This window comes from Hemitrygon akajei, chromosome 16, assembly GCF_048418815.1.
Source record: "Hemitrygon akajei chromosome 16, sHemAka1.3, whole genome shotgun sequence".
Lineage (NCBI taxonomy): Eukaryota > Metazoa > Chordata > Chondrichthyes > Myliobatiformes > Dasyatidae > Hemitrygon > Hemitrygon akajei.
The window spans coordinates 43414282-43558460 of NC_133139.1; the positions used below are offsets into that span (position 1 = coordinate 43414282).

General features: G+C 42.6%; 1 protein-coding gene and 2 pseudogenes across 1 annotated transcript; 2 read left to right on the plus strand and 1 right to left on the minus strand.

Annotated features, from left to right (window-relative positions):
• Positions 1-29733: 29733 nt before the first annotated feature.
• Positions 29734-30531, plus strand: LOC140739650 (ubiquitin carboxyl-terminal hydrolase 35-like; annotated as a pseudogene).
• Positions 30532-30729: 198 nt separating this feature from the next.
• LOC140739651 (ubiquitin carboxyl-terminal hydrolase 38-like) lies at positions 30730-31762 on the plus strand (annotated as a pseudogene).
• Positions 31763-52868: 21106 nt separating this feature from the next.
• Positions 52869-55923, minus strand: LOC140740004 (immunoglobulin lambda-1 light chain-like). Its single transcript, XM_073068777.1, has 3 exons — positions 55816-55923; positions 55357-55713; positions 52869-53375 (listed from the first exon to the last, which is right to left on the minus strand). Exons 1-3 carry the CDS (start codon positions 55859-55861, stop codon positions 53053-53055), a joined length of 726 nt encoding a protein of 241 aa, XP_072924878.1. The 5' UTR covers positions 55862-55923; the 3' UTR covers positions 52869-53052.
• Positions 55924-144179: the final 88256 nt, after the last annotated feature.

Below are 144179 nucleotides of genomic sequence, written 5' to 3' on the forward strand. Positions count from 1 at the left end.
ACGGGAGAAGGGGTCATTGGTGGGGGTAGGAGAGTCCTTGTCAAAGAAGTAAGCTCGGAGACGGAGCCAGGGGAAGAAGAGTTCCGCATCATGGCGTACGCAGAACTCACTGAGGTGTGGGCGAAGGGGGACAAAGCTGAGGCCCTTACTGAGGACAGAGCACTCTGCCTCAGAGAGTTAAAGGTCAGAGGGAATGGTAAAGACCCAGCACGGATGAGAGATGTGATCAGAGGGTGGAGGGAGGCTGGTGGTGTCGGTGGAGAGGGGAGGGTTGGGGTGAGAGGAAGATGGAGCCTCTGAGGGCCCAGGAGCTGACGATAGGATCTGAGGGAAAGGGGATGGCAGAGTGGTGGTGGGGGAAGGGGAGACGGGAGTCACAATCGCAGCATGTGAAGACCCAGCCTGGAGTTCAATGCTGGAGTCGCAGTCGGTCGTTGCGAAATCGCTTTGAAGCTGTCCATGGTCATTGGAACCCGCGTTGATGGTGCTGGAGTCCGGGTCTTGAATATACCCTGGGTTGCTGGGGCAGCCGAGATCGACGGCTGGGCCCTGGGCCGTGATATAAAGTCCATGCTCTGGGGTCTGCAGATGGAAGATCTTGCGATCTTTGCAGGACGTGATAAAGTTAAAGAAACGGCGATTGCACGCATGGATCCGACGGAGGATGAAATAACGACAGGTCCATTGCAAACGGATAAAAAGGTGTCCCGGAGGCGTGGAAGAGATTGTGATAGGGACGCCAGGTACCTTCTCATGGTGGAGAGTGTCGCCCTCAGAGCTGACGGGAGAAACAACGGGAGGCAGAGTCAATTAAATGTGAGTACCTGGGATCCTCAGAAGGTCCAAATTGAGAAGCTCAAAAACGGATCCTGAAGCCAACTGGAGTCAGTTGGTGGCGGAGACACTTTCCAAGGAAGGATATATGGCTGTAATAGCGGGTCTGGGTCAAAATATGATCGAAAAGTTGAAGAGCCGAAGGAATTATAGATGGGGAGCAGAGGGAGAGGGTTTCACTGAACTCCCGTCGAAGAGAAGATTTAAACTTCTTCACTGTAGGCATCACTGGCAGAGGCTTCGCAGTAATAGGATTGAATTAACACTGAAATTTGAGGAGGATAAACTAAAGTTAGATGTATCAGTATTACAATAGGGTAAAAGGAACTATAGAGACACGAGAGAGAGGAATTGGCCAGGTTTAATTGGAAAAGAACAATGACAATGATGGATGGAATTTCTGGAAGCAATCTGGAGGGCACAGGATATATACATCCCAAAGATGAAAAATTATTCTAAATGCAAGTTGACAGAACTGTACCAACAAGAGAAGTCAAAGTCAACATAAAAGCCAATGATAGGGAACATAACAGAACAAAAGTTAGTGGGACATTAGATGATTTGGAAACTTTTAACGAACAACAGAAGATAACTAAATAGTCATTAGGTATGTAAAGATGGAATACAAAAGTAAGCTAGTCAATAATATTAGAGAAGATGCTAAAAGTTTCTTCAGATATACTGTATAAAGTGTAAAAGAGAGCTGAAAATGGATATTGGATTGATGAAAATCAATGCTGAAGAAATAGTAATGGGGTATAAGGAAATGGCAGATAAACTGAATAAATATTTTGCATCAGCCTTCACTGTGGAAGATTCTAGCAGTTTGGTGGAAATTCCAGGTGTCAGGGGGCTTGATGTGTGTGAAGATACTTTTACTAGAGAGAAGAGATTCTTGGGAAACTGAAAGGTCTGAAGGTAGATAAGTCACCTGGACCAGATGGTATACAACCCAGGGATCAGATAGAGGAGGCATTTGTGATGATCTTTCAAGAATTACTAGGTTCTGGAATGATTCTGGAAGACTGGAAAATTGCAAATGTCACTCCACTCTTCCAAAGGGGAGAGAGGCAGCAGAAAGGAAGCAATAGGCCAGTTAGTCTGATGTCAGTGGTTGGGAAGATATTGGAGTCAATCATTAAGGATGAGGTCTCAGAGTACTTGGAGGTACATGATAAAATGGGGCAAAGTCAGCATGGTTTCCTCAAGGGAAAATCTTGCTTGATAAATCTGTTGGGATTCATTGAAAAAATAACATGTAGTACAGACAAAAGAGAATTGGTTGCTGTTGTATATGAAGATTTTCAGATTGCCTTTGACAATGAGAGAGAGAGAGAGAGAGAGAGAGAGAGAGAGAGAGAGAGAGAGAGAGAGAGAGAGAGAGTGTTCCAATGAGAGATATTGCTTTCACACAGTAACAGTCCATAACTAACTTCACTAAAGATACAGTCTTTTGGGTGTCACTGTTTTTTTTCAGGATAGTGCCTCTGGACCTATGGGTGGCATCTGCTTCAGCAGGTGTCTTGTCAATGATAACATTCTTGTTGTGCCTCTGGACTGGTGGAGAGACATCATGTTTTGTAGGTGTTGTTTCAAAGTCAACATTCTCGGTTGCTGGTGTCACATTGCTCTTGGTGACATGATCATCACTGAGAGGTAAGTCCAGTGGTTGTAATGCATCCATCTTGTTGGATGCAATTGAATCCAATGTGCTCTTTGGTTGAACATACAGTATCTGGCCCACATGATACATCTGGCCCACATGTCTGATCTCCAACATCCACTTTGTACATCAGTAGTCCAGTTCTTGTAGCTATCCCATCACTGCTCCATTTGTCTTCTCAGTAATCACGTGCTAGGACTTCCTGTCTAAACTCAAGGATCTTTGCCAATTCAATTGGCAACTGTTTGAACTGGTTATTCTGCACTTACGTCTGTAAATCTAGTTTCAGAAAGTCTGTGCGAGATCTCAGACTCCTGCTCATGAACAGTATTGCAAGTGTTTGATTTGTTGTCACATGACCAGAGTACTGAAACACAATAAAGAAATTGTCTGCCTCATGCTGTAGAGAAGTGTCCTCCTTGACCATCGCTTTAATGGACTTCTTGAAGGTTTGGATAATGCTTTCAGCTAACTCATTCATTGATGGGTGGTGAGGAGCCGACTTCAAATGTTTGATGCTATTTTCTCTTCCTGAATTGTCTAAACTTTTCTGAAATGTATTGTGGTCTGTTGTCACTTGCAATTTGTTCTGGTAAGCCATTTATGGTGGAGATAGTCCTCAGAGTGGAAACAGTCTTTTCTGAGGTGCTTGACTTCATTGATATGACTTCAGGCCATTTTGTATGAGCTTCCACAGCAATCAGAAGCATGAAATCCATGAATGGCCCAGAAATGTCAATATGTGCTCTTTCCCGTGGTGATGACGGCCAATCCCATGGATGTACAGTGCCTGTGGTGGCACATTTTGAACTTTTTGGGATCCTGAATGGCTTTTGGCCAAGTCCTCAATCTGTTTATCTATTCCCAGCCACCATTTGTATTTCCAGGCAAGACTCTTCATCTTGACTGTATCCAGGTGTCCTTCATGCATTCTTTAATACTCTGCTGCGCAGTTTAGAGGCAACTACTATATGTTCTTTGACATATCAATAGTTGGTCTGGTCTCACAGAGAACTTTGGGAATGTCAAATTATCATGAGCTGGCCATCCTCGCACGGCGATGTCTTGAATTTTTGACAATGTCGGGTTTCTTATTTCTCTTTGTATTTTGAAATTTGTTACCGGTAATTGGTCCATTAATGCTGTTTGGAAGACTACTAGTGCAGATAATTTAACATCACAAGCTGAGCAACAAAAGGTGGCTGTCAAGCCCTAAATAAATGGACACAAACACAATATAAGGAGAATTCAGTGCAAGTGGCAACACTTGAAATAATAGGTTCCGATAGAAAAGCAAAAGAGGAGACTGCAGTACCTAGAATTTGTTCCTTACCACAGAATGATATTGCAGGGGCTTCCAGGGGAAAGAATGTGTAACTCAGAAAATTTTATATCGGTGTCTGACCTCCATAATTAATTTCTTTCACCAGAAATGTTGTTCGTGATAACAGATATTATCATCATTTAAGGGCAGTGTGGAAGTACGTGTCAAAGATGATGACATTGATAAGTTCCACATGAAATCAGAATACAGTACTGATGCATTTGTCAATGGTATCAAGAAAGTTGAAGAGGGATGCCTGAGTCCTTTTGTAACTATGTTGTGTATATGACTACTTCAGTATCTGGTAAATGGTAACACCCACAGGAGAAAGATGTCATTGGGTCCAGCCAATTGAAAAGTATCAAATGGAGGGGATGAGCTATCCTGAATAAATAAGTTTCATAGAGTTTTACTACACAGTACCAGCCTCTTTGCCCCAATTGGTCCATATTGATTGGTATCTCCATCCAAGTTTGTCCCGTTTGCCCATGATGTTCTAAACATTTCCAAACCATGTACCTGTCCAACTGTCTATTAAAAGTTGTTCTTGTACATGTCTGAACCCCTTTGTCTGTTAGCTCATTTCACATGGATGCCACAGTTTGTGAGTAAAAAAGGTTATTTGCCTGGCAGCAGGCATCAAACTCTTCCACCTCCATTCCGTAGGCTGTCTCAGCATCGTTGGTGATGAGCCTCAGCAAAGTTGTGTTAAGGTGTTCTCTGTCATCTTAAACTTGTATATTCTTGTCCTTAATTCCCCAACCTTGGAAAAAAAGCTGAGTATATTCACCCTTCATGATCATGGACATCTCTATATCATCACCTCTCAATTCTACCCTGACTAATCTCTGCTGATAACCGAGATCCTCAAGACCTCACAACCTGTAAGTCTTTCCTGCAGTTTTTACTGTTTAATAATATCTTTCCTATAGCAGTGCAGCCAAAATTTTGCTCAATACTCCAAGTATGACCACAGCAGCATCCTCTACAACCACACCATGGCCTCCCAACTTTTATACTCAGTGCCCTCACTTATGAAGTTCACAATGCCAAAAACCTTCTTTCCCACCTTGTCTACCTGTGACTCCACTTTCAAACCTTATACTTTCACTCCAAGGTTCCTCTGTTCACCAACGCTCCCCATTCATGTGGAAGTCCTACCTAGACTTGATCTTGAAAATGCAATGTCTTGCACTTATCCAAATTAAACTCCATTTGATACCCTTCATACCAGCTGATCAAGCTGGCCCTGTAATTTTGATTGATCTTCTTAATTGTCTGCTACATCACCTATTTTACTGTCAACTGCAAACTTATTAATCATGTCTTGTATGTACTTATTCAAGTTGTTGATATAGATGACAGACAACGATGCACCATCACCCAAGTCACACCACTAATCATGGGTACCAGACTGAGAACCTACCCTCCACTTTGTTTGCACTTCCCCTTTTTCCCATCAAGCCAATTGTGTCTCCAGTTAGCCAGCTCTTACTGGATTCCATGTGAAATAGCCTTCCAGTGCAGCCTAATAAGTGGAATGTTAAAGACTTACTGAAGTTCATTTAAATGACAGCATGGCCCTGGCCTCACTGACATTCTTTATTGCATCATCAAAAATCTCAATAAAATTCATAAGACATGATCTCCCATGCACAAAGCCAGCTGATGTCTCTAACCAACCCCTGCATTTCAAGGTGTAGGGATATCTTATCCCTTAGAATCTTCTCCAGTCATTTACCGGCCCCAGATGTCAGACTTATTAGTCTATAGATCCCAGAATTCCTTGCCACTCTTCTTAAATATATGCACAATATTTGCTACCATCCAGTCTATTTACCAGCACTTCTCCATGGTTAACAATGAAGAAAATACCTGAACAACGGTTCCTAATTTGTTCTGTAGCTGCCCACAGTGTTCTTGGATGTAGCTAGTCAGGTTCTGTGGATCTGTGTAACTCTGTACATTTTTCAAAATCTAGCAAAGATGGATCCAGAAAACAAGAGAAGCTGAATCATTGAATGGATTCAGGGCTGAGTCTGGACAGATCTTTAGTGCAAAATGAGTCTGGGATTATATCAAGAACTCATGTAACATGATTCATAATAATGCTGAAGGAACAGCTGCACACCGAATAAAAAATCTGATAGCACTGGAAGTGCAGGCAACTCACATTCAGTTCCTGATCTTACTTCCCTCATTCTTACTTTCTCAACACAATGAGAAAAAATTCCATGGCAAAGTTGATTTTATTGAGCCGTGTTAGTTGATGCACCATCAATAACTCTCTGAGACGTGAGACGAGATATAGGCTTTTATTGGCTGGAAGAAAGAACAAGCAGCAATTGACCACCATACTACATCCTGGAGACTGAGGGCAGGGCTCAGGCTCGAACCACCTTTATGCTGGGGTCTGTGGGAGGAGCCACAGGAGCAGTCAGCGGGGGGGGGGGGCATGTCCAGACAGGTATATGTAGTTCACCACATTAGTGTGGGAGATACAAATCATTTTAATGATTAAATTTCTAAATGAAAATTGCCTCGCCGTTTGAAAAACAAATTTTGGTGCAGTTCAGATTAGCTGCAGCCTGAGTATGAAAATAACGAACATCTGTGGCCCCAACAGGAAATGAGCTGTTATTTTAAGGAGCGGGACAGCCCAGAGCATTTACATTTGCCTTTTCTACCATATTATCCAAATATAATTTTCTGTTCTATCTGATATTATTGTGAGTATCTGTCAAACACTTGACATTTAAAGGGGCATTATCTCTGGTGCAATCCTTGAGGTATGGCCGTGAGGACAAGAATTGCTGCAGAATTTGTGCTATGTTGGTTGTCAGAGTTGCTTCACCCCACAGGTTTATGCACTGAATTCCTGGGGAAGGAAATGTTAAAGAGGCCTGATGGTTTAACTGTGTGACAGTGAGTTCACCCCATTACATTGGCAAAGCTTGGTTTCCTTTCCATTGAAATCAGAGGAATATAGAAATGAAGAGATTTGGAGAATATGGCTTCTGTTCACTGCTATCTAATATACATTCGCTTGATAATCACTTCTACCAGTATGATCATTGACTGTCTGCTATCTGCTATCTGTGGATTGGTGAGGTTGAGGTCAAACATGTTTCCTGACGCTGTTGTTCATTCATTGCCTGCTGGAGTTTCAGTCTGGAAGCTCGGTTTTTCAGGACGTGGCCAACGCAGTCTGTGATGGTGCAACCAAACCACTCTTGGTGACAGCCACTGAAGTCCCCGGGAACACTCTGTGCCCGTGCTTCTCTCGGTACTTTCTCTGTGTTGCTCAACATGGGGAATATTCATTCATCAATGGAAAGAGGCCAGGAGATTGTAATCAGGAGGAGCTCTCCCTCTGCATGTTTCACATGATGTTATGAGCCTGCTCTCTGCCTGGATTCAATGCTCAAGACACCAAGGGACCCTTTTCCCTGCTGGTACACCACTGTGCCCCACCTCTGGAGAGTCTTTTGGGATAGGACATACTCAGAATGGTGAGTGTGGAGTTGACATGTTGTCCATACTGCTCTTGTATATAGATGTAGTCATGCTTTATGGAAAGGAATGTCAAGCATCCCAGAACCAGCACATTACTGCAGGATGATTTATTTCCAGCATCTGCAGATTATTTCGTGTTCATCATAATGGCAGAATTTCCTCAGGGCAATATTCTCATCCCAATTGTTTCATCGCTAACTTCTTCCCATCGTAAATTCAGAAGTGGGATGTTCACTGACATGTGCAGGAAGTTCAGTTCCACTTGCAACCCATTAGCTGATACTTCAGTCCCAGCCTGTATACCATCCAGACGTGGACAACATTCAGTCATGGGCTGATAAGTGACAAGTGATATTTGCACCCATAGTGTCAGGCACTGACTGTCTCCAAGAACAGAGAATCTAACTACCTAGCCTTGACATTCGATGATACTAACATTGCTAACTCCTCCACCACAAATATCCCGTGAGTTCACATTGACTGAAAAATCATGTGGGTTGTTTAACTAAATACCATGGCCCCAGGACTGGGTCAAAGACTGGATATGCTGTGGTGGGTGATTCACATCCTGGCATCACAAGATATTTTCATTTCTTACATTCCATAAGCCAGCGGTTTCATGGAATATTCTCCACGAACTTGGATGAGTACAAATTCAGTGACTGTCAAGAAGCTCTGCATCATCCCATCTGCAGCAATCTTCCTGATTAGTACCTGCAAAATCAACCGAAATATCCATTCCATTCACCGATGCCAATGGTAACAGCTGTGTCAAAATCAAGAAGACGCACTCAGTTATTCACCCACATCCTCTGAAGCACCTCTCAAACCAGCAGCTAGCTGGTCCCTGGAGGGACAAGTACAGCAGCTGCAGATGAAAAGCGCCACCTGCAGGCTCTCCTCCAACTTACAAACCATCCAGACCAGAAATGTGTCACTGGTCCATCGCCTATATTCAGGAACATTCTCTCTGACCATCATTGTGGGAGCTGGAAATGTATCACTGGTCTACCACTGAAATTCTGGAACATTCACGTGATCAAAAGTTGAACTGCTTTCTGAATTGGAATTGGTTTACAATGTCACATGTACTGAAGTACCGTTATACAGTGTATTGAGGTGGTACAAGGAAATACAACACAATGCACAGTAAAGTGTAGCAGCTGCAGAGGAAGTGCTGTGCAGGTAGACAATAAGGTGCAAGATCAGAATGAGGTGGATTGAAAGGACAAGAATTGATCTCACTATACTAGGGAATAATTCAATAGTCTTATAACAGCAGGTAGAAGGTATCCTTAAACCTGGTGGTTGAACCTCTTAGGCTTTTTCAGTTTATTTTTATGAGAGGAGGGGAAGGAGACAATATCGTGGGTGGTAAATGTCTTTGATTATGTTGGTTGCTTTACTGAGGTAGCAAAAAGTATAGACAGAATCCATGGAGGAGAGGATAGTTTTCAGGATCTGCTGAGATGCATCCACAACTCTGTCACAGGACAGGATCCTGTGCACCAACCCCATCCTGAAGAAATTGACCAGATGATTTGCTTTGCTGACATTGAGGGAAAGGTTATTGTCATCGCTCGATGTTACTAAGCTCTCTATCTTCTTCCTATATTCCGATTCATTGTTCTGTACCACCTGCAAACTTGAAGATGGTGTTAGAGCAGAGTTTGGTTTCACAGTCATGACTGTAGATAAATCTCAAGGTTGTTAATGGTATACATAGTTAGGTAATAAATTTACTTTCAACTTCGTCTGTACAGGGAGTAGAGTAGGTGGCCATGTACTGAATCCTGTGGAACACCAGAATAGAAAGTACTCATGGCAGAGATACTGCTGCCTCTCCTTACTGATTGTGGTCTATTCATCAGGAAGTTAAACTTCCTGTTGTGGAAAGAGGTGTTGACCCCCAGGTCTTGGAGTTTTGTGATGAATTTGCCTGCGATTACAGTATTGAAGCTGGGCTGTAGTCAATAAACAATAGACTCTATAGGTGCCTGTACTGTCCAGGTGCTCCAGAGCTAACTATAGAGCCAGGGTGATGGCATCCACCACAAGTGAATTGCAGTGGGTTGAAGTTGTCTGGGAGGATCGGGATAATGTGTGCCATTGTGAGGAAAGTGGAGTTTAAGAGGACGATGGCGCCTAATGGCGACTCCTTTGCTTGCATCTTCGAAACAGCTCTCTTTCCATCTTTAATATCTTTTTTTTTCCTTTTCAGGGTTCTTTTGAAGACTCTGACCTGGAGTTGCACACTGACTTCGGTTCTTTGCGGGAATGGGACCTGCTCTCAGGGTCTCACGAGTGGCTGTTTTTTGATATGCCAAGGACACAGCCTAGATGACTAGCGTGCTTTCAAGGTGATGAATTTTCATGGTTCTGGAGGCGAGCGGACTCGAGGTCAGTGCCGGCACCAGGTGCATTGTGTGAGACAGAGGATCGAAAGCAGTGAGCTGTCTGCTTGCGGTGCGCTCAGAGACCCGAGTTCTTTGGGCACAGAGCTTGGAAAAAGTGATGCAACAGACTTTTAACACCATAAATCAGCAAGTTGCTTTGTTATGTCTCCCCTCTCGCTGTGAAATGGGGGACACCTTTTTTTTCACTTATTAGGGAGAGTGAGAACCTGTGTTTTATCGAATATCAAGCGGGTGAATGAGTAGTCTTCGGGGTTCTGCGAGTCTGTGTCTTTATTGATGCTTTGCTGCATGCTTGAGTGCTTGGTGGGTAGTGCTGATGCTTTTTTGATGGTGGGGAGGGGGGATTGTTGCTTTGCTGCTGATTGTGCATGGGAGGGGGAGCTGGGGGGTGCTTTGGGGGTCTAACATTTAACTGTCATTCATTCTTTGGGGTAATCCTCTGTTTTCGTGGATGTTTGGGAAGAAGAAGAAGAATTTCAGTATGTACATTGTATACATTTCCCTGACATTAATTGTACCTATTAAAAGCTATTACGAGCCTTCAAGAAAGTTGAAGTCTAGAGGACATCCATGTTGGAGATAGGAACAATGTGTGAAGTTGCATAAATTCCTCTTGGACTTCCAGCTGGGTCCCGGTGTTGGTCTTAACTGACATTTTGATGACAAGCACTATCTTCGTTATCAGGGATGATGCCTAGACATGTTCAGTCCATTGGTATATATACTCAACTCCTGCTGTCTGTCTCTCCTAATTGATAAGTCTTCAACCAACCAGGTATCTGCTGTTCTACCTTGTTTAAAATTGTTTTCCAGTTCTTACTTGGTGGGAGACCTTTGTCATTTTAGAAACTCTTATCTGTAGTCTTATTTCAATGGCTTCCTTCACCAGGTGTTCACAGAGGCCATTGGCACAGCAGAGTAGTTTTGTGTCATAGAAGTCAATTCAATGGTCATTGAATATGATCAGTGTGTGATGTGTCAGTCAAGGACTTGTAGAACTGAACACAAAGCTTAAAGAGAGGCAAAGCCACTTGGTAATATTAAGAAGTGGTGGGGTACTTTCATTGTGTATCTCGTGTTGTTACTGATGCCTCCAGCATTGAATTAGATTGAATAAAATGGTACCTATTTAGGAAGTATTCTACAGTGTGAATTAAGTAAGTCCAGTTTTCAGTCAATAGGAATCATGGACTACAGCCAATGTTTGACAAAACTATAGTGAATGTATTTGATATCAGGTCTGGGAGGAAGGACTATATTAAATGCAGAGCAAAAGCTAATGCTGCATCACAAATGCAGACAAAGTCAAGCAAAGTCCCTCATTCAGTGTAGCAGGGGATGAAATTTGTACTAAATAAAGTAACAAAGAATGAAGTTTCTCCTATTGTCCTGTCAGATGTTCTTGGGACATGATAAAGAACTGCAGGAGGACAATGATACTACAAGGGGTTATATAACAAGTGTGGATGGGATAAGGTTATTGGACCATATTTCATAGGATAGATTTGAATTACCGTAGATACAGTTTCCACAATGCTTGTAAAAAAATGGAACGCTCTACGCCTGTGTGTGGTTAATTGGCACCTGGATCCCTGGGATGGAAGAAGGGTCTTGGCTGAAAATGTTGAGGGTTTATTCATTTCCAAACAGGTTGCATAGCCTGTTGATTTCCTCCAGCATTTTGTGAGTGTTGCACTGCAAGTCAGCAGGTTCTGTTATGAGATACATGCTCATTATATCAGGTGGTTGATTGAGACCTGTGTCCATAGACTAGAAAAGTGAGTGAAGCGTTTGGCTGGATCACGACAATAATATTTCTGAAGATCTGGAAGGGAAAGTCTGTGCAACCCAAGGAAGGAAGGACTGTGCACGAGGCACTGGATCGACAATCATTGAGTATGTTGGAGGTTATTTTCTGGGATGAGTGGGTTGGTTTGCCCTGAGCAGGAAAAGAAATTTAAAAGATGTTGGGGAATTCAGCAGGTAAGGCTGCATCTGTGGAGGGAAATGGACAGTAGATGTTTTGGGTTGGGCCCATTCATCTGGACTGAAAGATAAGAGGGCAGATATCCAGGTGAAGGGAAGGGTGGAGCAACTGGTGGCAAGTGATAAATGGATCAATGTTAAGGGTGGGGGTGACAGGTAGATGGAGAAAGGGAAGGTGGAAATGATGACAAAGCTTGAAGGTGATAGGTGGAGGGAACAACGGCTGAAGATGATGAAATCTGATAGGAGGGATAATTAGGTAATGGAATCAAGTGAGGAAAACGGAAATGATGAGGGACGGGAGATCCTGTGTGAGGAATGTGTGGGTGATTGCAAGATATAGTGGGTAGAGGAAGGGAGAGAAATGCGGTGATTGGAGTTGGAGCACATGGAGGAAAAAATGGGTAGACCAGGAGGAAAGAAAAAAGGAGGGGGAATAGTTTACTGGAAATTAGAGAGTTCAGTTCTCATGTCATTAGGCTGTAGTCTACCCAGGTGGCATAGAAGGCAGTAAGGTGATGATCCTCTGGTTTGTGTTTAGCCTCACTCTGGAAGATGACAGGGCTGAGCACTGACATGTACATGTAAGATCAGGCCCAACAATTAAATGGCTGGTAACTGAGTGCTCTAGATGGTCATGGCAGATTGAACACAGGTGCTCAGCAAAGTAGCTGCCCAGGTTTCACCAATGTAGGAGAGGCCACAATGGGAGAATCAGATGCAATAAGCATGGCTGGATGTGTTGTATGTGAGCTTTTGCATTTGTATGCCTCACTGGGAAACAGACATCTGACCTGGAAATCGACCTCTGTAGGCAAGTCTATCAATTCCCTCTTAGCTCCCCCATTTCCTAATATTTATATTCCAAGAGAAAATCACTTTGATCCATAAATCAATTTGAGAGGATCGATGTTTTAGGACATAAATTCTGTGAACAAATTAAAATATAATTCATAAATTTTCAAATTGGGTCTTTCTTGAATATTTAAAATTTATTCCAGGGATTTGGACATCAGTGGCAAGGTCAAAATCAATTGCCTATCACTTGAGGGAGTGGTGGTAGACCATGGGGTGGACTTGCTGTGATCCTTCTGAGGAAGGTGCTCTCACAATGACGTAGGGGAGGGTGTTCCAGAAGGTCAATTGAAAGACTGGTGATACATACAGACCAGGGTGCCACTTTGAGAAGGGGCCTGAGGAGATGGTGATCTTCTGCATCACCTGAACTTGTCCTTCCTGGTGACCTGGGCCTTTTGTCAATGTTGAATGTCGTACCTCATTTCAGACATTTATAACTCATCAATCCCTCATCCCTTTTCTTGAGTGATTCAAGTATTAAAAATTCAATAATACATTAAAATTGCAAAATGCATGATCATTGTAAGACCGAGCCTGCTGGGAAAGGATTATTCTGAAAAAAGAAGAAAATATTTCAAATAACTCAAATTGTTTTCCGAATACCAGTTCAGAATCAATGATAGTCAATAAGTGTGAATCTTGCACCTAGATTCAGAGACCCTCACATTGCATAATGCATTGGCCAGAACTGCAAAAAGTTTGTAATAATCATATAATCATGTCATTAATTCTTTCAAACATACTTCAGAAAATAAAGGAACAGATAAGAAAGGATAAAACTTGAGCTTAAGGGAGAACAAAGACAAACCCCTTATCAATAATTTTATGAAGATCCTTGAGGAATAAAAGTAAATCATAAATACCTTTTGGTTCTACAGTGTAATTAATCTTTAACACTCATGCCGAACACAACAGGCAGAGATGATGAGTAGGGAGAACTTAAAGAGCTCTCTTCTTCTCAGAGCTTATTTACATAGTTACATGGCCTCATAAAATATATGACACTCTCCAATGTAACTTCCCATTTAATTACTCAGAAACTTTCCTCAAGTCCTGTTGAATTTCTTGTGGTAAAATTAGGATTAACTCAAATTCCTTGAAATTCAGAATATCAGTCAATGGACCTTTTATTTTTTCTTTCTCTGTCTCTCTTGAGATTCCTGCATGGCATGTTGCCTCCCGGGTGCCAGGGTCTGGGATATATCAGATTGAGTCTTCAGAATTCTTAAGCAGGAGGGTGAACAGCCAGAATTCATGGTCCATCTCATGGGTGGGTTGAATAACGAGATTCTTCGTAGGGAGATCAGGGAGGTACATGCTAAATTAAAGGACAGGACCTCCCTGGTTGTGATCTCAGGATTGCTATCTGTGCCGTGGGCTGGTGAAGCCAGAACTAGGAAAATTATAGAGTTTCATTGTGTTCTCTTCCAGGGAAGTTGGCACCTGTACAGAAAGGATGGTGTGTGCCAGAACTAGAGAGGGACTAATATCCTAGTAGGAAGAATTGTTAATGCTGCACAGAGCAGTTTAAACTAGAACTAGAACTTTAAACAAAGTGCCAGAACAGTTAGTAGAGAGGTTGTGGAAACAGATGTTGATAAGACCTCAGACAAAATTAGGAATCGAAAGGTTGAGCATGGTGCGATTAGCGTCCTAAGCTGTGTATATTTCAATGCAAGTAGTGTCATAGGAAGGGTAGATGATAGTACTGAAGATGAGGCAGCTGGCTTACAGAAGCAATGTGTAGTGAGGAGAGGCTGTTGATAGGGCAAAATTACAGTCAACAGGATGAGTTGCAATGTAAAAAGTGGACAAAAAGGTGGAATACTGTACTGAAGGTGTTATATTTTAATGCATACGGTATACAGAATAAGACAGATGAACTTGGAACACAGTTGCAGATTGGCAGGTGTGATGAATAATGATGGAAAGAAGATTATAGCTGGGAGCTTCATGTCCAAGGATACACATTGTATCAAAAGGACCAGCAGGAAGGCAGAGAAGACGATGTTGTTCTGTTGGTTAAAAACTAAAACCAACACTCCAAAGTCTGCCAAATCTTCCTTAACGCTTTTTGCAGTTAAACGGGGGTTTTGATTTGCCTTTCTAGCAATCCTATGAGCAGTCCTCTAAGACAGTTTTCTTGGTCTTCCAGATCTCAATTTGACCTCCACCCTTCCTGCTAACTGCCATTTCTTAATTACATTATGAACTGAGGAAACAGCTACTTGAAAACGTTCTGCTATCTTCTTGATCTTCCTGTATCCTTCTCCTGCTTTGTGGGCATCATTTATTTTAATTTTCAGAGTGCTAGGCAGCTGCTTAGATGAGCCCATGGCTGCTGATTGTTGGGACAAGGTTTGAGGAGTCAGGGTATTTATAAAGCTTTGAAATTTGCATCACCTGGCCTTTCCCAACGATGATTGTGAACAAGCCATAGTCCTAACAAGCTATTTAAGGTATGAGACCTTGGTAAAAGTTATCTGAGAGCTCAAATCTCTTGGAGTGCCCAAACTTTTGCATGATGTTCGTTTCCTTTTTTTCAGTCTAAAATTGTACAAAACAAATAATACACTGATCTTGCTTAAAATGTTGAAAAGAATGTTTCATCTTTAACTTTGAGTTTTGGAAAATCAGTTCATCTTCACTTAACTATTCACAGAAACAGAAATTTTGACCGGGGTGCCCAAACTTTTGTATGCCACTGTATACATTCCAAAGATGAAGAAATATTCTAAATGCAAGTTGACACAACTGTACCAATAAGCGATGTCAAGGTCAACATAAAAGCCAAAGAGAGGGAATATAATAGATCAAAAGTTAGTGGGAAATTAGAAGATTGGAAAACTTTTAAAGAACACCAGAAGCCAACTAAAAAGTCATTAGGAAGGTACAGATGGAATTCAAAAGTAAGCTAGCCAATAATATTAAAGAGGATACTAACAGTTTTTTCAGATACATGAAGTGTAAAATAGAGGTGAGAATGGATTTTGGACTGATGGAAATGAATAAAAGAAATGCTGAAGAAATAGTAATGGGGTACAAGGAAATGGACTACAAACTGAATAAATGTTTTGCATCGGCCTTCACTGTGGAAGATACTAGCAGTTTGGTGGATATTCCAGGTGTCAGGGGCATGACGTGAGTGAAAATACTTTTACTTGAGAGAAGATTCTTGGGAAACTGAAAGGACTGAAGGTAGATAAGTCACCTGGACCAGATGGTATACAACCCAGGGTTCTGAAAGAGGTGGCTGAAGAGATGGTGGATGCATTTGTAATGATCTTTCAAGAATTACTAGGTTCTGGAATGATTCTGGAAGACTAGAAGATTGCAAATGTCACTTTACTCTTCAAAAGGGGAGAGAGGCCACAGAAAGGAAGCAATAGGCCAGTTAGTCTGATGTCAGTGGTTGGGAAGATACTGGAGTCGATTGTTAAGGATGGGGTCTCAGAGTACTTGGACACATGATAAAATGGGTCGTAGTCAGCATGGTTTCCTCAAGGGAAAATATTGCCTGATCAATCTGTTGGAATTCTTTGAAGAAATAACATGCAATGTAGACAAGGGAGAATTGGTTGCTGTTGTGTACTAAGATTTTCAGAAGGCCTTTGACAAGTTGCAATGCATGAGGCTGCTTAACAAAAGAGACAGTTATTGCTTTCACAAAGCGGAAACAGTCTTTTCTGAGGTGGGTGACTTCATTGGTATGACTTCAGGCCACTTCGAAAGAGCATCCACAGCAATCAGAAACATGAAGTCTACGAATGACCCAGCAATGTCAACATCCACTCTTTGCCGTGGTGATTATGGCTAATCCCATTGGTGTACAGTGCCTTTGGTGGCACATTTTGAACTTTTCGGGATCCTGAATGGCAAGTCTTCAATCTGTTTATCTACTCCCAGCCACCATTTGTATTTCCAGGCAAGACTCTTCATCTTGACTGTATCCAGGTGTCCTTTATGCAAATTCTCTAACACTCTGCTGTGCAATTTAGAGGCAACCACTGCAAAAGATCCACACATCAGTGTGCTTTGACATATCAACAGTTGGTCTGGTCTCACTGAGAACTTTGGGAATGTCAGATTATCATGAGCTGGCCACCCTTGCATGGGGATTTCATGGATTTTTGACAATGTCAGGTTTCTTGTTTCTCTTTGTATCTTCAAATTTGTTACCAGTAATTTGTTCAATAATGCTGTTTGGAGCACCTCTGCTGGATCAGGTGACAACAATGGAAGAATTTACAAGCTGTCAGTATTGCTGTGTTCTTTGGTACCCTTGAACTCAATGTCATAAGAGTGGGCTCCTAGGAACAGTGCCCAACATTTTAACTGGGTAGCAGACATCACTGGAATTCCCTTCCTGGGATTGAAAATGGATACAAGGGGCTGGTGATCTGTCACTAGCAGAAACTTTTGTCCATAGAGGTAGCGGTGGATTTCCTTTATTCCCCATTCCTCTCAATCTATTTGTTTGTTGTTGCATTCTGCACTCGTCAGTGATCTCTTTAGCAAATGCAATTGGATGATCAGAAGAATCTGTGGGGGACATCTATGAGTCTGCTGACCCAGGGTGATTTGAGTATCTCACAAACTGCTGATCTCCTGGGATTTTTACATACAACAGACTCTGGAGTTTACAAAGAATAGTGCCAAAAACAAAAAAACATACAGCAAGTGGCTGTTTTGTGAGTGAAAACATCTTGTTAAATCCACTCACTGGATTTTTTTTTGTTTTTGGTGTGATTTTTGTAAACTCCAGAGTCTGTTGTGTGTAAAAATCCCAGGAGATCAGCAGTTTCTGAGATACTCAAATCACCCTGGGCAGCACCTAGTTAATTAGCTTGTTTATTTCGACTTTTTTCTTAAAGATGTGCCGGGTGCGCTCTGGCTGGCACTGCACCCCTGCTTAGAACAGAGATGAGGAGGAATTTCTTCAGCCAGAGAGTGGTGAATCTGTGGAATTCTTGGCCACAGGCAGCTGTGGAGGCCAAGTCTTTATGTATATTTGAGGCAGAGACTGATAGATTGCTGGGAGTGTGAGGAGGGAAGAATGGTGCCAGGTGGTTTCACTAGCATTCGTCTGCCCACACTCACTCTCCAGCTTCCCAAAGGGTGAGTCATCACTGTCAGAGGGGCTGATGCTGCTAATACACAGACCAGACTGATTCACTGGTTTTGGAAACCCAGGGAAGACTGGACCAAATAAATGAATAACAGCAGGAATACACACCTGAGGTCAATTTAACTTTGGGTGGAATCAATATGGATGATATTGAACTGAAGCCCCATTCTACATCCCACTTCATTTCTCTGCTCTTTTGACTGCAAGGGAAAGGGAAACAGGTTTAGAAAATATCATGGGAATGAATTCACCACCACCCAATTAAATCCATCAGCCCTGATTAACATTTCCTTTCAAATTCAGTGAATAAACCCGTGAGTTAAAGTTACTCAGACAACCAACATGGCAGAATTACTGAAGCAATTCTTGTTACTGTCACAATTCAAGGACAGCATCAAAGATAATGTCCCTTTAGACAGTCAAGTGCCTGATAGATTCTTAAAGTAAAAGTAGGTGGAACAAAAACTATGATATTGGGTAATGTCATATAAAAAACAGATGGTAACGTCTTGTCTAAGTTCTTGCCAGTCCCTCAGCTCAAAGTAACAGCTCAACTCCTGCTGGGGCTGCAGATGTTTGTTTTTTAATGGTTAAATCAGGGGTTGCTGGGCTGCTCTGATCAACTTCGCATGGCACTGGCCTGTCAAAGACAAGCAGTTGGAAGGCATGAGCAGCTTCTTCCAGAAATACTTACATTATTGCAGAAGCACTCTGGTTTCAAGCAGTTGCCAGTGTGTTGTGCACATTTTCCCAGAACTAGGGTGGTGAACCAATTAATCTGCTGGCCCTGGAGCTGCACAATGGAGGGCTGTCAGAGGTTACGGTGGGACATTGATAGGATGCAAAACTGGGCTGAGAAGTGGCAGATGGAGTTCAACCCAGGTAAGTGTGATGTGGTTCACTTTGGTAGGTCAAATACGATAGCAGATTATAGCTTTAATGGTAAGACTCTTGGCAGTGTGGAGGATCAGAGGGAGCTTGGGGTCTGAGTCTATAGGACACCCAAAGCAACTGCGCAGGTTGACCCTGTGGTTAAGATGACGTACGGTGTTTTGGGCTTCTTCAATCATGGAATTTAATTTAGGAGCCAAGAGGTAATGTTGCAGCTATATAGGAACCTGGTCAGACCCCACTTGGAGTACTGTGCTCAGTTCTGGTCACCTCACTACAGGAAGGATGTGGAAGCCATAGAGGGTGCAGAGGAGATTTACAGAGGAAAGTTGCCTGGATTGGGGAGCATGCCTTATGAGAATAGGTTGAGTGAACTTGGCTTTTTCTCTTTGGAGTGACGGAGGATGAAAAGTGACCTGATAGAGGCATATAAGATCATGAGAGGCATTGATTGTCTGGATAGTCAGGGGCTTTTTCCCAGGGCTGAACTGGTTGCCACAAGAGGACACAGGTTTAAGGGGCTGACAAGTACATACAGAGGAAATGTCAGGGGTGAGTTTTTTTTTACTCAGAGAGTGGTGAGTGCGAGGAATGGGTTGGCGGTAACGGTGGTGAAGGCGGATACGATAGGGTATTTTAAGAGACTTTTGGATAGGTACGTGGAGCTTAGAAAAATAGAGGGCCTAGTAAATCCCTTTAATTTAATTTTTTTTGCTCAGCAGAACAAAACTTACAATTTCCAGATACATTTACATATTTACATTTCCTCCCCTCACAGATATCAGCTATCAAAACATTTCCATCAAAATATAGACATCACCACAACAGCTTATGCAAAAGCCCTTATTAGTATATCAGACAGGTTTACATCTATATACTTAAAAGTTTGCTATGTTTCATGAAAACTATTTGTTTTTAAGTGTGCCATGCATGTCAAAAAGTCCAAAGGAATGTATTCCATGATTAATTTACACCAAAAAGTCCAGGGGCCTTATCGGATATCCAACAAAGTAAAATGTTCTTCCTTGCACAAAAAGTCAGCATGCTAAAAAGTTTTTTCTGATGTGCATTAATAATACGACTGCTGGGTAAGCCCAAGAGAAAAGACACTCGGTCCATTTCAAGCTCCATCTTCAGAATCTTTTCCACTTCACCCAAAATATTACTCCAGTATGCCTGAAGTTTGGGACAAGTCCAAAAACAGTGGGTGAAAGTTCCAGTATTTACTTAACATTGAGAACACATTGGTGAAACCTCCATTTTAAATTTCGAGCGATGATCTGGAGTCAAATGGGCTCTATGCAGAATTTTGAGTTGCAATGCTTTAGTTTATTACAAACTTAAATCTTATTTGCATTATCACAGATGTCTTCCCATGATTCAGCTGTAATTTCTACTCACAGCCCTTCCTCCCAGACCCTTCCCAGCTGCTCAGCCTCTCCACAAGAATATTCCCTCAGGATGCTGTAAAAAGTGCTAATGGAGATTTTGCCCTTAGAACAAAACACATTCCTTTCTATGTCAGAACTATAGAAATCAGTTAACAATGATGTTTTTTTTCCCTGTATATAATCTCTTATCTAAAAGAAATGAAAAAGATTCTTGTTAGGCATGTTAAATTTCTGTACCATTTGACTAAAAGACATCATCGTTCCTTCATCAAACAAATCTTCTGGATGGAAAATACCCTTAGAAATCCAAAGTTTAAATCCAGAATCCATTATGCCAGGCTGAAAATCTGGACTGCCTGTTATTGGAGGGAAGGGTGATATTGGAGTGAAGGCTGCAATGCCCTCAATTTGTTGCACCACCCTCTAAGCCATGACTGTATTAATTGTTATTGGATTGTGACAATATTCCTTAACTAGTTTCATCTTGGTGAAGAAAAGCAAATTAATAAAAGGGCATTTTGCTTGTGAAGCTTCAATGTCTAGCCAAATTGAGGAGGGGTCCCTGCAAACCCAGTCAACCACACAAGATAAAAAGGAACTTAAATGATACTTTTTGATGTCTGGAAAATCCAGACCCCCTAGACTACTGGGAAGCTGTAACATAGACATTTTAATACAGGATCTTTTTTGTTCCAGATGAAAGAAACAAACCAGCCATTTATTGTTTTAAGTATTTTTTGGGTAAAAATGACTTGAATCATTTGTATTGGGTAGAGCAGACGAGGAAGAATGTTCATTTTGAGCAAGGATATTCGGCTAAGCCAAGAAATGGGAAGAGTGCTCCATCAGTCAAGATCCTGTCCGATTTTGTCAAATAACAGTGTGAAGTTAGCTTTGAACAATTGATCAAACATAGGTGTGATAAATATGCCGGAGTAAACAAAACCTGCCTGCGACCATTTAAAGGGGAAAACACCAAGTGTCAGGTACCCGCTGCAGATTCCCCAAAAGCATAGCCTCTGATTTAGTAAAGTTGTTTTATAACCTGAAAAGGCACTAAATGAATTGATGCATTGTATAAGATGGTGCACTAATATAGCAGGGTTTGATAAGAAAATTAGAACGTCATCCGCATACAATGTAATTTTATGTAACTTTAGTCCTATGTCTGGAGCCGATATTTTGGGGTCTCGCCGAATAGCCTCAGCCAATGGCTCTATCACTAGTGTGAAAAGTAGTGGTGATAAAGGGCAGCCCTGCCAGCTACCCCTCAGAATACTAAAATTACCCGACCTAATACCGTTAGTGAGAATCGCAGCCAAAGGGTCATTATAAAGAACCTTAACCCACTTAATAAAATTATTGCCCAAACCAAATCATTTTAAAGTGGAAAATAGAGCACCTTGGTGTTGCTCTACTGTTGGTTGAGTCTCTACAAAATTGGAATGAGAGGAAGGAAGTAAAATATCACCACAACGAAACACAAATTAGCTGGAACCTGCATATTTACGAGCATTATTGCCAAACCGTTCCCCAGCCAGCTTGCGTGGACATGCAGATAGCTCGGTGGAGTCCGCAGTTGTGACAATATAGGACAAAAACGCTGCAAGCAGTAGCGCCTCCCAGAACTTCCTGTCTGTCGTTCATCACGGAGGTTGCTGACAACAAGTGGGAGAGTCTGGACAAAACAATGACCCTGGAGGAGTAGAATGGCTCCATCCATTTCTTCGAGTCAAATGAAACTCCCAGAATTGATGCCTTACAGTACTCGGGTCTGAGGGATTCTGTGGGCCCGGACCTGCTGGAAGTGCACAATGCTGTGCTCCTAGCTGTCGCATGTCAGACTCTATGAGGAAGGACATCCAGAACTCCGCAGCCTAACTGCTAGAAGCTTTTACTTTCAAATTTTCCACTTTTAAAGTTTTTCCAAAAGCAAAATACTGCAGCTGCTGTAAAACTGAAATTAAAGCAGAGGCACTCACCAATTTTGATGGCGTCCATTGGAGACAGAAACAGGGTTAACATGTCTGAGTTTTATTGGAGCCAATGATATCGTGCTTAATATTTAATTAAACACAAAATAATGCTGGAGGAATGCAGCAGGCCAGCCACAATCGATAGAAAAGTGTAAACAGTCGATGTTTCAGGCTGAGATCCTTTATCAGGATGTCCGGGATTTTGTGTGTGTTGCTTTGATTTCCAGCATCAGCAGATTTTCTCTTTTTTATAGTTAACTGGTCCGTTGGAATTGTAGATACCATACACACTTGCAGATTTCTACAGATTGTCTGCCAAGAGCATTCTGATTGGTTACATTACTATCTGATGTGGAGGGGTCATTGCACAAGATCAGAAGAAGATGCAGAAAGTTGTAAACTCAGCTAGCCTCATCAGTAGCATGCATTAGAACAGCTTCAAAATGTGATGCTTCAAAAAGTCAGCATCCAAGAATAACAATCCCGATCACCCAGGCTATGTCCTCTTATCATTACTGCCATCAGGAGGAGGACAGGAGCCTGAAGACACACAGTCAATTTTGAAAGCTTCTTCCACTTCATCATATTTCTGACTGCACTATGAGCCCATGAATATTTTTCATTCTTTTCTTTCTGCAGTAATTTATTTTTCCTCTACACCTCATTGTAATTTATAGCTTTTATGACCATGTATTGAAATGTACTGCTGCTGCAAACACAACAAATTTCATGACATATGCGAATGATAGTAAACTCCGATTCTGGTAACAGGTTAATTGGTGATTGCAAACTATTAGGTTACGGTAAAATCAAGGGTTGTTGGGCTGCATGGATCGACAGCTGGAAGGGCTTATTCTGCACCTATCTCGAATGAAATACAAATAAATAAACTAGGTAGATGGGGGGGGGGGGGGGGGTGTGTGTGTGTGTGTGTGTGTGTGTGTGTGTGTGTGTGTGTGTGTGTGTGTGTGTGTGTGTGTGTGTGTGTGTGTGTGTGTGTGTGTGTGTGTGTGTGTGTGTGTGTGTGTGTGTGTGTATAGGGAGGGGGCTGACCTTGAGGGCCAGCAATCGTGCGCCGAGTGGTAAATATTGATTAACTTTGCACGACACTGGCTTGCCAAGGACACGCAGTTGGAAGGCACAAGCAGCTTCTTCAGGAAATACTTGCATTATTACAGCAAGACTCTGGTTTTGAGCATTCACCTGTGTGTTCTGCTATGTGTTCCCAGAACTACTGGAAGAGTCAATTAATCTCGGAACAGTACTATCGGGACACTGAATCTTGTCGTGGATTCTTATGTCAATGCTCCCAAATTGTTGAATTGCAACTCAAAGTTCTCCTTGGAGAGGAGTAAAGTGGCCCAAATACTTAACCTCCTCTCAGGCTGGGCCCTTTTATGGACAGTGGCTTTATGTGAGAAGTACGTTCCTGGGTATTCTGATATAAAGCTATTTTTGAGATGTCATGACCTCAGCCCCCTCCTTTGTGAGAATCGCGAGAGAGAGAGAGAGAGAGAGCCTTACGGTTTGGAATGTGGGCTGGTCGCTCAGCAAGACAAAAGCCTTGGACATAGCCATTGTCTTGGGAGACACCTTTGTAGAATAAGGAACTGGCCTACGTGCAAACCCTCAGGGCAATGTGAGATGGGTGATGGGGGAAAGATTGCCTCACCCCCACCCTGATTGACATCTACAACCTTGCCAGTCCAGATAAAAGGTGGGCTGCCGAGGCGGGGCCTCAGACGCACCAAGGAGACACACAAAGAAGACACGATATTGCTTCCCGTCGGAGCGGGAAGCCATTCTGAAGGAAGTCACATGCGTTAGATTCCGGATCGGGAGTCTGTGGCTGGAACCAAAGGACAAACCGTTTTAACTAACACCAGGGATTTGTTTCGCAAAGACAACGGGCAAGTGTTCCTTCTCTCTCTATCCAACACGTGAAATGCCAGCGGTTCCCGAAACGGGGAAGCCTGCAGACTTTGAGTGACTCTTATATTCCATTGGACTCAGTATCCCCTAGACAACGATAGAGCTTATTTCTGATTATTACTATACCTGTGCTTTGGATTGAGTTTTGACGATGTATATGATCTGAATGTTTTGTATTAACCATACGTTTGTGCCCCTTTATAAATAAAACGTTTGAAAATAGTATCAGCAGGCTTCAGCAGACCTCTCTATCTTTGCTGGTAAGTCACCCGGTTACTGGGGAACGTAACAAGTGGGGTACTCATCCCGGATTTGAAACCAAAGGGGAGGGTCAGTGAATTGGACTGTAAGTCCAAACTTAAATCTGGTTACGCAGGTAGCCAGACAGGAAACCAGCAAAGATGGATGTGGATGAATTTATGAGAAACCCGACTGTAGAGGTGCTAGGGGCGGCTACCAAATTAGACTTGGTAAATCTGGCAAAGGGGTTAGACCTCACAGAGGTGAGGTCATCAATGAAAAAGCAGGAAGTGCGAAGGGTCATAAATCAGTATTACATTGGGAAGAAGGTGTTTGCAGCTGAGGATTTGGAAAATATCCCCGAAAAGAGATTAGCGAGTGGGACAGATCAGTTAGAGTTGGAGAAAGTAAGGTTGGAACATGATCTTAAAGTAAAGCAGCTAGAAGCAGCTGTGAAGGAAAAGGAAAGAGAGCAGGCATTCAAACTAAAGCAGCTGGAAGCAGAAGAGAAAGAGAAACAAAGGAGCCATGAATTGGAGCTGGACAGGCGAAGGCAAGAGCGAAGAGCTCAAGGGGTAGAGAGAGAGGAGGGGTTTGATGTTAGTCGGGCGTTGAGGTTGGTCCCCCCCGTTCGAGGAGACGGATGTTGATAGTTATTTCTTGCTTTTTGAAAAGGTGGCAGTGAATCAGAAGTGGCCCAGAGAGCAGTGGGTGGCGTTGTTACAAAGTGTGTTACGAGGGAAAGCACAGCCGGTATATGCCGCGTTGCCCCCGGAAGGGGAAGGGAATTATGACCAAGTAAAGGAGGCCATTCTCCGAGGTTACGAGTTAGTACCTGAGGCGTATAGACAAAGGTTCTGAAATTTAAGGAAAGGGTGGAATCGAACGTATACCGAGCTAGCCCATGAGAAAGGTGTGCTCTTGGACCGTTGGTGCACCGCAGAAAAGGTGGCCGAGAATTATGGGGGTCTCAGGGAGTTATTTTTGATTGAGGAATTTAAAGGTTGTGTTCCGGAAGAGATCCGGATGTATTTAAATGAGAGGACGAATCAGTCCATCTCAAAAATTGCTAGGTTCGCAGATGAATATGCCCTAACACCCAAGACAAAGTTTTCCTCGCCAAAAAGTTACCCGAGAGACCGTCGGAAGGGTAGGGAAAGCCCACCGGCTGAGGCGGAGATCCCGCTGGGAGCTAGTGGTAAAATTGAGGAGAGGCAAGACAGCAGGAGAGGTCCTGGCTTGACCTGTTTTAATTGTGGAAAGGTGGGTCATATTGCATCTAAATGCTTTGCTCCGAGAAAGGAGCCAGAGAGAGAGAGAGCAGCGATCCCTATCGGGCGTGCAGTGGTAATCAGAAAATCGGCAAGAGGGTCCCAGGGGAGCAGAGAGCGCGAGGGGTCGGGGATTTATCTGTCACCCGGAACTGTGTCTGTGAGGAAGGGGGACCCGCCAATCCCCATACAGATTTGGAGAGACACGGGGGCGGAGCTATCATTAATTAGCCGTAACGTATTACCATTCGGATCTCCGACGGGCGAGGTAGCCCTGAGAGGCATAGGAAACTGGACCGAGGTAGTGCCTTTGCACAGGGTCCTTCTAGATTGTGAGTTGGTGTCAGGACCAGTGGAACTGGGGGTCCTGCCGGAGTTGCCGGGGGAAGGCGTGGACGTCCTTCTGGGTAACGACCTAGCGGGTGGGAAGATGGGAGCCGCCGTGATGCTGACAACCCAGCCCGTGAGAGTTGAGGCCCCGCCCATAGAGTCCCTGAGCTATCCCGTATGCGCGGACACTCGCAGCCTGTCGAGAGCGGCAGCTGAGAAAGCGAGCCGTTTAAAATTGGCCCAGACGTCTTTACCGACCCTGTGCCACGAGGGTTTCGAGGGTAGTAAAATGAGGAATAGTAACGTAAAAGGGGGTAAAGGAGAGAAGGGAGAGAAGGTAGATCTTACCTTAGCAAAGAAAAAGGTCCTAGAGGTAGGAAATAAAGATGAGAAACAGATAAAGCTGTTAAAAGGTCCAGGGTTGGACATGGATGAGTCTAAAGGTGTTCCCGATAATGAAATGAGGGCAGTCCTCGATGAAAAGGATGCCATTACCTTGAAGAAGTCTGCTGGGTTGGCAGATGAGGTTGTTTCAGCCCAAGGGGTTGAGTTTACTTCGGAAGTGAGTTGCCCAGAGAGTAACTGGGAGGATCAGGGGAAGTTAGAATTTGAAAAGGGTACGGGTATTGAAAGCCTGGAAGAGGCCAATGCCCCGTTTGAGTGTGTCCAAGATGGGGAGGCCCGTGGTCCTAAACCTAGTCACGGAGCTCAGAAAAAGTCTGAGGTATTTGACTCGGCTGGACGAGACGGCCGTCCTTTTGGATCAGATAGACTTGGTTCGGGAAAGAAGGTGTCTGTGCTGAAGGGGGTTTTCAGAGTTAAGGTGGAGTTTACGAATGGGGAGATAACTGTTGTTGTGGAGGAGAATGGTAAATCTGTAGTTCCCAAATCGAATGGAAAAAAGTTAAAGTCTAGATTGATGCCTGCGCATCGATTACAGATTGATTTGGAATGTAAAGGGGCCTCACACGCTATTGTTATTCAAGAAAGTGCTGTGAGGAAGTCGAAATTTAAATGCGGCCGGAGAAAAAGGTTCGAACTAAAACACATCAGCCTGTATGGTCTTGACAAAAGGGTTAACTACCTGTGTAGCATCAAAGAATTGGGTGGAAATTCCCATGATGGACTAGGTTGGGGACACGGAGTTAAGAGAATAACCCTCGTGGAAAGGAAAGGCGGGAGAGTACCTCGCCAAATTACTCAAGTTCCCCATGGGGGGACTCCCCGGGAAAGAGGCGATGGTTAATAGAAATTGTCATTTTTAAACAGCGACGCCGGTTGTACGGGTTTGCGCCAAAGCCTGTGAATAATAAAGACAACCCCTTTGGAGACCTGCCGGTGAAATAACACAACCGAAACGATTAGTATTTGTATAAACTTTTGTAGATGCACCTAAGCTAAGATCACACCTCCTTAGTTGTGTTGCTGAAGAAAATAAATAAAAATAGGTGGTTATTGAGCTGAAGTTTGATGCTACCAGACTTTAGTACGGTACGTGAGGTTAAGATATTAAAGAAAGGGGCACTGTAATTGTTACCTGTTTAGATACTGACTGGAATGTATAACGGTAGTACTCTGAAGAGAAAAGCTTGTGTAGTATGTTAGAGTCCAAAAAAATCCTGTACCAACTTGTTTTTAACCGCTGGTAAAAAACTTTTAAGAGGGGAGGTGTCATGACCTCAGCCCCCTCCTTTGTGAGAATCGCGAGAGAGAGAGAGAGAGAGAGAGAGAGAGAGAGAGCGCCTTACGGTTTGGAATGTGGGCTGGTCACTCAGCAAGACAAAAGCCTTGGACATAGCCATTGTCTTGGGAGACACCTTTGTGGAATAAGGAACTAGACTATGTGCAAACCCTCAGGGCAATGTGAGATGGGTGATGGGGGAAAGATTGCCTCACCCCCACCCTGATTGACATCTACAACCCTGCCAGTCCAGATAAAAGGTGGGCTGCCGAGGCGGGGCCTCAGACGCACCAAGGAGACACACGAAGGAGACATGATAGCGCTTCCCGTCGGAGCGGGAAGCCATTCTGAAGGAAGCCACGTGCGTTAGATTCCAGATCGGGAGTCTGTGGCTGGAACCAAAGGACAAACCATTTTAACTAACAGGGATTTGCTTCGCAAAGACGACGGGCAAGTGTTCCTTCTCTCTCTATCCAACACGTGAAATGCCAGCGGTTCCCGAAACGGGGAAGCCTGCAGACTTTGAGTGACTCTTATATTCCATTGGACTCAGTATCCCCTAGACAACGATAGAGCTTATTTTTGATTGATTATTACTATACCTGTGCTTTGGATTGAGTTTTGACGATATATATGATCTGAATGTTTTGTATTAACCATACGTTTGTGCCCCTTTATAAATAAAACGTTTGAAAATAGTATCAGCAGGCTTCAGCGGACCTCTCTATCTTTGCTGGTAAGTCACCCGATTACTGGGGAACGTAACAGAGAACAACGAGGAGAGTGTTCTTTCATCCTTCCTGATGCCCAGAGTCAGCCAGCAGACTCCTCCAGATGCATTAGGAAGTTCAATCCATGGCCAACTATTCCATTGCTTTCCATACCCTGGTGGCAGTAAGCAGGTGAGACAACGAGAATTTCGTTGACCTGTTTCGACAGTGACTAAGTGCCAAGTTAAAGACTGTCTTGCAACCAGAGCCCAGATAGATGATTTAGAGGAATTTATCGACATTGCCATAAGAACTAACAACCATAATTCTGATTTCATCTGGAAGAGGGGTTCTCAGACTTATCCAATGTCTACCCTGGTTCATTAATCCAATAACCAATACAGATCCCCACAGTTGTCTCCGGCAGAACACGTGTAGCTTGGAAGAACACGGGTTTCCTCAACAGAGCGAGAGGGATGTATGACGTAGAGATGTTGCTTTTACTGTGGTAAGGCCATCCACGTCTGAGTTACCTGCCCAGAGTTGTCTGGTAAATGTCCAGGACCGTCCAGTACGAGGGAAAATGAGGCAATCTCAAGTCTCTCTCATGTTTCATCAAGTCCTAGTGGTTTTACCATCCCTATAATCTTGGGTGAGACAACAACATTCTGAGAGAGCCAAGACAGCCTCTGGTATGGTGGGAACTTTTTGGACATTAGACTGGCAGAGATAAATCCAAATTCCTAAGGTACCATTCTACCAGCCGATCTGTGCTACGGATGTGGATGGTGGATCAGTAGAAGCTGGAGAGATCCTTTATCTTTCCATTTCACTCAAGTTGACTTTTGAAAGGTATGAGATGATTTATTTCCATCTTATTTATTCTCCAGATGTTCCCCAAACCCTTGTTTATCTGTGGTTACATCTTCATAAACCTTAAAATTACTGGTTTATTGGCACCTTTCAGGGTTAGTCCACCCTATGCCAGGATAAGTCCCTTCCTGAAGATATTGAGACACCATCCCAAACTTCTAAGTTGCTTGCACGAGTTTCTAAGATGCCTGCCTGAGTTAATGAGCAACCTTCTGTGAACAGTGTCATGTCGCCAGTTGAGTTGCTCCCCGACTCCCCCAGACTGAATGTGAACTCAACTGAGTTGTCTGGGGTGCCTTCAGCATATTCAGATTTGTTGCAGATGTTCAGCAAGAGAAGAGCCACTATGCTTCCCCACAGGAGGACTCTGTTGCTGTGTCAATTTATTATTTGGGATGCACCCTTGCCTGGGAAGCTACTATGCCATATCTGCTCCTAAGAGGCAAGATATGAAAGAATATTCCAATAGTTGTAGAGTTACTAATCTGTGGTTAGTAGCACTGTCTTCCCTTTGTGTCTGTGACAACTGTTTGAAGGATGATCTTAACATGTAACTGTTCATGGAAATCATATAGAAGGTTGACTATTTGTTGATTAAGAACCTTGATGTCATTGAAGTATAAAAGACATTGGTTGAAGAAAACAGGATTGAAAAGAGATAAAAAAGATTTTTGAAGTGATGATGTTATTTTCCATCCATATTCTGTAAAACATGTTCAAAGCTGCAAAAGAACCTCTCTTCAGTAAACAATGTATAGCATCTCTGTTCATTCTGTTGAGTGAAACACAGTTCCAAGAGGATGAATATTTATTTGATGGGACATCAAATGTGTATGACACTGTGGTCCAGTACATGTAATTGAAAATCATGGATAGGGTCAAACTTGTTGAATGATGATTGCATCATGGATATAGCGATGACACCGGTTTTGACCAATATAACTGAATGGCTTTCATTGACATTAGCCAATGACAGAGGTAAGTGGATTATTGGTTTACTGAAAGGTTTAGCCACTGAAAAACTTCAGCATGTTGGTTGAAGTTACTTTTCAATAATTGAACAGGTGTTCTCAATACTCTTTTCCCTAGTTGTGAGAGCAGGAGCACATGCTGTGACAAAAGCATGCTTTTAAGTTTCAACATTCATCAGAGCATTCCACGTGTTTGTTCCTCTCATTCCCAAATTAATAATGTCACTTTTCTAAAGAAGAGTACAACGTTGCTATAAGCTGTTGACAACAGATACCTGAATTTGTACACTGCATGATCTTCTGGTTTTCAGGCTTCACTGACTGATGTGAATTTGTCATAAAAGCAATAAAGAATTTTCCAATTCCATATCAGGAAAAAATAAAAACAGGTACTCAATCAGAATGTCTGGATTTCAGAAAAAAATGCATTGGAACTTTTGTACCCAGGACTTGCTGCAAGATTGGATACAGGAAAGACAGAAATGGCAGATCTTGGCAATACTTACGTAACTCTTGCTTCGGCTAGTGGCTTAGTATAGCAGGTGATAGCCCCCGGCCCGGCCAAACTTAAGAAATCTCGTTTGGGTGGATGCTGCACGATGTGTTCCTGTTACAAATCAGTACCCCGAAATAACAAACAGTACACAATATGCGATTAAACGACTAAGCTTTATAATTCTTACTTTGACTATATGGTTAGTAAAGAAAAAGGAAAAAAGGAAAAAGGCCCCAATCTTATGAAACAGTTTTTTGCACAATGTTAGAGCTCACTGATAAGACGGTCATCCACCATTGACCTCCTCCGATTGTCGTTGCTCTTCAAATGCTCGCTCCAAGTCCACCCCGTCTGGCTGTCTACCAGCTCTCTCCTTTCGTGTCTTCTCTACACATCTCTCCCCAGCAAAAGACTGCGAAAATCTCTCTTCCAGACTCACAAGAAAGAACAACAGCATTCAAAACCCCGTTATCTCTAGTTATAACCCAAACATTGCTGCTACAGAGAAACCATTACATTATCAATGACACCTTACAGCATATTACACTTATTTCATGAGCAGTATCACTCAGATCCTTTACAAGCCTTCTGACTTCAGGCATGCTGTATTACTACTCACGGACACTGTTGAAAGATTCATCTCCCCCATGGTTTAATCAAGTGGTGCACCATGGCCGTTTGGAGTATGTATGATAACTATTGGAAAGCTACATGAAGAGGAGATGACAAGTAAAGGAATTCTCATGGACAGAGACATTCAGGCATTGAACCTCATAGAGAAGACTGAGATCCAGAGAAAATATTAATAGAAAAAATGTTTGGTGGAAGATGGTGACTCGGATCCTTTGCTGTTGTTATTATAAAGTTTCCTTCTGAAAGTGAGGTTTTACAAATCTACTGCGGCCTAACAAGGTCCTCAAAGGTGTGATCATTCAAGTAATCCTAGTATTTCAATGAAGATTACTTGCACAATTATCACAAACTAAACAACACATCATTGCCAAGTCTCTAAATAAACAGACACAAACAAAATATAAAGAGAATTCAGTGCACGTGGTACCATTTGAAATAATCGCTCCCCATGGAAAAGCAAAATAGGAGACTGCAGTACCTACAATTAGCTCCTTGCTACAGAATGATTTTGCAGTAGTTTTTAAGAGTAATGTGTGAGACTCAGCAAAATGTTGGTCAGTGCCTGAGTTCTTAACTATTTTCTTTCACCAGAAATGTTATTGGATGATAACAGTTATGATCATGGTTTAAGGGCAGTGTAAAAGTACATGGCAACAATGGTGATATTGACAAGTTCTGCTTGAAATCAGTATTGATGCATTTGTCTATGTAATGGAAAACATTGGAGAGTGATGCCTGAGTAGGTTTGGAATGAGGAATGTTCCACATGGCCAACAAAAAGTCAGGCATAGATGTGCCCATGTGAATAATTATCGTTTATAAACTTCCTGAGTGTTGTTAAAGCTGTCCCCATCCATGAAACTGGGCAGCATTTCTTTGTACTACTGATTCGAGCTTTGTAGGTGGGGGACAGGATTTGGTGAGCTCAGAGGCGAGTTACTCGCTACAGGATTTCAACCTCTGATCTGCTTTTGCAGCCATGTTGTGTACATGGCAAGACCTATGGTAGAAAAATTGTATATATGTCTGGGCAATTGGAAGATAAAGATATAGAAGACAATGTATCCTGATTACATAAAGTTCCAAGAGCTGTCATACACAGTGAGAGACTTCTTGCTCCAGGTGAGCCAGACCAGTCAAGATCTCTATCCAAGTCTCCACTGGGTCCCGTTTGCCAATGTTTGCTCCATAACACTCTGAAAACATTTCCAATCCAGGTACCTGTAAAATGCCTCTTAAAAATCATTATTGTACATATCTCAACTTCCTTCTCTGGCACCTCATTTCAATAGATGCCTCGTTTTGTGTGTAACAAAACTACTTGCCTGACGCCAGGCCTCAAGCACTTCCATCGCAATCACTTCTCATCCATGGTGATGCCAGTCAGGCTCAAAGCAGTAACCATGCTGGATTTCAGAGCCTGCACAGTTTTCAATATTAAAATCAGCTGTGAAATCTATCTATCAGCACTTTGCTAGAGAATGTTGTAGAGTGAAATGGCTGATGTTCCTTTCCCCACTGACTCTTATTGTTATCCCCACAGTTCATCAGCCCCTGGGATGGAGTGCAGCTGCTTTTGGCAAAATGGTGCAGAGTAAAACAGGAACAGGAAGGTAGATTACTATCTGAATGGTGTCAAGTTAGGAAAAGGGGAACTACAACAAGATCTAGGTATCCTTGTTCAGTCACTGAAAGTAAGCATGCAGGTACAGCAGGCAGTGAAGAAAGCTAATGGCATGTTGGCCTTCATAACAAGGGGAGTTGAGTACAGGAGCAAAGAGGTCCTTCTGCAGTTGTACAGGGCCCTGGTAAGACCACACTTGGAGTATTGTGTTCAGTTTTGGTCTCCAAATTTGAGGATGGTGTCAGGTTGGGTCAGGTTACAGTAGGACTCTAGTGCAGACCAATGAATGCTCTTTTACCAGGATTTATTAGGGAGCACAAGGGAAACAGTCTTTCAAAAACAGGAGGCAGGCACGAATCCAGAATGGCAGGCGGAGGTCTTACCCAGGAAAGGCAGTCCGGCGAGGGCAGACGATCCAGAGCACACAGGCAAATATCAGGTTCCAAAACAGGCAAAATCCAGAAACACAGAGTCCAGCAAAATCAGTTGGCAGCAGTCACAATGGCAGGCTAGAATGACTCAGGTCAGAACTGGGACAAACTGGCAGAGAATGTGAGTCAAGGCAGGGTTTAAGTGGACCGGGTAATGAGTGAAAACAGAAACAGGTGGGTGCTAGTGAGGAGGTAAGTGGGTAATTGGTGAAAGTCCAATAAGGAAAGGGGCTGGGTGAAAACCCACATGGCCAGGTGAAAAAAGGCAGAAATTAAGGGCTGTTGTGCTCCAGAGCTATCAGCAGAGGCCCTTCGACCCAGTGTTCAGGCCGGATCCTTAACAGAAGGACATTCTTGCTATTGAGGGAGTGCAGCGTAGGATCACGACGTTAATTCCCGGGATGGCGAGACTGTCATATGTTGAAAGATTAGAGCAACTGGACTTGTATACACTGGAATTTAGAAGGATGAGAGGGGACCTGATTGAAACATATAAGATTATTAAGGGATTGGACATGCTAGAGGCAGGAAACATGTTCCCGATATTGGGGGAGTCCAGAACCAGAGGCCACAGTTTAAGAATAAGGGGTAGGCCATTTAGAACGGAGTTGAGGAAAAACTTTTTCACCCAGAGAGTTGTGGATTTATGGAATGCTCTGCCTCAGAAGGTAGTGGAGGCCAATTCGCTGGATGCTTTCAAGAAAGAGTTAGATAGAGCTCTTAAAGATAGTGGAGTCAAGGGATATGGGGAGAAGGCAGGAAAGGGTACTGATTGTGGCTGATCAACCTTGATCTCATTGAATGGCAGTGCTGGCTTGATGGGCCAAAATGGCCTAATCCTGCACCTATTGTCTATTACCTATAAACCAGAAATCACCAGTCCCAGGATTGCCTGGGTCCCTCCTTATTCCCATCTACTTTCTACAGAAGCAGTGGGCCATGCATTGGGAGGATAAGCAAAAGGATGTTTAGGTAACATGTGAGGCATTTCTAGCAATGCTGATATCTCACAGCTTCAGTGACCCGGATTTGATCCTGAACTTGTCCATGTGAAATTTGAAAGCTTTCTCTGTGAACACTTGAATTTCCCAGAGATGTTCTATTTTCATTGCAGAGTGCAGATATTGTCCTGTACATTTCCCCTTAGTGCAATGAAGAAACAATAGAATCAAAGGGTGCTTGATGGCATGTGCGAAGAGAATGGAACTGGCAGCAATGGGGTTGTTCTATCAGGAGCTTACATGGACCCAATGGGCTGAATGGCCTCATTATCTGTTTTGTTCAATAACAATTCCACAGTTTCTTCTGTAATATTTAATTATTCACATTTTTTTCAGTGTAAAACTCCTACAACTGTTAATTATTTTGTCCTGAAGAGGGCGCTGAGATATCACTGACTGAGAAGGGGATGCTGTGAGATTTCTCTGATTGCATCATGGTTATTTGGTGAATGTTTTTTTCTTTCCCAGGAACCTCGGGTTGCAACGTTTGTGCTGTGGGAAATCGAACATGGGTATGATTCAATATGGGGAATGGGGGAGCACTCAAAAAGGAAAACCTTTCCTGCAGGTGAGGATGCTGCTTAACCTGGAGTGGGTATTGTGTTTATTCAAACATCCACACAGCTCCTGACAACTCCACTAAAGATGTAGCAATCAAAATCTTTTCCTCGAGATGGGAAAGTAGATTCCATGAGCTCCTGGCAATCAGATATGAGCTGGGACTTGGCTGCCAACTGACCAAATTGGAACAAAATGGTCCAAAGGTCCAAAGACAAAATGGACCTACTTTGAAGTGAGTTCCAGTATTGCCTAGTCAGGTGAGATCTTTAGCCATTTATGTGTCATGAATGGAAGTAGGTGGGTTTCCTCATGAACATTGACTTAGGAGTTAAGTAGAATACTCAACCCTTTGAACCTGCTCCGCCAAGCAATAAATTTATGGCTTGATTCTGCTTCCACACCCCTTGAGAAAAAGAATCGCAAAGGATCATGGCTCCCTGAGAGAGAAACAAACTTAGTTTCATATTTGTCCTAACTAGGCAGCTCCTGATTTTTAAACACCAACACCTTGCCCATAGCCATCTTGCAGAGAACTATTAAGAACTGAAGATGCAATGAATTTTCCTTTCAGTCTTCAAAACTGCAGTGGATACAGACATCACATTCCCTTACAATTCAGTAAAAGGGGAGAAAGGAAAGAAGAAGTAGGGCTCCTCCTTCAAGCTGGTAGAACTATTGGAAAGGAAACTTAGGCATTTGATTTAGTCAGATTTGGAAAAGCATGGGCTTATTAGTAATAGCCTGGATGGCAATCCATGGGATTCAGTGCTGGGCACTCTTTTTTTATGGTGTACAGAAAATGACTTGGATGAAAATACAGAGTGGCTGATTAGCAGGTTTGCAGATGGTAAAAGGAATACGAAGAGTGTTTGGAGTATACCAGATGTGATCTTACTGGTGCTCCTATCAACAGAAACACAGAATTCTGAATGTAGATAAGCTACCTGGATGTGACAGACAAACCAGCTGGACCAGATGGTCTACACCATCTGAAAAAGGAGGCTGATAAAATTGTGGAGGCGTTAGTAGTCATCTTTCAAGAATAATTAGATTCTGCAATGGTTTTGGAAGACTGAAAATTACAAACGTCAGTCCTCACTTTAAGATGAGAGGGATACAAAAGACAGGAATTTATACCCAGTAGTGGGACTTCAGTGGTTGGCAAGATGCTAGAGTCCATTCTTGAGGATGAGCCTTTATGGTATGTTTAATGCTTAATGAATGCTTCAGCAACAGCATATTTACAACATGACTCAAATATCAGTGAAATATTAAATACACAACAGATAGGGTAAAAAGTCAGTCTCTTTCCCAGGGTAGAAATATCAGATGCTAGAAGGACATACATTGAGGTACGAGAGATAAAGTTTCATAGATATAAATGGGACAAACTGCTTTTTTTATGCCAAGTGGGTAGGTGACTAGAATGAGCAGGCAGGTGCAGAGGAGGATGCAGATTTGAAAGTTACATTTAAGAGGCTTTTAAATGGACACCATTATGCAAGAAGTGGAAGGATATAGATCAGGTAAACAGAAAATATTTAGTTTCAAGCAACACACGCAAAATGCTGGTGGAATGCAGCAGGCCAGGCAGCATCTATAGGAAGGAGTACAGTCAACGTTTCTGGCTGAGACCCTTTGTCAGGACTAACTGAAAGAAGAGATAGTAAGAGATTTGAAAGTGGTTGGGGAAAGGGGAGATCTGAAATGATAGGAAGAAGACAGGAGGGGGAGGGATGAAGCTAAGAGCTGGAAAGTTGATAGGCAAAAGGGATACAGAGCTGGAGAAGGGAGAGGATCATGGGACAGTAGGCTTAGGGACAAAGAAGGGGGGAGGAGAGCACCAGAGGAAGATGGAGAGCATAGAAGGAGTGATTGTGAGAGGGACAGAAAGAGAAGAGAGAGAGAGAGGAAAAAAGGGAATAAATAATAAATAAATAAATAAATATGGAATGGGGTAAGAAGGGGAGGAGGGGGCATTAATGGAAGTTAGAGAAATCAACGTTCATGCCATCAGTTTGGAGGCTACCCAGATGGAATATAAGGTGCTGTTCCTCCAACCTGAGTGTGGCTTCATCTTGAGAGCAGAGGAGGCCATGGATTGACATATCAGAATGGGAATGGGGCATGGAATTAAAATGTTTGGCCACTGGGAGATCCTGCTTTCTCTGGCGGACAGAGCGTAGGTATTCAGCGAAATGGTTTCCCAGTCTGCATCGGGTCTCACCAATATATAGAAGGTTGCACCGGGAGCACCGGACGCAGTATACCACACCAGCCGACTCACAGGACAAGAATCGCCTCACCTGGAAGGACGGTCTGGGTCCCTGAATGGTGGTGAGGAAGGAAGTGTAAGGGCAGGTGTAGCACTTGTTCCGCTTACAAGGATATGTGCCAGGAGGGAGATCGGTGGGAAGGGATGGGGGGGGGGGGGACGAATGGACAAGGGAGTTGCATAGTAAGCAATCCCTGTGGAAAGCAGAAGGGGAGGAGGGAAAGATGTGCTTGGTGGTGGGATCCCGTTGGAGGTGGCGGAAGTTACGGAGAATTATATGTTGGACCCAGAGGCTAGTGGGGTGGTAGGTGAGGACAAGGGGACCCCTATCACTAGTGGGGTGGCAGGAGGATGGAGTGAGAGCAGATGTGCGTGAAATGGGAGAGATGTGTTTGAGAGCAGAGCTGATGGTGGAGGAAGGGAAGCCCCTTTCTTTAAAAAAGGAAGACACCTCCTTCGTCCTGGAATGAAAAGCGTCATCCTGAGAGCAGATGTGGTGGAGAATGAGGAATTGTGAGAAGGAGATGGAATTTTTGCAAGAGACAGGGTGGGAAGTGGAATAGTCCAGGTAGTTGTGAGAGTCTGTAGGCTTATAGTAGACATCAGTAGATAAGCTGTCTCCAGAGATAGAGACAGAAAGATTAAGAAAGGGTAGTGAGGTGTTGGAAATGGACCAGGTAAATTTGAGGGCAGGGTGAAAGTTGGAGGCAAAGTTAATGAAGTCAACGAGCTCAGCATGTGTGCAGGAAGCAGCACCAATGCAGTCGTCGATGTAGTGAAGGAAAAGTGGGGACGGATACCAGTATAGGCTTGGAACATGGACTGTTACACAAATCCAAAAGCCAGGCATAGCTGGGATCAATACGGGTGTCCATGGCTACGTCTTTAGGTTGGAGGAAGTAGGAGGAACCAAAGGAGAAATTATTAAGGGTAAGGACTAATTCCGCTTGACGGAGGAGAGTTGGGGTAGAGAGGAACTGGTTAGGTCTGGAATCCAAAAAGAAGCCCCGAGCTTTGAGACCTTCCTGGTGGGGTATGGAGGTATATAGGGATTGGACATCCATGGTGAAAATAAGGCAGTGGGGGCCAGGGAACTTAAAATCATTGAAAAAATTCAGAGTGAGAGAAGTGTCACAAACATAGGTGGGAAGGGATTGAACAAGGGGGGGATAAAACTGAATGGAGGTGTGCAGAAATGAGTTCGGTGGGGCAGGAGCAAGCTGAGACAATGGGTCTACTTGAACAGGCAGGGTTGTGAATCTTGGGAAGGAAGTAGAAACGGAAAGTGTGGGGTGTGGGAACTATGAGGTTGGTGGCAGTGGATGGGAGATCTGCAGAGCTGATAAGGTTGGTGATGGTGTGGGAGACAATGGCCTGGCACTCCTTAGTGGGGTCATGATCGAGGGGTAAATAAGAGGAGGTATCAGTGAGTTGTCACTGTGCCTCAGCAAGGTAGAGGTCAGTATGCCAGACTACAACAACACCACCCTTATCAGTGGGTTTTATAGTAAAATTAGGATTGGTGTGGAGGGAGCGGAGAGCAGAGTGTTCGGAAGGAACGAGGTTGGAATTGGAACAAGGTGTGGTGAAGTCAAGATGGTTGATGTCCTGTCGGCAGATTTAGTTTCATTTGTCATTGATGTTTAGCACAGATTTTTGTGACGAAGGACCTGCTTTGGTGCATTGTTCTAATATTTCCAAGATTTTTAGATTAATAAGCTAAGCATCTGACATTATCATAATTAATTACATCCAAGATTCTTTCATTACCACTTGAAAGAATTATCTTTACCATCAGCACTGCAGCCATGATTGAGATACAGGTTCAATAGTCGGGTCAGTTTAGAGCAGAGTATGGGGTGGTGTGTTTAATAGGAATTGTCAAATGTTTAAGCGCTTGGATTCAAAAAAATTCATGGGATGCTGGATGTAGACAAGGAAACCTTTGATTATCAATATAGGGTACAGTTTCAAAGGTAAATACATTTTCCATCATAGTGAATGCAAGGTGAAAGCAGCACTGAGCCGAGAAAGAGCAACGAATGTTCTCTAGGTGGGGTCTTAAAAGTCCAGCAGCAGAAGTGAACCAGCAGTAACACATCTCAGTTGACTGAGTCCTTAAGAGCATCGTTACAAGGTGAGATCTGAAAAACCCATATGGGATAAGATCTTAAATCTCCTCTGTTCAGCCAATCCACAAATGCATTTCTTCCAGAGAATAAATGGGAGGAGTATCCACCCTACAATCATGTGGACAAAATCTTCCAAGAAAATCCAGGATTCTCTCTATTGTGTTCTGTGGAAGAAACAGCGTACTAAATTGGATATTTTCTAAATAAATCTCAAGAATAGCACATTAAGTATTGGATATCAGCAGCAGCAAAACCTTTTAATTCCACCCCAGTTTGTAACTGGTTACACATCGCATCAGCATTCCACCATTACAATCAAACAAAGCTGCTGACCCTGATTCAATGTGAAATATAGAAGAGTATATGAGCAGAATTTGTCATATATAAAAATTTTTCCCGGAATCCTGAAGATACCACATTGTGTGCATCCAGCAGTTGAGCAACATAAGGTTAACCAACATTCCTAAATCTATGGATCTAAAATAAAGGGCTTAAGCCCCTTAAAGGTAAGAACGAGAAATTTAAGAAGGGATATGCAAACAATAGATTTGTGAAAACAATAATGTGTTTGTCAGTTGTCACTGTGAACACAAAAGATATCACTGTTCAAGGGTACTAAAAAAAGCAACACTGGAAGAACACAGCAGCTCAAACAGCACCTGTGGAGGCAAAAGGTGCATGTTGATGTTTTGTACAGAGAACAAATGTCACTACTGAGATGGAGCAGAAAATATTACCCGTGTACAGCAGTAGGGGGAAGGACATGTGGACAAAAGGAGAGAAAAGCTAGTGTAGTGGTTATCTGAATGCTATTACAGCTCATGGCATTGAAGTTCAGATTTCAATTGCCATGTCATCTGGAAGAAGTCTATATGTCCTCCCCATGGAATTCGAGTTTCAAGGTTCATAGTACATTTATTATCAAAACTGTATGCAATATAGTACTTTGTGATTCATCTTCTGCAGAGAGCCATGAAACAAATAAAACCATACAGGCCATTCAGAGAAGAACGTCTCCCCTCCCCATGCTCAAAAAGTAAACAAATCATGCAAAGATCAAGTAGCGAATTGTGCAACTGGCATCAAGAACATCGAAGCTCCCCAAGTGCAAAGAAAACCAAATCACGCAAAATGTGCAAATGCAAGTTATGCTTCCAGCACCAAGAACAACAACTCCCTACACCGATCCTATCACGTGTAATGTAAACCAAAAAAAATCATGTAAACAGCAACAATAGCGAATGGATGAAAACACAGAATGTAAAGCATAAAACTGAAAGAGTCAAGTTGAACTACAGTCTAATCCATAAATCCCTGACCCAGAACATTGCTACTATCCTCCAACAATACAGAGGAGAGAGTGCATTCAAATGTGGGGTCCTTCCCTTGGGAGAAGCAAGTGAGAGGCCATCACATGCAGACACCTTCTCCAGCAACAGTGAGCGAGAAGCTGCTAGATGTCACTGAACATTCGCTTGCCTTCAGGTTCCTCCAATTTCCATCCAGTCTAAAGGTGTACAGGTTCTAATCAATCAGCCCCAAAACCTGGGCCTCCTTAACTCACTCTGCAACTGGGTTCTTGACTTCCTCAATGGAAGACCACTGTCTGTGAAGATTAGAAATAAGATCTCCTCCTTGCTGACAATCAACACTGGTGTACCTTAAGGATGAGTTCTTAGCCACTCCCCTACTCTCTCTACACCCATGACTGTATGGCTAGGCACAGCTCAAATGCCATATATAAATTTGCCGATTACACAACTACTGTTGGCAGAATTTCAGACCGTGATAAGGCAAACAAGAGCGAGACAGATTGGCTTGTTGAGTGGTGCTGCAGCAACAACCTTGCACTCAGTGTCAGTAGGACCACGGAATTGATTGCTGACTTCAGTGAGGAGAAGTCGAGGAATCAGTCACCAGCCATCTTCAAGTGATTAGAAGTGGAAAGTTTGAGCAATTTGAAGTTCCTGTGTGTCAACATCTCTGAGAATCTATCCTGGACCTATCATGTTGATGCATTTTTAAAGAAGGCATAACAGTGGCTATATTTCATTAGAAGTTTGAGAAGAAATCACATGTCAACTAACACACTTGCACATTTCTACGGAAGTACTGTGGAGAACATTCCATCTGATTTCATTACTATATTCTCCTAATCATTGGTATGTGTGGTTACACCTTCATAACCTTGGCATTAATTAGTCCTCAGGCAACATTCAGGGTTGATTGATCCTGTGCCGCAATAAGTGCCTGTGAAATTCTGAGCTGCTTTCTTAAGGTTCCAAGACACCTGCCCGAGATTCCAAGATGACTGCATGAGTGAATCATCTCTAGTCATCTATTGAGTTTCTCCCTGACTACTCAAGACTGGATATGAACTCAGCTGAGCCCTCTGGAGTCCCTTCAGGTTATACAGATTTGAGGAGAACCACTACCAATCCCCACATAGGAACTATGATTGCGACCTCAATTTACTCCCGGGCTGATGTCCTTCCCTGGGAAGTCTTGGTACATTGTCCACTCCTGAGAGGCGAACAATGGAGGAATATTCCAGTAGTTGTGGAGTTACTAACTTGTGGTGGTGGCACTGTCTTCCCTCTCAGTGTCTGTGAGATAACTGTTTGAAGGATGATTTCAACATGTAATTTTTCATGTAAATCATGTAAAAAATGATTATTTGTTGTATAGAAACCTTGATGTAAGTGAAGTTTGAAAGACATTGGTTGAACAAAACAGGATGGAAAAGAGATGGACAAGATTTTTGAAGTTATGATGTTGTCTTGCCATCCAACTTCTGTAAAGCATGTTCTCGTAAGACCTATCGTAGAAACTGCAAAATAACACTTTACAGTAAACAATGCATAGCCATGTCTGAGTTGTGTACAAAGTTAATTTTTTTTGAGTGATACACTATTCCAAAAGTTTATGGATGTATTTGATGTAACATTAAATGCATTGACCACTGTGGTCCCGTATGTGCCATTGGAAATAACTGATGTGGACAAAACATGATGGAATGATGATTGCATCACAGAGTCAGAGAAGACAACTGCTTTGACCAGTATGATTGATTGGCTTGCATGGTTATTAGCCAATGACATAGATAAATGGATTATTGGTTACTGAAACGTTTGGCTGCTGTGAAACAGTTCAACATTTTGAATGAAGTTACACTTTCCAAAATTGAATCTGTGTTCTCAGGGCTCTTTTTCCCAGCATTGCTGGTGATGAGCTGCAGCACTGTTGTTAAGAGTGTTCCCTCTCACCTTAAACCTATGCTTTCTTGTCCTTAATTCACAAACTTGTAAAAAGGACTGAATGCATTCACTCTATCTATGCCCTTCATGATTGTATATCTATATCTTTATATGATCATTTCTCAGTTCTAACCTGACTAGTTTCTCCCCGTAACTCAGTCTCTCAAGTCCTGGCAACTTGTAAATTCTTTCTGCACTTTTTTCAGTTTAATGATATTTTTCTTTTAGCAGGGCAACCAAAATTGGACTTCAAGTATAAAGACTGCAATATCCTGTTAAATTGCAGCATGGTTTCCCAATTTTTAAACTCAATGCTGTGACTAATGAAGTCCACAGTGCCAAAAACCATCTTCACCACCCTGTCTACCTGTGACTACACTTTCAGTTAACCTTGTACTTGCATTCCAAGAGACCTCTGTTTAACAACACTCCCCATTCATGTGAAAGTCCCATCTTGATTTTCAAGATTTTCACTTGTAAAATGTAATGCCTTGCACTTAGCCAAATTCAATTTGATATCAAATTCCATTTGATATCCTTCATATCACTTCCCCAGCTGATTAAGCTGCTGATGTAATCTTGATTGATCTTCTTCATTGTCTACTGTACCACCTATTTTACTGTCAACTGCAAACTTATTAATATTGCCTTGTATGTTCTTATTCAAACTGTTGATAGAGATGCCAAACATCAATGGACCCAGTACCATCCCCTGAGGCACACCACTAGTCATAGGCAACCAGACCGAGAAACGATCCTTCACTTTGGTGGCACCCTCTGTGTGTCCCCGTCAAACCACTGTGTCTCCAATTAAGTACTTCCTTGTGGCTTCCATGTGAACCACCCTTCCAGAGCAGCCTATTAAATGGAACCTTCAGATTCACTGAGGTTCAAATAAATCACATCTACGGCCCTGCCCTCATTAACTTTCTGTATCACATCATCAAAAATCTCAATAATATTCATTAGACATAATCTCCATGCACAAAGTTATACCGATATCTCTGAATAACCCATATCTTTCAAGATGTAAGCATATCCTATCCTTCAGAATCTTCTGCAGTAACTTACCTATCCCAGATGTTAGATTTACTGGTCTATAGTTCCCAGTGTACTTTGCCACTGTTATTAAGTATATGCACAATATTTGCTACCATACAGTCAACTTACTAGCACTTCACTGTGGCCAAAGATGAAGCAAATATGAACATAAGAGCATAAGAAATAGGAACAGGAATAGGCCATCTGGCCCGAAGCGCCTGCTCTGCCATTCAATAAGATCATGACTGATTTGACCATGGACTCATCTCCACCTGTCTTTTCCTCATAGCTCTTAATTCCCTATTAAGCAAAAATGTATCTAAGCTTGTCTATATATTTAGTGAGGGAGGCCCCAGTGCTCATTGGGCAGAGAACTCTGCAAATGCACCACTCTTTGGTAAAAGCATTTCCTCTTCATTTTCATTCTAAATTTACTCCCACAAATATTTAGGCTATGTCCCCTAGTTATTGTCTCACCTACCAGTGGAAATAATATCTCAAACAGGGCTCCTAATTTCTTTTCTAGCTAGCCATGGAATTCTTGGATATACTTGATCAGACTCTGGGGATATGTCAACCTCCACACATTTTTAAAAATTGAGGAAAGTTTTTTTCTTCCCCAGAAGCCAATAGAAGCTGAGTCCTTGAATAGGTTCACAGCTGATCTATAGTGCAAACCCAAGTCTGGAATAAAATGCATTTGAGGCCGACATAATGACCTGACTAAATGACAAAGAGGGATGGAGCGGCCATGTGGACTGGTCCTGTCCCCATCTCCAGTGTTCCTTTGCTCAGAGAGATTGATGATCAGACTGAGATCATGAGGACCCAGTCTGTATGAGAACAAGTTTAGTGCCCACATTCGTTTGCTAACATCAGTGGACGTAGCCATAAATCTCATTGATGAACATGTGCTGGTCTCTCTCAGCCTTCCAGATGGTGCTGATGAATAAGCCTTGCAGTGAAACTCTTTCCCCTATAATCCATAATGGTACCAGCTATGCTCAGACAATGTAACCATGCTGGATTTCACTACCTGCACACTCCTTGGTGTTACAATCTGCTGTGAAATTTTGTCCTTCAGCAGTTTGCTGGAGAGTGGTGTAGAACAAATCTGTTGTCATTCCTCTCCCCCCTCCACTGACTCTCCAATTGTTATCCCACAATTTATCAGACCACGGGTTTGGAACATAGCTGTTTTATGCAAAATGGTGCAGAGTAAGCCAGAGCTTACCAGTCCCAGGGTTGCCCAGGTTCTTACTTATTCACATGTACTTCCTACAGAAGCAGTGGGCCATGCTTTGGGAGGATAGGCACAAGGATACTTAGGTAGCACATGAGGTGTGTCATGCAGTGCTGATAGCTCACGGCTTCAGTGACCTGGATTTGATCCTGAGCTACTGCATGCAAAATTTGTCTTTTTTCTCTGTGACCACTTGAATTTTCTAGTGATGCTCGATCTTCCTCGCACAATGCAGATAAGGTACCGTAACTTTCTGCTTTGTGTAAGGAAGCAGTAAAAGAAACAAAGGATGCTTGATGGCATGTGTGAGTGGAATGGAACAGGCATCAATGTGGATACTCTGTTGGGAGCTAATATAGACCCAGTGGGCTGAATAGCCTCATTATGTGTTTTGCTAAATAATGATTGCTCAGTTTCTCCTGTATTATTGGATTTACTGATATTTCTTCAAAAATATTACTCAAAGTATATTAAATTTCCTCCTGCACAGAGCTCTGAGATATCACTAATTGAGAAGAGATTGGTATGAGATTTCTCTGATGGGATTGGTGGGTCTTTGCCATTGCATCATGGTTATTTCGTGAATCTGTTTTCTTTCCCAGTTCCTGTGTTGTAGGAAATCGAATCCAAGCTCCAACTTAACTCAGTGAATGGAGGAGCTCTCAGTAAAGAAAACTCTTACTGCATGCAAGGATGCTGTTTAACTTGTAGTTGCTGATGTAGATATTTAAACACTCACCTAGTTCCTGACAACTCCGCTAAAGATGTAATAGTCTGAGCTTCTATCTTCTGTTGGGATCTGTTGCATTATAAATGAAGTCACCAGAGAGACTTTGAAGCTGGTGTATACTGAGGTGTTTTATTGAACAAAATGAGTCTTGGAGGAAGAGGCCTGTATAACCCAATATTACATGACTTTTTACATTCTAACTATCAATGCTGGCAGCAAGACCATTCTAAGGTTACAATGTATCTACGATGCTTCCTTTGTAATTCAAAGGAATTTTCACCCCTCCTTCTTTGCACTCACAATCCATGAACACAAAATGAATATTAATCAGAATTGAATGGTTTTCAATTAACTGATATCCATAGCTCCAGGGAACTATTGTCCAAGGCTACAATTTAAATTTAATCTCCAATCCATGTTCAAGTCAAAAGATTGGTTGCTGAAGTTAATATTTGATGTTTATCCTAACTCCAGAATATGCCTTAACAGTCCCACCTTTTGGGTCTCCTGGACAAAAATAAATTTGTTCCAGGAAAGGCCAAACCTTAAGGAGGACCTAATCAGATATGACATCAAAAATACTCTGTACTTTCAAACCCATTTCCCAGTTACCCATATACAGCTATATCTACACTCTCATCCCTAATGACTCCCTACAAGAATCTAAGCAGAGATTGCTCCAGAAATTTGACTGACAGTCTTTAAAATGCATCTCCATCATTTGTACGCCTGTTGCCACCTTCCCTGCTGACCAATTGCAGTTTAAACATATTCTTTACCTTCACCCCTTTGTTTTGTAATAGCTAAATCTCTGTGTGGCTATCAGTGGTTACTCACTGGTCAGGGCACCAGCAAGGTATCAGAGTAATAAATGTATCAGGATCACAGGAAAAAGTTCATATTCCACATCATGACAAAAGATTGTCAGAACTTTGATGACTGGTCTCCGGGACCCTCTCATTGATGTACAGGAATAGTTGGTATGGTCTCTATTTAAATGCAAGGACCTTGCCTTGCCTTGTCCATGTTATTTCACCTTTTTCCTGAGTTTCTGATTATACTTGTTTTACTCAGTGTGTATAACCACAGGATAGAACCTTCATTGTTTGGGCACACTCAAAAATCTACAGGAAGATGCTTCACTCCTTCAATCGCAAATACCTAAGGTTGAGTTCTCTTCACCCTCATTGTTTCACCTCTGGCACTGGTAATGAAAATTGCCTCTCCATTCTTGGACAAGAGTTGATTAGTTATTGATTGCGATGACCCCTGGTCCACTAACATTTCACATTGTTGGTCCCATGATAAACCTCTTGTGTACATCCGTATATGACTACCATTTATCAATAGAGGCTGTTGTCAGCTGTTTTTCTGACCTTACCAGCTCTATAATCTGATCAGCAGTCAATCCAAAAGTGTGGGCATTGCTGTTCATTCTGCCTGCTTTGGTGTGTGATTTTCACACTTTGCCCTCTTTACAGGACACTGCCTCCATCCATGGCCTGAGAAGCCACAGTTGTAGCAAATTATCTCCTTTACCCTCCACAACTATTCCAGCAGTTCCTTGAAATGTACCCCAGCTGCCAGCACACAAAGATAATTGTCTGCGACATCACAGCAGTTACATTCACTGCATCCAATTTACAGCTACTTCTCTTCCTCCTCCTCTGGTCTTTCTCACCACTTCACAATACTACTACTATCCAGTGCTATCCTGAAGTCTAAAGCTTCCTGATGGGCTGATCTCAGGCCATCCTTCAGCATCTTCTGAAAGACTGTGTAGTCCCTCCGTGGATTATGCAACCCTGAATATTCCTCGTACACTGGATATTTACATTCTGCATAATCCAGTGCTGTTTCATCATCTCTCTGAACAATTGACATTATTGTTCTCCAGTTACTCGATCCTCCTCCCAGTAGCTGCCTTACTACTCCTTAAAAGGAGCGATATCTCTCTTCATTACTGGCTTTCCCGGTAGTTGCCTATGTACCATCCTGAACCCCATGGGCCATACTGTCTCAAATATTCCTCCAGCACTTTGCTTTTACCAGCACATGTATAACTTTTATGCACATCTGTTGAATTGCAAACATTTCTTCGAGCTTGCACTAGAATTCTGCATTCCCATAGGTGATCTTAATTAAGTAAGCACAATTCTGAGAAAATGTCCTGCTTCTCTCCAGGGGTGAATGACTTATGAATGGTTGTAATCAAGGTCAAGGGCTGGCTTGAGTTATCAGGGATCTCAGCCTGACATTCCCTGACCTCAATTAATGCCATCCTGACAGATATAACTGGGTATAACAGTTCCGTCAAATATCTCCACACCAATTCCCACACTATATATAATATAAATGATGGATACAAATTAAACTGTACATATTTAAAATCACAGAGTATATACTCTGCAATCTGCCACTTCCGTGCTTTATAATGCCTGTTATATTTCTTTGCATCTAACTGTTACACCAAGGTTATGAATGCATTGTTAAAACACACACACACTCGAAAATGCCTCTGCCAAAACACAGTTTTCAGAGCCAATTCACACACATCCGATTGGTGCCTTGAACTGCTATTAACCACCCATCACAACCACTGGCCCTGTCTCACCAAATTACCACAGAAGTGTTTACTTTCTTTCAAAAACACACATGGATGCATACACACCACATTATTTTTATATTTACTAATTCAGCTCTCTGCCATGTTTGTGATACCTCGTGATCCCGAGGCAAACATTGACTTTGGAGAAGAAGTAAGTGACTCAGCTCTTCCATCCTGCTGTGCCTTTCAATCACATTATGGCTGATCTTACTGTAACCTTAATGTACCATTATTCCATGTTCCAGGTAACCTTTCAACTTGTACATTGTTTGCAAATATGAATTAATTCTGCTTCTACAGTGCCTTAAAAAAATTGTTCCAAGTTTTATTGGTCTCTCAGAGAAACAAACATAGTTCCACATCTGTCCTAAATAAACTGCTCTTGACTTTTAAGCACTAACACCATGTTCTAGATGCCCCCACAAGAAGAAACATCCTCTCTATAGATTCACTGCCGAGACCATCAGGAGCTGATGATCCAATCAATTTCTATCTCAGTTTTCAAAATTCCAGTGGATACAGGCCTCCCATTCCCTCACAACATGACATACATATCAGAGAACTGAATCCAATAAAAGAGGAAGAAGAAAAGCGGGAAGCAGGGTTTTTACTTCCAATTAGCAAAGATTTTGAAGAGGACTCTTAGGCATTGTATTTAGAAATATTTAGAGAAGCATGTGCTTATTTGTAGAAGTTAGCCATGGATTTGTGCAGGGCTGAACATGTCTTACAAAATTAACTGGGGTCTTTGGGTGGTGACAAAGATAATTGATGAGGCTAGAGCAGGAGATGTTTTCTATGTAAATTTTAGAACAGCATTTGACAAGCTCCTCAGGCCTGATCCAGAAAGCTAGTTCATTTGTATCCATGATGACTTTTTTGATTGGATTGAAAATTGGTTGCCAATAGAAGACAGAGGGTAGTGGTGGAAGGACTATTTTGGAAGACTATGGCAAGTGGTGTTCCACAGGGATCAGTTCCAGACCTCTGTTACTTACAATGTACAGAAATTGCTTTGGATGAAATACTGGTTAGTAGTTTGGCTGGTTATTAGGCTTGTTGATGGAAAAGTAAATACGGAGAATATTTGCAGTACCAGAATGTGATCTCACCATGCTCCTTTCAACAGAAACATGGAAAGCTATATTCAGATAATCTACCTGGACCTGATAGCTACCCTAACCAGACGGACTATAACCCAAGGGCCTGAAAGATGTGGTTAAGAAGATTGTTGAGTTGATGTGATCTATCCAGAATCATTAGATTATCGAATAGTTTTAGAGGAATGGAAAATTGCAAATGTAACTCCTGTCTTTAAGAAGGTAAGGATGCTAAAGGCAGGAAAGTATATGCCAGTTAGTTTGACTTCAGTGATTGGCAAGATGTTAGAGTTCATTCTTAAAAACTGAGTTTTTGCAGTGCCTGGAGACTCATGATAACATAGACCTAAGTCAGCATGGTTTCCTAAAAGAGAAATCATGCTTGAAGGATTTGTTTGAATTCTTTGAGGAAATAACAGCAGGATAAAGAAGGGAGAGTAAGTGTAAGTTTTTTTTAAAATTATACGTTCAGAAGCCCCTGACAGGAGATCACAGTTGGGGCCACTTCTTTCCATATTTTATGTCAATGATGTAGATTATGAAATTTATAGCTACATGGCCAAGTTTGTGAATGACATAAAGATACGTGGAGGGGTAGGTAGTGCTGAGGAAGTAGGGAGTATGCAGAAGGACATGAAAAGATTAGAGAAATAGGCAAATAAGTAGCAGATAGAAGGAAGTGTAAGGTCATGCATGCTTGTAGACTATTTTCCTAACAAGGAAATGATTCAGAAATCAGTGGTGCAAATCAACTTGGGAGGCCTAGTGCAGGATTCCATAAAGGTTGACTTCCAGGTTGAGTCAGTACTAAATAAGGTAAATTGAGAGGACTACGATATGAAAGCAATATGTAATGCTGAGGCTTCATAAGACATTGGGTCAGACTGCACAAGGGGTAATGTGAGCAGTCTTCTCTGAAAATGGAAATGCTGGCTCTGGAGAGGAGGTTCATGAGAATGATCTCTGGAATGAAAGGATTGACATATGAGGAATGTTTGATGGCTTTGGGCCTGTACTCATTAGAGTTTAGAAAAAGAGGTGGGATTTCATTGAAAGCTATCAAATAGAGTGGACACAGAGAGGATGTTTCCAATCATGGGAGAATCTAGGACCAGGGATCAGAGCCTCAGAACAGAGATGAGGCAAAATTAGTTTAGCCAGATACTGGTGAATATGCAGAATTCATTGCCACCGACAGCTATAGAGGGTACATTAATGGGTATATTTAAAGCATAGATTGATAGGTTCTTGATTAGTAAGAGCACCAAAGCATTCAGAGAAAAGGCAGGAGAAAGGGGATGAGAAGGGCAATAAATATGGGTAAATAAGGGCAGAAAAAAGGGCATGAATAACTCAGATTGAGAAGGAACATTTGTCAATCATGGAAGAGAAGATTTGCTGGGCCTAAAGCCCTCATTCTGCTTCTATGCCATATCACCTACTGGATATCTTATAGTGGAAGGAAAGTTATTGATGAAGCAGAAGGATGAATGTGTTGCAAGAGGAACTGCTGAGAGATATCCTGGGACTGGGATGTTTGATGTCCAACAACCATAATATTTTACTTTTTGTGAAATATGATTCCCATTATATTTTCCTCATGATAATAGGTCATGATGGAATGTTTGAGAACAAAAAGAGCACCAATCAGTCTGCTCTGTTCAGAATTGAATTTGACTGAATGGCCTTATTTTGTATTTTGATAAATTCCACCATAAGAGCACAGGACACTGGAGCAGAACCAGGTTATTCAGCTCATTGAGTCGGTTCCATCATGGCTGATCTATTATTCCTCTCAACACCATTCTTCTGTCTTCTCCCCATAATATTTGGTATCTTTACTAAGTAAGAAACTATCAACCACTGTTTCAAGAAAAGTGTATTTTCCTAGTTCATTGTCCTAATGACTTGGACCCCAGAGACATCTGTGGCAACAAATTCCACAGATCCACTACTGTCTGGCTAAAGAAATTCCTTTTAATCTCTGTTCTCAGCCTTGTATTCTGAGATTTTGTCTAGCCCTGGATTCCCCTATAATAACTACACAGTAAAGTTTCTGGTGTAATATTTGATTAGAGACTTTCTCAATATAAAATTACTACTTGATAATTCCTTTACTTCTTCAGGGAGCACAAAGATATCACTGACAGGGAAGGGCAACTTGGAAACAGTTGAAATTTCTCTGTTTGTTTGGAATGGTGCGTCTTGCCCATTGCAGTGTGGATTTCAGGTGAATGTGCTTTCTTTCTCAGGAACCCAGCGCTGCAATGCCTGTGCTGTGGGACGTCACCCATCCCAGAAAATCCCATGTATGTCCAAACTGCATAGTTTTTTCCCCCCCGAAAGGACATTTGAGTGAGTGAGTGAGAGAAGACAGAAAGAGAACGAGTGAAACAGAGAGAGAGAGAAAGAGGGAGGGGGAGAGAGAGAGAGAGAGAGAGATAGAGATAGAGATAGAGATAGAGATAGAGATAGAGATAGAGATAGAGATAGAGATAGAGATAGAGAGAGAGAGAGAGAGAGAGAGAGAGAGATAGAGAGAGAGATGAGACCGAGAAAACAGGGAGAGATGTAACAGGAGCTAAGATTAAGATTAAATGGGAGAAAAGGACAGCGAAGGGAAGGAGTTGGATGTTGTGTGAAATGAGGGGGAGGACATGAAAAAATAATTCCAACTGCTCCAGGTTCACATTTTACCTCTGCATTAATAGCAATCCTGTCCCTCTCTCAACTGCTTCCCTTTCTGCCTTTCTGTCGCTTGGGCTTTTCCCCTTATCTCACCTTTGGTGTCAGCTGTTTCCCCTCTCTCTATCCATATTTCTTTCCTTCTTTCTATATTTCTCTTTCTCTTGTACACACACACTTCCTCCCTCTGCCACCAAATCTCCTGCTCCCAAATAAGGAACAGCAGGACTGCAGTCATTATCTGAAATCTCCGACTTTAATCACCAAGTGCTGACTGCCCCTTCATCGAGGTAAGGGGAAGTAGGTGAGTGGAGGTCAGCTCGCAGCATGGAAGCGAGCTAATGGGGAGGGAGGGGAGGGATCAAAGTAGGAACAGGGTTCAGGAAATAAATGTAATGGCGCTGCAAATGGAGAAAGTTGAGGGTTCCCCCTAGAAAGCGGTGATTGGGGTGGTGTTGAGTTGTAAAGAGAAGGGAGAGAGGGTGAGAGTGCGACTGACAGTAGGGGAAGGGGGATCAGGAACTGATGTGAAACAAATGCTTAACTATTCTGTCTCTGGACTCCTGCACCGCATACCATCGCTCAATCGATAGTTGAGGAACAGCTTTCAAACTTCTGACTGGGCAATTTTCATCCCTTGTAACCAGCTATTTCAGATAACTAGACTTTCCAATTTGTGTCAGTATTGGTCTTTTCTGTCAAAAACCTTATTAGCCCAGAACATAGCTACAATTTATCTCTCTCTCCGGCAAAGCTACACAAGAACCTGAATATTTGTAGCCACGTTTATGTTCATTTCCTTCATTAACTTTCCCAAAACCAACCGTTTTGTCCTAATTTGGCATCGCACCCTTACAGTCAACCCACCACACTGTCCTCCAAGGAACCTCCCGTCCTGCTCTGCTGATATTCGGTGTTCAAGGTTGTTGAAAAGATTTCCTAAAGTTCACGAAACCAGAACACGAACGACAGCAGAGAGATGAATCTCCTCTCTTCCCTCCTCCCACTCGGTGTCCAAATAGGAAAAACACGAAAGATGACGAAACGCACACATGGAAATCATTCCTGCACTGATCATATTTATTGGTAGTCACCGTTACCATTTGTCAGTCTGATGCTGAGGACGAATCACAAAAACATTTATTAATTATTCTAATTCATCCAACACCGGTGACAGTGAATACCATTCACCGCCTGAAATATCCAAAATCAGGGAACAAACAAGGCCGAAGCCGCGCTCTGTTTAACAGCTGGATTGTGTGACTGTTGCGGATATTGTCGAGGCTGCTCCTTGTTGAACTGAGCAGGAGTACCTCTTCCCACTGCTCCAGTCTGCGCCGGGCACCGTCAGGTAGCTGCTGAGACTGAAGGTTTTGTCCGCGTTCTGAGTCACCCTGCTGGTTTGCACTTCATTGCTCGTTGGACTCCCGTTCACTGTCCAGCTGACGACAGGGAAGGCGACCGACAACTTACTGACCAGGCAAACTAAGGTTCCCGCTCTTTTAGTGGAGATCTCCTCAGCCGACGGCCCAAACAATTTTACTGAAGGGTGCGGGATGTGCTGAGCTGCAACATGAACAAGAGAAGACGTTTCAAATTAACAGAAGACCTCGCTTTATTGCACACTTTAACAGTAGCGCAAGTGAAACATTCCGGCTTCCGGGAGTCCGGCCCAGTATCTCACCGAGGGACAGGACAATGCCCCTGGAGGACGCTGCATGTTGGTCAACTGGAAATCTACTCCAACCGGTGAGACTTTTAGTCCCTGAGTCATTCACGGAATTGAGAGACACACTGACATCAATGAGCCCCAGTGTAGTTTAATGTGGCCAATCTCTGTGCCATCAGTGACACTTTCCTCCTCTCCCCTCCGACCCACACACCATCAGAAATGGCCCCGTTGCTGTCGGAAGAATAAACACACCCCACAATTTGCTTTCCCCCCACTGGGCGAAGGCACCAATTCCGCGGTGCTGAGCTCCATAGAGTCGGGCAGGGTAGGTCGCTCCGTGATCTGGGATGATGTCGAGGGATTTTGCTCCCACTCACTGTGGTGATGGGGAGGTTGGATTCTCCGCAGAATGGGAGCTCTGGTCATAGTCGGTGTAGTGGCCTGGAACACTGAGCAGCGGTTCCTGGAAAGGAGCAGCGCAGAGGGGAACACGTGGCAGGAGGGGAGGCAAGGACTGGACAGTGGGGCAGCGTCTTTCAATGGATGGATGCTGGAGGAGAGTTCCACCCTCACAGGGAGGTCAGCAAGTCCAGTTAAAGTAAGAGGATGGTTTCACTGGGGAGTCCTGAACAGTAACTTGAAACTTGTCATTCTACTGTGTTGACACCCGTGGGCTGTCTTCAGTCGGCAATGTCCTTTCCACGCTTACACCTTAGGCCCCACCTGAGGAAAGTAGATCACTTCATGTTCGTTGAAACCTACACAAAGTCAGACAAACTATCACTAGAGGAGGAGCTTAGGAGAGACAACAACACCTAACGACGACTCGTTTGCTTGCATCTTCGGAAACTATTTCTGTCTTTAATATCTCTATTTTTCCCTTTCAGGGTTCTTTTGAAGACCCTGACCTGGAGATGTTCTTTGCGGGAATGGGACACGCTCTCGGGGGTCTCAAGACTGACCGTTATTCGATATGCCATGGACGCGGCCGAGAAGATTAGCTCGCCTTCAGAGCTTCGGGATTCCTTGGCTCTGTAGGTGGGCGGACTCGTGGTTGGTGTCTCTGCAGGAAATCTATGTTTGGTGGGAGACGGAAGATCGAAAGCAGCAAGCTGGCTGGTGGCTGTTCGCATAGAGACCGGAGTTCTTTGGACACAAAGCGCGGAAAAAGCGACGCAACGGAATTTTAACATCGTAAATCAACGAGTTGTTTGTTATATCTCCCCTCTCGCTGTGAAACGGAGACATCTCCTTTCCCCTTATTAGGAAGAGAGAGAACCTGCGGTATGTCGAATACTGGGTGAACGAGTAGTCTTGGGGGTATCGCAAGTCTGTGTCTTTGTTGATGCTTTGCTGCAGGCCTGAGTGCTCGGTGGGGGCGCCGATGTTTTTTTTTCGTTGGTGGGGGAGGGGGCATTGTTGCTTTGCTGCTGCTTACGCGTGGCAGGGGGAGCTGGGGGGGCCTTTGGGGTTCTGACACTGAACTGCCATTCATTCTTTGGGGCAGTCCTCTGTTCTCGTGGATGTTTGCAAAGAAAAAGTATTTCAGGATGTATATTGTATACGTTTCTCTGACATTAAATGTACTTTTGATACCTTTGAAACCAGAGCAGAAATAACACCAATGAACAGAAGGGCTAAAATCATGGTTTGTCCGAAAACATAACCGAACAGTGATATCCTTCATTAAAAGACGGAAGCAATTCACCGAACAACACTCTATTGAGTAAAACTGACGCTGGACACGGAACATGATTAGATTGTAAATCAACATTTTCACTGTAAAATTCGTAAGTAATAATAATGTTTCAATTATAAAATACCGGTGACCGTATTTATGCTGTGGTTATTCAGGATACATTTCTAGTCACTTGCCTGCAACAAGGAGCTTGGTCCCTGGGCCGAACACCGAAGTATAAGTGGATGAATCCCACTTTCCGCAGTAATAGACGGCAGCGTCACTTATCTCCACGTGATATATGATCAACGGGTACTCGGTGCCGGCGCTGTTGACAACTGATGTGAAGCGGTCGCTGCTAAACCCAGGGGCATATTTTGGGTTACTCCAGGAAGGATAATGATAAAGGATCCACTGTGGAGCTGCTCCCGGTGTCTGCTTGTACCAGTTAACGTACTGATAATCATTTGTACCGATGTTACAGTCCAACGTGGCCGTGGTTCCTGGTATCACCAACACGGTCGGAGGCTGAGTCAAATTCTGGGTTTCTCCAGCTGTGAAAGAGCAGGAATTCAACTTGGACGATTAATTCTTTGATGTGACCCCAAACCCACCCCAGCAAACATAGGTGGTGCAGACATTCTGCCTGTACTTACTGCCCAGCCACATTGACAAAGACCAGAAAAAACACAGTGTCCGCATTGTGGTTGCCCGTCAGCTTCTTGCTCCCCTTCTGCCGGTGGATCTGAATTGGACTGTGGCCGCCGCTGCCAATGGAACCCAGTTATAGAGCCGTTTGTTCTAGGAGGAAATCCATGCAAATCAGGGCGACTCCCACTGATCAACCAGATGAAGGATTTGAAACCCTTCCATTCGCCATCATATGATGTCGGGTTGAGGCGATGGCACTATCAGTAACTGACATATCTGTTCAAAACAACGTGCAGATGCAGGTCGTTCATTGTCTGACATTTCCCATACTCTCCCTTCATTTCCCTGATTCCATCCCTCCGACCAGAGATGCCTCTCCCACCAGGGCAGGAGCTGCAGACCTCTTGTTCCCATATCAGTCATTCAATATTGAGTACCAGCCCACCCTGTCACCCTCTCAGGTTTGCTACTGTTGGCGTAGGTGTGGTCCCATCCCTTGCTCCTTTAACTCGGAAAATACCTGCGCCATCTACCGGGAAGATTCCGGGAATCCTAGATGGAGCTAGGTCACAATGCACAGTCCTTGCTTAAAGTCCATGCTCCTGGCTTGAAGTAAAGCACGAAGCTAGACTCATATTTCGGACTCCCGTGTCTCCCCTTTGAACTAGTTTAACAGTATGAAATTCCCTCTTCAGGCTGGACAGCATTTTTATGTGTGGTTGTATCAGAATATGCGTGGAACCTAAGTACCCATTATCAAGGTTCTTTCTGTTCCCGATGTTGCGAAGAATGTGTCTGGCCCCATTACTGCGTAATGTCTCAATCAGCTGAACGGTGCAGTACTACCTGTCCTTTGGAGAAAAAGTTCTTACAGATCAACACTTTTGACCCTTGGCCCATCATGTAGTGGTCATCACAAAACGGCCCACAGACACGACAGGAAAATGATTCGATGTGTACAGTGGGGGTGGGGTGGAGGGTTCGCTGAGCAGGCTTGTCAGAACATCTAACAGAACTCCTCATCGCCAGACTACACCACTAGGCACCAAGACCTTGTTTGGCAAGCGGAGTGAGGAGTTCTCACAGTCAGATCCTTCCTGTATGCCCGGGACATCACTACCTCTGATTGTTCCCTGTGAGTGGACTCTTGTTGGGATGAGACCGTCACTCGCCTCTTTGCAGACTGGGGGTTACGAAGAATGTATGAAAAAAAGTTCTAGGGTCTGCGTCACGGTTCATTCCGAGCAACGGCGTGCCAGAAAATTGTCTGATCTACGTACTTTTTCCAGGGGCACATAGCGAGATAGAAATCGAGTGCCGCTGAAAGATTATGAGCTCCGCGAAAGAGGCCCTTTGGTCTGCACGGAAGCTGTTGGGCTGGTCAGTGAGATGTTGGTGGAGGAATGGTGCCGACAGGCACATTTCAGGCTGCAGGAGTATGTGCTGAGGATGCATTGAAGCTTAGTGCAGCCACCGCAAGGGCTCGGTGGGGAAAGACCACAGTATGGGGATAGGGAAGGGGCTGGTTTGACGAGGAAACTCCACAATTATTGCAGTAAGTATAGGATCCAAGGGGGCGACATAATTTGAGAAGTCCTTAATGCCTTTTCTTAGAATGAAAAAGGTATTACACGGTTTACTCTTATAAACGTTTATTTAATTGTGAATAAAGTTTATTTTGGTAAAATAACCTTTGAGGTATCATCTGAACTGACTGTCCCTCTCCAGTGCCCTCTGCAGTGGCCTGGCAACCCAACTTATTGTTTACAGCCACTTATACAGGGCCTTCACCAAACACCTTTGCTGAGTCCATTGGATTGGCAATAAATATTGGAGCTGCTAATGGCAGCCACATTCCAAGAATGTGGAATATCTGAGGTTGACTAGAGTCCCAGGATCTGGAGCAATGCACTCGTAGGAAATGGAGAACAGGAGTTTTGCACATGCATTTATGTTCTTTGAATGTCCAGGAAATTAAATATGTCTCTTGAGTAAGTCAGACAATATGTCATCAAACAGTGATGGTGTTTGAAACGTAGATTTTCCTTGTTAGTTGGAACAGTCTGATAAGAACATGTCTGGCTGGGAATCTCAGCATAGGAATAGACACCCTGAACAATTTGGGACCTCAAGATGCTTCCTGTTTCCTGGAGAACCACAGATACAGGATGTGTTTTCAGTGGAGGAACATGTCTTTTAGGGCTTGAAGCTTGAGCAACAACAGTCCATCCAAAAGGCTGAATGTTTCACATACAGTAGTTTTCAGTTGGTGGTCATCCTGTAGCTAAAGTGATTGCATGCAGTGGGGAGACTGGGATATCACCAGACAGACAGAAGAGCAGGTAAGTGGGTCAGGAGTCCCCTGAGGATACCTTGCTCTCTAACTGTATGATATTCAGAGTACTGATTGGGGATATTATTCCTCCAGGGACAGAGGCATGGCCAGACAAATGAATTCATTGTGCAGGCTGAGGATCGGGAAAAGGAATAAGTCTTCATTTGTAGAGCAGAACATTAAACTGTACATGAAAGGAATAGGCCTATTCCCCATGTGCCAATAATGATATCAAATTAAAGTAAACCAATCTGCTTTCACAAGGTCTATATCCCGGCTATATTCCTTTGGCTGCTGCAGATCCCTTCCACATGTCAAAGGGGTGCAGGGCTAGCTGCTGTAAATTGCCCCATGTATGTGTCGGTAACTGGTAGAATCTGAGAGAATTTGAACAGAATGTTATGGTCAGGGAATAGAATTGGATTAGTGAATGGTTAGACAAAATACAGGCTCGATGGCCAGCACTGACAGGTTGGGCTGATGGGCCTGGTTCCATTCCATAGGAATGTCACATATTACATAGTGAATGTGAAGCAGAATATTGCAAACAACCAGAATTTAAGGAGGTAGTGGGAGCATTAGGTAGCAGAACAAGAATGGTGAATAATTCTCTTGCTTCACTTTGTGGGTGTAGTAAAGTGTAGATACATGTTTATCTGAATAAGTAGTGCAGAAGGGTGTCTGAAGACCCATGGGTGATTAGGATCTGTTCATGGGTGTGTGTGTGAGTGTGCATGAGAGGGGGAGGTGTGTTGGTGTAGGCAGCTCAGGCCAGACAGTGAGGCCAGAGTTGTGAGCAGCATTGTCCAGTGGGGATGTAAGATAAATGGTCTATAAAGGAATAAATTGAGATAAATATCTTCAGAGCAGAAATAAACATTTTTACAGAAAGGACAAAATAATTATAAAATACAAGAAGCTTCACATAAGATTTATGGAATGCACAAATTCAAGAAGTTAATGAAACAAAACTAATGATTGTGGGTTGATGATATTGTAATAGTGAGGGATAAAATTGGTCCCTTAGAGAATCACAGTGGACAGCTATGTGCGGAGCCAAAAGAGATGGGGGAGATTTTGAACAATTTATTTTCTTCGGTATTCACTAAGGAGAAGAATATTGAATTGTGTAAGGTAAGGGAAACAAGTACAGTAGTTATGGAAACTATGATGATTAAAAGAGAGGAAGTACTGGCACTTTTAAAGAATATAAAAGTGGATAAATCTCTGGGTCCTGAAAGGATATTCCCTAGGACCTTGAGGGAAGTTAGTGTAGAAATAGCAGGGGCTCTGACAGAAATATTTCAAATGTCATTAGAGACTGGGATAGTGCTGGAGGATTGGTGTATTGCTCATGTAGTTCCATTGTTTAAAAAGGGTTCTAAGAGTAAACCTAGCAATTATTGGCCTGTAAGTTTGATGTCAGTGGTAGGTAAATTAATGGAAAGTATTCTTAGAGATGGTATATATAATTATCTGGATAGACAGTGTCTGATTAGGAACAGTCAACATGGATTTGTGCATGGAAGGTCATGTTTGACAAATCTTATTGAATTTTTTGAAGAGGTTACTAGGAAAGTTGATGAGGGTAAAACAGTGGATGTTGTCTATATGGACTTCAGTAAGGCCGTTGACAAGTTTCCACATGGAAGGTTAGTTATGAAGGTTCAATTGTTAGGTCTTAATAATGAAGTAGTAAAATGGATTCAACAGTGGCTGGATGGGAGATGCCAGAGAGTAGTGGTGGATAACTGTTTGTCAGGTTGGAGGCCGGTGACCAGTGGTGTGCCTCAGGGATCTGTACTGGGTCCAATGTTGTTTGTCATATACATTTATGATCTGGATGATGGGATGGTAAATTGGATTAGTAAGTATACAGATGATACTAAGATAGGTGGTGTTGTGGATAATGAAGTAGGATTTCAAAGCTTGCAGAGAGATTTAGGCCAGTTAGGAGAGTGGGCTGAAAGATGGAAGATGAAATTTAATGCTGATAAGTGTGGGGTGCTACATTTTGGTAGGACTAATCAAAATAGGATATACATGGTAAACGGTAGGGCGTTGAAGAATGCAGTAGAACAGAGTGATCTAGGAATAATGGTGCATAGTTCCCTGAAGGTGGAATCTCATGTGGATAGGGTGGTGAAGACTGCTTTTGGTATGCTGGCCTTTATAAATCAGAGCATTGAGTATAGAAGTTCAGATGTAATGTTAAAATTGTACAAGTCATTGGTGAGGCCAAATTTGGAGTATTGTGTACAGTTCTGGTCACCGAATTATAGGAAAGATGTCAACAAAATAGAGAGAGTACAGAGGAGATTTACCAGAATGTTACCTGGGTTTCAGCACCTAAGTTACAGAGAAAGGTTGAACAAGTTAGGTCTTTATTCTTTGGAGTGTAGAAGGTTGAGGGGGGACTTGATAGAGGTATTTAAAATTATGAGGGGGATAGATAAAATTGATGTGGATAGGCTTTTTCCATTGAGAGTAGGGGAGATTCAAACAAGAGGACATGAGTTGAGAGTTAGGGGGCAAAAGTTTAGTGGTAACACGAGGGAGAACTCCTTTACTTAGAGAGTGGAAGCTGTGTGGAATGAGCTTCGAGTAGAAGTGGTAGAGGCAGGTTTGATTTTGTCATTTAAAAAAAATTGGATAGGTATATGGACAGGAAAGGAATGGAGGGTTATGGGCTGAGTGCAAGTAGGTGGAATTAGGTGAGAGTAAGCATTCAGCACAGACTAGAATGGCCGAGATGGCCTGTTTCCATGCTGTAATTGTTATATGGTTATATGGTTATAACTTACATCCAGTCAGCTTTTGTGGGATCTGAAGCAGCTTATGAGACTAATGTAAGACACACAGACTCTTTTGTGGAGGAGGAGGTCCACAGGTGATGTATGTGCAGTCTGTCAGAATTTCTGCTCTCTCCATTACTGGTACAGGACCAAAAAGTCCTCATGATCCCTGGGCTTGAGGTTCTACCTTCTCATAACCGAGTGCCCCTTTTCAACCTGATTGGTCATAGGCTGGAGAGTCCAGAAGTCAGTGACACTGTTGCATTTCTTCAAGAAGGCTTTGACCACATATTTAAATTGTATTTTCTGTCCACCAGATAAACACTTATAATAGCAGAGCTTGAAATACGATATATATTTCAACAATACAGCGGGACATCGATAAGATGCAGAACTGGGCTGAGAAATGGCAGATGGACTTCAACCCAGATAAGTTGAAGTGGTTAATTTTGGTAGGTCCAATTTGAAGACAATATATAAAATAAATGGTAAGACTCTAGGCAGTGTGGAGGATCTGAGAGATCTTGGGGTACATGTTGAATTGACACTCAAATCTGCTGCACAAGTTGACAGCGTTGTTAAGAAGGTGTATGGTCTATTGCCATTCAACAATTGTGGGATTCAGTTGAAGAGCCGTGAGGTAATGTTACAGCTATATAAGACCTTGGCCAGACCCTACTTAGAGTACTGTGTTCAGTTCTGGTCACCTCACTACAGGAAGGATATGGAGACTATAGAGTGCAGAGAAGATTTACAAGGATGTTGCCTGGATTGGTGGGTGTACCTTATGAGAATATGTTGAGTGTACTTGGCCTTTTCTCCTTGGAGTGATGGAGGATAAGAGGTGACCTGATACAGACGTATAACCATATAACAATCACAGCATGGAAACAGGCCATTCTGGCCCTCCTAGTCCGTGCCGAACTCTTAATCTCACCTAGTCCCACCTACCCGCACTCAGCCCATAACCCTCCACTCCTTTCCTGTCCATATACCTATCCAATTTTACCTTAAATGACACAACTGAACTGGCCTCTACTACTTCTACAGGAAGCTCATTCCACACAGCTATCACTCTCTGAGTAAAGAAATACCCCCTCGTGTTTCCCTTAAACTTTTGCCCCCTAACTCTCAAATCATGTCCTCTTGTTTGAATCTCCCCTACTCTCAATGGAAACAGCCTATTCACGTCAACTCTATCTATCCCTCTCAACATTTTAAATACCTCGATCAAATCCCCCCTCAACCTTCTATGCTCCAATGAATAGAGACCTAACTTGTTCAACCTTTCTCTGTAACTTAAGTGCCGAAACCCAGGTAACATCCTAGTAAATCGTCTCTGCACTCTCTCTAATTTATTGATATCTTTCCTATAATTCGGTGACCAGAACTGTACACAATATTCCAAATTTGGCCTTATCAATGCCTTGTACAATTTTAACATTACATCCCAACTTCTGTACTCAATGCTCTGATTTATAAAGGCCAGCGTTCCAAAAGCCTTCTTCACCACCCTATCTACATGAGACTCCACCTTCAGGGAACTATGCACTGTTATTCCTAGATCTCTCTGTTCCACTGCATTCCTCAATGCCCTACCATTTACCCTGTATGTTCTATTTGGATTATTCCTGCCAAAATGTAGAACCTCACACTTCTCAGCATTAAACTCCATCTGCCAATTATCAGCCCATTCTTCTAACCGGCATAAATCTCCCTGCAAGCTTTGAAAACCCACCTCATTATCCACAACACCTCCTACCTTAGTATCATCAGCATATTTACTAATCCAATTTACCACCCCATCATCCAGATCATTTATGTATGTTACAAACAACATTGGGCCCAAAACAGATCCCTGAGGCACCCCGCTAGTCACCGGCCTCCATCCCGATAAACAATTATCCACCACTACTCTCTGGCATCTCCCATCTAGCCACTGTTGAATCCATTTTATTACTCCAGCATTAATACCTAACATGAAGATAGCCAGAGACTTTTTCCCAGAGCTGAAATGGCTAACACAAGGGGGATAGTTTTAAGGTGCTTGAAAGCAGGTATTGAAGGGATCTCAGGGGTAAGATTTTAACACAGGAGGTGCTGGCTGTGTGGAATACACTGCAGGTGATGGCAGTGATAGCGGATACAATAGGCCCTTTTAAGAGCCTCTTAGATAGGTACATGGATTTTAGAAAAATAGAGGGCTATGCACTAGGGAAATTCTAGGCAGTCTCTAGAGTAGGTTACATGATCCGCACAACATGGTGAGCCTGTAATGTGCTCTAAATTTCTATGTTCTATGTTCTAGTAAGGACTCAGGTATGTGAACAATGTTTCCTGTCCAATATACAAAACTCCATGTAACTATGCTCTTAGGACTGCAAGTATTGGCCTGGGAAACTTGACATTGGTTCAGTTGTCCCTGCAGAGAATTTTGTGGAGTTTCTGTGGGTGGTAGTTTATATTGCCATGAGATGCCTTCTGTAATTAAGGTAGAGTTCAGATGTATCACAAAATATAGTGATCAGTGTTCCCTGGTGAATTGTGAGCTATGTGATAGTTGAGTAGAAGGTTAATTCTGTAGTATTCCTCAACAAATGGGTGAGCAATTCTATGTGTATGCAAAAATACTACAATCACCTGTACAAAGCAGGCCAGCTGAGTTTTGGAAACTTTGGTCCAAAAGAGCAGGCATGTTGGTTGAAGAGTTTCCTATTAGTTCTGGGGAATATCTGCTCTCCTTCTTGGAGAGAAGGTTGTTGGAGGTGAGGTAAAACATAGGAACAAAACAATATAAGAAAAGTATTCAGGCAAGTCTGCAAGTTTGACACTGGTCTTCATAAAGAATGATTCTGTTGTTAAACATTTGAGGATCAAATGTAAGATAGAATTGAATTTGATTGTGAACCAAATTTGGGAAGGATGTTCTATAGCCTCTCCTGATTGATGGAGTCAGAGGTGTATTTGTATTTGTACAGTGACGATCCCCTGTGCTTGTGGGTTAATGAATTTCACACTGTGATTCAGGGAGCAGCTCTGCGGTCACTGATAAAGGTGACTAAGGAGGATTCTGGCATTTACTCCCGCTGTGGTGGCGAGTCAGGTGACTGTTCTGTAGTTACCACAGTTGGATTTGTTTCTATAACAATCTATGCCTGTGAACAACTTGAAATATTGATTAATGAGATCAATATAATTGTAATGGTGGTGACTGAATCTATTTGCTTGTCAAAACTCACAGGGGACATTGATCAGTTTGGTAACTGTTGAAAAGAATGGCAAACAGTGTTCAATACAGATAGCTGTAAGGTGTTAATTCTTTGTTTCTTGCCATGCATGATGTGGGCAGTCGTGGTCTTTCCATGACCATGATTGTTCTTGGCAAATATTTCCCCAGAAGTGGTTTACCATTGCCTTCTTCTGGACAGCGTTCTTATAAGAAGGGTGACCCCAGCCACGATCAAAACTTTTCAGAGATTGTCTGTCTGGTGTCAGTGGTAGCATATCCTGGAGTTGTGATATGTACCAGCTACTCATACTAGCATCCATCAGCTGCTCCCATGGCTTATTGTGACCCTAATCGAGGTGGGGTTAAGCATGGGATACACCTTGCCCAAGGATGACCTGCAGTCTAACAGAGGGAACATGCGGTATACATCTCCTTTGGTGGAGAAGTGTTACCAGCTCACCACCAAGGTATTACTTTTTGAGAAAACATATCAGGATAGGACATTCACAGAAAATGGTAGGGCTCTGTTTAGTGTTGTGGAATAGAAAAAACCTAGGAGCAAAATTACATAGTTTCCTGAATGCCATCACAGCTATAAAGAATTGAGAAGAAATCATTTGGCACACTGGCCAAATCAGTCAGGGCACAAAATATAGGATTAGGACACTATGTTACAGTTAGCAAGTCATGGATGAGGCTGTACCTGGAGTATTGTGTACAGTGTTCATCGCCCTGTCATTGGAACAACATCATTAAACTGCAAAGAGAGCAAAAATAATTTCTCTGAATGTTGGTAATATCTGAGTGTTATAGGAGGAGGTTGGGTAGGTGAGGACCTTCTCCTTGAAGTGCAGGAGACTGAAGTGTGAACTTACAAAGTTATAAAATATGAAGTGGGAGTATAGATAGAGCAAATCTAGACAGTCCTATTTCCAGTGATGGGGAAAGGAAAACTAGAGGGGCTAGGTTGAAAGTGAAAGAGAAAAGAATTAGAAGAGACCTAAGGAGTAATTTCATGCAAAGTGCAGTGTGTATATGGAAAGAACTGTCAGAGGCAGGTATAATAATAACAAGGTCTGGCAATGTGTATCTGCTCCTAACGAGGAAACATAAATAAAACAGAAAGTAGCAGTGACAAGTTTTAATCAGACTGGAGGAAGGAGTGAGTGAGTACCCCTGTAATGATTATGAGTACCACCCTTTTGCCTATTTCTATTAATGAGTTGCACTTGGGTTCAGAGGACACAACCTCCAGATTTGTAGGTGGCACAAAACTGAGAGGCACAGTGAAGTCTGAGGGTGACAGAAATAGAAATTAAGGAGGCAGTGGCAGGCTGGTGAAGTGGTGGAACAGGTGACAGAGGGAGACATAGACACAGTGAAACTAGGAACAGTAATAGGCCTTCGGCCACTCAACATGATCATGACTAATCATTTACTTCAGAACCTGTTTTCAATGTCCCCAAATCCCTTCATTGATTTAGCACTAAGAAGTGTATCCACATTCCTCTTGGAAATTTTTAATGACTTGGACTCCACCTCTGGTTTTGGCCCCTCTCCAGCAATTGATTGTATTTACCTTGGGATGGATCTGTCCAGTTCTTTTGAAATTTTAAAGATTACTGTGAGAACCTCTTATTCCTCTTTACTTAGGTGAATATTGGCCTTTCCAACCCATTCTCCCTTCATATAAAAATACTGAATGTAACAAGTGCACACGTACCCTATTTGGGGACCTCATTGTCCATCACTGGATTTGACTTGGATTCCCACCACTTCAAAATGACTTTGTATTGAATTACCTATCTGCTACACTGGGTCTTGGTAGTGAGCGAAATTTCTTGGGGCTTGGTATCCTATGTTCTTGAACGGATATAATACTTTTCTCTAGTTGTCAATGTGGAAAAATACTCAGATTTGTTCTGTTCATCAAAAGCAGTACAAATCCAATCAGCTAATTTCTGTAGTTTTAGTCGCCTCTCACTCATCAGCAAAGGTTGAACGTTTCATGGACAATGTTATTGGAAGTTATTTACACAGCAATAATTTCATAATGAACCACACATTGATTTTCACAGAAACATTTGGCTTTAGATATTCAGACAAGTCAGTGGGAGACAGAAAAGGCAATAAATAAAGGGAATTCATATTATAGAATGTGTATATTAGCAAGGAAATTATATAGTAATGTTTTTAACTGACCCTGTACGGACTGGGATTACCTCAGTGTGAGGGACTTAGATGGGTGAAAGTTGTAAAGTATATCCACAAGTCTTTCTTGCCATAGGAATGGTCTGTACCCGACCTTATCTTGGGAGTGAGTCTCAAGAAGTGACTGAAGTGTCAGTAAAGAGCATTTCAGTGACAGTGGGAATAGTTCTGTACGTTTCAATGCAGAATTGTGAAGTGATCATACCTGTCTGGGAAAGCTGATTCCAGTAACAGGTAAAGCTGAGTGGGAGAAGCTGCTTTGGGTACAAACAACATCTAACTAGTGGGCAACACACACAAAATGCTGGTGGAGTGCAGCAGGCCAGGCAGCATCTATAGGGAGAAGCACTGTTGAAGTTTTGGGCTGAGACCCTTTGTCAGGACTAACTGAAAGGAAAGATAGTAAGAGATTTGAAAGTAGGAGGGGGAGGGGGAAATGCGAAATGATAGGAGAAGCTCGGAGGGGGAGGGGTGAAGCTAAGAGCCAGAAAGGTGATTGGCAAAAGGGATACAGAGCTGGAGAAGGGAAAGGATCATGGGACGGGAGGTCTAGGGAGAAAGAAAGGGGCTGGGGAGCACCAGACGGTGATGGAGAACAGGCAGAGTGATGGGCAGAGAAAGAGAAAAAAAGAAATAAATATATCAGTGATGGGGTATGAAGGGGAGGAAGGGCATTAACGGAAGTTAAAGAAGTCAATGTTCATGCCATCAGGTTGGAGGCTACCCAGCTGGTATATAAGGTGTTGCTCCTCCAACCTGAGTGTGGGTTCATCTTGACAGTAGAGGAGGCCATGGATAGACATATCAGAATGGGAATGGGATGTGGAATTAAAATGTATGGCCACTGGGAGATCCTGGTTTCTCTGGCAGACAGAGCATAGGCGTTCAGCGAAACGGTCTCCCAGTCTGTGGTATATCGGCTGGGTAGCCTCCAACCTGATAGTATGAACTTATGTTGGGAACCAGGAGATCTGAGTGATTTCTTAAATGGATACATCTCAACTCTATTCAGAAAGGTCCATAGTAAATGGAGAGTTCAGGGAAAGGGACAGTGACATTATGGAGCATTTTTGTTATGAGCTCTCCAGGGCCTTTGTGGTGATCCAGAGAGCATTTGGCTCTGAGCTTTCTAGAGCACCTGAGTTTGTCAATTGTTGTCTCAACAAGAATCATTAATTGCTGGTGTTTTCTGTCAATCTTGCTAAGTTTATTCTGACTGGCATGGGTTTTCCATGTGCTGTGATTATTTAAGTGGAAGCCCAATTATCGCTTATAATGGGGTAAAGGCTTTGAGAATGTTATGTCTTGTGGTGTGGCCACAGAGTTCTTTTGGAACTCTTATGAATAAAACCTGGTCAGCATCTCCATATCAGAGTACATCTTTCCTCCACACTTCGGTTCAGCCTTTTCGTGTGCACACCATGACAAACTTGGCATTGAACAGGTTCTGATGGGATGTATCCCAGACTAAAGCTGGAGGCAAAGGGGTAGACTGCTACATTCTTGAGAGAGCACATTGAACTTTGTTTGCCACAGATGAGATACAACATGACTGGTGATTAGCAAATGTGGTTCCATTATTCAGAAAGTGCAGCAGGTATAAGCCAGGTAGGCACAGGTCTCAAGTCCTAAATCAGTGGAAAGAAATTACTGCAAATGTCACAAGTACACGATATATTCACATTTGGAAAGGCAGATATTAATCAGGGCATAGTGAATATGGTTATCTTTGTGGGAAAGCATGTTTCAATAATTTACTGAATTTTCAGGTATAATGAGAGATTGGATCAACTGAGTTTGTTCCCTGTGAACTTTGAGAAGTCAAGGTAAGAGGTGATGGTTGCATACAAAATTATGAGGAAGCGAGAGGGTAGACATTAAGGATACTTTTCTAGTGGATCGAGAGTCTTAAACTAGTGAAGTAGGATATTTATTGGAAACCTAAGGGGAATTTTCCACTTAAAGACTGGTGGGAATCTGAAAGATGATTCTTGAGGAAATGGTAGAATCTAGCAGTCTCTACAAACACTTGAATTGCAGAGAAGATTACAGCCCAAAAGCAAATAAGTTGGGCTGGTACAGAAACTAAATTGTTTGGCATGGACATGGTGGTCTGAAGGGCCCATTTCTGTGCTGTATAACTTTGTGACTTATCATAGCCTTAGTTCAAACATTGACCAAAGAGCTGAACTCTAGAGGTAAACAGAGATTTACTGCCCTTGTTATCTAGGCAGAATTTGACCAAATGTAACATCAAAGAGTTCTGTTAACGCTTAAGTTAATGGGCATCATAATGGAAATACACCAAAGACTGGAATCATTATTCACATTAAGGATAATGTTGTCGTTGATAAATGTCAGTGTTCCCATTCTGGGGATGTCACTGCAGGAGATTCTCATGGAGTATATTCAACACAGCCATGTTTAGATGCTTCATCAATGACCTTCCTTCCATTGTAAGAACAGAAACAGGAAAGTGGATCGATAAGTGAAATTCTTCAGCTCATCCACTAGTTCATAACTACATGTAGCAAGTCCTGGACAACATTCAAGAATGGGCTTATAAGGGGCAAGTACTGTTCACATGACAAATATGCCAGACTAGGGTCATGTCCAAGAAGAGTATGTCAAGCTACCTACACATGGCATTCAGTGCCATTATCTTCACAATACTTCCCCATTTACTCTACAACATCAAAGACAAGAACAAAATGGAATACTCCCCACTTTGGGAGCTGAGTACAGGTCCAAAATCATTTCAGAAGCTCAACACCATCTAGCAGAAGGCAGCCCAATTACCATCACCAAGAATAGTAACTTCATCATGGATAGTCTGAAACCCCACAGTGAAAGGTGGAGTTTTTGCCATGGGGTTAGCAATACATCCCGTAAAAAGACTAGAGCTGCAGAAACACCAACAGAAGCTTCAAAAACCTCATCCCTGGGAGAGGAGGGGTTTTCAAAGATGGGCTACACCTGGGTACAACTTTAAAGACTGGCCCAGGACAGTGGACTATGCCTGTAGAGTATGATCTAGGAAGATGATAGGCTTAAACAAACAAACATCAACATTCGATGCATCCACCACAAGTATACAATGGATGTAGTGTTGTCCATTGACAAAATGTCCTGCTATTACTTCCCAAGGTTACTCTGACAACACATCCCAAATCTTGGAGCTCTACTACCAAGTACACAAGGCAGAATTAACAGGAAATTCCACCTGCAAGTTTACATCCAAGTCACAAACTATCCTAACTTGGAAATATCTAGTTAATAGATAAAAAATATGTATTATTGAACCCCAGAAAATTTCTACATATGTACTGTGTTAGCGAAGTAATCTGATTGCTTAACTTTTGAGAGAAAGTAACTATAACATGAATGGTTTAAGTCTGAAAAATATTGTGTGACGTGCAGCCACACATGAGTTCACTTGAGTTAGATCTATCTCTTTCTCTATCTTGATATCACAGCCAATATATTAATACAGGGAGGTTCTATTGTAATATTTAGAAGTCAAATACATATCCTGAAACTGCAGGATTGTGGGTAGGGGGCAGGAGGATGTAATGTTTTTAATAATGAGCTGGTCTGAGGTGAACAGGCCAAATGTCCTCACTTTCTCTAGTAACCATTCTCTTTCACTATTATTTACCCTCTTATCATGATCTCTGATTCCAAGACAGTGAATTTAGTGCTGGCATCTCCCAAGTTAAACTTCTTTTCTTTTGTGCAGTTAATAAGGTTGACAATTGCCTGGCATTTTGCAGTTTCTTCATTTGTTCCTGTACTGTCTGGTCACTGAGATTAAACGACAGCACCCATCTCCAATAGATTACTACTCCATTTGTAGCTCCCTTTGATAATATTGTCCTGAAGATTCTTCAGGAGTCAAAAACGGCTGCCAGATTTATGGCTACAGTTGTTTTATCAGATATTCATTATTGTAGAGGTCAGGTAAGTTCAGCCTGTACCAGCAAGCAAAGCAGAAAAATAACAAAGGTATGTGAGCAGATGTTTCACTTTCATATTGGACAAACAGTCAGACTGCTCCCTGATTGGAAACTTCACATCAGTGATTCACACATCATTTTGGCAAATATTCAGTAAAAACAGATGCACCATTGGTTTCTGAAAGTCCACACATAAATAGATTCAAGATTCAAGGTTCAAGATTTGCAGCCACTATACATGTGTACAGGCAAATGATATAATTGTGACTTCAAATCTGATGCAGCACAAAAAAGCCAATAAGATAAAGAACACAATACTAGATATAATGCAATAAATAGGGATAGCTTATATACGTAGACTAATTGAATGCCCATAAGCTGATGCTAAGCACAGGAGTATATGCACATCAGGTGACTCTGATATGAAATGATAAAGTAGTGGGAGTGTGGAGGTGTAGGTTAATGGGAAGAAGTGTTGATTATCCTTATTGCTTGGGGAAATTAACTGTTTTTGAACATGGTCATCCTGGCATGGACGCTATGCAGCCACGTCCCAGATGGGAGTAGTGCAAACAGTCAATGAGCAGGGTTGGTGGGATCCTTCATGATGTTACTGGCTCTTTACCAGCATCTTTATCCATATATGTCCTTGATGGCAGGTAGGCGGATGTTGGTGATGGCATAGCCATTGTAGAGAATTTCCTACAATTTCCTGTTCGCCACAGTGCAGTTTCCATCTGATGCATGATAAAGTTTGCTAAGATGGTTTCTACTGCGAATATGTAGAAGGACATGAGTAGAGATGTGCAGAGTCCAGCTCTTTTCAGCCTGCTCAGAAAATTGAGATGTTGGTGAGCTTTCCTAACTGTATAGGTTGTGTTCTGGGACCACCAGAGGCTGTGCAAGATGTGCTGTCCCAGGAGATTGAAACTGCTCATAGTTTCCAGTGCTGTGCTGCTGATGTGATGTAAGTTCTCCTGATTTCACTAATAATATTCTTTGTTTTGTTGACATTGAGGAAGAGGTCATTTGCCCGGTAGCAGGCCTCAAGCTTCTAAAACTCATCTCTGTAGGCCACCTTCTCATTGTTGGTTATGAGACCCAGTACTGTTGTGTCATCGGTGAATTTGACAATGTGTGAGCAGAGTGTACAGCAATGGGCTCAACACACAGCCCTGGGACATGGGGGAGCACACATGTTGAGGTTGATGGCGAGTGAGGAGCAGTTGTACATCCTGACAAGCTGAGGACTGTTGTTGGGAAATCCAATACCCGGTTGCACAGTGGTGCATTTAGACTGAGGAGTAGGAGTCTGTTCACCAATATCTGTGGGAAAGTAGTGTTGAATGTTGAAATTAAATCCAGAAACAACAGTCTGACACAACGGTCCTTGTTTTCCAGGTGCACCAGAGCAAGGTGCATGACAGATGCTATTCCCTCTTTCGTAGAGAGGTTCTATCAGAATGCATATTCATGAGTGTCCATTGTGGCAGGAATGAGCTACAGGCATGTGCCATTACCAGCTGTTCAAATCACTCCATGATAATTGGTGTCATCCCCACCAAGCGGTAGTCACTTAGTTCTGAAGGTGTAGAGTTCTTTGGTGCAGTTATAATGGGGTTGATCTGAAACATGTGGGAACAATGAAGTGTTGTAGAGATCTGTGAAAAGGTTAGTGAACTGGTGTGTACATTTCCCGAGTACTCAGCTTAGGATGTCCAGCCCAGCTGCCTGATGGAGCTTGACTCTCTGCAGAGTCCTTGTGATTATACAAACATAAAAGCAAGTGTAAGGAAAGATAAAATGAGAAAATATACAATGAAAGCAACAATCTGGACTCTAATCAACAGACCAGAGTCAGTATCAGAATCAAGATATGGTTTATTATCACCGGCAGATCCAATACCCTTCCCCTGTGACTCTTTCATTTCTAAAAAAGAACTTCTAAATCTTGCAAGACAGGCCATTATTTGTAGTTCTTCACAAGATAAACAGTCCAAAATATTGAAGGTGACAAAAAAAAGATGGCAACGTAGAGGTGTACAGCAGTGAGATAGGTCAGCTGGTTGAGTGATGTTGCAACAACAACCATGACCTCAGGAAGGGGAAGTTGAGGGAATACACACGAGTCCTCATTGAGGGATCAGCATTGGAAGAGCTGAGCAGTTTTCTTTCAAAGGAGATGTCTCAAACAGGCAACATCCATCACTCAGGATGTGCCCTCTTCCCATTGTTACAATCAAGGAGGAAGTACAGGAGTCTGAAGACACACACTCAATGCTTCAGCAACAGCTTCTTCCCTTCCGCCATCAGATTCCTGAATGGACAATGAATCCATGAACACCACATCAGTATGCTTTCCTCTCTTTTTGCACTAGTTATTTACTTTAATTTTTTTATATATATTGGCTTAGAGTTAGTTTCAGAGGTGGCTGACGTAAGTCCCACTAATGGCTGGAAATCGCAGGGCAGGGCTGAGGTGCTGCTCATGGCTGCATAAGAACAAATGCTGAGCACAAGAGTATTGGAAGCAGGGGTCTATTACACCAGAAAAGTCCCAAGATGCAGACTGTGCAAGGAATTTGCTGAAACCAACCAGCACATAGTAGCAGGATGCAAATGCAGGCAGGGTCAGCATACACTGAATGGCACAACCAAGTTGCAGTAATTATTTACAGGAAGATCTTTGATGTGTATAGATTGGACTCTCCCAAGTCCAAATGGGAAACACACGAGAAGGTAGTGGAGAATGATAGAGGTAAGATCCGTTGGGGCTTCCAAATACAGACAGATGAGCAGATACTGGCCAACTAATCAGACATAGTAAAACTGGTCAAGGATAGAAGAAAGCAAAAATGTGGCAATCCCAAACGGCAGTAACATCAGGAAGAAAGAATTTGAGAAGATGGAGAAATACCAGAGCTTATAAGAGTAGATAGAAAGGAAGTGGAAAGTTAAAGCCAGAGCAATCCCAGAGGTGATAGGAGCACTTGGGGCTGTGACACCTGGACTGGGATAGTGGCTCCAACAAACTCCAGCAATAGCATCTGAGATCTTGTTCCAGAAGAGCGCTCTACTAGGGACAGCAAGGATACTGCACTGAACCGTCATGAGCTCAGGCCTCTAGTAGAGGGCCCAAGATTGAAGGAAAATTGACGTACACACCACCCATAAGAGGTGAGAAATTAAATACCACTTATCAAAATTTATAGTTCCTTATTATTATGATTTGTAGTCATAGATGAAGGGTGGTAGTGGGGACGAGCGCCAACTGCTAAACAAATGCTCTTCATGGCGTGCGTCTCACACAGCCTCTGACAACCAAGTCCAACTCCTGGCCTTCACGTGTGGCATAGTTCTTATGCCCAGCGGAGCTGTTCTCACTGACAGGAGAAGGGGCAAAGGCGGACCACTGGCACCTTAAAACCAGTTGCTCCTGGCAGATGGGGCTCGTTAACCGCAGATGGTAGCTCATCAAGGAGAGGGAAAGCTCTGATTTCAAACCTCCACTGCCTTGCACCTATACCTGCTCACGGGAAAGGCTTTGGGAGTAAACTCTGAGGAAAAGTCCGGAGTCGGAGTCCCAAACGTGGCTGACTGCTGTACCCAGCACTGGCACGGCAACTCCTGCGATGCTGCTGGCACCAAACTGTATTGACTTTCGTCATTCCTTTGGACCTGTCATCAGCATGGAGAGGGGGTCACACTGCTTGGGCAACAAATGTATCTCCATATCAACTCTGCCCTGACTTGCGCCCTGGAGAAGCCACTCCCAGTGACTACCAGAGGCACAGTACCCATGGTCAACCACGACAGACGGAGGCCACACACAAAATGTAGTGTTTCTATATAACAACAAATTTCAGGACATATGCCAGTGAAACTAAATATGATTCTATTTATAAAACTTTTCCCTCATACAGAGAATATAATTGAGCACATCAGGTATTGTTTAGATAATATTATTGATTGCTTCAGTGTTTGAATCATAAATTATCAATCCTCACACCATAGAGAGTGATATTTTTGATAGCACTAATACACTAATATTATTTGACTCCAATATTCCAACTAGTTATCAATGAACTATAAATATTAAGACCCTACATTCCAATCTTTGATAAAATTTAACTTAACCTTTCTGATCTTTGGAATAAAATGTGGACTATGAAAGCCAGCTCACTTATTTCAATACAGAAGTATTATTGGGTGAGGCAAGGCTGCTATGAGTTGGTCCTGCACTACTCAATTTACATGATCACAAATCAGCTTAATCAAATTGGACAAAATTATGAATGGAAGAGGTCTATAATGTAACACACTGAGAAAGAATTCCATGGGAGATTGGATGTTATTGAGCTGAGTTAATGAGGGAGAAACAAATCATTTTAATCATCAATTTTAGAAATAACAAATGCCTCACCATTTAAAAAAAAGCTTTGCAGTTCAGATCAGCTGCTGGCTGGGTATGAAAATAGCAAGCATCTGTGGCCCGAGCAGAATATGGGTTGTTATTTTAAGGAGAGGGACAGCCCAGAACATTTACATTTGCCTTTTCTATCATATTATCCAAATATCACTGTTTCTGTTCCAACTCATATTATTTTAAGAATCTGTCAAGTTCTTGTCCTTTAAAGGGACATTAGCCCTGATGCTACCCTTGAGTTTTGGCAGTGAAAACAAGAATTTTTTCATAAATTGTGCCGTGTTGGTTGTCAGAGTAACTTCACCCCACAGATTTATTCATTGAATTTGTGAGGAAAGAAATGTTAATGAAGCCTGATGGTTCAACTGTGTGACAGTGAGTTCACCCCCATTACATTGTCAAAACTTGCTTTCTTTTCCATTGAAATCAAAAGAATTTAGAAATGAAGAGAGTTGTACAATATGGCCTCTGTTCACTGCCATCTACTTTGCATCTAGTTGGTGACTGCTTCTACTAGTGCGATCATTGACAGAAGCCTGTGCCACTAGTGGATTGATGAGGCTGAAGTCATATATGTTTCTCCCTGCTATTGTTTATTCATTGTCTGTGGCAGGCTCAGTCTGGAAACTCTGTCTTTCAGGACTTGGCCAAGTGAGTCTGTGCTGGTGCAAGCAAACCACCCTTCGTGATGGTCATTGAATTCACAGACAACATTTGCTGTCTGTGCTTCTCTCAGTACTTGCTTAACATGCAGAATGTTGATTCATCAATGCAGGGAGGCCAGGGGATTGTAATCAGGAGGAGGTCTCCCCGTTCATATTTCACGTGATGTTACGAGACTTCACTGTGTCTGAATTCAATGCTCAAGACACCAAGGGATCCTCTGCCCTGCCACCACACCAATGTGCCCACAACTCCTGAAAGTCTTTTCAGACTGGATATACCCAGAATGGTGAGGGTGGAGTTGGCATATTGCCTATACTACTCTTGTCTATTATTGGAGTCAAGCTTTGCACAAAAGAAAGTGAAGTACCCAGCACAAGGACATCACTGCAGAATGATGGATTTTCAGATTCTATTTATCATGGATTTATCAATGGATTTATCATTATTTCAGTAGTTCCTCCCATCGTAAAGTCAGAACTGGGATGTTCACTGTCATATGCAGAATGTTCAGTTCCACTCCCAGCCTGTATTCCACCCAGATGTTGACTAAATTCAGCCATGACTTGATAAGTAACAAGTGATATTTGCACTCATTCCAGTCAATGGAGAGCATACCATGATTAGATATTGTAAGACCAAAGATATACAAATTGATTTAGGCCATTTGGAACATCAGATCTGTTCCATCATTTCATCATGGCTGAACAATTTTCCTTCTCACTCCCAATCTCCTGCCTTGTCTCATATCCCTTCATTTCTTGAGTATACAAGAATCTATCAATCTCTGCCTTAAGTATACCCAATGACATGGCCCCCACAGGCACTTGTGACAACGAACTCCACAGATTCACCACGCTCTGGCTATAAGTTCCTCCTCATCTACATTCTAAAAGGACACTCCTCTATTCTGAGGATGTTTCCTCTAGTCTTAGGTTCCCCCATCATAGGAAACACCCTCTCCACATCCACTCTGTTAAACATTCAATAGGTTTCAATAAGGTCATCCCTTATTTCTGGGGTACAGGCCCTTAGCCATCACATGACAAGCCTTTCAATCTTGGAATAATTTTTGTAAAACTCCTTTGAAATGTCTCCAGATTCAGCACATGCTTCCTTTGATAAGGGGCCCAAAACTGCTCACAGTATTCCAAGAGGAGTCTTACAAGTGTTTTATAAAGCCTCAACATCACATCCATATTTCTCTCGAAATGAATGCTACCATCACATTTGCCTTCTTCAGCCCTAACTGATCCTGCAAATTAACCTTTATTGGATCTTGAACAAGGAATCCCAAGTCCCTTTGTATATCAGATTTTTAAATTTTTACTCTATTTAAAAGTAGTCTACCTTTTTATTTCTTCAAAGAAGGTGAATGACCATACACTTCCTAACACTGTATTCTATCTGCCACTTCTTTGCCCATTTCCCTGATCTGTCTAAGTCCTTCTTTAGCCCTCTACTTCCTCAAAACTACCAGTCCCTCCACTTACCATTGTGTTGACAAAAGCCTTGTCACAAAGGTATCAATTCTGTCATCCAAGTCTTTGCCATGCAACGTAAAAGAAGCAGTTACAACACAGACCCCTGTGGAAAACAACTATTCACCGACAGCCAGCAAAAGAAGGCTACTTTATTTCCCCTCTTTGCCTCCTGCCAGTCAACCACAGTGTGATATGTGCTAGTATCATTTCTGTAATACTATGTGCTCTTAATTTACCAAGCAGTCTCATGTGCAGCACCTTGTAGAATGCCTTCTGAAAATCCAAGTCCAGAACATCCACCTTTGATTCTTCTTTGAATATCTAGGTTGTTATTTCTTGAAAGGAATCCAACAGACTTGGCAGACAGATTTTCCTTTGAGAAAACAATTCTGACAACAGCCTATTTGCCCATATTATGCTACGATGTGCTGTGTAGATAGTACAAAGACAAGGAATTGTCATAAGGTGACATAAAAAAGCCTCTGACCTAATCCTGAGTCCAAGCTATTTATCTAGTTAGTCTATTTGAGCTTCTGGTCAATGTTAGCCCTCAGGAGGACTTAGCAAGGTTACTGCCATTGCCTGACACAATGGGTTACAAATATCCCTTGTCACTTATCAGCCATTACTGAATGTTGTCAAGGACTAGGTGGCATGCAAGCTGGGACTAAAGCATTAGTCAAGGGGTTAAACGAGAAATTAGCCATTTATTTTCTGTCAGTAGATATTCCATGATGGGAGGAAGATGGTTGATCTAAAGACACTGCTATGAGAAACAGCTGCAGTGATGCCCTGGCCCTGGCATGCTTGACCTCTCTTTGTGTAGTCTATGGCTCAACCATTCCTACATTTCATTCTGATGCCCATTGCTGTTGCTTTCACTAGTTCTCCTTGATGCCATACTCAGTCAAATGTGGCTGTGATACCAAGGGCAGTCACTCTCAGGCTCCAGCCCAGTTGATGTTGTAAAGTCCACCATACACATCTGAGATTGCTTTTTAAATTGTGGAAGCAGAACCACTGTATAATTCTGCAACAACCTAACATGGCTATACTCACAGAATTATGCCATATAGAAAATGCGCCTGACTCTTCCCTTACCATCCTGGCCATATCCTGTCCCAAATGAAGGATGGACTCTCTAGAGATGGGGCACATTGTTGTCAAGGCAGTAGGGTAGAGCACTTGACACCTTGAGCATTGAATTCAATTGAAATGGAGTGTTGTGTCATTAGGTCAAACTTTGGCAAGGAGTCCTCCTCATGATTGCTGTCTCCAGACTTTATTCCAGTGAGAAATCATTGCTTCTTCATGTTGATCAATATTTGGAGAAAGGATTGAGAGCAAGCAAGGACACAGAATATTTCCTGGGACTTCAATGACCATTACCAAAGAAAATTCAAGAAAATCCTTTTGTCGATGTTGAATGTCATACCTCATTTCAGACATTTATAACCCATCAAGCCTTCCCTTTTCTTGAGTGACTTAACTATTAATAACTGGACAATACAGTAAAAGTGCAAATTCTATGATCATTGTAAGGCCTAGCCTGCTGGGAAAGATTATTCTGAAAAAGGAAGTGAATATTTCACATTGCTCCAAATTGTTTCCCAAAGTACCAGTTCAGCATCAATAACATTTAATAAGCTTGAAACACACATATGGATTTAAAGACCCTCACATTGTGCACTGCATTGGCCAGAACTGCAAAATGTTTGTAATGACCATGTCATTAATTCTTTCAAACAATACTTCAGAAAATGAAGGAAGAAAACAGATAAGAAAGGATAAAATGTGAGCTTAGGACAGAACAAAAAACAAATCCTTGGTTAATAATTTTATGAAGAACTTTGATGAAAAACAATAAATCATAAATATCTTTAGGTTCTTCAGTGCAATTAATCTTTAACACTCAGGCCAAAGAAAACAGGCAGAGTCAATAAGCAGGCAGATCTGACAGAGCTCTCTCCTTCACAGAGCCTGTTTGCATAGTTACATGGCCTCCTAAAACATAAAAAATTCGCCAGTGTAATTTCTCATTTAATTACACAGAAACTTTCTCTGTCTTTTTGAAATTAATGTGGCAAAATTACGATTACAGTATCTCAAATTCCTCGAAGAAACAAATACCAAACTCTCAACAGGATATTTTCTTTTTCTTTCTTTTTCTCTCTCTGCCCCTCTCTTCCACTCTCCCCCCCCCCCCGCTCTCTCTCTCTCTCTCTCTCTCTCTCTCTCTCTCTCTCTCTCTCTCTCTCTCTCTCTCTCTCTCTCTCTCTCTCTCTCTCTCTCTCTCTCTCTCTCTCTCTCTCTCACTCACTTTCTGACAATTTACTTCTCAAAAGTTCTGCAAAACTTTTATCTCATATCATTCAATTTCTGAAGGGTGAAGCAGGGTAGCAGTTGAAAATGGAATTATCCACATTTTTAAGAGATGTTTTGGTTTCAAGTTTTAAAACAAAGGATTGATGGAAGATCTTGATGTAAGCTCATACATCGAAACACTCCCACATAAGGCAGAACAGCAGCAGCCTGAAGATTCCTGTTCGGAAACCAGGAGAAGATTTGTCCAAACAAATGAATAGAAGGAAGAAAGCAGATTGGAAGTGAGTTTAACTCTGGGTAGATTTAACGTGGGTGGTATTGAATTGAAGCCCCATTCTACACCTGCTTCATTTCTCTGCTCTTTTGACTGCAATAGAAGGGGAAACTCGCTTAGAAAATGGAACGGGACTGAATTCAGCACCACCCAATTCAACCAACTGCTCAGATTAACATTTTCTTCCAGCCAAATGCAGTGAGTAAAACTGTGGAGTGGTTACTCAGACAACCAACATTGCAGAATTTCTGAAGCAATCCTTTTTCTGACTGTTACAATTCAAGAAGAGCATCAAAGATAATGTCTCTTTAAATAGTTAATGCCTGATAGATTCTTAAAATAAAAACAGGTAGAACAGAAACTATGATATTTGGGTAATGTTGTATAAAAAGCAGATGGTAACAGGTTGTCTCAGTTCTGGCCAGCCCCTCGCTTTAAAATAACAACTCATTTCCTGCTGGCGCTGCAGATGTTATTTGTACTGGTTAAACCAAGTTACATTTAAATCGGGATGCTGGTCGGCACAGCACGAGGGGCTGGGAGGGCCAATTCCGTGCTGTCTGTCTAAGTAAATAAAAATAAATAAACTAGGTGGACAGGGTGTGTGTGTGTGTGTGTGTGTGTGTGTGTGTGTGTGTGTGTGTGTGTGTGTGTGTGTGTGTGTGTGTGTGTGTGTGTGTGTGTGTGTGTGTGTGTGTGTGTGTGTGTGAACTGTGCGGACCAGAGAGGGGCGCCGGGTAGCGCAGATTGATTAACATCAAACGGCATTGGCCTGCCAAGGACAGGCAGTTGGATGGCATGAGCTGATTCTTCTCCAGGAAATACTTGCATAATCACAGAAGGACTCTGGTGTCGAGCATCCGCCAATATGTCCTGCGTTGTGTTTCTGGAACTACCGTCGAATGTCAATTAATCTGCAATAGGGACCGTGTGTCTTGCCGCGGATTCACAGTCTTTGTATTAAAACCCGAAATGTTCTCCTCAGATGGGAGTAAGGTGGCTTACATAACTTCCCTCCTCCCAGGCAGGGCCCTTTTATGTGCAAGGGCTTCATGGGAGAAGGATGCTCCAATGTATTCTGAAATAAAGTGTTTTTTTTCCCTAAGAATGATGAGGAGGGTATTGTTTCATTCTACCAGGGGGGTAAGAGGCAGCCAGCAGACTCCTCCAGTTGCATCTAGGAATGCAATCCATGGCCGACTATTCCATTGGTTCCATATCCTAATGGCAGAGAGTAGGTTTTAGTTGCTCTTTTTAGAAGTGGATGACATCACCAGCTAAAAGACATTTTTACAACCAGGGTTTAGGTGAGGATCTGCAGTAATTCTGGACATCATCAGAAGAATCAACAACCATATTTCTAAAAGAAGGTTGGAGAGGCGTGGCGATTTCACCCAGAAGGCCGTTTTCTGGAGCTACCCAATGGTTCCTCAATCTGATAACCAATGCAGATCCCCGCAGACATCTCTGGGAGATCCCATGCAACTTGGAAGGACCTGGGTCTCCCAGCAGAGCCAGAAGGATGTGTGAGGCAGCGGTGTTGCCGATACTGTGGTAAAACAGATTTCTGAGTCACTTGCCATCCTGTGAGGGAAGAACTGGAACATTCTCAAGCTTTTCTCCCGTTTTGTCGAGTCCCGGAGTGGTCTTCTCATCCGCGTTACCTTAGGGGAGACATCAACATTCTGTGAGAGCCCTGACAGTTTGGAAAGCAAATCTACTCCCAAGTCGCAGTTCTCTTGCAGTCTGCATTAGGTTTTCCTTCAGGATTTCCGTGTATTTTGCTGCATTTATCTTACCCGCTACTTTCACAAGCCTTCCGTGGCCTGCTGCAGAGAAGCATCCCCACAGCATGATGCAGCCACCAGCTTGCTTCAAGGGAGGGATGTTGTGTTTTTGCTGATATGCAGTGTTTGGCTTATGTCAAACATAATGTTTTGTTGGATGGCTAAAAATCTCAATATTGATTTCATCAGACCATAAAACCTGCTTCAAACTGACTTCAGAGTGTTCCACATGCCTCCTGGTAAACTCTAGCTGAGATTTCATGCAAATTTATTTCAACAGTGGCTTTTTCTTTGCCACTCTCCCATAAAGCTGCAATTGTTGAAGCACCTGGGCAACAGTTGTTGAATGCACAATCTATACTGTCTCAACAACTGAAGCTTGTGTTTCTTCCGGATTTGAAATAGGTTTCTTGGTGGTCTCCTTAACCAGTTCCTGCATGGTCACTCAGTTTTTGAGGATGGCCTGCTCCAGGCAGATTTACAGCTGTGCCATGTTCTTTCCATCGTTGTTGATTGCCTTAACTCTACTCCAAGAGATATTTAGTGACTTGGACATTTTCTTTTCCATTTCCTGGCTATACTTTTCAATAACCTTTTCACAAAGTTGCTTGGAGTGTTCTTTTGTCTTCATGGTGTAGCGTTTGCCAGGATACTGACTCACCTGACAAAAGTATGAGTGGAAAAATGTTTGTGGAACCGAAGGAGATAGAGGAGGAACTTAATGAATAATTTGCTTCAGTATTCACTACAGGAAAGGACATTTGCGATTGTAGGGGTGACTTTTAGCGGACTGAAAAGCTTGAGCATAAAGATTTGCTGGAGCTTTTGGATAGCATCAAGTTGGATAAGTCACCAGGACCAGACGAGATATAGCCCAGGCTACTGTGGCAGATGAGGGGGGAAATTGCTGATCCTCTGGCAATGATCCTCGCATTATCAATGGGGATGGGAGAGTTTCCAGAGGATTGGAGGGTTGCAAGAAAGGGAGTAGAGATAGCCCAGGAAATTATAGACCAGTGAGTCTTACTTCAATAGTAGGTAAGTTGATGGAGAAGATCCTGAGGGGCAGGATTTATGAATATTTGGAGAGGCATAATATAATTAGGAATAGGCAGCATGGTTTGTCAAAGGCAGGTTGTGCCTTACGAGCCTGTTTGAATTTGTTGAGGATGTGACTAAGCACATTGATGAAAGTAGAGCAGTAGATGTAGTGTATATGGATTTCAGCAAGGTATTTGATAAGGTACCCCACGCAAAGCTCATTGAGAAAGTAAGGAGGCATGTGATCCATGGGGACCTTGCTTGGTTGATCCAGAATTGGCTTCCCCACAGAAGGCAAAGAGTGGTTGTAGACAGGTCATATTCTGCATGGAGGTTAGTGACCAGTGGAGTACCTCAGTGATCTATTCTGGTACCCCTTCTCTTCATGTTATTTATAAATGACCTGGATGAGGAAGTGGATGGACGGGTTAGTAAATTTGCTCTTGACACGAAGTTTCGGGGTGTTGTGGATAGTGTGGAGGCCTGTCAGAAGTTACAGTGGGAGACTGAAAGAATGCAAAACTGGGCTGAGAAGTAGGTGATGGGGTTCAACCCAGATAATTGTGAGGTGAATCATTTTGATAGGTCAGATATGATGGCAGAATATAGCATTAATAGTAAGACATTTGGCAGTGTGGAGGATCAGAGGGATCTTGGGGTCCTTGTCCATAGGACGCTCAAAGCTGCTGCACAGGTTCCTTTGTGGTTAAGAAGGAATTTGGTTCATTGGCTTTCATCAACAGTGGGACTGAGTTTAAGAGCTGAGAAGTAATGTTACAGCTTTATAGAACCCTGGTCAGGCCCCACTTGGAGTACTGTGCTTAGTTCTGGCCACCTCAGTAAGGATATGGAAACTATAGAAATGATGTAGAGGAGATTTACAAAGATATTGCCTGGATTGGGGAGCATGCCTCATGAGAATAGGTTGAGTGAACTTGGCCTTTTCTCCTTGGAGCGGTGGAGGATGAAAGTTGACTTGATTGAAGTGTATAAGATGATGAGAGGCATTGATCGTGTGGATAATCAGAGGCTTTTTTCCTAGGGCTGAAATGCCTAACACGAGTGGGCACAATTTTAAGGTGTTTGGAAGTAGGTACAGAGGAGATATCAGGGGTACATTTTTTACGCAGAGGGTGGTGAGTGTGTAATGTGCTGCTGGCGAGGATAGTGGAGGCAGATATGATAGGGTCTTTTAAGAGACTCCTGGATAGGTACATGGAGATTAGAAAAATAGAGGCCTATGGGTAACCCTAGGTAATTTATGAAATAGGTGTATGTTTGGTATAGCATTGTGGGCTGAAGGGCCTGTATGTGCCGTAGGTTTTCTATGTTCTATGTTCTATGTTCACCAGCAGTTGGACTTTACAGAGACAGATGTCTTTTAACTACAATCAATTGAAACACTTTGTCTATACACAGTGATATCCATTTATCTAATTATGTGACTTCTGAAACCAATTGGCTGCACCAGTGATTATTTGATGTGTCATATTAAAGGGAGTGAATAACTATGCAATCAAGTATTTTCTGTTTTATATTTTTTTAATTATTTTAGATCAATTTGTAGAGATTTAATTTCACTTTGACATGAAAGAATCTTTTTCTGTTGGTCAGTGTCAAAAAAGCCAAATTGAATCCACTGTGATGCAGTGTTGCAAAACAATAAAACATGAACACTTCCAAGGGGAATGGATACTTTTTATTGTCACTGTCTTTGTAGTTACAACTTCATAATCCTTAGATTAAATAGTTTTTGGATACAAGCCTGGAGGTTTGGTTGCCCCTATACTGGGATTAGTGCCTTCCTAGTGGTTCGAGTGGCCACCCTGAGTTTCAGAGAGTTCTGCTGTGAACCATGTTAAGTCATCAGCTGAGTTGCATCCTGACTTCTCAAAGCTAGATGTGAACTGAATGGAGTTGGCTTTAGTGCCTTCAGAGTACTTGGATTTGTTGGGGATGTTCATCAAGTGGATCGCCACTGCACTTTCCCCAGATAGGATCTATGATTGCGTTGTCAATTTACAACTGGTATGTATCCTCCCTGGGAAAGCTCTATGTGTTGTCAATTATTGAAAGGCAAGCAATAGAGGAATATTCTGGAGTCATGGAGTGACAAGCTCATGGTTGATGGTAGGGATCTCTAGGTGTACTTGTTAGATGTATTTGAGAAGCAGCAAATGAACTTGTCAACAGTAAACAGTGCATAGCCATGTCACGTCTGAGTTTCCAACATACATTGGAAGCATTCCTTCTATTTCCACCTCATTCGCCAACTAATAATGACTCCCTCTAAAGGAGAGTTTAGCTTTGCTATAATCTGTCAACAATAAACATCTGATTTGGTACACCATGTGATCTGGTTTTCAGGCTTCCCTGTCCTATATGAAACTGTCACAGAAGCAATAAAGGACTTTACAATTCCAAGTGAGGAAAAACTAAATCAGCTGCTGAATCAGAATGTCTGAATGCCACAAAAATGCATTGGAACCTTTGAGCTCAAGACTTGTTGCAAGATTGGATAAAGGAAAGAGAAGACGGGCAGATCTTGGCAATGCCAATGACATGAACCGTATCATTCAGGTCCTTATCATGGCTTCTGACCAGGCATGCTGTTATGCTACTCAAGAAGAGTGATTTGCAGTTATTAATGATGAAATTCAATGGTTATTTGCTTTCCTGGAACATAGCCAGAGACCTGCCATATCTACCAGCAGCCTGTTGAAAGCTTCATCTCCTCCATGGTTTAATCAATGGGTGCACCATGTCTGTTCAGAGTAGTTAAGATAACTATTGGAAAGCTACATGAAGAAAAGACTCAAAAAGGAATTCTCATGGGCAGCGACATTCAAACAGTGAACCTCATAGAGAAGATCGAGGACCAGAAAATAAAACATTAACAGAAAGAATGTTTGGATTGGACCCTTCTACATTGTTGTTGAAATTCTTCCTTCCACGAAGAAGCCTTTATAGATCTAGCCCTAGCATTTCTACCACCTAACAAAGTTCTACAAATATATGATCATTCAAGTGATCCTCATATTTCAATGAAAATTTCTAGTGCAGATAATTCGGTATCACTAGCTGAGCAACAACACTTGACTGCCAAGACTCCAAATAAAGAGACACAAACAAAATATAGGGAACATTCATTATTGGGAACACCTGAAATAATGAGTTCCCACAGAAAAGGAAGAGAGGAGACTGCAGCATCTTGAATTAGTTCCTTGTCACAGAATAATTTTGCAATGGCCTCCAGGGGAAAAAAAAATGTGACCAGGCAAATTGTTGATCAGTGTCTGTCCTCATTAATTATATTGTTGCTGACAGCTGTAACTGTCCTTCCAAATTAGGTTCTATGAGCATTTCTCTGTTTCACCAGAAGTGATTTCAGGTGATAACAGATATGATCATCGTTAAAAGGCAGTGTAGAAGTATATTTCTACAATGGGGAAATTGACAAGTTCTGCATGAAATCAGGATACAGTACTGATGTCTTTGTCAATGTGGTGGAAAAAGTTGGGGATGGACCTGAGTAGATTTTCAAATAAGAACTGTCCCACACAGCCAACAAAAACAGAGGCATAGCTGGGTCCATGTCCGTACTTATGGTTATGTGGTTCTTGAGTGTCATTGAAACTGTACTGATCCAGACAACTGGAGAGAATTCCATCACACTACTGAGTAATCTTGTAGGTGCTGGACAGGATTTGATGAGTGAGGTGGTGAGTTAATGCCCTGTGTATGAAGTCCATTGTGCCAAACACTTTATTTTCCACCCAGTCTACCTGTGACTACACTTTCAGTTAAGCTTGTACTTGCGCTCCAAGGTACCTCGGTTCAACAACACTCCCCAGAGCCCTGCCATTCATGTGAAAGTCCTACCTAGATTTGATCTTGCAAAATGCAATGCCTTGCACTTATCCAAATTAAACTCCATTTGACATTTTCCATCTCCCTGTAATTTATAATGACCTTCTTCATTGTCTGTCTGCAATACCACATACTTTTCTGTAATCTGCAAACTTATTAATCATGTCTGCTTGTTCTTATTCGAATTGTTAATAGAGATGGCAAACATTTATGAGCTCAGCACCATCCCCCGAGGCACACCCTAGTAATGGGCAACCAGACTGAGAAACGATTCTCGACTTTGTTTGCTCCCTCTGCCAGTTACTATCAAGCCAGTTGTGTCACCAATTAGTCAACTCTTACTGGATTGCATATGATCCATCCTTCCAGAGCAACCTAATAAGTGAACATTAAAGACGTTTAGAAGTTCACATTAATCACCTCTGTAGCCCTGCCCTCATTGGCTTTCATATATTGCATGATCAAAAATCTCATTCGTTCAGAAGACATGAACTCCCATGCACAAAGTCATGCCAATGTCTTTAATCAACCCATGTGTGGACCGTCTTGGCCCAAAATGTTGACTGTACTATTTTCCATTCATGCTGCCTGGCCTGCTGAGCTCCTCTGGCATTTTGTGTGTGTTGCTTGGATTTCCAGCATCTGCAGGTTTCTTCTTTTACATGTCTTTCAAGATGTGTGCATATCTTATCCCTCAGAAAGCTCTCCAGTTTACCTGCCCCAGATGTTAAACTAACTGGTCTATAGTTCCCAGTATTCTTTTCCATCCTTTCCCTCTATATGCACAGTATTTGCTACCATCCAGTCCTCTTACCAGCAAATGATGAAGCAAATATCTGAACAAAGGCTCTATAGCCAACCACTTTGTTGTTGGATATAGCTGGTCAGGCTCTGGCGATCTTTTGACCTCCATATATTTTCAAAACTTCTAGCAAAGATGGATCTTTGCAATTCCCAAGAAAACAATAGAAGCCATCTCATTGAATAGATTCATGGCTGCATCTGAGCAGTGGAAACTTGATAATGGGATTGCAGCAAGAGTGTGTAGTTCAGGCTGAGGTCATGTTACCATGACCTGACTGAATGATGAGGCAGCAAGAGCAGCCATATGGACTGATCCTGACCACATCTCCAGAGTTCTTTTGCTCAGAGAGATTGATGATAAGACTCAGGTCATGAAGACACAATTTGTGTGAGATCAGGTTTAATGACCACGTTTGTTTGCTTACATCAGTGGACATAGCTATAAACCTCACTGATGCACATGTATGTATTATCCCAATTCCAGTCAGACCCTAACAGCAGGTTTCTCTTGTCTCTTGCTCAACCCTTCAACATAATCAGGGCTTATTTGTTCTTGGCCTCAACTCCACCATGCCTAATGTTCCCTACACAGCCTCGACTCCACTAGAGAGCAGCATTTTCTAATTCAGTCTCAAGTATATTCAACGTCTACTCCTCCATATTTGTCTGAGGTGGAGAATACCACCGATTCAGGACCCCTGAAGAAGAGAGATCCTTCCCAAGCTCCTACATTACTGGGGCACCCATTATTCTGAAATTGCATTCCTTGGGAGAGTCTGGGACCTGGTAGTCAGATGCCCTCTCAGCATCTATCCCTTCCTGCTCCTATATCATCAGTTCTTCTGTAATGTTTCTATCACGATTCCATCATTTCATACTGGTAGCTGAATTACCAGCACTTTTTCTCAACACTGTGCCTATATTTTAATAAGCCAAAATTAAGAGAAAACTTTTGGAAAATTGCCATGATCCCTGTCCAGCATCATAATAATGTTGAAGCAACAGCTGAACACTGAACACAGGACCTGATAGCACAAACACACTAGGGTCAGACATGTTTTGGCACCAGAACATTATCATGAGCACAATCTTGTAAATGGCTACACTTTTAGCAGTGGAGAGGCTCACTCCCATGAAGATAATGGGGTGGCATGGGTGTGTCGTGATAAGCACAAAGTTTTATTGGTGACCTGGGTTGAGTTCCCAATGCTGCCTGTAAGGAACTTGTACGTTATCTCCATGACTGCATGGATTTCGTCTGGATGATCCAGTTTCCTCCGATGGTCAAAAGATGTACTGGTTGGAAGGTCATTGTAAATTCATCTGTGATTAAGCGAAGGTTAAAGTAATGGAGTGCTGAGCGGAATGGCTCAAAGGGCTGGAAGGGCCAACTCCATGCTATATCCCAATAAGTAATAAATAACTAAATAGACAGATAAAAAGATCAATAAATCTATAGAAAAAGAGATAAATAATTAATTAGTAAATACACAGACAAACAGATTGACAGATCAATAAATAAATAAATAGATACACAGAAGGATAAATTTACCAACAAAAAACAAATAATGAGAAAGGTGCTATGGGATCACGTGTCCATCATAAATGTGACAGTTCAATTTTCAGGAGACAGTGCTCCAGGAAAGAAACCCACCTAACCAGACTCTACTTTTAGCAAAGAGGGAGGTGATGTCACACTGGCCATTCCAGCAGGGAATTCACATTCGAGTATCAGCTTCCTTCCACCAAACATCAAGATGGCGGCGCGACGACGACGACGCAGGGCGCAGCGGCCACTCCAGTAAGGAATATCCGTTATCTGTAAGTAGGGGCCGTGCACAATCCTGATTTGATTGAGACGGATGTGTGAAGCACGGAGGAACATCTGGCGAAACTTCTGACATGCCTGTGCTGCTGACGCTGCTACTGAGCGATCGGAGAGATCTCCAGAGAGGAAGGCCCCGAATCCTCGGCTTTGCCTGTTGCTTGGTGGCCGGAGCCGGGGTTGAAGCACTCGGCAGAGATGGTGCTCGGTGCTCGGTGTCGGAGGGCTGGTCGGAGGCACGAAGTTGTCGGAAGTTTTCGGACGGACTCACAGTTGGGCTGTGCTCGGGTGCTTCCAGAGGCTGCATCGGGAAGTTTTGCCACGTTGGAGGTTTCTTCCTTCTGCCATCTGCGTGAGATGATGGGCTATCTGGGACTTTGAGACTTTTTTTTTACCGTGCCCATGGTCTGCTCTTATCAAATTATGGTATTGCTTTGCACTGTTGTAACTGTATGTTATAATTATGTGGTTTTTTTGGTCAGTTAGTCTTGGTCTGTCTTGTGTTTATGTGATATCATACTGGAGGAACATTGAATTTCCCCTTGGGGATGAATAAAGTATCTATCTATCTATCTATCTATCTATCTAATGCTCCTCATCTGGACTGACAATTCACAGAATTGTCTGTGCAAATATAGGAGGGTAAAGTTAATAAATTTATTATCTTGAACAGATTACCTACTAAATCAGTCTTGCTTTAGATTATAGTGAGCCATGACTAGAAAAGATTGCTTTGTAAAACGCAAACACGAGGAAATCTGCATATGCTGGAAATTTAAGCAACACACACAAAATGCTGGTGGAATGCAGCAGGCCAGGCAACATCTATAGGAAGAAGTACAGTCGATGTTTCGGGCCGAGACCTTTTGTCAGGACTGATGAAACTTGACTTGAGTTGACTTTGAAATTGAGAAACTGATGAATTTTAAGTACATTTGAAAAAAAGTATTTAATGAAGGAAGGTATGACCATGGTAAATATGGGTCATTGTACAGTTATTCCATTCTCAGTTGTGGTTGTGACAAATTTTCACTAGCTCAATGTCCAGAATGGGTCAAAATTCATTAGTTCTCCAATTCTACAGTACTTCCTGGACATTGATCAAAATCCTTGGATTAACATCTCTCAATGAAATAATCCTACACTTCGGTTTGGGAACAGGAAATGTGGCTGCCCTTCACATGGTGACTTTCTTTGTTTCCCACACTTGACCAATGGACATGGCCACACTGTGGTTTCCAGACCCAGAGATCCAGAAACCAAAACCTGGCCTCATCTCTGTTGTTCCTTGGATAGACCCAGGGTGAATTCTTCAGTTGAATAAAGGCATACAGGAAGTAGCTTCCGATACTACTTTCATATCAGTTGTCACTGAATGGAACGTCAATATCCCCATTTTACACACTTACCCAAAGTTAAAGTTCTCAGTTTTATTCTTTGTTTGTTCCAATTCTCAACCTTTCTCTGAGGGCATCAGGAGCAGCAGTTCCCTGACCCAGTGACCCCTCTTCCCACGAGAAGCCAGACAGTGAGTGTGGACAGACAAGGACAAGTGACCCTATTTGGTGTAGTTCTGCCCTCCTCACACAGCAAGCAATCCAGATCACTGACATTGAACAGGCATATGGACATCCCAATGAGCAGGGGTGCTTGTTGTAGTTACTGCTTTCTCTATGGAAGATCAATTGATCTATTCTCAAACAGGAACCAAACAGTGGAATTCATTGGTATATATATACACACACACACACACACACACACACACACACACACACACACACACACACACACACACACACACACACACATATATATATATATATATCAGTAAATCATTATTGAGAAGACACATTCTATGATATCTAGCCACACATTGATGGCTATGGTCAATGACATACATCTCCCTTGAATCAACTGCCCATTTATTGCATTCAGATCGAGCAACCCATTACAGGAAAGATGTGGTTGCTTTGAAGACGGTGCAGAAAAGGTTTACCAGGATGCTGCCTAAAGTTGAGGGCATGTGCTATAAGGAGGTGTTGGGCAAATCTGGTATATATTTCCCATGATAAATGTGTCTGATATGAGATGGCATGCAACTATGATAAGAGGGGTAAGTTCAAAGGAGATTTGCAGGGCATATGTTTACACAAAGAGTCCTGAGTGCCTAGGATGCACTGCCAGATTTGTGGAGTCAAATGTGATAGAAGATTTAAAAGCCTCTTAGGTAGGCACATGAACTTGCAGAGAAGGAAGACATATGAACGTTATGTACGCAAGAAGGAATTGTTTTGTTGGGCATTAATTAACCTCGTGGCTCCAAAGGCCAGTTCCTGTTCTGTACTATTCTCTGTTCCTTTCCTATCATTACATAATACAAATATCTCCATTTCTGTTCTCCTTGAGAGACCATGGATTCAGAGATTTATGACCTGGGTTTGCATTATCCAGTGAATTGTCATGAATGAATGTTAATGATGCAGTGTGCCTTAACATCATTTAGGAGAAATACCCCACTGGAGTTAATTATTTCATTATGTTCTACCAGAAACTAATATCCTGAATGTCCTTGTAGCCCAAGCTATTTACAAAGCAATCAGCACGATTCTCGATGTTATAATCAACTGTGAAATCTGTCCTTCGCAGTTTGCTACAAAGAAGAGTAAAATAAATCTGCTGTCATTCCTCCCCCCCACCCCCCCGACACTCCAATGGTTATCCCACAATTGATCAGCCCACTGGTTTGGACTGCAGCTGCATTTGGCAAAATGGTGCAGAGTAAACCAGAGCTCACCAGTTCCAGGGTTGCCGAGGTTCCCCCTTATTCTCGTTTTCTTTCTACAGAAGCAGCGGGCCATGCATTGGGAGTATCAGCACAAGGATGCCTCAGTAGCATGTGAGGGGTGTGATACAGTGCTGATATCTCACAGCTTCAGTGACCTAGATTTGCTTCCGAGCTTGTCCATGTGAAGTTTATATGTTCCCTCTGTGACTACTTGAGTTTCCCACTGATGCTCTATTTTCCTTGCACTGTGCAGTTATTTTCCAGTGAAGTTTCCCTTTGTGCATTGAAACAACAGACAAATCACAGGGTGTTTGATAGCATGTATTTGCCAGAACCTCAAGTGTAGTAATTTCAGGATTGCTGCCTAAGCCACGTGATAGCGAGGGCAAGAATAGCGCGATCAGGTGTATTAATGTGTACTGAGAGACTGGTGTAGGGGGGCAGGGCTTCAGATTCCTGGATCACTGGGGCCTCTTCAGGGGGAGGTACAACCTGTATAAAAGGACGGGTTCCACCTGAACCCAAAGGGGTCCAATATCCTAGTGGGCACATTTAATAGAGCTGTTAGGGGGGTTTTAAACTAATTTGGCAGGGGTGTGGGAAATGGAGTGATGGAGCTGAGGAAGGGGAAAACAGAAATAAATCAACGCTAGCATGCAGCAGAGATAATAGAAAGAATAGGCAGCAGATGAGGTTTAATCACAACCAGTGGTGTGAGTTACAGGGCAATAGAGGCTTGATGCAGATTGAATAGAAAGCAATAAATACTGGACCGAAAGTGTTATATTTGAATGCACACAGCATAAGGAATAAAATGGACGATCTTGAAATTCAGCTACAGATTGGCAAGTATGACATTATGGCCATCTCTGGAACTTGGCTGAAGGATGGCTGCCATTGGGAGCTAAATATCCAAGGATCTACAGTGTATTGGAGAGACACGTTAGTAGGCAGAGTGGGTGGTGTGGCTCTGTGTATAAGAAATAATATTAAATCAGTAGATAGAGATGACATAGGATTGGCAGATGTCAAGTCTCTATGGGCTGAGTTAAGAAATAGCAATGGTAAAAGGACCCTAATGGCAGCTAATGAAGAGGCCTTCAAACAGCAGCCAGGATGTGGATTAAAAATTACAGCAGGAGATAGAAATGGCCCGTCACAAAGGCAATGTCATGATAATCATTGGTGATTCTAACATGAAAGTGGATTGGGAAAACAAAGGTTAATACTGGACCGCAAGAGAGAGAAATTGTAGACTGTCTAAGGGATAGCTTTTTAGAACAGCTTGTCGTTGAGCTCACTAGAGGATCGGCTGTGCTGCAATAGGTGGTGTGCAATGATCCAGAGGTGACAAGAGAACTTAGGTTAATGAACCCTTAGGGAACAGTGATTACAATATGATCGAGTTCACATTGAAATTTGAGAGGGAAAAATAAAATCCAATGTGTCGGTGGAATAAAGGAAATTACAATGGCATGAGAGGGGAACTGGCTGAAGTTGATGGGAAAGGGACATTTGCAGGAAGGACATCATAGCAGCAATGGCTGGAGTTACTGTGAAAAATGAAGGAAGTGCAAGACAGATATATTCCAAATAAGAAATTTCCAAAGGGAAGAAGAACACTACTGTGGCTGACAAGAGAAGTCAGAGCTAAAGTAAAAGCAAAAGAGAAGGCATCCAGGGAAGCCACAGCTAGTGGGAAGATAGAGGATTGGGAAGCTTTTAAAAATTTGAAGAAGGAAGCTAGAAGGTCTTTAGGAAGAAAAAGATAAATTATGGAAGGAAGCTGGTGACTAATATCAAATAAGTTACCAGAACTTTTTTTTAATGTATATATATATAGGGTAAAAGACAGTCAAAGATAGATATAGGACCAATACAAAATGATGCTGCAGATATTGTAATGAGAGATGTAGAGATGGCAGAGGAACTGAATGCTTATTTTGCATCAGTATTCACTGAAAGACATCTGCAGTATTCTGGACATTTAAGATAGTCAGGGAAGTGAAGTCTGTGCAATGAAAGTTATGACTGAGAATGTGCTTGGGAAGCTTAATGGGCTGAGGGTGGATAACTCTCCTAGTCCTGATGGAATGCACACTTGGGTTCTGAAGGAAGTAGCTGGTGAAATTGTGGAGGCATTAACGATGATCTTTCAAGAACAGATAGTTTCTGTCTTTGTACCAGATGACTGGAAAATTGCAAATGTAACTCCACTATTTAACAAGGGTGGGAAGCAGCAGATAGGAAACTATAGACATGTTAGCCTGATATCAGTGTTTACGAAGTTGTTGGAATTGATTGTTAGGGATGACGTTATGAAATACCTGGAGGCACATGACAAGATAGGTCAAAGACAGCATGGTTTCCTGAAAGGAAATTCCTGCCTGACAAACCTACCGCAATTCTTTATGGAAATTACAAGCAGGGTAAACAAAGCAGATGTAGTAGTCGTGCTGTACTTGGATTTTCAGAAAGCCTTTGACAAGGTGCGACACATGAGGCTGCTTAGCAAGATAAGTGCCCATGAAATTACAGGGAAGTTACTAGCATGTGTGGAGCATTGGCTGTTTGGTAGAAAACAGAGAGTGGGAATAAACAGATCCTATTCTGGCTGGCTGCCGGTTACCAGTGGGGTTCCACAGGGGTCAGTGTTGGGACCACAGCATTTACATTGTATGTCAATGACTTGGATTGTGGAATTAATGGATTTGTGGCTAAATTTGCCAATGATACAAAGATAGGTGGAGGAGCAGGTAGTGTTGAGGAAACAGAGAGCCTGCAGAGAGACTTAGATAGTTTAGGGAAATGGGCAAAGAAGTGGCAAATGAAATACAATGCTGGAAAGTGTATGGTCATGCACTTTGGTGGAAGAAATAAAAGGGCAGACTATTATTTAGATGGGGAGAGATGCAAAGGGACTTGGGAGTCCTTGTGCAAAATACCCTAAAGGTTAACCTCCAGGTTGAGTCAGTTGTGAGGAAGGCGAATGCAATGTTGGCATTCATTTCTAGAGGTATAGAATATAAGAGCAGTGATGTGATGTTGAGTCTCTATAAGGCTTTCGTGAGATAACACCTGGAGTATTGTGTGCTGTTTTGTGCTCCTTATATTAGAAAGGATATACTGACATTGGAGAGAGCTCAGAGAAGATTCACGAGAATGATTCCAGGATTGAAAGGGTTACTGTATGAGGAATGTCTGTCAGCTCTTGGGCTGTATTCTCTGGAGTTCAGTAGAATGAGGGGGGATCTCATAGAAACATTCTGAATGTTAAAAGGTCAGAACAGATTAGATATCACAAAGTTATTTCCCATGATAGGGAATTCTAGGACAAGAGGGCATGACTTCAGGATTGAAGGACGTCCATTTAGAACTGAGGTGTGGAGGAATTACTTTAGTCAGAGGGTGGTAAATCTGTGGAATTTGTTGCCACGAGCGGCTGTGGAGGCCAAGTCATTGGGCGTATTTAAGGCAGAGATAGATAGGTTCTCAATTAGCCAGGGCATCAAAGGGTATGGGTTGAAGGCTGGGGAGTCAGATGACTGGAAGATTTAGATCAGCCCATGATGGAATGGTGAAGTGGACTTGATGGGCCGAATGTCCTACTTCTGCTTCCATATCTTATGGTCTTATGTTCTCATCTATTAGCATAACAGAATTGACATCAACGGAGTTACTCTTTTGGGAGCTTATATGGACACAATTGGCTGTATGGCATCATTATTTATTTTGTTAAATGTCAATTGCAGAGTTTCTGTTGTAATATTTAATTGCTGATATTTTTCAGTGTAAAATTGCAACAAGTGTTAATTATTTTGTCCTGTAGGGTGCAGTGAGATATCACTGACTGAAAAGAGGATTGTGTGAGATTTCTCTGATTGTACTGGTGTGTCTCGGTCATTACATCATGGTTATTTGGCGAATGTGTTTTCTTTCTCAGGAACATCAGGCTCCAGTACCAGTGCTGTGGAAAATTGAAACCTGCAGTTATGAACCGATACAGTGAATGAGGGTGCACTCAGAAATGAAAACCCTTCCTGCAGGATGGGATGTTGCTTAACTTAGATTCAGTATTGTGGAATTTAAACACCTGGCCAGCCACTCACAGCTCCGCTATAGGTGGAGAATTTCAAGTCTCATCTTTGTGACAGAAAGGAAGATTCCATGAATTCCTGCTAATCAGATCTGAGCCGTAACTTGGCCAGCAACTGAATGGATTGGGTCAGTATGGTCCATGCGATCGGTCTGTGGAGCTATTTTCAAGTGAGTTCCAGTATTGCATAATCACATGAGATCTTCCGGTCAGTGATATGTTATGAAGGCAAGGAGGGAGATTTCTGCATGAACATCAATATAGGAAAAGTAGTTCGCTCAACCCTTTGAACCTGCTCTGCCATTCAATGACATTATGGTTGATCTTAATGTCCCATTAATCCATGTTCCAGGTAACCTTTCACCCTTTTCCTGACTTAAAAATATAAATTGATTCTGCTTCCATAGCCACTTGGAGAAAAAGAGTTCTAAAGGTTTATGGCTCTCTGATAGAGAAACAAACTTGGTTCCACATCTGTTCTAAATAGGCAGCCCCTGACTCTTGAACACCAACACCTTGTCCACAGCATCCAGCCAAGGTGTCTTAGGAACTGAGGATCCCATCAATTTCCCTCTTAGCCTTCAAAATATCGGTGTATACAGGCCTCACCCTTTCTCAGAAGACCTACAGTGTAGAGTACTGAATCCAGTAAAAGGGGAGAAAGGAGAGAGGAAGCAGGGTTCCTCCTTCCAGCTATCAAAACTACTGGACAAGAATCTTCGGCATTGGATTTTGTCACATTTGGAAAAGCACAGGTTTGTTACTAATAGTCAGGCTAACTTTGTGCAGGGCAGATCATGCCTTACAAAACTGACTGAGGTCTTTGGAGAGGTGATAAAGATCATTGATGAGGGTAGAGCAGTAGATGCCGTTTAGATAAATTTTGCCGATGCATTTGACACGCTGCTTCAGGGTAGCATGATCCAGAAGAGTAGTTCAAATTTGGATCCAAGATAACTCTGTATACTGAACTTAAAATTGATTGGCTGTAGAAGACATAATGTAGTGGTGGATGGGTGATATCCAGATTGGAGAACTATAGCCAATGGTGTTCCACACGTACCAGTGATGGGACCTCTGCACTTTACGATGTTCAGAAAATGACTCAGGTGAGAATACAGAGTGGCTGATTAGTCAGCTTGCAGATGGCAAAAGGAATACCAGGAGTGTCTAGATGTGTTCCTTTCAGCAGAAACACAAAATGCTGAATTCAGATCAGCAACCTAGACTTGATAGGTAAGCTACCTGGACCAAATGGAGTGCAGCCCAGGTTTCTGAAAGAAGTTGCTGTGTTACGTACCCGTGACACGTGACAGTGGAACCCTTGTCACGTGACTGGGGTTGAAGTTATACTGGACTTGAGGTAATGGTCTTGTGATGGTGGAGTGATGTCATTTTCCCGCCAGTAGAGATCATGTGACAAGTTTTTTTTACAGGGTATAAGAGGAGGACCCCTCCCTGTGGGGTGGGGCAGTTCGTGGCTGGATTTGCCAGGTTGACTTCATGCCACTGAGTGATTTAATGTAATGACGCAGTTTAGTTGAAAAATGAAGTTTTATCTAATGCCTAAAGTTTAAAAGGTCATTGCCAGCAGTTTCTTTACAATACTGTTAGTGGAGTGTGAAGAACGGAGTTCGGGAGTTAAAGATCGAGGAGAATCGAATTTCGACGGTGAAACGGGTTCAACTTTATTTAATCCTTATTCGAAAGGAATTCGTTGACTGTTTTCGTGTTAATCTCTGCGGGATAGCAGAAGATTGAGGACAGTGTGATAAAGGAAAGGTCAGTGCCTTTAAGCCGTTACATTTCTTAAAATTCTTCGTGGGAAGAGTTTGACGACGGGGGATCGAAGCAAAATGACGTGGAAGAGAATTTAAATCGCCTTAAAAAGTCTCTCCTTTTAAATGGCTTGTCAGCATTTTGAACTTTTGGCAATATCATTTTAAAAAACTGTTTTTGCAACATCGCTTTAAGAACTGTTAAGCTGCCGCACAGCAGCTGATTTCCGGTTACGTTAATGTTTGTTTACTTTTGGGGGGGTTTGTTTTCAGTGTTTAATAAACGTGTTATTTGTTATAAAAACCCTTGCCTAACTCATCTGTTCATTGTTGCCTGAATACGTAACAGTTGACAGTGGCTTTGGAGGGCTGCTAATTGCAAATGTCACTTCACTCTTTAAGAAAGAGAGGGATGCAAAAGACAGGAAATTATTGGGACTGGTCGGCAAAGCATTAGAGTCCGTTCTTAAGGATGAGTGCACGTGAGCCCTTGCCAAAATGTTTGGCAGGTGGTTTCTGTTTTGATGCTGTAATTGTTTTCACATTCACTTTCATTTCTAACTTCAGCTCAATTTCACTTTTGCCTGCTGATCCTTGGTACAACTACTGCGGCTGTCCTTTCAAATGTAAGTTGGGTTTCAGTTAGGTGCTATTTTTGAGTGCTTTCTTATAACATTCCAATAAAGCAAAGATATTGTAGTGCATAAATAAGCCCATTACCAAACTGACAATGCTCAGACAATCGCATCAATTCAGCCACATACACTGAAATGGACCCCCCTTCTTTTTGATTCCACTTTTGAAACCCAAACTATTCTGCAATGAACAATGGTTTCTGTTCCTGCATTACTTTCACAATATCAGCAAATTTTATTTTGTTTGGTTCATTTGGAGCAGGTAAATTTCACAGCAAACTGTATGCCTTTAAACCAAATGCACTTTGCAAAACTGGCATTTGTTCTTCATTGGCTCATCCATTTGCTCAGTCTGTTTGTACAATATATCCACAGTTTTGTTGTGTAATCAAACGTGTCAATCTTTCCAACGTAGACAGCTATTTCTGCTCTTTTTTATGATTATTATCACCCAGTACTCACTGTTTAAGAAGATGAGTTCTTTTTTCCTTCCTTTTCTTTTCAACTCAATGATTCTTCCTTTTGCAAAGAAAACATGCTGCTGCAATGAAATAAAATGTGCTATGTTGCTTTTTAAATTCTCAACCATTTTGCTGCACTTTTAAAAAAATTCGAACTTCTTGCTGCATTTCAACAGGTAAATTATTGCCTCAGGTTCATTTAAAACTTCCTAGCTGCCACTGTTATGTTTTGTACTTTCCAAAACATTAAACTAATTGCAAGGAAAATAAGGTATCTGGGAATAACTTGTGTACTTCACTTTTACTTAAGCAAGGCGACACATATGACGTGTTAGCATAATCACATGCAATTCACATATTTTTACATTTAACCTGAAATGAATTGTTGAAACAAATAAAGAATGCTTATTCAATAACATATATTCACAACATATTCACTCAAATATTACTGATATATTAATATGCAATAGATAGGCTAAAGAATCAGTCTCTCTTCCAGGGTGGAAATGTCAAATATTAGAGGACATTGAAGGTCAGAGGGATAAAGTTTAAAGGAGATATATGGGACAAGAGTATTTTTATACAGAGAGTGGTAGATGACTGGAATGAGCTGCCAGATGTAGTGGAGGAAGCAGATATGAGTCATATTTAAAAGGCTTTTAGATAGACATGAATTTGCAAAGAGTGGAGGGATATGGATCATATTTAAGCAGAAGATATTCAGTATTATTTGGCATCAAATTCAGTGCAGATACTTGTGATGAAGGATCTGTTTCAGTGCGATGTTCTAATATTTCAGGGACATCTAGGTTAATCAGATAAGCATCCAACTTTGTCATAATTAATCACATCCTAGATTCCTCCATTACCACTTGAAAGAATTGTCTTTACTATCAGCACTACAGCCTCAAACAAGATACCGGTTCAATAGTAGTCAGATTAGAGCAGAGCAGCGGGTGGTGTGGATAGTACAAACAGTGAAACATTTCAGGCCTTAGTTTCATGAAATTTCATCAGATGCTGATTGTTGACAAGGAAACCTTTAGTTGACAATCTTGGAAACAGTTTGAAAGATGAATAAATTCTCCATCATAGTGAATGCATTGTGAAAGCCACACAGAAAAGGAAGAGCAAAGGATGTACTCTAGGTGGGGTCTTAGAAGTTCATCAGCAACACATCACAGTTGACTGAGCCGTTAACAACATAGTTACCAGATAAAGCATGAGAAACACACATGGAGTAAAATTTTAACTCCCCTCAGTTTAGCCAAACAACAAATGCATTTCTTCCAGAGAGTAAATGGGAAGAGTATCCACTCTGCAATCATGCTGACAAAATCCTCAATTAACATCAAGGATTCCTTCTATTGCGTTCTGTGGCAGCACCAATAAATTAAATCAGATAGTTTCAAAATAGATTTGGCATCTCAAAAATAGCACATGAAGTACTGGACATCAGCAGCAGTAAGACTTGATATATTTCCACCACAATTTGTATCCTCATTCCGGCATATCCCCACTCCACCATTCCAACCAAACAAGGCTGCCAACCCTTATTCAATGTGAAATATAGAATAGAATATGTGGAACTAGTCATATCTAAAAATTACCCAATAACCTGAAGTTAACACAATGTGTGTATCTAGCAGTTGAGCAAATAAAGTTAACTGCCAGTAGGTCTGAAGAAAGGTTTAAGACCCTTAAAGGCAAGAAAGAGAAATTTATTTGGGGACAAGCAAATAACAGATCTGTTAAAATAATGATGTTTCTGCCAGTTGTCACTGTGAACACAAAAAACATCACTATTCAAGAACACAAAACAAGCAATACTGGAAGAAATCAACAGGTCAAACAGCACCTGTGGAGTCAAAAAGTGTATGCTGATGACTTGTACTGAGAACAAATATCATGACTGAGAAGGAACAGGTAATATTAGCAGTGTACAGCAGTATGAGGGAAGGTGGGACAAAGGCTGGTGCTGATTGGTGGAGGTGGATAGAAGGTCAAATAATGAACTGAATGAACCAAGAGAAAGAGAGGGAAGAGGATGTGGATAAAGGAGGAGGAAACCTAGTGTAGTGGCCATCACAGTGCTAATACAGCTCAAGATATCGGAGTCTCTCAGTCCTCCCTGTGGTGTTAAAGGTACATTTATTATCAAGGTATGTGTGTAGTAGACAGCTCTGAGATTTGTCTTCTACAGACAGCCACAAAACGAAGAAAACCATGGGGCCCGTTCAAAGAATAATATCATCACTCCAAGACATAAAAACATTGTGCAAGCAGCAACAAGTTCATCAGCTGCCCCCATGCTCAAAGAAGCAAATTGTGCAAGTGGCACCAATAGCATCAACCACCCCCCATGTGCAAACAAAATCATGCAAATGGTAACAAGAATATCAACCCCCACTACGCTGGAAAACCAGTACATGCAAACGACACCAAAAACATCAATCCCGCCCGCCTCCTCCATGTGATGTGCAAAATAAATAATTAAATCAGCGGGGCATCAATAGGATGCAGAATCGGGCTGAGAAGTGGCAGATGGAGTTCAACAGAGATAAGTGTGAAATAGTTTATTTTGGTAGGCCAAATTTGAAGACAGAATGTAATATCAATGGTAAACCTTCTGTCAATGCCAAGGATCAGCAAGATCTTGGGGTCCATGTCCACAGGACTCTCAAAGTTGCTGCGTAGGTTGGCAGTGTTGTTAAAAAAGGTGTATGGTGTTTTGGCCTTCATCTACTGTGGGATTGAGTTCAAGAGCCATAAGGTATTGTTACAGCTATATAAGATCTTAGTTAGACCCCACTGGAGTACTCTGTTCAGTTCTGGTCACCTCGCTACAGGAAAGATGTGAATGCAAAAGAGAGAGTACTGTGGAGATTTACAAAGACGTTGCCTGGATTGGAGAGCATGCCTTCTGAGAATAGGTTGATTGATCTTGGCCTTTTCTCCCTGGAGCAACGGAGGATAAGAGGTGAACTGATAGAGTTGTGGAAGATGATGAGAGACATTGATCGTGAGGATATCCAGAGGTTTTTTCCAGGGTAAACATAGGTAACATGAGGGCTCATAGTTTTAAGGTACTTGGAAGCAGGTAAAAGGGTATGCCAGATGTAAGTTTTTCATACTGAGAATGGTGGGTGTGTGGAATGCACTGCCAGTTAAATCGGTAGAGGCAGATACAATAGGTTGTTTTCAGAGACTTTTAAATGGGTACAAGTAGCTTAGAAAAATAAAGGGCTATGTGGTAGGGAAATTCTAATCAGCTTCTAGAGTAGGTTACCTGGTCAGCACAACATTGTGGGACAAAGGGCTTGCAATGTGCTTAGATTTTCCATGTTCTAAATTGGGTAAATGCAATAAGGAAGAATGGACAAAAACACAACATATAAACATAAAATTGAAAGAGTTGAATTGAATTGCAGCCCAATCAATAAATCAGCAACACAGAACTGCAATACCATTCTCCATCAGCCTCGAGGAGAGAGGAGAGACGATTTGAACGCATGGACCTTCCCTCAGGAGTAGTGAGCAAAAGACTGAAACATCCGCACACATTCTGCAGTGAGTGTGCAGCTGTGAGATAGGACTGAATACTTCCTTTCCTTCAGTGTGCTCCAATTTCCTCCCCCAGTTTGAAGGCATACAGACTGTAAACAATAAGCTCCAAATCCTGGGCTTCTGTACCTCCCCTTGGATTCTTTAATGCCAGCAAGGCAGTGTATGTCCCAAGCCAGCATGGCCTAAACCAACTTTACTTCAAAGATGGACAAGAAGTTACTAAAGGGCAATGATGTCATCAATTCTCAATGGAAGGAAGACTTTCTGGAGCTACTTAATCATAACAGCACTGTTGACATTGAAGTCATCAACCAGATCCCACACCAACTCATGAAAGAAAACATGAGTAAGCCTTCTAGTATTAAAGAGGTGCAGATGACATGCAAGGAACTGAGGAACAACAAGGCTACTGGGCCTGAAGGAATTCCAGCAGAAATCCTCAAGGAAGGTGGCACAGAACTTTGAAATCATATTCATGACCCGCTTGTCAAGATCTGAGACCAGGGGAAGATTCCAGCTGAACTCAGGGATGCCTGACTGTCACACGCTTCAAAAAGTCTGACAAAGATGATTGCAGAAACTACAGAGGCATCTACCACCTCTCTACAACAGGAAAGGTACTCATTGAATTTTGTGTCACCAGCTTTCACCTCTGGCAGAAGAATTGAATTGAATTGAATAGACTTTATTTCTTACATCCTTCACATACATGAGGAGTAAAAATATTTATGTTGTGTCTCCATCAAAATAAACAATGTGCAATCATAGTAATTTATAAGAATTTATAATAAATAGAACAGACAATGTAACATAGAATTACTTTCAAATCAGTGTGAGTTAAACAGTCGGATAGCCTGGTGGAAGAATCTGTCCCAGAGCCTGTTGGTCCTGGCTTTTATGCTGTAGTAATGGTTCCTGGATGGTAGCAGGTGGAATAGATTATGGTTCGGGTGACTTGGGTCCCCAATGATCTTTCTCACACTTTTTCCACACCCGTCTTTGTAAATGTCCTGAGTCATGGGAACATCACAACTAGAGATGTGCTGTCCTACTACTCTCTGCAGAATCCTGTGATTAAGGGAGATACAGCTCTCATACCAGGCAGTGATGCAGCCAGTCAGGATGCTCTCATTGTGCCCCTGTGGAAAATTCTTAGTTTCTGGGGGCCCATACCAAACTGTCTCAACGGTCTGAGATGAAAGAGGCACTCTTGTGCCTTTTTCAGCACAAAGCTGGTGTGTACAGACCACATGAGGTCCTTGGTGATGTGGATGCCGTGGAACTTAAAGCTGTTTACCCTCTTAATCCCAGACCTATTAATGTCAATATGGGTTAGCCTGTCTCCATTCCTCCTGCAATCCACAACTAGCTCCTTTGTTACTGCAACATTGAAGGAGCGGTTGTTTTCTTGACACCACTGTGTCAGAGAGGTGACGTCTGCCCTATTGGCCACCTTGTTATCGTTGAGATTAGGCCAATCAATGTAGTGTAGTTGGCAAAGTTAATTAGCAGATCAGAGCGCTGGGTGGTGACTGAGTGATGGTTATACAAGGAGGGGACTTAGTACACAGGCCTGAGGGTCTCCTGTGTTGAGAGTCAGAGGGGTGGATCTGACAGGAAGTCCAGGATCCAGCTGCACAAGGCAGGGTCAAGGTCTCTGAGCTTCCTGTTGAGCCTGGATGGAATTATGGTGTTGAATGCAGTACCGTAATCCAAGAAGAGCATTCGACATAAGCATCCTTCTTCTCCAGAAGTGTAAGGGTGATATGTAAAGTAGTGGCTATTGCTTCATCTATTGATTGGTTGTGTCAGTAGGTGAATTGTAGGGGGTTGAGTTTGGGTGGTAGCATGCTGCAGATGTAGTTCTTGATGAGCTTCTAATAGAATTTGTGTATTATTGAGGTGAGTGCAACAGGACGCCAGATGTTCAGGCATGTTACCCTGGTCTTTTTGGTACAGGGACAATGGTGGATAATTTGAAGCAGGAGGGCACACTACACTGGGAGAGGCAGAGATTAAAAGTGTCTGTAAACACCTTCTGGTCATGCTGCGCACATCTTGAGTACTCGCCTTGCGACTGTCAACCCATTGGAAACATCTGTGTACCTCAGCCTCAGAGAGGACCAAGCTGCAGGTTATAGCGGTGGCTTTCCTCGGGGGCTCAGAGTTAGTGACATTGAACCGAGCATAAAAGCGATTGAGTTCATCTGGAACAGAGGCTGAGATGTTTGGTGCCTGAGTTTATTACCTCCTGTCTGAGTTTCAGTGTGGCTTCCGTCCAGCAATGGGAAAATCTGACATGATCTTTACAGAATGTCAGTTGTAGGATAAAGCTCAAGAACAAACTCTCCCACTTTATATGACCTTCATAGACATTACAAAAGCATTTGACTCTGTAAATTGTCCGGTCCTTTCGGAAGTACTGTCCAACATCGAGTGCTGGGAGAAATCCATCAAGACCCTGCAGCTCTTTCACAGTGATACGTGTGCAACAGTCATCAGCAACAACATCACTTTTCAAGGTGAGGCTGTGGTCAAACAGTGCTGAATCAATGCCCCAACTCTCATTGTTTTCATTGCAACCATTCTTCACCTCACAGGCTAAAACCTCTGACAAGGACTCCAGAATCTCTACAGGATGGATGGATGGTTCTTTAACTTTAACAGGTTCAAGGCATGGAGCAAGGTGCCAACTATTTCTATCACTGAGATCCAATATGATGACAACACTAGCGTAACTCTCTCTGAAGAGGATCTACAGTGCACATTGAATGATTTTTGCAGAGCATACAAACTCCAGGGACATGATCTAAACATCAGGAAAGCCCAAGTTGACTGTCTTGTCATGTCTTACCCTATTTTACTGTAAGAAAATTTACCCTGTTATCAAACAGAAATAAAGACATAGACTTCGGGGTATGGTAAACTCTTTAATATGCGATCAATACTCCGCCAATGTCAGGTTACATCCTAAAATTATTCAGTAAATTTTCAGCAACAGCCAACAGCTTAAGATAATTTGTCAGTGACTTCAGGAAGCTATTGTTAGGTGTCAGCCAGTTTACAAATGTTCACGCGCGATACATAAAATTGGGAGTGTACGACTACAATCAATTCCTCTATTAGCTGGACAGTCTCGGATAAAGGTTAACAACACCTCACCACTAGCATGATCAATTTCCAGCTTTTGATAGCAAGCACAAGCAAGGAGGCATCTGTGTGTCATACTGTTACCTTCATCATCCAAATTTTGAGTAATACTTAGCTAGTCAAGCTGGACAACAAAATTTAATTTAGCTTTTAATTTTCTCTTAATTTTCCTCTGCAGCCATTCATGGAGAGTGATTCACAGTCATTAATTAGGAAATTTCCATGGTTATTTGCTTTCCTGGAACATAGGTAGAGACCTACAACCTCTCCCAGCAACTTCTTGAAAGCTCATCTCTCCATGATTTAATCAAGAGGCACCCATGACTGCTCAAAGTATTTCAGACATCTATTGTAACTCTACATGAAGAAGAGAAGACTCATGCAGAGAGACATTCGGGCAGTGAACTTCGTAGACAAGATCAAAATCCAGAGAAAACATTAATAGAGAGAATGTTTGGTAGGACGATGGTGACTAGGGTTATTTGTCGTTGTTGTTGTGAGGTTCATTTAAAAAAAGGAAGCTTTTACAGGCCTATCACTGCCTAACAAGGTTCAGAAATGTGTGATTATTCAAGTGACCCTAGTGTTTCAATTATTACAACTGCAGTTAATTTGACATCACAAGCTGAGCAGCAACACATCATTGCCAAAACTCCAAATAAACAGACACAAACAAAATATCAAGAGAATTCAGTGCACATGGAACCATTTGAAATAATTGCTTCCAATTGAAAAGCAAAAAAGGAGACTGCAGCAGCTAGAATTAATTGCTTGCCATAGAACGATTTTGCAGTGGTTTTCAGGAGGGAAAATGTGCGACTCATCAAAATGTACATCAGTGTCTGAGCTCATGAACTACTTTCTATCACCAGAAAGGTGATTACAGATATGATCATCGTTTAATGGGAGTGTAGAAGCATGTGGCAACAATGATGAAATTGGCAAGTTCTGCATGAAATAAGAATATATTACTGATGCATTTGTTAATGGAATGGAAGAAGTTGGCAGCAATGCCGGAGTAGGTTTGGAATGAAGACTGTTCCACATAGTGAACAAAAAGACAGGCTTAGCGAGGCACATATGAGTACTTATGGTCTTGAGCTTCTTGAGTGTTGTTGAAGCTGTTCTCATCCAGACAACCGGAGAGCATTTCATCGCACGACTGCCCTGAGCTTTGTAGGTGGTGGATAGTACTTGGTGAGTTAGGAGGTGAGTTACTCGCTATAGGATTCAAACCTCTCATCTGCATTTGTCCTCATGTTGTGTATATGGTCAGACCGATGCTAGAGAATTGCATTTGCATCCAGGTAATTGGAAGATATCAAAATATAGGAGATGACATAACCTGAATGCATAAAGTTCATAGAGTTACACTACAGAGTAACAGCCTCCTTGCACCAACTGGGCCATACCAAACAAGATCTTTATCTACATCTCCATTGGGTCCCATTTGTAAGTATTTGGCCAATAACATTCTGAAAATTCTGTCCAATTCTCTTTTAAAAGATGTTACTGTGCATATTTTAGCAACTTCCTCTGGCTCCTCATTTTACATCGATGCCATGCTGTTTCTGTAAATAAGTTATTTGCTTGACACCAGGCCTCAAGCCCTTCCACTTTGATCCCTTCTAATCCATAATGATGCCAGCTCGGCTCAGATCACTGTAACCTTGCTGGATTTCGGCACCTTCACAGCTTTCAAGATTATAATCAGTTGTGAAATCTGTTGTTCAGCATTTTGCTAGATAATGGGGTGGAATACATCTGTTGGCATAACTCTTCCCTCCCCACAAACCTACCAACCGTCCAATTGTTACCCCACAATTGATCAGCCCACTGGTTTGGAGTGCAGATGCTTTTGGCAAAACAGTGCAGAGTAAAGCAGAACTCACCAATCCCAGGGCTGCATAGGTTCACCCTTATTCCCATCTAGATCCTAAAGAAGCAGTGGGCTATTCATTGGGAGGATGGGCTCATTGGAGGTGGCATGTGAGGCTTGTCTATCCGTGCTGATATCTCACAGCTTCAGTGACTTGGATTTGATCCTGAGCTTGTCAATGTGACATTTGTATGTTCTTGTTAAGGATCCAGCCTGAACACTGCGTCGAAGGGCCTCTGCTGGTAGCTCTGGACCACGACAGTCTTTAATTTGTTTTCTTTCACCTGGCCGTGTGGGTTTTGGCCCAGCCCCTTTTCTTTTTGGACTTTCTCCAATTACCTGCTTGTCTCCTCACTTGCACCCGCCTGTTTCTAATTTTCACTCATTACCCTGGCCATTTAAACCCTGCCTTGACTCACATTCTCTGCCAGTTCGTCCCAGCTTGTCATTGCGACTGCAGCCAACTGATTTTTGTCTGTTCTTGGACCTGAATTTTGCTTGTGCGCTCGGGATCGTCTGCCCTCGCCGGACTGCCTTTCCTGGGTAAGACCTCTGCCTGCCATTTCGGATTTGTGCCTGCCTCCTGTTTTTGAAAGACTGTTGCTTTTGTGCTCCCTAATAAATCCTGGTAAAAGAGCATTCATTGGTCTGCACTTGAGTCCCACCGTAACCCGACAGAACGAACTGGCCAAGATGGACTCAGCAGACCCCAACTAGGTGCGTGAGGCCCTCTCCCGACAGGGCGTGTTGTTAGGAAGACATGAAACGCAGTTCGCCTCTATCAACCAGTCGATAGAAGCCTTCTTCGCCACTCTGACCAGCATAGCCTCCCAGCTACAGCAGATTCAGTTGGGGCTGAGCTCTAACCCACCTTCTGTTGCGGCGTCATCAGCCCAACAGACTCCAACACAACCAGCCCGAGAGCCCCGTTTACCGCCACCTGAACTTTACCATGGTGAACCAGGCACCTGCAGATCCTTCCTGTCTCAATGCTCGCTGGTTTTTGAGCTGCAGCCCACTACCTTCCCCACTGATCGATCCCGTACTGTTTGTTATCACGCTGCTGTCAGGAAGTGCAAGAGAGTGGGGTACGGCTGTGTGGGACAGCAGAGCCCCTTTTTGCCACACGTTTAAGGACTTTTGTGAGGAGATGAGAAGAGTTTTTGACCGTTCCCAGCAGGGGCGAGTGGCAGCAATGGAGATGTTGCGAATCCGTCAGGGTAACCGTTCTGTTTCGGACTACGCCATTCAGTTCCGCACACTAGCCGCCGCCACCACCAACTGGAATTCGGCGGCCCAATCTGATGTGTTCCTCTACGGGCTTAGCGAAGAGGTTAAGGATGAACTAGCCATCCGCGACCTGCCTGCTGGCTTCCAAGAGCTGGTCGATTTGGCCAGTAAGATTGACAGCCGCATAACACAGCGTCAGCAGGAGCGTGATATCCGGGGGTCACGAAGAACCTCCAAGGGGCGTCTGATACCTTCCCAGCCCGGCCCCAGATATCCATCCCCCGAGTCCTCAACCACCCCCATCCAGCCCAACGGAGCTCATGCAGATTGATCGTACCCGTCTGTCTCCTTCGGAAAGGAGGAGGAGAGTCAGTACCAACTCCTGCCTGTATTGTGGCCAGGCTGGTCACTATGTATCTATCTGTCCCGTGAAAGCCAACGCTCGCTCGTAAAGAGGGGACTACGGGCGAGCAGTACTTCCTTCCCTCGGTTCCCCGTCACTCGAACCCTGCTACCTGCTTTTATATTGGCTGAGGGGAGGAGACGCACCGTTTCAGTTTTTATCGACTCCGGGACTGAGGGAAACTTTATCAGTTCCAGTTTTGCGGCCAATCTCGGGACGCCACTCTCCCGTCTGAAGCAACCCCTGGAGGCCAGCGGCTTAACCGGAGTGAAAATTGCCATGGCTCCGCCGAGTCTCCTCATTTCTGGCAATCACCAGGAGAGCATTGCTTTTCATGTAATAGATTCCCCCCAAAATCTGAAATTGTGTTAGGCTACCCATGGCTACCTCAGCACGGTCCACACATTGATTCGTCTAATAAGTGTTAAGCTGGAGTCCTTTCTGCCTAAATCATTGTCTGCGTGTTGCTCATGCTACTGTAAATCCGGTTCCTCTGCCTACAGAAGGGTTTCTCGATCTGTCCTCTGTACCCCCGGAATATCTGGACCTAAAGTTGGTATTCAGCAAGACTCGGGCCACCACCTTACCCCCGCATTGCCCCTATGATTGCGCTATAGATCTCCTTCCGGGAACCTCGCCACCTAGGGGCCGTCTGTATTCGCTGTCTCCACCTGAAAGGGAAGTGATGGACGAGTACATCCAGGAGGCCTTGGCTGCAGGAATTATCCGTCCCTCTTCCTTCCCCGCAGACGCAGGGTTCTTCTTTGTAGCCAAGAAGGACGGGTCCCTGCGTCCTTGCGTGGACTATAGAGGTCTCGATGAGGTCACCATTAAGAACCGCTATCCTCTTCCTCTTGTGTCATCTGCATTTGAATTACTCCAGGGTGCTCCAACGACTCCTGGAGAATCAGTTATTTGTGAAGGCGAAGTGTGAATTTCACCGGAGTTCAACTTCGTTTCTGGGATATGTGATCAGCGCTGGAGGAATCCAGATGGACCCTCAGATGATCAAGGCGGTAGAGGACTGGCCACAACCAGCCTCTCGACGAGATATCCAACGCTTTATTGGGTTTGCCAACTTCTATCGCCGATGCATTCAAAATTTCAGCATCCTGGCCGCCCCGCTGACTGCCCTAACCTGCTCCAAGTCGAAGTTCGCCTGGAATCCAGCGGCCGAGAAAGCCTTTTCTGATCTAAAGACTCGTTTCACCACGGCACCTATTCTCCTTCAGCCCGATCCTACCAGTCAGTTTATTGTAGAGACTGTAGGGGCTATACTGTCACAGCGCTCAGCAAAAGACGACAAGCTACACCCGTGCGCCTTTTTCCCCCACAAATTTTCGCCCGCAGAACGCAACTATGACATCGGCAATCGAGAGTTATTGGCTGTTAAACTTGCTCTTGAGGAATGGCGGCATTGGCTTGAGGGAACGACTACTCCTTTTCTAGTCTGGACGGATCACAAGAACTTGGAATATATCCGTTCAGCCAAACGCCTGAACTCTCGCCAGGCTCCGTGGTCCCTGTTTTTTGCCCGTTTTAGATTCACCCTGGCCTACCGTCCTGGCTCTAAGAACGGCAAACCTGATGCGTTCTCCAGGCAGTTTCCAACAACCGTCGAGGCGCCCGAGGTTACAACCATTCTCCCCAAGCAGTGCCTGGTCGCCGCAGCACAGTGGGAGATTGAATCTGTGGTCCAGTCGGCCCAGCAGGGTGAGTCTGTTCCTGGTGCCTGCCCTGCTAATCTATTGTACGTTCCCCAGTCTGTCCGCTCCCAGGTTCTCCAGTGGGGACACACCTCCAGACTGGCATCAGACGCACGACGGCTTTCATCAGTCGAAGATTTTGGTGGCCATCCCTGAGGAAGGATGTGGAGAGCTTCATTTCTGCCTGCCTAGTCTGTGCACAGAACAAGACCTCCAGCCCGCCACCATCTGGTCTCCTGCAACCCCCGCCTTTTCCTAGAAGGATCAGGTCACACATTGCATTGGACTTTGTCACCGGACTCTCTCCGTCCGACGGTAACACTACAGTTCTTACCATAGTGGATTGTTTTTCCAAATCGGTCCACTTAGTTCCCCTTCCAAGCTGCCCTCTGCCAAGGAGACTGCCAACCTGGTGATTCAGCATGTTTTCCGTATTCACGGTCTTCCCGTTGAAGTGTTATCTGACAGAGGTTCCCAATTTACTTCCCACTTTTGGAGGGCCTTTTGCAAACTACTCGGGATCAGGGTTAACCTCTCATCTGGGTTTCATCCACAGTAATGGCCAGACCGAGCGGGCTAATCAACAGATGGAGGTGATGCTCCGTTGTGTGACGTCTCGGGAATCTTTCTCTTGGAGTCAGCAACTTCCCTGGGTCGAGTACGCCATCAATTCTTTGCCTTCTGCTTCATCAGGCTTATCACCATTCCAGTGCCGTCTTGGCTATCAACCCCCTTTATTCGCACCTCAGGAGGAGGGAGTGGGCGTTCCCTCAGCCGAAGCGTTTGTCCAGAAGTGTTCACGGACCTGGAGACGAGCCCGAAAGGCGCTGCTTCAGTCTACAGCCAGAATGAAGCAGCAAGCAGACCGTCACCACATCGAGGCCCCCCCACCCCGTCTCCCCCCCCCCCCCCGTTACCGCCAGGGTCAGAAGGTGTGGTTATCTTCGCGTGACATCCCCTTAAAGGTGGACTCCCACAAGCTGGCGCCACGCTACATTGGACCTTTCCCCATCACCAAGGTGATCAGCCCTTCGGCGGTACGTCTAAAATTACTCCCTACCCTCCGCAGAATCCATCCTACATTCCATGTTTCAAGGATTAAGCCCTTTGTCTGCAGCCCCCTCCGTCTCACCCCAATCCCCCTCTCCCTCCCCGTCTCGTCGATGGCTCAGAGACCTTCACTGTGCGCCAATTACTGGACGTTCGACGCAGAAGTCGTGGACTGCAATACCTCGTTGAGCGGGAGGGCTATGGCCCCGAAGAGAGGTGTTGGGTTCCCGCTCGAGATATCCTGGATCCCTCTCCCATTAGAGACTGTCATAGGAGCCATCCTGTACCAGCAAGAAGGGTGTCGGGAGACGCTCGTGGGGGTGGGGTACTGTTAAGGATCCGGCCTGAACACTGGGACGAAGGGCCTCTGCTGGTAGCTCTGGACCACGACAGTCTTTAATTTCCGCTTTCTTTCACCTGGCCGTGTGGGTTTTGGCCCAGCCCCTTTCCTTTTTGGACTTTCTCCAATTACCTGCTTGCCTCTCACTTGCACTCTCCTGTTTCTATTTTCACTCATTACTGTCCATTTAAACGCTGCCTTGACTCGCATTCTCTGCCAGTTCGTCCCAGCTCTGACCTGTGTCGTTCTAACCTGTCATTGCGACTGCTGCCAACCGATTTTGTCTGATGCTGTGTTTTTGGATTTTGCCTGTGCGCTCTGGATCGTCTGCCCTCGCCAGATTGCCTTTCCTGGGTAAGACCTCTGCCTGCCGTTTCATTTCTCAATCTTTTTATTGATTTTCAAATAAAGAATATACAAATCAGAGGAGGAGTTTAGCATCAGATAATTTAAAAGACATATAAACAGCAATAGTAAAAACAAAGTATATAATGTCAAAATCAAATAGGTAAAATATTATGCTGTTATATATACAATGGGCATAAAAAAAACTACAACTCCTCATAGCAATCGTAAAAAAGATTGGAAATTTTTTTGATAAAGGAAAAAACCCCACTAACTAAACAAACAAAGAAAAGAGAAAGAAAAAGAAAGATTGGGCAGTCCCATTGAGGATAAAAATTTTTAAAAAAGAAAAAACATCCTTTCTGTCATCTCCGAACCTTCATGGTTAAGGATTTTCCCCAAAGAGAATAAAGATAAATAAATAAAAATAAATTAAGTCATGTGAAAATATTGAATAAAGGGTTGCCAGACTTTTTCAAAATTAAAGGATGTATCAAATGTCCAGCTTCTAATTTTCTCCAAGCTTAGACATGACATAATGGAGGAGAGCCAATAAAAAACAGTAGGTGGGTTAGATTTTTCCCACTGTAGCAAAAAAGCTCTCCTAGCCAGTAAAGTTGAAAAAGCTATCACATGTTGGGCGGAAGCAGACACTTTGCTTCCTCTGGAATAACCCCAAAAATTGCTGTAAGTGGATTAGGTTGAACATCCACATCTATAACTTTAGATAATATTCCAAACACATCCCTCCAAAAATTGTTTAAACTTACACATGACCAAAACATGAGTTAGAGTAGCCACTTCTGCATTACATCTGTCACAAATAGGGCTTGTATTAGGAAAAATATGTGCCAATTTATCTTTGGACATATGGGCCCTGTTTACTATCTTAAACTGAATTAAGATATGGCGTGCGCAGATAGATGAATTATTGACTAAATAATAAATTTTACTCCATTGATTATCTGAAAGTGAATGTTGGGGTTCTACTTCCCAGGTGCGTCGAACCCTATCATTAGGCGACATGCGAGCATTCAATAACTGTTTATAAATGATAGCTATTAATTGTTTTTGAAAAGGTTTAAAGTGAAAAATAGCATAAGCCAAATTTAAAGGGCAGGCCAAGGGGTAATTCGGTTTAAAAAAAAAATCGCGTAAAAAAATTCCTAACCTGTAAATATCTGAAAAAATGTGTATTAGAGATATCATATTTATCCATTAACTGAAAAAGACATTAAACAGTCTTGTAAAAACAAATCTAAAAGTTTTTATTCCCTTAATTTTTCATGTTAGAAAAGCCTTGTCCAAAGTTGATGGTTTAAAACAGAAACTAGAATAAATGTTACTAGAAAGTAGAAAATCATTTAATTCATAAAATCTAAAAAATTGAAACCAAATTTTTAAAGTATGTTTAACAATAGAGTTGAGAGCTTGTCTACCTATTCTGTAGAGCAAAAATGGAAGGGGAGCTCCTAATAAAAAAGCTAACGAAAACCCCATTACTGAATTTTCCTCCAGCTGTAACCATGAAGGGTGATATTTGTCATCTATATTATAAATCCAAAAAGTAATATAACAAATATTAATTGCCCAATAATAAAATCTAAAGTTTGGTAAAGCCAGTCCTCCATCTTTTTTGATTTTTGCAATAAAAGTTTATTCACTCCAGAGCTTTTATTATTCCAAACATAAGACAAGATCAGAGAATCTATTTTGTCAAAAAATGTTTTTGGAACAAAAGAGGGAACTGCTTGAAATATATATAAAAATTTTGGTAGAATAACCATTTTTATAACATTTATTTGACCTATCAATGACATCGATATAGGTGACCACTTAGAAAGCGCCTGTTGAGTATATTCAACTAAAGGGAAGAAATTATACCTATATAGGCCTTAAATTTTTTTAGTAATTTTGATACCAAGGTAAGTAAAATGGTTTTGATAATAAATGGTATTTTATAATAATCAGAATAATTATTAATAGGAAATAATTCACTTTTATGTAAATTAAGTTTATATCCAGAAGAAAAAACAAATTCCATAAATTTAGATAACATAAAAGGAATAGATTTCCTAGGATTTGAAATGTAAACTAATAAGGTTTCATTATACACAGATGATTTATGTAATTTATCCCCTCTCCTAATACCCTGAACAGAATTAGAATCCCTAAGAGCAATAGCAAGTGGTTCTAAAACCAAATTAAATAATAAAGGACTAAAGGGACAACCCTGACGAGTTATATAATCTAAAATAAAGAGTCTTTTGATTATTAGTTAGAACCGCAGCTACCAGGGCATGATAAATCAATTTAATCCAGGAAATAAATCCTGGACCAAAATTGAACCTCTTCAAACCTGAAATAGATAAGGTCACTCCACCCTATCAAAGGCTTTCTCTGCATCCAAAGATACAATGCATTCAATAGCACCTGTGCGCTCTGAATAGTCTGCCCTCGCCGGACTGCCTTTCCTGGGTAAGACCTCTGCTTGCCATTTCGGATTCGTGCCTGCCTTCTGTTTTTGAAAGACTGTTGCCTTTGTGCTCCGTAATAAATCCTGGTAAAAGAGCATTCATTGGTCTGCACTTGACTCCCACTATAACCAGACAGAACCCAACAATTCTGTTTGTGACTACTTGAGTTTCCCACTGATGCTCTCTGTTCGTTCCACTATGCAGTTATGGGACTCTAATTTTTCCTTTAGTGCAATGACGAAACAAAAGAATCAAAGGGTGCTTGAAGGCATGTGTGCGGGAATGGAACTGGTATAAATGGAGTTGTTTTATGAACTTATAAACCCAATGGGCTGAATATCGTGTTTGTGTTTTGCTAAATAACAATTCCACAGTTTTCCTTGTAACATTTGATTACAAAGATTCATTCTATTACCACTTGAATGAACTGTCTTTACTATCAGCACTGCAGCCTCAATTGAGATACAGGTTGAATAGTAGAGTCAGCATAGAGCAGAGAATGGGGTGTGTTTAGTCAGAATGGTCAAATGTTTCAGAGCTTGTTTTTGGGGAATCTCATGGGAAACTGGGTGTAGTCAATGTAATGTTAATTATCAAACTAGGATAGTTTCAAAGATAAATTCTCCATCATCGTGAATGTAGTGAATGCAAGGTGAAAATAGCACAGTGTATAAAAATTAAAGAATGTACTCTAGTTGGTGCCTTAAAAGTTGGCGTTCTGTAGCAGTACCAACATACTGAATCAGATAGTTTCAAAATAGATTTAGCATCTCAAAGTTAGCACATGATGCATTTATACTTCCACCACAATTTGAATCTTGTTATACAGCATATAGTCACTGCACCATTACAATCAAACAAAGCTGCTGACCCTGATTCAATGTGAAATATGGATGAGTACATGAGGGGAATGCATCATGTCTAAAAATTGCCTGAAGTGACCACACTGTGTGCATTAATCAGTTGAGCTGTCTATAGTTAACTGGCATCCCTAAACCAATAGATCTGAACAAAGGGCTTCAGCCCCTAAAGGCCAAGAAGGAGAAAATTATTAGGGGATATACAAACAAAAGATTGTTAAACCAATGAGGTTTTCACCAGTTGTCCCTGTGAACACAGAAAGCATCACTATTCAAGGGTACAAAAAAAGCAATCCTGAAAGAATACAGCAGGTCAAACAGTAGCTATGAAGGCAAAAGGTCTATTGTTGTTTTGAGCACAGAACAAATATCATAACCGAGAAGGACCAGGAAATATTACGAGTGTACAGTAGTAAAATGGAAGGTGGGTCAAAGGCTGGTAGGTGATAAGTGGAAATGCATAGAGGGTCAGATAATGGACAGATGGAAGTAAGTGAGAAAGTGGGAAGGAGACTTGGACAAACTGAGAGGAAAACCAGTGTGGTGGTTATCTGACTGTTAACATAACGCGTGGCATTGAAGTTCAAAGTTCAAATGCGATGTCATCTGCAAGGCGTCTGAATGTCCTCCCCATGGAATTCAAGCTTCATTGTTCGAGGTACATTTATTATCAAAGCATGTATGCTGTGTAGAACTGAGTTTTGTCTTCCCCAGATAACCATGAAACAGCTAAAACCATGGAAGCTGTTCAATATCACATCCCCTGTGCACAAAACATATACAAATCATGCAAAGAGCAACAAGAACATCAACCCTTCTGCATGTGCAACAGCCAAATAATTGAAACCGTAACAAGAATATCAACCACCCCCAAGTGCAAAACTACAGCAAGCAGGTCAACCCTCCCTACTACATACGTAAAAAAACATTGTTCAACGGCAACAAGACTATCAAAACCCCCATGTACGAAAAACAAACAAATGAATTGTGCAAACCGCAATAAGCGCATCACTCCAGGCACAAAATAGCAACTTGTGCAAACTGCACCTTGAACATGAAATCTCCCCACGTGTAAATATAGAAATCAGGCTAGCGAGACAAGAGCATCAACCAACCCATGCGTAAATGCAAATTGTACAAACATGAACATGAACACGAAACAGCTGCGCACGTGGAGAAATACCCGAACAAAATCACGTAAAAAGGAACAAGAAAGAACGGGCGAAAACACAGAATATAAAACATAAAACTGAAAGAGTCAAATTGAACTACAGTCCAATCCATAAATTGCCGACACAGGACCTCGCTACCATCCTCCAGCAGCATCGAAGAGAGCGTGCACTAGAACGCTCGGGCCTTCCCTCAGGAGCAGCGAGGAAGACACCGTCACATGCAGACTCCTTCTCCTGCATCAGCGAGCGAGAAGCTGCTAGATTGCGCTGAACATTGGTTCGCCTTCAGGATGCTCTAGTTTCCTCCAGCCTAAAGGTCTACAGCTTCTAATCAATAGCGTCCAAAATCTTGAACTCTCTACCTCTCTCTGCAACCGGATTCTTGACTTTCTCACCGGAGGATCACAGTCTGCGCAGATCAGAAATAACATCTCCTCCTCACTGACAATCAACATAGGTGCACTTCGAGGATTAGGGATTGGCCCGCTGGTCTACTCTCTCTATACCCTTGATAGATCGGCTGGTTGAGTGGTGTTGCAGTAACAATCTTGAAATCAGTGTTAGTAAGACCATTGATTGCGGACTTCAGGAAGGGGAAGTCGAGGAACATACACGAATCGTCATTTCGGGATCAGAATTGTGAGCATCTCTGAGAACCTATCTGGGCCCATCATATTGATTCAATTATAAAGTAGGCACGAATGCAGCTATAGTTCATTGCGAGTTTGAGAAGAATTCGTATGTCACCAAACACACTTGCAAATTTCTACAGATTGACCGATTGAGAGCATTCTGACTGGCTGCATTATCTGGTTTGGAGGGGGCCACTGCACAAGATCGGAAAAAGTTGCATAAATTGTAAACTCAGGCTAGCCTCATCATTATCATGCATAAGATCAGCTTCAAAAGGTGATGCCTCAAGCGGTCGTCATCTATATTGACGACCACTATCACCCAAGCTACGATCAGGGGAAGGTCAGGTGCCTGAAGAAACACAATCAATTTTGAAAGCTTTTTCCACTCCACCGTCAGGTTTTTGAATGTGCAATGAACCCATGAACAGTTCCTCAGGATTTTTCATTCTTCTCTTTTTGCAGTACTTATTTAATTTATTTTTCTATATGCACCTCTTTTTAATTATAGCTTTTATGACAATGTATTGCAATGTACTGCTGTTACAAACACAAGAAATTTCACGGCGTGTGCGGGTGATATTCAGCCTAACTCTGATTCTGGTAACAGGTTAGTTAGTCATTGCAAATTATTAGGTTACAGTAAAATTAGGTGTTGATGGGCTGCGTGGATGGACAGCTGGAAGGGCCTACTACGTGCCTATTTCGAACGAAATACAAAATAAATAAAAAAGGTAAATGTGTGTGCGTGTGCGTGCGAGAGAGAGAGAGAGAGAGAGAGAGGAGAGAGAGAGAGAGAGAGAGAGGAGAGAGAGAGAGAGAGAGAGAGAGAGAGAGAGAGAAGGAGAGAGAGAGAGAGAGAGAGAGAGAGAGGAGAGAGAGAGGAGAGAGAGAGAGAGAGATGAGAGGAGAGAGAGAGAGAGAGAGAGAGAGAGAGAGAGAGAGAGAGAGATATGAATCATAAGGATCTGCTATGGGCGCCGGGTGACTAACTTCGCACACGGCACTGGCCTGCCAGGGACACGCAGTTGGTAAGCCCTGAGCAGCTTCTTTCCGCAAATACTAGCATTATTGCGGCAGGACTCTGGTTTCGAGCATTCGCCAATGTGTCCTGTTAGGTGTTCCCAGAAATACCGTGCATGAGTCAATTAATCTGCTATTCCCGAACAGCACGCGGAGTCTTGTCGATGATTCTTATGTCAATGCTCCCGAATCTTTGAATTACAACCCGCAAAGTTCTCTCGGAGAGGAGTAAGGGGGCCCATATAATTTCTCCCTCCTGTTGGGCTGGGCCCTTTTATGGGCAGCGGGCTTCATGCGACAAGTACGCTCCCGGGTATTCTGATGTAAACCTATTTCCCAGAACGATGAGGAGGGTATTCTTTCATCCTTCCAGGGGCGCAGAGTCAGCAAGCAGGACTCCTCCAGATGTATCAGGGAGTACGATCTATAGCGACGCCTGTATTCCATTGCTTTCCGTACCCTAGTGGCAGACAGCCGGTAGGACATTGAGAATTTCGTGGATCAGTTTCGACAGGGATTAAGCGGCCACTTTAAAGACGTTCTGGCAACCAGAGACCAGGTGGAAGATTTGGAGGAATTAATGGACATCGCCATTAGAATTGACAACCCATATTCCGATGTCACCCGGTAGACCAGTTCTCAGACTTATCCAATGCCTACCCCGGTTCATCAATCAGATATCCAACGCGGATCCTCGTAGTCATCTCCAGAAGAACAGATAAAACTTGGAAGAACCCAGGTTTCCTCAGCAGAGCGAGAGGGATGTATGACGTAGAGATTTTACTTATAGTATGGTATGCCGTCAACGTCTGAGTTAACTGCCCAGAGTTGTCTGGTAAACGTCCAGGGCCACCCAGTGAATGTGACGATCCCAAGTCTCTCTCCCGTTTCGTCGAGACCTAGAATGGTTTTACCATTCCTATAATCCTGGGGGAGACATCAGCATTCTGTGAGAACCTTGATAACTTCTGCTACGGCGGGAATTTTTTCCGGACATACAACTGTCAGAGATAAATCCAAATTCCTAAGGTACGGTACTACCAACCGATCTCTGCTACGGCTGTGAGTGAATGAATGATTTTTACTGTCATTATTGTCACGCAGGTGAGAAACTGCTAGAAAATTCAGCAGTCTAATGAACAAGGAGGCAATCAAAGGAGAGAGAGGACTCTGACTTGATTTTGATAACACTTTTAATTGTGACCTTGAGAGAGAGAGAGTACGGCACCAGCTGAGACACGAGCTGGGAAGTCACCATGGTAACAGTTTAGAGCGGTTAAGCTCATGGACGGCTGGAATTTCGAATGGATGATAAAAAGTTGAGGTTTTTGGTCTAATAACGGCAGAGGAGACACGACATGGGAGAATTGTGGAAGCTACCCGAGAAACCACTGGTGGAGTTTAAGACCACCAAGAGGGTGGAGGCCACGGACCGATTAATTTCGACCCATGATTACCAGTGCGGGTAAGAGCTTGCCTGTGCGGGTCTGCTAGTGGTAAACCCATGCCGTGGGTTAGTAGACCATTCCCCAGAAGGGGCTCTGTCTATCTGTGTCTGTGTGGGGTTCACACGAAGTGACTCTAAGACTTCGCAAGCAAGAACAACTAAAGCTGCCAACTTAAACATCAACTCAATTAACTCTCTCTCTCTCCATCAATTCAACTCGACGCAACACAAAGTGAACTGAACTGCTTAAACTTACCTGACACCGTAAGACTGATATCTACTTCCGGGACTATTATCCTTGTATCCATACACACATTTATGGATACATATAAAGTAGTTTATAATCTGTATCGTATTATCCGGTTTTAATGATATTAATTTGTAGTAGTAATAAATATAGTCTTAATTTATAGTAAAACGGACTCCAGGTGTGTTCCATTTCTGCTGGTCCTTTTCAACTTGTCACGGGATTCGTGACAAAATACATAGATACAATGAAACTCTGTTTGGCTTCCTCTCAGGCAATTAGATAAAGCGGTAGATGAAAACAAGACAGTAATAGAAAAATGGAATTAAATAGATAAGTAGCAGAAAATAAGTTGCAGCAGCACCAGAATATCATAGTAATGCCCAAAGTGTCATTAGTGCAAGTATTTGAGTCCTTGCGTGTGCATGTGTGTGCTCACAGTTTCAGTCATTGTTCTGTGGGAGTGATGTGATGGAGGCCACAGATCTGGGGTAGAAGCTGTCCCTCAGTCTATTTGTTCTGGCTTTTAGTGTCCTGAACCTTTTGCTGGATGGCAGCAGGTCAAACAGGGAGTGGCCGGGGTGTGTTGTGTCTCAGGTTATGCTGATTGTTTTCCTCTTGAGTCTGCTGGAATAGATGGTGTCCAGTCCTGGGAGCTCCATCCTGACAATTTGCTGAGCTGCCTTCAGCACACGATGCAGGTCTTGTCACTCAGTGGCTGTGTAGCTGGCATACCACACTGTGGCATTGTTGGTCAGGATGGTTTCAATTGTGCTTCTGTAGAAGTTAAGCAACAGCTTTTGTGGGAGTTTGGCCTGTTTCAGCTCTCTGAGGAAGAAGAGTCTTTGTTGTACCTTTGTTTACAAGCAGCGAGGTGTTGGTGGTCCATGTCAGCTGTTTTGACAACATAACTCCAAGGAACTTTAGTGTTTCCACACTTTCCACTACCTGTCCATGTATATGGAGGGGGATGTGTACTCTGTCCTTCGATCTCCTGAAGTGAATGATCATCTCTTTTGTTTTAGAAGTGTTAAGGACCAGGTTGTTGTCCTTACACCACTCCGTCAGATGTTCCACCTCGAATCTGTAGGCAGTTTCATCCTCAACTGAGATCAGGCCAACCACTGTGGTATCGTTCACAAATTTAAATATGGAGTTGGAGGTGTAGATGGGGGTGCAGTCATGTGTGAAGAGTGTGTAGAGCATAGGGCTCAGCACACAGCCCTGTGGGGTGCCCGTTTTTAAGATGAAGGTGGTGGAGGTGTGCTTACCAATTCTGACTTGCTGTGGTTGGTCTGTGAGAAAGTCCATGACCCATGAGCACAGGGAGGAACCAAGGCCAAGAGTGTTCAGTTTGCTGACCAGTTTATCGGGGGATAACTGTGTTAAATGCAGAACTAAAGTCCACAAATAACATGCTCAATTAAGTGTTCAGTTCCTCTAAGTGAGTCAGAGCAATATTGAGGGCTGTTGTAATTGCATCCTCTGTGCAGCAGTTTGCCCAGTAGGCAAACTGGTGATTTTCCAGATCAAGTGGGATTATAGCCTTAATGTGTTAGAGCACAAGTCTCTCAAAGCACTTCATGGCAATGGGTGTCAGCGCTACAGGGCGATAGTCATTCAGGCACTTCACAGCTGACTTTTTGGGCACTGGGATGATGGTGGAGATTATAAGCCATGTTGGAACAGCAGCTTGTTGCAGTGAGAGGTTAAATATACTTGTAAACACCTCAGCAAGCTGGTCGGCACATGCTTTCAGTATCCGGCCGGGCACTCCATCTGGGCCAGCTGCCTTACTCGCACTCACTTTCCTCAGGGTGGATCTCACCTGATGTTGCTTAAGGACCAGTGTGGACTCATCATCAGGTGGGTTGATGAGTGGAGCAGCCTCCTCCCTCTGAGTATCAAAGTGGGCAAAAAACTGGTTTATGACATCAGGCAATGTTGCATCATCATCTGGCAGCAGATTACTGGTTTTGTAGTCTGTCAGCACCTTGATGCCTTTCCACATACTGCGGGAGTTGCTGTTGTTATCAAGCTAATTTTCAATGTGCAATTTGTATTTGTGCTTTGCATCCAAATTCTGTAAAGCATGTTCAAAGCAGCAAAATAACTTCCCTACAGTGAGCAGTGCATAGCCATCTCTGAGTTGTCTAAAAAGTATATTCTGTTGAGTGATACACAGTTCCAAAAGGATATGTATGTTTTTGATGGGACATCAAATGTATAGGCCACTGTGGTTGAGTATGTGCAATTGAAAATCATGGAACTTGCTGAATGATGATTGCATTTTGGATATAGAGATGACACCAGTTTTGACCAATATAATTGATTGTCTTTCATTGACATTAGCCAATGACATAGATAAGTGGATTATTGGTTTACTGAAAGGTTTTGTCATGGTTCTGGTTGGCTGTTCACCTTTAGTGCTCCTTTTTCCCTGATTATGCCCTAATTTCAGTCATTAGAGTTCCTATTGCTGCTAGCTTACTTAATTACAATACATCTGGTTTTTATCAGAGACTGTGAAATAAGTACGATGGCGTCACTATCACAGGTTGCCAGTTTGTTGGTCTATTCTCATGTGATACTTCATTCTCTTGTAGATTAGAACCGTTAGTTTTAGTTTCAGCTCCTGTTTCAAGATAGTCACTGTAAATCCCATCTCCTTGTCAAAATTCCTCCGGTTTGCTGTTCTATGTTCACGTCTACACCAGCATCCCCAACTCAGTCGATGTGCCGTTGTCCTGCACTTAAATTCTCCCCAGTTGCCCCGTGCAACAAATTTGGCCACTATACAAAAGGTTAGCACGTTGATTGAAGTTACACTTTTAATAATTGGACAGGTGTTCCCAATGCTCTTTTTCCTAGTTGTGAGAGCAGGATTACTTGCCATGATGAGAAATATGTTTTTAAAGTTTCCAACATTCAGCAAAGTATTCCATGCGTTTGTTCTTCATATTCCCAAATTAATAATGTAACTCTCCAAAGAAGAGTGCAACTCTGTTATAAGCTGTTGATAACAAATATCTGATTTGTACACTGCATGATCTTCTGGTTTTTAGGCTTTACTGACTGATGTGAATCTCTCACACAAGCAACAAAGGATGTTTCAATTTCAAGTCACGAAAAATAAATGCAGCTGCTCAATCAGAATGGATGTCACAAAATATGCATTGGATCATTTGTACCTAAGACTTGTTGCAAGATCGGATACAGGGAAGACAGAAATGGCAGATCTTGGCAACACCTACTACTGGAACAGGTTCATTCAGGTCCTTTTCATTGCTTCAGACTTCAGGTATGCTATATTGTAACTCAAGGACTCTGTTGAAAGATTGATCTCCTCCATGGTTTAATCAAGGGGTGCACCATGGCCGTTAACTTTTCGAAAGCTGAATGAAGAAGAGGACGAGTAAAGGAATTCTCAAGGATAGAGAAATTCAGGCATTGAACCTCATTGAGAAGACAGAGATCCAGAGAAAACATTAATAGAAAGAATGTTTGGTGGAAGATAGTGACTAGGATCCTTTGTTGTTGTTAAAACGTTTCCTTCCGAAAGTAAGGTTTTATAAATCTACCACCACCTAACAAGGTTCTCAAGTGTGTGATTATTGTAATCACAGTATTTCCATGAAGATTACTTGCTCAAACAAATTAGCATCACAACAATACATGATTGCGGTCTTCAAATAAACAAACACAATAAAAATATGAAGAGAATGCAGTGCATGTCGTACCATTTAAAATAATCACTTCCAATTGAAAAGCAATAAAGGAGACTGCAGTACCTACAATAAGTTCATTGCCACAGAATGGTTTCGAAGTAGTTTTCAGGGAATAAAGTGTGTGACTCAAAATGCCTTTAATGATAGTGTAGAAGTATACATGACATGCTCTTTGCTGATGATGCTGCTATAACCTCGCACACGAAACAGCAACTATAAACTCTCATGGACTGCTTCTCTGAGGCATGCAAAGACATCGGGCTTACCATCAGCCTAAAGGAAACAAATGCCCTTGCGCAGAATGTAGTGGAGACACCAGTCATTACCATTGGCAATTGCGATCTAGAAGTGGTCCACAAGTTCACATACTTGGGGTCAACCATTAGCGACACTCTCTCCCTCGATGCTGAAATCAATAGGCGTATTGGCAAAGCAACATCGATCCTTGCTCGACTCCCCTCGCATGTCTGGGAGAATCCGAACCTCACTACAAAGACCAAGACTGCTTTGAACAATGCATGCATTATCAGCACCCTCCTGAATGGTTTCCTCTCCAAACAGGAGAGGAAACTCAATAATTTTCACTTGTGCAGCCTTCGCCGCATCCTCGGCATCACCTGGAGAGACAAAGTCCCAGATTCTGAGGTCCTCTTTTGAGCTGGACTTTGCACAATGTTCACGCTTTTAAGACAACGCAGACTGCACTGGCTGGGCCATGCCTGTCGTATGGAGGATGATAGACTGCCAAATGACATTCTCTATGGAGAACTAGCAACAGGCCAGAAGAACATTGGTAGATCCCAGCTTCGCTTCGAGGACCTTTCAAGCGCGACATGAAAGCCTTAAAAATCAACACAGAGTGCTGGGAGGATACAGCAGATGACGCAACAAATGGGGAGGTACCCTTCAGCCACACCTAGAGCAAGGCGAAAGAGTGATCCTGAGTCAGTATGAGAAGCAGAGAGCTAAACAGAGAGCACAGCAGACAGCAGACAACAATTCTACAACTCCCTACACATGCAGCAACTGTGGCAGAGCCTACCATTCGAGGATCGGCCTCAATAGCCACAGTCAGCACTGTCAACAAACCAGTGACTACCAGAGGCGCAGTACCCATGGTCGACCACGACCGACGGGGGCCACAAGTGTACATGGCAACATTGGTGAAATTGACAAGTTCTGCTTGAAATTAGGAATGTTCCACATAGCCTAAAAAAGTCAGACATAGCTGGGCCCATGTGAGTGATTATAGTTTATGAGATCCTGAGTATTGTTGATCCACTTTTAATCCACTTATCTATGTCATTGGCTAATATTGGACAAAACAGTTGTCATCTCTATATTCAAGATGCAATCATCATTCAACAAGTTTTGACACCATCCATGATTTCAGTTGCACATACTGAACCACAGCAGCCCATACCTTTGATGTCCCATCAAGTACATACTCATCCATAAAACTGGACAGCATTCTATTGCACTACTGACTCAAACTTTGTAGGTGGTGGATAGAATTTGGTGAGCTCAGAAGCAAATTACTCCTTACAGGGATTTCAATCTCTGATCTGCTTTTGTAGCCATGTTGTGTACATGCTAAGACACATGGTAGAAAAATTGCATTTGCATCCAGGCAATTAGAAGATATCAAAATATAGGAGGCAAAGTATCCTGATTTAATGAAGTTCATAGAGTATAGTACACAGTAACAGCCTCTTTGTACCAACTGATCCATATGAATCAAGATCTCCAACCAAGCCCCCATTGGGTCCCATTTGCCAGTGTTTGGTCCATAACATTCTAAACATTTCCAATCCATGTACCTGTAAAAATATCTTTTAAAAGTCACTATTGTACATATCTTAACCACTTCCTCTGGCACCTCATTTCACATAGATGCTCCGTTTTGTGTGCAACAAATATATTTGCCTGACACCATAACTCAAGCTCTTCCACCTCAATCACTTCTCATCCATGATGATACCAGCCAGGCTCAAAGCAGTAACCATGCTGGATTTCAGTACCTGCTCAGTTTTCAATATTGTAATCAGCTGTGACATCTATCTTTCAGCCTTTTGCTAGAGAATGTTGTAGAATAAATGGGCTGTCATTCTTTTGCCCCATTGACTCTCCAATCATTATCCCACACTTCAGCTGGCTTGGAGGGCAGCTGTTTCTGGCAAAATGGTTTGAAGTAAACCAGAGTTCACCAGGCCAGGACTGTCCAGGCTCCTCCTTATTTACATCTACTTCCTACAGTAGCAGTGAGCCATGCTTTGGGTGGATAAGCAAAAGGATGATCAGGTAGCATGTGAGGCATGTTTTGCAGTGCTGATATCTCACAGCTTCAGTGACCAGGATTTGATGGTGAATTTGTCTATGTGAAATTTGAATGTTATCTCTGTGACCACTTGAGTTTCTCAGTGATGTTCTATTTTCATTGCGGAGTGCAGACACCGTATTGCACATTTCCCCTTAGTGCAATGAGGAACAAAAAGAATCAAAGGGTGCTGGGTGGCATGTGTGAGGAGTATGGAACTGTCTTCAATAGAGTTGTTCTATCGGGAGCTTATATAGACCCAATGGGCTGAATGGCTTCATTATGTGTCTTACTAAATAACAATTCCACAATTTCTGCTGTCATATTTGGTTACAGACATTTTTCAGTACACAGCCACTACAAATGATAATTATTTTGTCCTGAAGGGGGCACTAAGATATCACTGACTGAGAAGGGGATGGTGTGAGATTTTTCGGATTGCATTGTGGTTATTTGGTGAATGTTTTTTTTACTTTCCCAGCAACCTCAGGATGCAATGTCTCTGCTGTGGGAAATCAAACATGGGTAGGACTCAATATGGCGAATGATAGAGCACTCAGAAAGGAAAACTCTTTCTGCAGGCGAGGATGCTGCTTAACCTGGAATAGTTATTGTGGTTATTCAAGCATCCACACAGCTCCTGACAATTCCGTTAAAGATATGGTAATCAGAGTTACTTCCTTGTGATGAGGAGATAGGTTCCACGGTCTCCTACCTATCATATCTGAGCTGGGACTTGGCTGCAGCTGAACAAATTGGGACAAAGTGGTCCAAAGGCTTGCTGTGTGGACCTATTTTGAAGTGAGGTCAAATATTACTTAGTCAGGTGAGAACTTTAGGTCAGTGATGTGTCAAGAATGGAAGTAGGTGGATTTCCTCATGATCATTGATTTAGGAGATAAGTAGAATGCCCAGCCCTTTGAACCTGTTCCACCATTCAGTAACATTATGGCTGATCTTCATGTCTTATTACTCCATGTTTCAGATAACCTTCCACCCTCATCCTGACTTAAAAATATAAATTGATTCTGCTTGCACAGCCACTTGGAGAAAAGGAATTCTGAAGTTTCATGGCTCTTTGAGAGAGAAATAAACTTTGTTTCACATCTGTCCTAAGTAGGCTGTTCCTGATTTTTAAGCACTAACACCTAACCACAGCCATCTTGCTGAGAAATATTTGGAACTGAAGATGCAATGAATTTTCCCCTCAGTCTTCAAAACTGCAGTGTATTCAGACCTCGCTTTCCCTTACAAATGACCTACACATCAGAGTACTGAATTCAGTAAAAGGGGAGAAAGGAGAGAGGAAGTAGGGATCCCCCTTCAAGCTGTTAAAAGTATTGGACAGGAAACAGTGATTTGATTTAGTAAGATTTTGCAAAGCATGGGCTTATTAGTAATAATTGGATGGCTATCCATGGGATTCAGTGCTGCACACTCTGTTTCTTTTGATGTAAGGAAAATGACTTGGATAAAACTACAGAGTTGCTGATTAGCAGGTTTGCAGATGGTAAGAGGAATATGAAGTGGTATATGGAGTACACCAGATGTGATTCAACAGAAACAAAGAATGCTGAATTTAGATAAGCCACCTGGATTGACTGACAAGCCAGCCGGATGAGATGGACTACACCCCATGGTTCTGAAAGTGATAGCTGATAACATTGTTGAGGAATTAGTAGTCATCTTTCCAGAATAATTAGATTCTGTAATAGTTTTGGAGGACTGAAAATTGCAAATATTTTATATCAGCAGCAGCAAAGCCGTTTATTTCCACCTCTATTTGTATCCTTGTTACAGAGTGTATCATCACTCCAGCATTACAATCAAACAAAGATTCAATGTGAAATATTGAAGAGTATATGAGCTGAACTTGTCATAACTAAAACTTTCCTGGAATCCTGAAGTTACTGCACTGTGTGCATCTAGCAGTTGAGCTGTATAATGTTAGCCAGCATGACTAAATCTATGAATCTGAACAAAGGGCTTAAGCTCCTTAAACATAAAAAAGAGAAAATTAATAATGGATATGCAAACAATAGATTTGTGAAAACAATGATCTGTTTGCCTGTTGTTAGTATGAACACAAAAAAACATCATTATTCAAGGGTAGAAAAAAAGCGCTACTGGATGAACACAGCAACCCAAACAGCAGCTGTGGAGGCAAAAGTTGTAAGTTGTATATAGATGTTTTGTACAGAGAACAAATATCAGGACTGAGAAGGATCAGGATATATTATCCATGTACAGCAGTAGGAGGAAGGGGATGTGGCAAAAAGGAGAGGTAAATTAGTGTGGTTATTTGAATTCTATTACAGCTTGTGGCATTGAAAGTCAGAGTTCCATTGCGATGTCAACTGGAAGGAGTCTGTCTGTCCTCCCCAGGGAATTCAGGTTTCAAGGTTAATGGTTCATTTATTATCTAAGCATGTATGCAATATGAGGGGTGAGTGATAAGTTTGTGACCTAAGGTAGAAGGAGTCAATTTTAGAAAACCTAGCACATTTATTTTTCAACATAGTCCCCTCCTACATTTACACACTTAGTCCAGTGGTCGTGAACGGATCTTGAACCTCCAGAAAGTGTCCACAGATGGGTGATTGATAAGTTTGTGACCTAAGGTAGAAGGAGATGAGTTGTACAGCTCTTGTTACAAGCATATGCAGGTCAACTCTTTGAGTGATAATGCAGAATGTTTGAAGTTAATAACTCATCTCCTTCTACCTTAGGCCACAAACTTGTCAATCAGCCCTCGTATAGTACTTTGTGACTCATCTTTTCCAGTGAGCCATGAAACAAATAAAACCATACGGGCCATTCAGAGAAGAACATCTCTCCCCATGCACCAAAAATAAACAAATCATGCAAACATCAAGTAGCAAATTGTGCAAACATCACCAAGGACATCAAACTTCCCCAAGTGCAAAGAAAAACAAATCATGCCAAATGTGCAAATGTAAATTATGCATATGGCAGCAATAACAACATCCCCCCCACCCCACCATTACCACATGCAAGATAAATCAAAATAAATCGCGTAAACAGCAACAAGAAAGAATGGATGAAAACAGAATATAACACACAAAACTGAAAGAGTCAAGTTGAACTGCAGTCTATTCCATAAATCACCCATCCAGAACATCAATACTATCCTCTGACAATACAGAGGAGAGAGTCCATTTGAACTCAGGGTCCTTCCCTTGTGAGCAGCAAATGAGAGACCATCACATGCAGGCACCTTCTCCAGCAACAGAAAGAGAAAAGCTGCTATAGGTCACTGAACGTTCGCTCGAATTCAGGTTCCTTCAATTTCCATCCAGTCTAAAGGTGTACAGGTTCTAATCAATCAGCCCCAAAACTTGGGCCCCATTACTTCACTCTTCAACTGGATTAGAAAGATAGAAAGCCTACAAAACAATACAGCCCATTTGGCCCACAAAGCTGTGCTGAACATGTCCTTACTTGAGAAATTACCTAGGGTTACCCATAGCCCTCAATTTTTCTAAGCTCCAAGTACCTATCCAGGAGTCTCTTAAAAGACCCTATTGTTTCTGCCTCCACCACCGCTGCCGGCAGAGCATTCCATGCACTCAACACTCCTGTGTAAAAAACTTACCCCTGACATCTCCTCTGTACCTACTTCCAAGCACCTTAAATCTATGCCCTCTCATGCTAGCCATTTCAGCCCTGGGAAAAAGCCTCTTATTATCCGCATGATCAATGCCTCTCATTATCTTGTACATCTCTATCAGGTCACCTCTTATCTTCCATTGCTCCAAGGAGAAAAGGCCAAGTTCACTCAACTTATTATCATAAGGCATACCCCCCAATCCAGGCAACATCCTTGTAAATCTCCTCTGCACTGTTTCTGTAGTTTCCACATTATTCCTGTAGTGAGGCAACCACACCTGACCGGGTTAATTTCCCAGTACCAGATCAAGTTGTAGGCTTCTTGGGTTCCTTAATACAAGACCACTGTCTTTGCAGTTTAGAAATAAGGTCTCCTCCTCACTGTCAATCAACACTGGTCCACCTCGAGGATGAGTTCTTAGCCACTGCACTACTCTCTCTACACCCATGACTGTATGGCTGGGCGCAGCTTAAATGCCATGCATAAATTTGCGGATTACACAGCTATTGTTTGCTGAATTTCAGACAGTGATGTTAAGGCATACAAAAGCAACATTGGCTGGTTGAATGGTGTTGCAGCAGCAACCTTGTACTCAGTATCGTAGGACCAAGGAGTTGATTGCAAACTTCTGGGAGGGGAACTCGAGGGATCACACACCAGTCGTCATTGACTGATCAGAAGTGTAAAGTTTGAGCAATTTGAAGTCCCTGTGTGTCAAGATCTCGGCCCATCATATTGATGAAATTTTAAAGAAGGCATGACAGTGGCTATATTTCATTAGAAGTTTGAGACTAATTCATATGTTACCAAACACACTCGCAAATTTCTACAGATGTAATGATGAGAGCTTTCTGTCTGGTTCTATTACAATAAGGTTTGGAGGGGCACTGCACAAGATCAGAAAAAACTACAGAAATGTGTGGTGTGGTGTGGTGGTGGTGGTGGTGGTGGTGGTTGTGTGTGTGTGTGTGTGTGTGTGTGTGTGTGTGTGTGTGTGTGTGTGTGTGTGTGTGTGTGTGTGTGTGTGTGTGTGTGTGTGTGTGTGTGTGTGTGTGTGTGTGTGTGTGTGTGTGTGTGTGTGTGTGTGTGAGAGAGAGATGAATTCTGCTACCAGAGATGGGCGCTGGGTAGCGAAGATTGATTAACTTCGCACGACACTGGCCTGCCTAGGATAGGTAGTTGGACTGCACGAGCAGCTTCTTTAGGAAACACTTGCGTCATTGCGGAAGGACGCTGGTTTTTAACATTCGCCAGCTATGTGTTTCCAGAACAATCCTGGAAAGTCAATTCATCTGCTGGCCCTGGGGCAGTACAATGGGAACCCTGAGTCTCACAGCGGGTTCTTAAGTGAATGATCCCAAGTCTTTGAACTGCAACCCGCAATGTTCTCCTCAGAGAGGTAAGGTGGCCTTAACAACTTCCCTCATTTTGGGCTGCACTCTTTCATGGGCAATGGCTTTGTGCTCCCCGTGTTGTGTGATATTAAGCTTTTTCTAAGAATGATGTGGAAAATATTCCTTCATCCCGCTGGGGCCCCAGAGCCAGCTAGCAGACTCCTCCAGCTGCATCAGGGAGTGCGACCCATAGCTGATTATTTCACTCATTTTGGTGCTCTAGTGGGAGGGTGCAGGTGAAACGATAAGGTTTTGATTGCTCTGTTCACAGGGGGATTAAAGGACCAATTTAAAGATGTTCTTGCAACCAGGGAACAAGTGGACGATTTCCAGGAATTTATGGACATAAGAATTGACAGCCATCATTCCGATTTCACCCGGAAGGCTGGTTCTCAGAATCATCCAATCCAATAACCAACACACATCCTGCTATCATGTCCAGAAAAACCCATACAGCTTGCAAGAACCCGGTCTCCCCAGCAGAGGGAAAGGGATGTATGAGTTAGATATGTTGCTTATACTGTGGTAAGGACAGCCCCGTCTGAGTCACCCACTGGAACACTTCCAGAACTGCCAATTGAAGGATATCTCTAATGATCTCAAGTCTATGACCCGTTTCCCGAATCCTGGAGCGGTTTTACCATATATATTATCTTGAGGTAGGCATTAACGTTCTGTGAGAGCCTTGGTAACCTCTGTTCGGCCGGAAATGTTCTGGGTTTCGGACTGAGAGAGAAATGCAAATTAATAAGTTATGCTTCAACCGGCCAATCTCCGCTAAGCCCAGGGTGGTAGACTGTTGGAAACTGGGCAAATGATTTATCTTTCCATCGCTCTCAAGTTGACGACTGGAAGCACGAGATGATTATTCATTTTCATTTTATTCATTTTCCAGACATGCTCTTAATCCTTGGTAGTGCGGTAACATCTTCATAATCCTTGAATTATTGGTCCCCTGGCAGCATTCAGGGTTTGTCAACCCTGTGCCACGATAAATGATTGTGAGGTACCGAGTCGCCTTCCTGAGTTTCAGAGACACATGCATGAGTTCCAACATGACTGCCCGAGTGATGAAGCGACCTCCTATGAACAAGCTCTAGTCGCCAATGGAGTTGCTTCCTGACTCCTCAAGACCGGATGTGATCTCAGCTGAGCTATGTGGAGTGCCTTCAGTTTAAAGCATGTTCTTGTAAGACCTATTTTAAAAGCTGCAAAATAACTCTCTACAGTAAACTGTGCACAGCCATGTCTGATCTGTGTTGAAAGTTCATTCTTTGAGTGATACACTCTTCCAAAAGTATGTGGATGTATGTTGATGGGACATCAAATGCATTGATCACTGTGGTCCTGTATGTGCCACTGGAATGAATGGATGGGGTCAAAACTTGATGACTGGTGACTGCATCATGAATGCAGAGATGATAACTGCTTTGACCAATATGATTGATTAGCTTGCATAGTTATTAGCCAGTAAGATAGATAAGTAGATGATTGGTTTGCAGAAATGTTTGGCTGCTGTGAAAACGTTCAGAATTTTGAATGAAGTTGTGCTTTCCAAAATTGAATCTGTGTTCTTAAGGCTCTGTTTCCCAGCATTTCTGGTGATGAGCTCCAGCACTTTTGTGAAAGGTTTTCCCTCCCCCCTTAAACCCTTCTTGTTCTTAATTCACAAACATTGTGAAAAAATGTTGCACTTATTAAAATGAATGCACTGAGTTCATTTACCCTATCTATGCCCTTCATGATCTCATACACCTCTATATGATCACATCTCAGTTCTAACCTGACTAATGACTGCCCATAACTCAGTCCCTCAAGTCTAGCACCTTGTAAATCCTTTCTGCACTCTTTTCAGTGTATATGATATTTTCTGTTTACTTCACATCAGCAAGAGGAGAACCACAACAAATCTCCACATAGGGACTATGATTGCAATGTCAATTTACTGTTGAGCAGTTGTTCTTCCCTGGGAATGCCCGATACATTGTCCGCTTCTGAGAGGCAACCTATGGAGGAATATTCCAGTAGTTGTGGAGTTACTAACTTGTGATGGTGGCACTGTCTTCCCTCTCTGTGTCTGTGTTATAATTGTTTGAATGATGATCTCAACTTGGAAGTTTGCATGAAAATCATGTAGAAAATTGAATATTTGTTATATAGAATCATTGATCTAAATGAAATTGGGAAGACTTTGGTTGTAGAAAACAGAATTAAAAAGACATGGACAAGATGTTTTAAGTTATGAGGTGTCTTGCAATCCAACTTGGTAAAGCATGTACTTGTAAGACCTATTTTACAAACTGCAAAATAACTCTAGAAATAATAGATGGGGTCAAAACTTGATGACTGGTGACTGCATCATGAATGCAGAGATGATAACTGCTTTGACCAATATGATTGATTGGCTGACATGGTTATTAGCCAGAAAGATAGATAAGTAGATTATTGGTTTGCAGAAATGTTTGGCTGCTGTGAAAATGTTTAGAATTTTGAATGAGGTTACGCTTTCCAAAATTGAATCTGTGTTCTTAAGGTTCTTTTTCAAGCAGCTCTTTTACTGGTGATGTGCTCCAGCACTGTTGTGAATGGTGTTCACATTCACTTTAAACTCATGTCTCCTTGTTCTTAATTCACAAAACTTGTAAAAATGATAAGTGCATTCACCCTACCTATGCCCTTCGTGATCTATATCTTCATCTCTATATGATTACCTCTGAGTTCTAACCTGACTAACTTCTCCCCATAATTCAGTTCCTCAAGTCCTGGAAACTTGTAAATCCTTTCTACACTCTATTCAGTTTAATGATATTTTTCTTCTTGCAGGGCAACCAAAATTTTACTTCAAGTATAATGACAGCAATATCCTGTACAACTGCACCGTGGCCTCCCAACTTATATACTGAAAGCCGAGTCTAATGAGGTCCATAGTGCCAAAAATCGTCCTTACCACCTAGTCTATCTGTCACTACACTTTCAGTTAACCTTGCACTTGCACTCCAAAGGAGCTCTCTCTCTTCAACAACATTCACCATTCATGTGAAAGTCCTATCTAGATGTTCTCTTGTTTAATGCATTCCCTTGCACTTAGCCAAATTAAACTCCATTTGATATCCTTCATCTCGCTTCCACAGCTGATCAAGCTGCACCTGTAATTTTGATTGATCTTCTTCGTTGTCCTCTATACCACCTATTTTACTGTCAACTGCAAACTTATTAATCATGCCTTGTATGCTCTTATTCAAATTGTTGATAGAGATGCCAAACATCAATGGACCCAGCACCATCCCCTGAGGCACACTATTTATCTTAGGCTACCAGATCGAGAAATGATCCTCCACTTTGTTGGCTACTGTACAGTCAATTTACTAGGACTTCACTGTGATCAAAGATGAAGCAAATAAGGACATAAGAAATAGGAGAAGGAGTAGTCCATCTGGCCTGTCGAGCCTTCTCTGCCAATCAATAGATCATGGCTGACCCGACTAATCTCCAACTGCCTTTTCTCCATAGCTCTTAATTACCCTACTAAGCAAAAATCTATCTAACCTTGTATTAAATATATTTAGTGAGTTAGCCCCCACTACTTCATTGGGCAGAAACTCCACAGATTCACCACACTTTAGGAAAAGCAGTTCCTCATCTTCATCCTAAATTTACTCCTGTGAATGTTGAGGCCATGTCCCCTAGTTGTAGTCTTACCTACCAGTGGAAATAATATTTCAGCCAGGGTTTCCTAATTTCTTCTCAAGCCGGCCATAGTGTTCTTGGATATACCTGGCCAGACTCTGCGGATCTATCGACCTCCGCATATTCTTAAAAATCCAGAAAAAAATGGTTCTTTGCAATTCACTTCCTCAGAAACCATTAGAAGCTGAGTCATTGAATAGATTCATGGCTGCATGTAAACCAATCTATAGTGCCAACCCAAGTCTGCGATAAGGTGTTGTTGAGACTGAGATCATGTAACCATGACCTGATGGAGTAGGATGGAACAGCTGTATGGACTGGTCCTGTCCCCATCTCCAGTGTTCATATAGTCAGAGAAACCAATGATCAGACTGAGGTTATGAGGACACAGTCTGTATGAGAGCAGGTTTAGTGCCCACATTTGTTTGCTAACATCAGTGGATGTAGCCATAAATCTCACTGAACATGTGTTAGGCTCTCTCAACCTTTCAGATGGTGTAGGTATTTTTGCAATGATGCTGATGAAGAATCCTTGCAGTGAAACTCAGTCCCCTATAATCCATAATGGTGCCAACTGTGCTCAGACTCCATAACCATGCTGAATTTCACTACCTGCACAATCCTGGGTGTTACAATCAGTTGTGAAATTTTGTCTTTCAGTATTTTGCTAGAGAGTGCTGTGCAATAAATGTGCTGTCATTTCTCTATCCCCATTGCACTCCAATTGTTATTCCACAATTGATCAGCCCACAGGTTTGGAATGTAGCTGTTTTATGCAAAATGGTGCAGTGTAAACAAGAACTTACCAGTCCCAGGGCTTCCCTGGTTCCCAGTTATTCCCATTTATTTCCAACACTTTATGTGGGCCATACAAAGGGAGGATAGGCACAAGGATGCTTAGGTAGCATGTAAAGTGTGTAATGCAGTGCTGATACCTCATGGCTTCAGTAACCTGGATTTGATCCTGAGCTTGTGCATGTGAAATTTGTCTGTTTTCTCTGTGAGCACATGAATTTTCCAGTGATGCTCGATTTTGCTTGAACAATGCAGATGAAGTTGGTTGGTAAGTTGATGGAGAAGATCCTGAGCAGCAGGACTTATGAACATCTGGAGAGGCATAATATGATTAGGAATAGTCAGCATGGCTTTGTCAAAGGCAGGTCATGCCTAACAAGCTTGACTGAATTTTTCAAAGATGTGACTAAATACATTGATGAAGGTAGAGCCATAGATGTAGTGTATATGGATTATAGCTGGGCATTTGATAAGATACCCCATGCAAGTCTTATTGAGAAAGTAAGGAAGCATGAGATCCAAGAGGACATTGCTTTGTGGTTCCAAAACTCGCTGGCCCACAGAAGGCAAAGTCTGGTTGGAGACAGTCATATTCTGAATGGAGTTGATGACCAGTGGTGTGCCTCAGGGATCTGTTCTGGGCCCCTACTCTTTGTGATTTTTATAAATGACCTGAACGAGGAAGTCGATGGATGAGTTAGTAAATTTGCTGATGACACAAAGGTTGGGGATGTTGTGGATAGTGTGGAGGGCTGTCACGGGTTACAGTGGGTTATTGATATGATGTAAAACTGGGCTGAGAAGTGGCAGATAGAGTTCAACCCAGATATGTGCAAGGTGGTTAATTTCGGTAAGTTAAATATGATGGCAGAGTATAGCATTAATGGCAAGACTCTTAGCAGTGTGGAGGATCAGAGGGATCTTGGGGTCCGAGTCCATATTACTGGTTTATTGAGTAAAATGAGACACTCTTGGAGGAAGAGGCCTGTTTGGCCCTAAATTCAATGACCTTTTACAGTTTAAAGGTCAAATCTGGCAGCAGGACAATTCTATATTTACAATGTATTTATAATGCTTCCTTTGAATTACATATAATTTTCACTCCCCCTTCTTAGCACCCACACTCCATGCACACAAAATGAATGTTAATCAGAATTGACTGGTTTTACATTAACTGGTATCCATTGATTCAGAGAACTATTGTCCAAATCTACAATTTATATTTAATCTCCAATCCATGTTCAGATCAAAGATTGGTTGTTGAAGTCAATACTTGCTATTTATTCTAACTTTAGAAAACTCCATAACAGTTCCTGCCATAAATTTGTTCCAGGAACGGCCAAGCCTGAAGGAGGATATAATCAGATACGGCAAGAAAAATACTCTGTATTTTCAAACCCATTTCCCAATTACCTATATGCATCCAGATAACTACCTGCAAGGCTCTAAGCAGAGATTGCTCCAGAAATTTGACCAACTGTCTTTAAAATGCAGCTTCATCATTTGTATGCCTGTTGCCTTCTTCCATGCTGACTAATTGTAGTCTAATCACTTTCTTTACCACTTTGTCTTCTGAATGCAAAAACACAGCAGTGGCTATCAGTGGTTACTCTTTGGTCCGGGCACCTGCAAGTTGTATGCATCAGGGTCATAAACGTATCAGGATAACAGGCAAAAGTTCATATTCCATGTCATTTAAAAAAGATTGTCAGAATTTTGATGACTAATCTCTGGGACACTCTCATGGATGCACAGGAATAATTGGTGAGGGCAAGTCTGAGAAAATGCTCTGCTTCTCTCAGGGGTGAATGACTTATGGATGGTCATAATCAAGGTGAATGGCTGGCTTGAGACGTCAGTGATCTCAACCTGACATTCCCTGACCTCAATCAGTGACAGATATAACTGGGTATAATGTCTCCGTCAAATATCTCCACACTAATTCCCACACTACTGTATTAGGTTACGAACCAGGTCAGGTCACAGATCTCTCAGTGGGTGAACATCTGGGGGACAGTGACAACTGCTCCCTGGCCTTTAGCATTATGATGGAAAAGGATAGAATCAGAGAGGACAGGAAAACTTTTAATTGGGGAAAGGCAAATTATGAGGCTATAAGGTTAGAACTTGCGGATGTGAATTGGAATGATGTTTTTTGCAGGGAAGTGTACTATGGACATGTGGTCGATGTTTGGGGATCTCTTGCAGGATGTTAAGGATAAATTTGTCCCTGTGAGGAAGATAAAGAATGGTAGGGTGAAGGAACCATGGGTGACAAGTGAGGTGGAAAATCTAGTCAGGTGGAAGAAGGCAGCATACATGAGGTTTAGGAAGCAGGGATCAGATGGGGCTATTGAGGAATATAGGGTAGCAAGGAAGGAGCTTAAGAAGGGGCTGAGGAGAGCAAGAACGGGGCATGGGAAGGCCTTGATGAGTAGGGTAAAGGAAAACCCAAAGGCATTCTTCAATTATGTGACGAGCAAAAGGATGACAGGAGTGAAGGTAGGACCAATTAGAGATAAAGGTGGGAAGATGTTCCTGGAGGCTGTGGAAGTGAGCGAGTTCCTCAATGAATGCTTCACTTTGTTTTTCACCAATGAGAGGGAACTTGATGACGGTGAGGACAATATGAGTGAGGTTGAAGTTCTGGATCATGTTGATATTAAGGGAGAGGAGGTGTTGGTCCTGATGGAATATTCCCCAGGCTGCTCCACGAGGCGAAGGAAGAGATTTGCTGAGACTCTGGCTAGGATCTTTATGTCCTCATTTTCCACGAGAATGGTACTGGTGGATTGGAGGGAGGTAAATGTTGACCCCTTGTTCAAAAAAGGTAGTTGGGTAGTTCAGGTAATTATAGACCAGTGAGCCTTATGTCTGTGGTGGGAGAGCTGCAGGAAAAGATTCTTAGAGATAGGATCTATAGGCATTTAGAGCATCATGGTCTGATCAGGGACCGTCAGCATGGCTTTATGAAGGGCAGATTGTGTCTAACAAGCCTTTTAGAGTTCTTTGAGGAGGTGACCAGGCATATAGATGAGGATAGTGCAGTGGATGTGATCTACATGGATTTTAGTAAGGCGTTTGATAAGGTTCCACACAGTAGGCTTATTCAGAAAGTCAGAAGGCATAGGATCCTGGGAAGTTTGGCCAGGTGGATTCAGAATTGGCTTGCTTGCAGAAAGCAGAGGGTCATGGTGGAGGCAGTACATTTGGATTGGTGGGTTGTGACTAGTGGTGTCCCAATAGGATTGGTTCTGGGACTTCTACTTTTCGTGATTTGTATTAATGACCTGGATGTGGGGTAGAAGGGTGGGTTGGCAAATTTACAGACAACACAAAGGTTGGTGGTGTTGTGGATAGTGTAGAGGATTGTCAAAGATTACAGAGAGATATTGATAGGATGCAGGAGTGGGCTGAGGAGTGGCAGATGGAGTTCAACCCGGAGAAGTGTGAGGTGGTACACTTTGGAAGGACAAATTCCAAGGCAGAGTACAAAGCAAACGGCAGGATACTTGGTAGTGTGGAAGAGCAGAGGGATCTGGGGGTACATGTCCACAGATCCCTGAAAGTTGACTCACAGGTAGATAGAGTAGTTAAGAAAGCTTATGGGGTGTTAGCTTTCATAAGTCGAGGGGTAGAGTTTCAGAGTCATGAGGTAATGATGCAGCTCTATAAAACTCTGGTCAGGCCACACTTGGTCAGTTCTGGTCATCTCACTATAGGAAGGATGTGGAAGCATTAGAAATGTTACAAAGGAGATGTACTAGGATGCTGCCTGGTTTAGAGAGTATGCATTATGATCAGAGATTAAAGGAGCTAGGACTTTACTCTTTGGAGAGAAGGAGGATGAAAGGAGACATGATTGAGGTATACAAGATATTAAGAGGAATAGATAGAGTGGACAGCCAGCACCTCTTCCCCAGGGCACCACTGATCAATACAAGAGGACATGGCTTTAAGGTAAGGGGTGAGAAGTTCAAGGGGGATATTAAATGAAGGTTTTTTACTCAGAGAGTGGTTGGTGCGTGGAATGCACTGCCTGAGTCTGTGGTGGAGGCAGGTATATTAGTGATGTTTAAGAGACTACTGGACATGTATATAGAGGAATTTAAGGTGGGGGATATATGGGAGGCAAGGTTTAAGGGTCAGCATAACATTGTGGGCTGAAGGGCCTGTAATGTGCTATTCTATGTTCTATGTTCTACATATTATAAATGATGGATTAAAATTAAACAGTACATACTTAAAACTGCAGAGTACATACTCTGCAATCTGTCACTTACATGCTTTACAATGCCTGTTATATTACTTTGCATCTAACTGTTACACCAAAGTTATGGATGCACCATTAAATCACATGCACACTCAGAAATGCCTCTGCCAAAACACAGTTTTCAGAACGAGTTTACATGCATCCGATTGGCATCTCGAACTGCCAGTAACAACCCGTCATGACAAAATTAACACAGAAATGTTTAGTTCCTTACGTAAACACACGTGCACGCATACACACCGCATAACTTTTGTATTTAACCGATCAGCTCTCTGCTGTGTTGGTGATATCTTGTGATCCCAAGGCCAGCGACTCATGTTGGTTCAAGTGTGTGCTAATTTTAAAAATACTCACCAACTTAGACTGCTATATTTGCAATATACCTTACCTTCAGAATATGCCCTAACAGGAAGGAATATCCCACAAGTACTTGCCAAAGAGATCTGACCTGGCACTTGGCTACAAAGGAACAATGGATAGATTGAGACAGAATGGGGAAAAGGGTGCTGTCTGGAGTTTTTTGAAGTGAGGTCCAGTATTGCTCAGTTTGGCGAGATCTTCCAGTCAGTGATCTGTCATGAATTCACGTAGGTATTTTTCCACACAAACATTGATTTTGGAGAAGTAAATGACTCAGCCCTTCCGTCCTGCTCTGCCATTGATTCACATTGTGGCTGATATCATTGTAACCTTAATGTCCCATTACTCCATATTCCAGGTAAACTTTTAACTTGTTCATTGTTTAAAAATCCGAATTCATTTTGCTTCCACAGACCCTTAAGAAAAATAGTATCAAAAGATTTATTGCTCCCTCAGAGAAATAAACATAGCTTCACATCTGTCTTAATAAACTGCTCCTGATTTTTAAACACTAACACTATGATCTAGATGCTCTAATGAGAAGAAACATCGTGTCCATAGCCTCCCTGCTGAGACCATCAGGAGCTGATGATCTAAACAATTTCCCTCTCAGTTTTCAAAATTCCAGTGGGCACAGGCCTCCCATTCCCTCACAACATGGCATACATATCAGAGAACTGAATCCAATAAAAGGGAAGAAAGGAGACAAGAAGCAGGGTTCCTCCTTTCAACTAACAAAGATATTGAAGAGGAGTATTAAGCATTGGATTTAGACATATTTAGATAAGCATGTGCTTATTAGTAATAGTTAGCCGTGGATTGGTGCCAGGCTGAACATGCATTACAAATTGACTGTGATCTTTGGGGAGGGGACAAAAATGATTGATGCGGTTAGAGTTGTAGATGTTTTTTACATAAATTTTGGAGCAGCACTTGACAAGCTTCTCAGGTAGCCTGATTCAGAAAACACTTTGTATCTGTGATAACTTTTTTGATTGGATTTAATATTGGTTGGCCATAGAAGACAGAGGGTAGTAGTGGACAGGGAATATCCACTTTGGAGCGCCACCGCTAGTGGTGTTCCACAGGAATCACTTCTGGGAGCCCTGTTGTTTACGATTCCAGAAAAAGACTTGGATCAAATACAGAGTGGCTGATTCGTAGGGTTGCTGATGGAAAAAGAGATACAGAGATTGTTTGCAATACCCCAATGTGATCTCCCCAGTGCTCCTTTCAACAGAAACAGAGATTGCTGTATTCAGATAGACTACCTGGACCTGATAACCTCCCTGACCAGATGGACTACAACCCAGGGTTCTGAAAGATGCAGTTAAGAAGATTGTTGAGTTGAAGCATTAGCTGTGATCTTTCAAAAATCATTAGATTCTGGAATAGTTTCAGAGGAATGGAAAATTGCAAATGTAAGGGAAGGATGCAAAAGGCAGGAAAGTACATGCCAGTGTGGTGCCCTCGTCCAAGGTTGAAATCTGTAGATGCTGTGTTATAACTCTGTTTAAAGTACAGTTGTCATGGAGACAGCCTTTCAGTATTGGTGTGTGGTTGTGGGGGTGCCAGTACGCAATGTGTGAGTGTTGAGGGGAGTGGGGACTAATGTATCAGATGAAGTGATACTCCGAGGTTTGAGCACGGTTAATGCTGTTGGCAAAGTGGAAATTGTGTCATGGAATGTTGGTTTTGAGATGGGCACAGGCCTGGTATTGGGGCAGACAAGCGAAGATTTACGAGGGGTGGAGTTGCCGGAGAGTTTCAGCATGCCAAGGGAGGCGGTACCGTGGCATCTGCAAATTTTCAGGGAGGGAGGGGCTGGAGCTTAGCGAGCTGAGTCGCCAGCAGAGGGGGGAGAGGGAATGGATTCTTTCGGTACTGGAGGATGAAGAGAAGGGCTGGTCAGATTTGGATTATTAGGTTAGTTCCCGCCCCTTAGCGAAAGGTGAGAGTTCGAGTTAGCATCTGCCATTACCTCCTTGGTGAAAAAGGCAGAGGGACCCCGACAGAGGATAAGAATTTTCTCTGGGATAACACCCACCCCCAAAGGAGATGAAGGTTAAGAGACGTGGATAATGCAAACCTTGTACTTGTGCTCCAAAGGAGTTCTGTACAACAACATTCACAATTCATTTGAAAGTCCTATCTAGATTTTCTCTTGTTAAATGCATTGCCTTGCACTTAGCCAAATTAAACTTCAGTTTACATCCTTCATCACACTTTCCCAGCTGATCAAGCTGCTCCTCTAATTTTCATTGATCTTCTTTAGTGCCTACTATACCACCTATCTTACTGTCATCTGCAGACTTATTAATCATGCCTTGTATGCTCTTATTCAAACTGTTGATAGAGATGACATAAATCAATGGGACTAGCACCATCCCCCGATGCACACTATTAATCATAGGCTACCAGATCGAGAAACAATCCTCCACTTTGTTGGCTACCATATAGTCAACTTACTAGCACTCACTGTGGCTAATGATGAAGCAAATAAGAACATAAGAAATAGGAGCAGAAATAGGCCATCTGCCCTGTCAAGTCTGCTCTGCCATTCAATAAGATCATGGCTGATCTGACCACGGGCTAATTTCCACCTGCCTTTCCCCCATAACTCTTTATTATCCTACTAAGCAAAAATCTAACCTTGTCTTAAATATATTTAGTGAAGTAGCCCCCACTACTTCATTGGGCAGAGAAGTCCACAGATTCACCACACTTTCGGAAAAGCAGTTCCTCATTCTCGTCCTAAATTTACTCCTGTGGATCTTGAGGCTATATCCCCTCGTTATAGTCTCACCTACCAGTGGAAATAATATTTCAACCAGGGCTCCTAATTTCTTCACTAGCCAGCCATACTGTTCTTGGATATACCTGGCCCACATTCTTAAAAATCCAGAAAAAATGGATCTTTGCAATTCTCTTCCTCAGAATTCATTAGAAGCTGAGTCATTGAATAGATTCATGGCTGCGTGTAAACCAATCTATAGTGCAAATCAAGTCTATGCTAGGGTGTAGTCAAGACCAAGATCATGTAAACATGACCTGACTGAAAGATGGAGCAGGATGGAGTGGTTGTGTGGACTGGTCCTGTCCCCATCTCCAGTGTTCATATAGTCAGAGATACTGATGATCAGACTGAGGTTATTTGGACACAGTCTGTATGAGAACAGGACTGGTGCCCACATTTGTTTGCTAGCATCAGTGAACATAGCCATGAATCTCACTGAACATGTGTTGGTCTCTCTCAACCTTTCAGATGGTGCAGGTATTTTTGCAATGAAGCTCCTGACAAAGCCTTGCAGTGAAACTCAGTCCCCTATAATCCATAATGATGCCAACTATGCTCAGATGCCGTAACCATGCTGAATTTCATGACCTGCACAATCCTCGGTGTTCCAATCAGTTGTGAAATTTTGTCCTTCAGTATTTTACTGGAGAGTGGTTTGCAATAAATTTGCTGTCATTCCTCTATCCCCATTGACTCTTCAATTGTTATCCCAGAAATAATCAGCCCATAGGTTTGGAATGTAGCTGTTTGATGCAAAAGGGTGCAGAGTAAACCAGAACTTACTAGTCCCAGAGCCTCCCATGTTCCCACCTATTGCCATTTACTTCCAACAGGAGAAGTGGGCAATGCATTGGGAGGATAGGCACAAGGATGCTTAGGCAGCACATGAGGTGTTTCATGCAGTGCTGATACCTCACGGCTTCAGTGACCTGAGCATCAGTATTTGATCCTGAGCTTGTGCATATGAAATTTGTCTGTTTTCTCTGTGAGCACATGAATTTTCCAGTGATGCTCGATTTTGCTTGAACAATGCAGATGAAGTTGGTTGGTAAGTTGATGGAGAAGATTCTGAGCGGCAG

Coding starts and splice junctions, on each gene's coding strand:
- LOC140740004 (XM_073068777.1), bottom strand. CDS start 55,861: ATGCGGACACTGTGTTTTTTCTGGTCTTTGTCAATGTGGCTGGGCA. Junction 55,714..55,815: donor TTTGTCAATGTGGCTGGGCA/GTAAGTACAGGC, acceptor GCTCTTTCACAG/CTGGAGAAACCCAGAATTTG. Junction 53,376..55,356: donor GACCAAGCTCCTTGTTGCAG/GCAAGTGACTAG, acceptor TTCATGTTGCAG/CTCAGCACATCCCGCACCCT.